This window comes from Cygnus atratus, chromosome 5 (genome assembly GCF_013377495.2).
Source record: "Cygnus atratus isolate AKBS03 ecotype Queensland, Australia chromosome 5, CAtr_DNAZoo_HiC_assembly, whole genome shotgun sequence".
In the NCBI taxonomy this organism is placed as follows: domain Eukaryota; kingdom Metazoa; phylum Chordata; class Aves; order Anseriformes; family Anatidae; genus Cygnus; species Cygnus atratus.
The window spans coordinates 53401147-53545325 of record NC_066366.1 but is presented as its reverse complement, the minus strand read 5'-3'; the positions used below and the strand labels follow the sequence as shown (position 1 = coordinate 53545325).

Here is a 144179-nt window from a genome sequence, read left to right as displayed (position 1 = left end):
TCTTATGTATTTTTTACTGATAATTGATATTTTTGCTCCATTCTTTCTACTGCTTTCAGTTCTATTAAAATTCTGCCCACTGATGTACTGCATGCAGTTAACAGAAACACAGATATAATCTTGCTTCCCTCCCCACCATGCTATACGTGACAACCTGAGTAAAATAAAAATTCACTTCTTAGTATGAAACTAGCACAACATGCATTTGAGGGACATAATAGAGAAAATCAGTATTACATTAATCTCTGCCAAAACTGCAATTGAAATACTCTGGTTTCTCTGTAGGTCTTGGTGCTCTGTGAGTTTTAGCAGAAACTGTAACATCATCCTGTATATCAGAAAATGTAACATTAAAACTTTGACACACAATGAGACCAACAAATTTCAAGAGCAGAATCTTTTATGAGTTGGAGGGTGAATTGTTTGATATTAGCTGTGGGCCTCAGTGAAATGAAGCCTACCTGCCCCAGGACCATGCACTCATGTCTCAGAATATCAGAAACTGTGGACATTGACCTCAAGCCCGGTAAGGAAAAAGATCACATTTAGGAAGTTGTTTTCTATTTGTAAAATATGCATCTTTTCATAAAGTTCGACAAAAATGGTATTTTCACAGACTAGCTAAAACATTTGTTTCAATGACTTCCTCTTTGCAAAGGGATTTTCGTTTGACCTTCTCAAATGAAACTCTTCAGTTCCAGGAGTTTTAGATGACAGAAAAACACATCTTGTCAATAAGAAAGAAGCAGCAGATGCCATAAATTTTGGCTTTAAAAGTCTCCCATGATATTCTCATAAGCAATCCAGGAAAACACAGGGAAAAATATTTAAAGGTAGATACAAAACTGGTTGGAAAAACTTATTGAGAGGGTAGTTCATAATATTCAGTCATGAGCGGGGTCTCAGTGGGACCAATATTAGCAAGCAAATGCATTTGCTTTCAGATATCACTGCTATCTACAGATAATAACTAAAGCATACAATCCTCCTCATTTGTCTGATTTAGAAACTACAGCAGTGCACTTATGTCCCTGTGTAATGATCTTGAGAGGATGCTTGTGAAATTTCCAAAATGCTGACTCCCAACAATAAGTAGACACTTACTGAGTTTAAAGGAAGGTTTCCCATTTCTGAAGATCACCCCTGGTGGAAAAACCTTCAAGGTTGTTTTTTTGTTGTTGTTTGTTTGTTTTGTTTTTGTTTTTTTTTTTTTTTTTTTTTTTTTTTTTTCTTGTATTTTAGTAAAGGCATTCAGTCCCTAGACTGGACAGAAGATTTTTGTCAGTTCATCTACATCTCAGTGTGACCCCATTCCTCAAATCAACGTTGTATCTAAAAACAAATCTGCTTCCTTTTCCAATAGTAAAAGGTTGTTCCTTTTAGAACTTGTTGGGAGCTTAATGTTGAAAACATTCACATGAGCTGGAATACCTACTGCTAGCTTGTAGATGGTAGCCAGCATAGCCTTCTGTTCAGAAACTGTTGGCCAATAGCTCCCAGTTTCTGACAGTAAATACAGTGTCTGCAAGGATAAACAAAAATAATTCAAATTCACATCTGTATCAACAGAGCTTGTCAGCTGCCTGTGTTAATATCTGATGTTAAGATGGATAAGAATGAACAGTGGTATGGCAGTCTCTGCCTTCTGCTCAGATAATGAGAGCATTTAAAAAAAAATGAAAAAGAGGAATAAATATTATTGTTCATTTAGCAACACGTTGAAATGGCTTCTTCACACAGCAACATTTTTATATTAGAAATAAAGACATTTGCCCCAGAGAACTGCTATTCCCTAGTTAACTGTAGTAACAAAGCCTTGCTGCGTCAATATGGTTAAAATGAGCAGCTGTTGAGGACTCAAAAACTAGTTTGCAACAACTTATTTCTACAGCAGTCAGCCAAACCTTCACACTACTTGCTTCGCCGAGCTCTTTGCTGTGAGCTCACAGAAAGTACTAGACACAACCTATTTCTGGAGACTCAGAGCTGAATCATAGTCTTGCAACAAGAAATGTGGGATGGCCTTTAAGCCAGCAGCCTGTAACAAAACACCAGTGGCCAGTGGGGTCTGTGCTGTGAAGGAAGAAATGGTGAACACTGCCTGGGACTGGAGGGCACCAGTAGGCCATAATGGTCCTGCATGCCTGGAGGCCTGTGTCTCTGCCCACAGCGCAGGAGCACATGCCAGGCCTCAGGGCCACCAGCTGTTGCCCCAGTATGGCTGCAGAAGGGCCAGTCTTCAGCTCCTCACTGCTAGGCCCTGCCCACCTGCCCAGCCATGGGCCCTGCTGAGCCAGGCCCACCTGCAGGCACATGTCCCAGCCTGGCCCTGTGCCCCAGGAGGTGCCTAATGCCAGGGCTGCCCTGGTTCCCCCGAACTGCCCTGCTCAAAAGTCAGGTGGTGGGACATGTCCTGGCTGGCAGGGCCTGCCCCAAGAGCCTGTCAGAGCTGCCGCCATCCCCAGCACACCCCAAGGCCTGCAGTGCCTGCAGACAGCAACCGGGCAGGCAAACAGGGTACATGGGGACAGTCCTGCCACCACAGCAGAGTCAATTCATGAACAGCAACAAAAGATAAAATACATCCCGGTATATGAGAGGTTATCACAAGGAGAAAAGAGAATTGCCATACTGAAAACAGTACAAAGCCAGGGTTACTCACTCTTTGTTAGGAATTTAAATGGAACAACAAATTGGTAACAAAACTGCTAAAATTGTCTTTATGAATGCCTATATTTAGCAGTAAAACACTGAAAAGGCTGTTAATTTGCCTTGTATATATCCACCTTCTCCACTTTTTGGTATTTTGAGGTTTCCTCTTGGTTCTTGTTTGGATGTTGTAGTAAACATAAAATGAACACTAAACTAGTCAGCAAAGTTACATGATGGAAGTATACAGTCCATTACAATCAATGCAGTTAATTAAAAATACAATTAAAAAAGAAACAGTGATGAGAATTGGAACACAATAAATAATTAAAACAAAATTAGTTTGGCTCTTTTGCTGAGCCAGACTCGGTCCCCAGTTAAAACTAAATGGCTTTTTTCTGCATTGGTATCTGCAGTAGCAAATCTGACATAGCTATCAATTCTCCTACCAGTACTGTGGTGTAAGTGCGAAAGCCCTGCACCCTACCTTCTTCTTGCTTTACCATCTTCCACAGCCAATCTGCCACTCAACTCCCAGCACCATGAGACTGGGACCTGGACTAAGAATTGCAAATACAGAGCAGGAAAGGAGAGTATGGTGGTAGAAAATAACAACAACAACAACAACAAAAATGTTAATTATTCCAACAAAATATGAAACATTCCCCTACAGCTGCAGAGAAACTGTTGGTAAATTATTATTTATCTGTTTGTTTATTTTGGGAATAGGCAAGGGCAGAAAGGACCAAGGCCATTACGCACTCAAGCTACTGGCAGTTTATTTGTACCTATTCTGGAGTGTAGGAATCAGCATCGCAGGAAGCAGCCTGGGAAGGAAAGAGGCTTTGTTCCTCAAACACCAGGCCTTCAGAACAAATGCTGGGTACTAACATAGCTAACTGCTTCATTTCCGAGCTCAGGTCTGCAGGAATCATTTTTACAGGTTATTGTGTCTCTGTTTGATATTACCACAGCAGTGTTACAGCTCTATAAATTGTGTATTGACAGCTGTGGTTGGTTTCCTGCTTTTCTTGTATTCATTCACATCTTAAGTGTTCCTTCCTTCCTTGAAGGAAATAAATCTCTCCCCTGTGTTGGGAAATGTTAGTGACAAAGAGCAGGGTGCTGAGAAGAAAGTTTCAGCTTTCATTTTCTCAATGCATAACATCTCCAGTCCTTTGAGAAGGAAGAAACAAATGAGCCCTTCTGGCTGAGTCACTATTTAATAACATAATAATTAGCTAAACATCATGACAACTAGGGATTAAGTATTTTCCACTCTTATTGGACTTCTATCATCAGAAGAAAAACAACAGGTAACTTCTAGTAACTTGGTTATTTTAGTACCACAGATCAATAGCTTGATTCTCGCATTTCTCAAAACTATGAATCCTAATAGCTATAATAAATATTAGCATGTGTCCTCAAAGCTGTAATGGAATTTCACAAAGATGTATGTACACTGCTTTAATATGTCAGGAGGAACTACTGAACAAATGTCTTTTAAATCCTTACTTTCTGTTGAACAACATTTAAGACCACAGCTGTTCCAGTGCTGATTGTTTTGTGTAGTGACAGCTCTTTTTTCAGATAATGCATTATTGAAAAATGTAGGTTAAAATGTTTGTAGATTTGGAGGTTTACAACTACATGTGAAACCCTTCTTTTAAGTCTGGACAACAATGGAAGCTCCTGAGGTAGGTAAAAGCTTTTCTGAGATGGTCAAAGCAAGGGAGGGCATAATACCGGCCTTTCACAGAATCACAGAATCATCTGGGTTGGAAGAGACCTCCAAGATCACCGAATCCAACCTCTGACCTAACACTAACAAGTCCTCCACTAAACCATATCACTAAGCTCTACATCTAAACGTCTTTTAAAGACCTCCAGGGATGGTGACTCAACCACTTCCCAGGGCAGCCCATTCCAATGCCTAACAACCCTTTCAGTAAAGAAGTTCTTCCTAATATCCTACCTAAACCTCCACTGGCGCAACTTTAGCCCATCCCCCCTCGTCCTGTCACTGGTTTATTATGTAACTTTAGATAAAGGCCCATCTTGGACCTGTCTCCCTTTCCCCATATGCAATATTAGAATTATAGTATTATGGATCATAGAATGTCCAGAGTTGGAGAGCACCCACAAGGATCATTGGGTCTGACTCCTGGCTCCACACAGGACTACCTAAAAATTAAACCATGTGTCTAAGAGTGTTGTTGTCTAAACACTTCTTATACTCCAGGAGGCTTGGTGCTGTGGCCACTTTCCTGGGTTACTTACCAAATATAAAACCAATATTTTTTGTCTAAATTGCTTAAGAGCATATCTGTTCTTACCATTCTTAAGTGTTCATGCCTTGCTTTGGTTTTCTTCAAAACCAAAGGTAATAACTTTGAGAACACTGAGTGCAGTGTGGTCGGCGATATCAAGGTATAGCACTGCAAGATGCTCATAGGTAAGCCACTATTTTAGTTTAGTGGGAGCAACAAGATAAACCATCTTGAGGCATTGAGGGACAACTGAAGCTTGTGCTTACTGTCACAATATCTCAGTACCTAAGTAACTGCTTATTTCACTCCTCAGTTTCCTAAAAATATTTGACGTGAGCAATCCTTTTGCAGAGGAATGTTTTTCACAAGTGTCACTCCCAGATTCTTTCAGGAAACAGACATGCATTCCCAAAAAGAATGATCTGTTTCCACAAATCTCTGTACACCTATCTTTTTTACTAGAGCAGACAAGCTGACAGTGAATTGTGACACTAATGCCTTTTCGTTATTTCACATTTAGTATAGCTTATGGACCCCCCTAGCCATAACAGTTTTACAAAAGCATGTGTATGCACCTCTAGGATGACAAGAAGAAAAAAACTAGTGAATGAATTACTTCTAGATTGCTTCAGTTTATTGAAAGGAAAATTTCTGTACAGTATTAAACAGTTTTTAGCTCCAGACGAGTAAGTCTGGTTCCTTCCAAAGTTACCTATACCCTGTTATGACATTAACTCATTCTTTTCTTTCAGATCAGGGCCTCATCTCTGCAAGCCTTAATAATGGCACAGGAGTGTTATATTTGCTGGGCAGATTTCTTGGTTATCAAATATAATGACATTTTCCAAGGAAGGTGTTGGATATGCATAAATATATCTGCAATTCTTTCTTCATTGTTCTTTTAAGGATGCCTAAATCTATGAACCCCCATGTATGCCACCTAAATTTCTTTCCCTAAATAAATTATTATTTTGTACTTAAGTAATTCCAGTGGGGCTGCAGATAACCAAAAATTAAATCAAGTCATTTTCTCACCAGTAATGGCACTATTCATACATTTTCTCCAGTCACTCTTTGACTCTTAGACCATCCAGGTCTTCCTTGGACCTCTGCATTGGTGCATTAGGATTTTTCCCAGAAACATGACTGGCAGGATAATTGGGTACTTCTTGCATTTCCCTTTGGGCTGTTTTGAGTTTCCCTACCACCTAGCAGTTATCTTCCAACACTTTCTGAACTGTTTTGGATCTTTGTCCCTTTCCTTTGTCCCTTTTCATATAATGGTTCTTCCATAAAACAAAGAACTGACCATGTTTTACACGATACAAGATACTTCTTGTCCTGGCTCAACTACACATTTTATCATTTCGTTTTTCTTATGTACCCATATATATCACCTCCTATCTTTAACTCTTTGCCTTCCATTATTTTTAACTTTACTTTATGTGCTGATAATAGCAATGTTTCTGAACTCCCAAAGCTTGTGATCTGATATCAAAATAACGTCTTTTTTTCTTTCTAGTTACTGATCTGTTTATTTTCTACTGCAGTGCCACTCTCTCAGCTGAACTTGTACTTCTGTCACTATCCTGTTTGTCAAGGACATACATAACCTGGTGCTTTCAGACTTTCCCAAGGAATTCATGAAATACTCTATTACTTATGTGCAGACGTGATTATCTTTATATTAGGTCTAATTCAACCCATCTCTTGCCTGATAATGTTTATCTTTATTCTTGCTGCTTTCTACAATTTGAATTCTCAGTTTATATCTGTAATGTCAGTGCACTGTCAACCCCTCAAAACCTTGATCTATATAGAATGACTTTCATAACATGGCAAATTTAGCTGTCTTGTGTAAAGTTTGTCCTGAGTTCTCCTGCAGCTAGTAACATTTGCTCCAGCCACAGCCCAGGACTCACAGCCTCTCTGAACTGGGAGGCCAATGCAGTTCAGGCTGAGCTCAGTCACAGACGTTCTATATTTGCACTTTCCTTTTATAGCTCAAAGTTAAAAATATCTTATGTTTTTATGCCAAGTACAGTGCTCAAACCCCCGTAATGCAGTTTTACGGTTAAATTACTGTGTCTGGATTAACTGGAAACTATTAACTTTAGAACAAGTGCAGCAGGCCTTACTACTGTCAAAAATAAATCTACATTCTGATTATGTTGCTTTCCATAAAATACACCATAAAAATATTTTCCATTTGTCTTTTGTATTTTCCAAAATTCCTGGATCTAGCAGACCCTTGCACAGCTTTGATCCTGTCATGTTTTCTATATTTTTTATTTACAACTTCTGCAGTGGGGTTTTCCATGATTGCTTTGGGCCTACAGTACTTCAAATAAATTCTCTTTAGTCTGTGATGCATTTCTACCTGTCTCCACTTAAGAGAACACTGCCATGTTTGTATTTTATTTAACACTTTACCTCTCGAAATATCTACAGGAACAAAACACACACAAACACAAAAGTGAAATCAGGGGAAAAAAAAAAAAGATAAAACAGTTTCAGCTTTCATATACTTTTGACATAAAAGCCTGAAATTACCTATCACTGGGTTTTCAGTAGCACAGATCTTTTTTTTTTTTTTTTTTTTTGAAAAATATGCCTTGAAGATTATGACAGATATTTTAAGTAGGAAAGACTAATGATTCTCGTGCTGTTATTATCAATATAATATATCATGTCCACTGTGAAGCTGTTCATTACTCAGTTGTGAACTCAAAGGCAAAGCAGTAGTCTTTGGGTATCCAATCTTGCAAACACTGTGGGCCATTGTGCTTTCTGATGCGTTAGACAATGCAGGCAAGAAATTACTTGCATGTTCTTGGAGTCACATGTGAATGTGACTTCCTTATTATGTGGGTTGTATACCAAAACTGAGTGAGATGCATGACACTGGTGACAGCATCTCCTGATAACAGGGGAATAGTTTTGGGATGGACTCCTGGGGGGATGATGGTGGTTTCCCTGGGGTCTCGTCACTTTTGTGTGAGTCCTGGGCCTGTCAGCCTAGCAACCTGGTAAGCCTGCAGCAGCCCTCATAAGCTCATCTCTTCCCCTGGAGACAGATTCAGATCATGACAAACCCCTGCTGCCATACACCCTCCTGCCCTTCTCATCAGCACCAGTGCTGCCCTTGAGCTGCTCAGTCCTGCAATGCCCTGGAAAGCATCTGGTTACAGCTCTTGTGAACACACAGAAAGTTTATGTATAAATCAGGGAGCAGGGCACATGCTCTGGAGACCACATTTGTCTAAGCCTTTAATTTCTTAATGGAAAAGGATGATGCAGCTTTCCCAGTTTGGAGCCATGGGAGAAAACCTGGCACAGCTAGCAACCTTTGCAGACAACATGATTTGCATAATTTTACCAAGAATTAGATGCTTTAATTTCTGATGATAAAGAATGTTAACAATTCCCTTTGGTTAAAAATAGCTTGCTCCTATGACTTTTTGATTATTAATAGTTTACCCAGCATTGATTTGAAACATTTGATTAATGTTCATAACTTCAAAGCCTTCAATTTGATCATTTATTTAACTAAACTACTTAGTATAGAGGTAAGAATGTCTTCAAAGCAACAGCTTGTTTAAAACTCCATCTACATGTTATTAATTAGATGTGACTTGTAATCTTTTGGAATAGCTGGCTTTAAAATGTTCCAGAAATCTTGCTGCATTTCTTCTTCTTCTCTCTCTCTCTCTTTATTAATGTCACCATGCCATTCCATTTGGTTCTTTTGGGGAAGGGTCTCTCTTTTGTGAAGAGGCCTTTCATTACCCTGTCTATACTTTTTAAATACTCTTTAAAAAAAAAAAAAAAAAAAAAAAAGAAATAATTTCCTCAAGAATTCTGAATGGGAATTTCAGTAGTTATTCATTAATGCTGTCTTGTCTTCAGGCTATCTATCTGATAACACGTTTCTTTTTTTTTTTTTTTTTTTTTTTTTTGCATTTCCTCCCACACTCTGCATTTCCTTTTGAATTAGCCACATACTTAACTAGGAGAATTTATGACTTCCTTTGCCTGATATTAATTTCAAGGAAATTTCCATGCTCCTGTTATCAAATACAGGTTCCCAGTAATCCTGATTCCATGACACACAAGACTCAAGACTCCAGGTTGTACTCTGTCTTCTACCACTGTCCTGCTATGCTTTTTAACGGAGGAAAAAGAAAAAAAAAGCAGCTGCCTGTTCCACACAAAAGCAACAGGGTGCTTCAGTCTGGTTCCCTATCTGAACAGACAGGGAACCGAAACAAAGGACACCCCCTATAGGCAGCGATTGCATAGTCCTTATGGAGCCTGAGTCTCACGTTATGCTGCTAAAAAAGATTGTAAAACTCAGTTCTCAGTCTGGGTCTTGCATAGTCATAGCAGGTTGGGAGGAAAGATTAAAAATATGTTTTTTCCAGAGTTCTATAAAACCTCATCACTTTGATAAGAAGTACAGTGCTGTTTCTATCTATTCCTGCCAACATTGTCAGCTTCACACTCTGGCCAACACTCCCCAAATGACTGATGAGCTTAAAGGAGCAGCTGTAACAATCTTTGAAAGGCATTTGATTTAGTATGACATGATGCTTTCCTTTTAAAAATGTACAGAGCTATACAATAGCAGTAAAACCCATTTTCAGTGACTAACAGATCTCAAAAGGATTGTTTCAAAGGAAATCACCTTACAAGGTTCTCAGAAATTAAGCCTAACAATATTAAGCCTTTTCATTAGTGATTGCAAGGTAAACCTTTTAAATAATTATTAATTAATTATTAATTCATGGATAATGCAAACATTGACAGTGTGGTAAACAATTATGAGATCAGAGGAAACAAGTGATCTCACTTTTATTTTGGGGGAAAAAAATAGTATCATCAATGATAAAATTATACATCTAGGTACAAGAAGGAAAGTTAATGCTTTTGGATTAGGAGACTGTAAAACTGAGACTGTGGAGGATCAATAAGGGTCCTGACTATATAGCTAAAAAGAAGCTAACGTAACCTTGGATATAAGACTAGAAGGATAGGAGTGTTAAAGAGGTATTTTCCTATCTGTGCATAGAATAAACAAGATCAGTAGCAGAAAGACTGACAAAAATAAATAAATAAATAGAATCAAGGATGGTATTGAAGAATTATCCAAGAATTATCCAGCACCAGAAGAAATTCATGTGATTGGAAATGAATTAAAAGAGAATGTGCTCCATGGTCCTTACCACAGAGGTAAGGCTGGGTTTTGTGTAATTCCCCATCTCTTCATCTCAAATGTGTCTTAAAGTTAGTTCTCAAGTTATTCTAGGAGACTGCATGTGCCACATTTCCTGGGTACTGAGGAGCTCTGTAGAGAAGATGAGCCCCTGTTAGACTCAAGAAGTCAGAAAGTTGTGAGAAAGAGGTAAAGTTTTGCTGTTATACAAAACAAGCTAAGAAAAGAAAGTGTAGGACTAAGTGGCTGAAAAGGTTAATAAAAGTTAAAGATTAATAATAGGTTAGCACAATGACTACTGAGTCATACTGTAGCAGTCAGGTATGAAAAGCAGCTGAAGAATGAAGAGAAAAAAACATTAAGGATAAAACAAACTTATTTGGAAAAATCAAGAGATGATAGATTTTGTAGTGAACTAACAGCTGAGAAAATGAGTAGCACAAGGGAAGGCAAAAAATCAGTAGTGACAAATGCAAGTGCACTTGGTGGCAAGAAATCTAAATTTTCTGGGGGGAAAGAGGCAGGAATAGAACAAAAAGCCCTTATGAAAAAAACAGTAGGAACATTTGCTGAACACAGCTGCTCAAACATGTAGGTAGAGAAAACGTAACTTTTGTAACCATATCACTTCAGTCTAGAGAAATGAAAAAAAAAATCTGATCTTCATCTTGCTAACACTAGGCAGAAACAGAAAGCTTTTAGGACAGGAACGAAAAATCTTTCTCTTCTTTAGGAAGAGACAACAAAAATAATGGACGAAGTTTAGGAGGAATATATACAAAACCAGTGGTAGAAAAATGATTGTCAACCGTTCCAGTTTCTAACTTCTTAATACAAGAATGAAAGACTCAAGTGACACAGAAAAGCAAAAAAAAAAAAAAATCAAAAATGATCAAAAGAAATGTTTTTTAAACACAAAGTTTCATATGGAGCTCATTGTCACAAAACAGTCTGAAGGTCTAAAAGATCAATAGGAATCAGAGTAAAGTTGGATGTTTATCTGAAGGTATATAAGTCCTCAGAAAGCAAAGTATAATCCCAAGTCTACCTGACAGGAGTTAGAAAGTTAGTTCCTACTTCTAGGATATTCCATAATTGCTCACTTCATATATTTTCTTGTGAAACACCAGGGATAAGGCCTTTAGTTTTGATGATGTGATTCTATGAGCCACAAATTCCAAAATACACCTCTGGAGACCACTAACATGAAAGATTAGGAAAGAGGGGAGTGTTTAGGTCAACACCAAGACAGCCCTACAGAGTGGTAACCAAACAGCGAAGGATGCACAATTTCCTTGTTACACATTGTAGGAGGGCTATTCTAGTTTTGAAAACGTAAGGATACAAACAGGCAATGTTTGCAGGGCAAGAGAGCTTCTACTGGGCCAAGCAATACTGCTGGGGAAAGAAAACAATAACCAAAGTAGCCTCTCTATGTGTTTAAAACTTTGTTTCTTCCAAATAAAGTTTCAGGAACATCATGGCTTTTCTGTTTGCTTCTCACAATGTACCAACCGCTGTAATAAAATATATTAATTCTCTCTATAAAACTTGACTACCTCATTTCATATGTGCCGGTTATTGCTCTAAAGAGAAAAAAATCAGCTTCGCTTTCTGAAAGAATGACCTGACAGCATGAAATATTTCTTTCTGAGGGCTCATTTGGCTCTATACTCATAGCCAGGCTGCCAGACTGACCTCATTGCAGCCTAGAGGGGAGCTGATCCTGACAGCCCTTTCTAGTGATGTCTGAAGTACAGGCTTACAGGCAAATCCTTATTATCCCCTTTGGTTTAAGAGAGAGGAGAGTGATGTCGTCCTCTCCCTGATAAATACTAATATCAAACTGGAAGTTCAACTGAATTCTCTGCCCCAAAGGAATTTGCCTGTTGGATGAAACTCTGGCAACTGTTGAATCAAATAGCAAAAATCACACAGAGATCAACAGAGCCAGAGTTTCAGTCTATAAATTTAGATCCTTTCCCAGCTGAAAAAGAACATCAGAGGATGGGCTTTCTCTGACTGGCTCTGGCATTTTCCTACAGTGTATGTGGAAAAAAAAAAAAAAAGAAAAAAAAAAAGGCTTATGGCATGTTGATTGTAATTATGTAATTATGTTATATACTAAAAATTCTATTTTGACTGCTAAGCATTTTATTTTCCATTTACTCCTAGGTTTTCTACACATGCCCTTTTTAACCCTTTCCCTATTTTAGTTATCTCACTCTCTTTAATTTTATGCTTCATGTGAAGTTTTTGGTTCAATGGATTCTTTATTCTGTCACACTGGTGACAGTGCTTCTTTCTTGATTCTCTTCCCTCAGTGCTTCATGTTTACACTGTTAAAAGAAGAAATGTACAACCGTTTGAGATGATAATATTCTACCCTGAGGCTCAAATTCTAACTGTGACTCTTTACTTTTTGGACATCCAGAAAGATATTTTAAGAAAACACCATTATGTACTATGTAGTTGCTTATTAAGCTTTGCTGTTTATCGGTCTGCATGTCCCCATTTGATCAGGCTGACTAATTTCTCAAGCAGATTTGCAGCACTACAATTCCATCTACTTTGCTACAAAGCATTTGGCAAATGCATAGCTTTCCTTTGTTTATTTCTGTCTGATATTCACAACTGTATTCTCACACCTAAGATCACTACTAATAAATTTGTGCTTTCAGTTTAATTTATACCTACTTAATGCCTTGTATCGCTGCCATAGTCAGGCATAAGTGCTTTACAGATATGACACTCCCTCTGAATTTTTCACTCAGTCCAACTCCTTTTGTCTCTGAAGATTTCACAGTCCTTGGTTCTTTTCTCCTCTGCATGTTTGTGATTTTGGGAAGAGTTGTTTAAAACCGTTGTTTTACAGGTAGCAATACAAAGAGACTAAGATCCAAATCCATTGTCCAACTAGTCCCATTGTCACACAAAGAATGAGTTGGAAAGTAAGATTTGGAAAGCTAGATGAAATGGAGTCTTAAAAGATAGCAACACCTTTCCCTCTTTGATACAAAAATTCCATTTAAATGGAAAACAAAACCTTTAACACATACTAAACGTACTTCAGTTTATAGAGCTTAACAAGATGAATCTTTACGGCTTATATTTTCCTGGCCTTTTTTGTCAAATCACTGCAGAAGTAATATAACTCTCCTAGCTGAAATAGGATTACGATTGCAACTGTCATTGCATGAGTTGCTAAATAAATACGCAGGAAAAAGAAAATGACATTTGTAGTGCAGGTACACTATAAGCTATAGGATAGATTGAGGTTTAGACCCCAAGCCCCCAAATGTGAGTACAGTTAATTATATTTACAATAGCAGAGTCCAAGAGGCTTACCAAAAGTCAGAAAGGAAATGTAAAGTAGATGAAGGAATTGAACCCAGGTTGCTAGCATCCCCTTTCAAACACTAACTCCCTTTTCAGCTGACTTCTTAAAGGAAAGTCAGTATGTCTTCATTTAACCTTGACTGGAAAGCCAGCATGTGGTGACACTATTTATAGAGCATTGCTCATTAATTTATTAGGGTCCCACTCAGACATTCCTAGTTTCTCCAAACCTGTGCAATCTCCTTGAGGGTCTGCAAGGAAGGAACTGTCCTTGCTTTTCTCTACAAATTTATCTTTCTGATGCCCAAACCTGCCATTCTCCTAGTAGTGATGGACATAGCACAGTTCTAAAGATGCCTTTGAAATAATAACAACTGAAAAAAAGCACCCTCAAATCAGCAATTCTGATGGCACTGGAGGAAATCCCCCTTGATTCTCATTCTCTTTCCATTTGTATCTCTCCAGAAGCTGTACTGGAGTAATTAACCGGGACTTTCTGGCTGCAGTCCTTTTGATGTGGCCTGTTCAGCATCTTTCATTGCTACTTGGCAAGGGCAAACCTTCCCTGGCCCACATTAAAAGCATTTCAGCACTCAGGGTCCAGTGATTTCCTGTTGACATCAGGTGAAAGAGAGCCGTTCTGTAATGGCTCAGCAGCTCCATTCCTCAGGAAAGGCCAGAGCCTCTCTGTTCCTGACCTATCCTTGCCAGGTGTTCATCACAAAACCACAAGCCCAGAAAAGCACTGCATGATGCATTATTAAGGCAGCAATACTTCTTTCACAAATTTCATCAGTGCAATGTGGCATATTTGCAGGTGTAGGCTGTTGTTATTGATACCTCCCACTCTTCTCCTCTCTATGCCACTTTGGTAGGCTCTCCTTATGTTTCAGTCCCTTTTTCTTCTCTCAATGGCAGCCACCTGGGATGCAAACGGAAGACTGACCTCGGTCAATAGCACTGCTTCACATATGGTCTGTGGTTCAGAAATCATTTGGGGTCACAAAGGAGGACAGTCTGTATAATGTGTCTGGATATAACAAGAAATCAAATAAGTTCCCTGATGTGGGGACAAGTTTTACAGTTGTGCTAAATAGAAAGATGCATTAAGAAGAAAAGATTTTTGTTGAATAGAGGAAAAAAAAAAAAAACCACGTTCTCTTACAGTCATGAAATTCCATCATCATTTGTGCTATTTAAGAGAGAGAATAAAAATACAAAATTTTTTAGGCCAGTTTATGATTTTTTTTTTAATTTCCTTTTTATTTTATTTACTTATAAATCCAATTTATAGGTAGCTTACCTCTTGGACCATTACAGTAATCACTTGAATGGCTGTGTCTTTTGACAACAAACACCAGAGAACTCACAGAAGAAAATTTCCTTGCCTTTGCAGTAACTTCTGAAAGGACACAGAATAACAGAACTCCACGCAAGCACACAGTCAGACATCTACAATACTTCTTAGTGGTTTCAGAAATCTAGAAGATCTAGAAGTACCTGGTTTTGTTACTCCAAAAAAGCCACAGTCCTCAGTTATAGAGGACTTCATTACCTGAGGATCCCCCTCCACTTTACTGTAGCTTTGCTTACTGATTGCAAGCACAGAAATTAGTGGCAGCTCTTTTCAACACGCTGCAAATAGATGTGCTTTAAATAGAAGGAAAGTTCCCTTCCCTGTTGCACTCAAAGAGCTCAGACAAGTCTGCTATGGAGGGGACAGACACAAAACTGCCTCTCAGACATTTCACTTTCGTTCTACCATCTCTTTTTTCACTCTAAAAGAAGCCAGTCAGATATTCTGACCACAAACAATCACTTGTCCTTTGCCTATATAAGCAAGAAGGGGAAGCCTTTTTCTTCCTGGTAAAGCCTCTATAATGAATGTAATAAAGATTGAACTAATGAGATTCTATGGCATTTAAACAATAATCAGTAGAAGCGGATGAGAAATGCTACGCTTTGTGTAATTATCACAACTGCCCTACAGAGGCCTCACACACAGACCATTCTTTATAGCACAGTTCCTGCGGGGAGGATCCATTTTTGCTAATTCCGAGATCTGTAAGAACCTAATTTATACAGTTTATTTTTCTTTGAACTCTTATATTTTGTCTCTCCATAACACCAGGAGTTAGGCAGGAAAATCTTAAAAAAAAAAAAAAAAAAAGTGAACTGTCCTCCCTATTTTTCAGAAATCTGGAATTTCAGTCCCTCCGAACAAGTTCTGACTGACACTACGGTCCTTCCTGCTTCATTCATTAAAAATAGCAATGCAGCAGCATGAATATATCCTTTGGGATTCTACATTAAATGCAGACTCCTGCATCTTGGGCTGGCTTACATCTGTGTAGCCCTTTTGATGTCTCTTGGCACACCACTGCAGCTGTCCCTTGTAGTAGGCATTTGAATTGATTAACATGCTTGCTCCTTTTTTATTTCCCTCTTGCTCTCAGGGCTGCACCTTGAAAGATTTACTGTACTCCAGAGGGTGAGGCACTCTGTGGATGCCCTGAGGACAACATAATTGCTGAATCAAAATCTCCCATGAGGATGTGAGCTTTGAACTTTGTTTTCATGATTTTATTTCTCTATTTCTCAGCATATGTGTAACAGATTGTCAGAGAATAATCTCCTAATAAGACGCATGTAGATAACCAGGGGAAGAGAGAGGAGCAGTACCTTTAAAATATTGTCTGCTGAAAATCAGACAGTAAATCTTCAGTCCAGCAAGTAATTAAACACATAAATAGTCACACCAAGTTAACTGGGACCACTCATGTACACAGTTATGTGTATAAGCATTTGTGCTGCTGGGATTTGATAATGAGAATCTAATTAAACAAAACAAAAATGGTTAGCAACCCAAACCACGTTGAGTCACCATCTGAACTGTGCTACAGTTCCAGACTGTATGCAGTGGCATTGTTATTCTGGACCGAAGGTATAAATCAAAATTCCTTGTATCATTAGGTGTGAGTCCCAGTGTTTTATTTTGCAATATAAATGGCATTAACATATTTTAGGGACTATCAGAGAGAAGATTCTTAGAGGATCTGTGGTTGCTAGGAGACTGGTACTTCAGTCCTGCAAATCTTCCACACTGCAAAAAGCAAACTGGTAATAATCAGGTTTTCCTGCTGTAAAGCACTCAAACAGCTGAAGTTTATGGCTTATTGTTTAAAAATTTTGGTCTAACCTTAAATTTGTAGAACAGGAAAATTTAAGAGTTGTTGGACTTCTGGAAGTAGGTATTTTATCTTGTATATATAATATGCCACCTTTACATCCTTTTTTAATCAGTACACTGGGTGTCCAATATCTAGAAACTTAGTTTCAGTGTGCTGGCAGGTTTCAGCCAGTATGAAAAGTGCTGAGCTCATTTCTGACAGTTCAGAGCAAGAGTTTTGCCATCCCCAGGCCTGTTGTCTCTGTTCACACATGCACAGGCTGCGACCTGAGAAGGCTCAAAGCAGAATCTTCAGTCCCTGCAGCTCCCTGTACCTTTGGGGCCTCCTAGTTACAGCTACATCAAGAGCAAGTGCATTTGTCTCCTGGTCACCTAAATATCTCAGAATACATAACACCCAGTGACAGGGGAGCCATCACAGCGTTTGTGCATTTGACAGCACTTCCTAATTTTAATTTCATTAAAGGAAATATCCCATGTCTTCTAAATCAAAGTTACAATGTTTAAGAGGGCACAGTAAGAATCTCGGAAATCATTGAGGGCTATAATTTGTCAGTCTTTAAAACTCTATTTTCTTTATGACCCAGGAGCTGTGCTAAGCACAAAAGCACCCCATTTTCAGTGAAATACCACTTGTATTTCACTGTGTACTGCATAGAGATTGTGTGCTTTGCTGGTTGTGTACCTTTAGCACTGTGTAAATAGGTATACATTACAAAGGTACTCATCTATTAAGAATTACATCTGCTTTCTCACTCATGGCTTTTCAGTTGCTCAGTGTAAAGTCACTATTAAATCCCAATCTGTACCCCACTGGAATCAGCCTTTTTCATGGATTTTGATTCTGATTCTGTTTAACTGCAGAAGTCCTCATTTCTTATCATTCACTAGGGTAGGATAATGTTCTCATACGATCCTTTGCTGTCCTTATCTGACTCCACAGCCAACTTCTTTTCTCCTTCATGTGACAGTAAAGGTATATGAAAGACTGTGCCCATGGAGAGATAAGGGGAATGGGAGAGGGAAAAAGGGCAAAATAGCACCTGAAATCAAAGCAGGGGGGACAGACATTTTTTTCTGGAAAGCTACAAATTCTCCCCAAAATCTTCTAATAACCTTCTACTTATTCTGCAGTGATTCAGACCTGGTTTGTAAGCACTTGATAATTTCAGTTTAAAACCTGACAGTTCCATGCAATTATATATCTTGATTGTGGTATTTGTCCCCTGCTGTGGTACACTTATATAGTAGTAGTAACAACGAACACGGCTGAATCATTGACAAATTCAACCTTAGCTATCTTCTCTTGCTTGCCTTGACAACAAGACTATTGAATTCCAACAGGATGAAAATCTAAAAATAGCACTGCATGAAGAAAGACTGCAAGCAAAGCCACTAGATAATGTGGGCTCAATGCTCTTGTGAAATGTGACACGTGCAAAAGCCAGATGTAATTTTAACAATACAGCTTCCTTTTTGACAAAGGAATCTCCAGAGTCTGATTTAATGTCTCTACAGTAAAGCCTAACAATTCCACATTTTGTGTAGGAGTAAGAACAGACTTCTTTAAACTTGCAGAAAAGAACCCCTGAGAAGAATGTTAATGCAGAATGCAAGAATATGAAAAGAAAAGACCTCTTATGACCCTACAGCAATTAAGACACCATCTAAGTCCAGGATAGAAGTCACTTTATGCTTAAAATTATTACAATAACACAACTGGAATCAGCAATGCTGACACAAACCAGTAACACTTTGGTTTTGCAGAAACCAAAACCACTGCAGCTTAGGAAATATTTTGCCTTATTTACTAGACAATATTTTAGTAAGAATCTGGCTGAATCTTATGCAGGACTGCAGAGAGGAGCAGACAAATGGAGATTTTCTCACCTTCACACCTTGACTAAAAAAACTGATTAAGAAATTGGTTGATTAAGTAGTTAGCAAATTAGCTGAAGACTTGGGAGAGTAAAGGTTCAAGTTAAATCTCTTCTACCTTACAACATCAACATCTGACCTTGGAACTCCCTTAAAGAACTCACGCTCTCTGTAAAATAGGTACCTCTCTAAGCTCTGTTGTATCTTGAAGATATTTTAATGGTAATTAATATTCTGCATCTTAAGGCTCTCAGTAAATATATCTTTTTTATCTAAATGTCTATTATAAATATATAGTGGCCTCCCATCATCTCTTGACCTCCAGGTAAATAGCAGAAGACTCTTATATCTTTAATAGCAAACGAGTGAGGCATGCAACTTTTTAAGCCTGTTTTACAGATCCATATTTGCATTGACCCTAACACCATTGAGAATTCAAATGCACAGAGTAGATTTTGCACATATGTTTTGTGGTAAAAAAGTAATCCACTGTCAACCAACAGCACTTCAAGGAATATGATCTACTCTTTTCTTACCCATACTTATACTCCCCTGGCATATAAACTGAAGTGGTGACTAGAACCAGTTCCTTTCATTCCAGTAACATCCTAATTCTTTCATAGTTTGCTGTGGATTTGCTGTGGATTTGGAGAGGGTTGTTTTTTGTTTTTTGTTTTTGTTTTTGTTTTATCTCATCCATAATATTGTTAGGAGGATCCTATTCCTTTGGTGAAGAGAGAGACTGGTTTGAACAAGGAATATCAAAGATCTCCTTAATATTATTCTCTGACCTCATTCTTTTATTGCTTAAGTTCTCTTCTTAAACAATTACAGGCATAAATCCAAAAGATCTGTCATAGGCCATGGCATTTTATGCACTGGAATACCCATTGTTCCAGAAATAGATATAGTCCCACTGATATGACTTTGAAGCACCACACACATTGGTTGGAAATGGGATAAAAAAGAAGGTGAATCAATAAATAGATATTGTTTTCCACCAGTGCTGTGTGACAGAAGAAGTGAAAGCTTTGAAGTGTGGCTTTCTTTTCAAGGAAATATCTGTGGTATTGTCTGCGTATATCACTGCACCTAGTTTATTTTACTCTTCCCTGTCCACAGATAAGTTCATAAGTGACAAAAGGCATGAACATAAAAGCTCTATTTTTAGGAGACTCACTTGATTCCCCAGTGTCTGGATCCCAGGGAAGCGACGGTGCCTTAGGAACTGCCTCATCTGAAGGCAGTAAAACAGGCATTCCCCATTTGCTGAAAGAAATGCTTGTGCTGGTCTATGCTGTCCTTTCTTAGTGGCAGAGCAGTCACAGATAAGGAAGTCCTGCCCTGTAATAGGAAAGTTGTACCTAAATGCTTTCAAACTTAATGAGACATCCTGCAGCTTAACCCATTTCTGTCTTGGTTTTGCTAGTAGAGTTTTCCAGCTCTTAGCATTCTTTTTGTCTTCCTCTGAACTCTTCCTTTAAGGATAGTGCTGAAAACAAGGCACAAAGCTAGTGACTGTGATAAGAAATAAATGGTTAAAAGCTTGTATAACAGGGCCACGGGTGATTGCTTCCATCACCTAGACAGAAGTAGATGTAGTTAGAGCAGAAAATACATGTTTTGTAACAAACAGAACTCTATGAGTGTAGGACGTAGGAATTTTGCAGTTCTGCTCCCCCTCTCATTTCTCTCTCCCACTTCCTGTCGCCAGCATTCATGAAGAAAATATCTCCGGTATGTAGAGACATATGTAGAGATATAAAGATGCAAACACAGAAATGTACAGGACTTGTGTCAGCTGTGTTAGAATTCATAAGTCATCCTGGCTCACGATGACCCAAGCTTCGGTCCCACTCATTACCATGTCACCCTTAACAAGTCAGGAGTCAGTGCACCAGTTACTCCTGACTGCCTCAGACACAGCTTTATTTTATGTTTTGACAAACAGGAGCTTTTTAAATGGCAGCTGTTGTGGTTAAATACTTAAATGTAATGTCTATAATTACAGTTAACATTGTCTGTAATATAGACACCCACATAAGTATATTGGCAATGTGCAGTAAGTAGTGCCATGTATTGGTTTAAGACACACAGACTCCAGTTAGTCAATTAGATTACATTTTCTTCTGGCTCCTCAGCCTCCGCTCACTTACAATATTTACTGATGAACTATACCTGGTGGGGTCACATTGGAGTCAAGCTAGCTGGAAGTGAAGTGTACAGAGGGTCAGCTGGACAGGCAGCTTGGTTTCACCTCTCTGTTTTAACCTTCTGAAATTCTATGGCGTCATATGATGCTGAAGAACTGTTAAGAAAACATAGTTCATCAATCCAGTCTCACAAAACACAAGTGCTACTGTGTCTTGGCATCACACAGATGAAGAAAATACTGAATGGATCTGTGTCTATTTTAGCCAGTCAGATTGTCAGAGAAAGGCTTTCCTCTTCACATGACTAGTTTGTACAGCTCCTAGCACCACGGAGCCTCATCTCTGCTGATGGCTACAAGGACTATTTTAATACAAATAGCCGATTTAATCACATTAACTAAGTGTACAGGTTCAAATCATCTGACTGAGAAAAAGCATACTGAGCAACTGGGAGTCTTAACTGTTGTTTTAAAGCAAAAAGCTGCCTAATTTTGGTAGTCTTTGTTCAGGTTTCACTGGGTGATTTCCCAAGTGACATAGAGAGCAGGTGCAGGTTCATTGGGACTGTTTTTTGTTGTTGTTGTTTGTTTGTTTTTGGTTTTGTTTCTGTTTTGTTTGTTTGTTTTGTTTTGGGTGGGGGGGTCTTTTTTTTTTTTTTTTTTTTGAGACAGAGAGATAGAGGGACTGTAGCATCTCATGCCAGCTGAGAGTACTAGGTATCACAGAAATCAGCTTGACTCACCAAAACAGCCATTTAAGAGCAGAGCCTCTAGTGGTATCAATCAGCAAGGCTTGACTTCACCGGAGCTCTGCTAATTTACCCCTGTTGGGAAGCTGGCTCTGAGACTTTACAGAGTGAAAATGAAACTAAGGAAGCAAAACAAAGATCCTAAAATATTAGGACATAAAACAGCTTGAGAATGTTATGTTTTCCCAAGCATGCGAAAGAGAAGCCTGTAGGTTATATTTTCATTTTAATTTGTGGTTATTTGATACATGCTCACACATGCATTATACACTGTGGACGACTTAAAGGTCTACAGTAAGAAAAATGCCCAAGATTTCTATCTCGGTTTTGTTGCGGTTATTCCCCACTCTCTCAGCAAGAATTTCATTGAAGATAGACCTTGCTAAGGATCTTTCAAAGACTAGCTCTAAAAAGATCTTCAACCATATAAACAGAAAGAGAAGAGAATTTAAATAAATAAAAATTAAAAAAAAAAAGGAAGACCTATTTTATGCTTATGGTCAGAGAGAAGTTCAGGATAATTTAGATGTGGTCCAATTATTAAAGTGATAATTTGTCTCACCTTTTAATAGGGATGATAGTGAATGTGGGGGAAATTTTATGATATGTGATCAAGGAAGAAGATACAACAATAACTACCACAGGTAAGGAGAACAAGTTGGGCTCATTCACCTGCTGATATCAGGAATCCTATGGTAATCCTCAGCCCAAGATCCTGATAGATTGGCACATGAAGCAGCAAGCCCAGAAGAAAAAGCTTTTCACTGAGTGCATTGGTTCAAATGTTGTATTCTAACTGGTAAAAAGAAAATGTAACTCAAAAGAGGGTGAAGGCTTACACGGTCAAGTAAGCTGAGCAGTCACAGATGCAAAGAAGTAGCTTAAAACACAAAAAGATACTTTCGTTAAAACTGCTAAAGGAACCGATTTCAGATGCAAGGAATGTATCTTGATCTATCTAGATTTGCACAAAGCAGTACATAAAATGCTCATCTGAGAATTACTGTTTAAAACTGATAAAACAGAGTAAATCAAGATTATTAATCTGAATGAAAATTGTACTAAAAAAAAATAAAAATTAAATACCACATTTAAAAGGAAGTCTGTTTGCTAACTACTTTACAAGTAGTTTTTGGATGCATCCTATTACAAATGCTTATTAGTAACCATGAGTTCATAATCAGGTTTGCATACATGATAAACAGAATAATGGAAATAGGATGCAATTTAACACAAATCCATCCACATAAAGACTTCATGTAGTGGGGCTCGTTTGGAAGTAGCAGAGAAACTGAGATCTAGGTGTACTGTTAGACTGTAAAATAGCTATGAGCCTCCAATTCAGCTGAACTATGGGAAATCTGAGACAAGCCTAAGATATACTGCAGATATATTCTCGTTAGAGACGCTGAAGCATTCATATTATTATACAAGGTACTGGCAAGGTGTTTTGTACATGATATACAGCCCTAATCACCCACTTGCAAATCAGATTAAGTTAATTTGGAATAGATCCAGAGAAGGGACACTGAAATGACAGAAGGAATGAAGGAATGAGTATAATCTTCTGAGAGCAGTCAAAGAATCATGTCTTGTTTTCCCTCTCAAATAAGACATATCTTCATAAATGCATGTTGGAATTAAAAAAAAAAAAATAAGGTAGGAGTAACATGCTTTAAATTTAAACAAACCTGCTTCAAGATTAAACAGAGATAAACTGGTCATACACAATTTAGCATGGTTGGAATCACCCTCTGATTTCCATCAGTTTAGTAGTGTTCAGGAACACATGGGGAAAAAAATACTTTTTCAAGATGGAGCTCAACAGGCTTATGGACTTTGCATGACAGAGTAGTGGTGATCTGGAGATATGCACGCAGGTATGGTGTGAACATTTTCGGTGTTGAACTTAGTTGTTTTCTCTAAGAACTAAAAAGACAATTTATCTCTTTCTTTACTGAGGTGGGCCTGTTTACAGCATATCTTTGTCATATGCTATTAGTTCCAAAGGTCTGAGCTTCTATTTGTCTTTTTCTTCTATTCGTCTCTCCCACTTGGCTGTGGAGAGCTTCTTCCTCCACTTTAGAAAGCATCAGAAGTTGGTGCCAGAGAGGGAAGGGAGGCTGAAATGATACAATGCTGCTCTTGGTGGTACAGTGGGAATTGGTATGACTTACTCATGTTTACTCATGTCTAAATTGATTGTCAGATAATTTTCCTCAGGTCAGACATGCAAAAACCCTACAGTTTAATGAAATCCTCTCATTCTTTGTAATAAACGTAATGTTCCTTTTTACAAGGAAAAATGTCCAATGATCCTAATACGTTCCTTACTGCAGGGACACAGGATGTTAGAGATGCTCTTGACCTCTTCTGCCTTCTTCCTGAAGTGAATCACTATGCCTCTTCACCTTTTGTATACTAAGTGTCTTTGAATGGTCTGAGAACAGTGGAGGTGTTTTATGGCCTGTGGTTTGGAGGTGTGCATGGAGGTAGTGTTTTCTGAACAAAATATCTATTACAGTGTCAACCATGGAAAAATGAATTTAGTTTTCTCTGTATCTCCATGACAATTTCAGGCAAGATTTTTACAGAAAGATTGTTCTTCTTTGATAAAAATCCATTAGATACAGTCAACATGTAAAGCCAAATCGAATACAGCCAGATGTTTCCTTCAGATCTATGAAAGTTCCTATAGAGTAAATTTTAGCCTTTTCTCATCAATTGAGTAGTTCTTTGAAGCCTCTACTTTATCTCTAAAAATGGATTGAGCCTAATTAAAGATTGATCCTATCAAATTATGTAGTCCATAAATTTTATTAAATCAACTCTTTTACTCTTGTACCCTGTAGAAACGAAAAGGAAATGGCCAAACTGATTCATGTTAATCAGTCTTTAGTACAACTGTGAGCACAAAAGGAATGTTGAAGTGAAACAGTTGTGATTGAAAACATATGGCAGTTTACAAATGCGCTGGGAATCCACAAGACTTTAGCAGTAGCTGAACTCTCATTTACCTCACCACAGAAATAAAAGTAACTTCCACAATACTGACCAACTTAAAGTAATACATCAGACTAAAGGAGCAGAAGTAATTACTTGCTGCACTTTCTTGTCTTATATGTTTGGTAGCCAACATGTCAACCTAAAGTCCACTGAACTCAAAGGGAAGACTGGTGAGTACTGAGCCAGGTTCAGGGTCCTGTCTCTCCTTATAAAAATAAACATATTTCCAAGAAAGCAAAATAAACTAGAAACAAACAAACAGATGAATTTAAAGAGAAAGAGAGAGAGAGAGAAAAAAGAGCTGTCACCTCCTGGGAATACCTTCTCTTTCAGACATTATCTGGGAAGATACAGAGGGATGAAAATTGACCGTAAGATTAGGGAAAGGAAATTTTATTAGACAGCTGAGAGATCTTTCAGCCTGATTTTCTACCTTATTAAAAAGGTTTTGGTTCAACAATCAACATTGCAAACACTAATCATATAAGAATAAACAATCAAATAATTTGATCACTATATTAAGTTTTATGTACGAAAATGACTAAGAATGTTCTGCCATTGTCTTGTGGTTGTTTGACTCATTAATTAAATATGGGGAGATAAAAAATAGGGGATCACAGTGTTTTTCATTTGCTCTACTGACTTGAAAACAATTGAGAGGTTGTCATGCTGACTGAAAAGCAGTAACCACATTCTAAATGGAAAAAAAGCCACAGTAAAATTCCTGGGGTTTCCATTAACAACATCCCCGCTTTCAGTCAAGCAAGTGAATGACTTTGTTCTCAAAAAAAAATAACAAATAGCAAAGAATATCAAATAGCCATTTAAAACAAGCACAGAAAAAGAAGAAAAGGAAGAAGAGGAAGAAGAGGAAGAAGAACAACTTTAGAATATCTGTTCCAAAATGGACTTGCTTGCCACTTCCAGAAAAGAATCTTGTCAATTGTTCTATGTTTCACACTTTCTTTAAATACTTGAAAACCAGACAAATATCTACTAACGCTTTTAGACACTGCCTGAAAGTGCTCCAAGGCAAAGTTAGCACACCAAGGACTTCCATGGAAAGGAAAATCTTCAATCCAATTTCCATATTTTATGTAGGAGACTGTATATAGAAATGGAGGGCATTGAATTACGAAGGCCAATCTATTTGTTAATGGCAAAAAATGTTATTTTAAGGATGATTAAAAATTCTTTAGTCACACTGTCTTGATATTGTTTTGCTTTTTTTTTAAAAAAAAAGGTATTTAAATTACTTCTGTAATTAAAGGTAATTACTGATCTTAATTAAAAATGTTATTAAAAAACTCACACATGGCTCTAATCACACTGCTCAGTTCAAACATCAAGAAGCACTTCCAATAAATCAATTCACTAGCAAGCAGCAACTTATAAATGACATATCATAAAGGATACCCTCATACCAACCTTTACTTCAGTCTTTCTACTTGAAATAGGTCCCACAAGACACCCTAAAATTGTCCAATTCAGAGCCATTTAGAATATATTTTAAAATCAATTCAGTAGGACATTTCAGATGGGAGCCTTCATAGAGAGCCGTCTAAGGATGATGTAGCCTCTAAGCTTCCACAGGCTGTAGCAGTGGCAGGGAATTGACTAGGAAACAACAATTTTGTCTCAGTAAAAAATGTCATCTTGTGAAAACAGAGCTGTTTCAGAAAAACAGACTTTTAAAAATCATTTTGAATTTCTAAGGGAGGGAATATAAGAATTTTAAAAGAGAGGAGAGGAGACAGGAACTGGAAAAGAGAGAAGGAAAAAATAAAGGAACGAAAAAAGAGAAGGGAAGGGAAGAGAAGTCAAAAAGGAGAAAAAAAGAAAAAATGGTCTTCCAAAGGAAAATAATTATCTGAGAAAGTAAATTGCTTGGTATGAAGTTTGTTTTCTATGGATGCTCTTATCTTTATTTTCACCATCATAGGTTCCTGTATACACATTTGACTCTCTAACATGCAGGCTAGGACATTCCCCTGAAACATACCTGGGATCTAGTCCTTTCATCTGCTTTTATTTATTTACTGGAAGTAGATCCCCATCAAAAGACAGAACATTGCAGTGCCACAGCCCAGAAAGGCTTTGACCCAGGTCAGAGCATCCTCCTTGAGGAGGGCTGATCTGAAGCCATTGCTCCCATCATCAGACAAGGAGACAAGAATCTCTTCACAGACCAGGCTGTCAGAGAAAGGTAGAGGAGAACATCCCCAATGGTTGAAAGGAAAATTGGCCCTGTTCACACACACACACACACAAAGTAACTTTACTGTGAGGAAGGAAAAAATAGACTTCTTATTAATAAATAGATAAATAAATAGAATCATATTAAATTTTTTTTTAAAAAAAAAAAGGAGAGAGAATAAATCTGACAGAAGTAATTGCAGCTTGATTTAGTTTTCTGTTTTGTTTTTGTGTCAGGCTTTTCCTGTGCTTTTCTTTCCCCCACTAATTTCCAGTTGGGATTGGCAGCTAATGACTCACCTGCTTCACAGATGAGGTCAATAGAATATAGCCAAAAAACAACCTACAGCTCTTCTCCATCCTGTGCTTTAATCACATGTAACAACCCTCACTCTTGCACTAGGCAAAAGCAAAGCTCAGGCAACTTCCCCTTCTATCTGTAGAAACTGCCAAAGTAGAAGCACTGAAATCAGATCTTTAAGTATTCAGTCTTCACAGGTGACTCCTGCAGTTCAAGGCGAAGCCATAGTGAGTAGCTCCAGCAGAAATGAATTCTCCCCAGAATGACAGAAACATGATGATTAGGACAGTTTTTTGAGAGTACATCTCAGGAAAACCAAAGTAGCAAGCCCATGGGGCTGCCAGCAGCTTCCTACGCACAGCGAAAAGCCCCCGTGGTTTGTTTTCCAATTGGTAATGTTTAAACTATTTCCTGCACACTACAGAATAAGCATGGGTTCAATGGATAGATATAAATTAGAGAAAGCAATTACGGGTCCCTGAGTTAGACATTAATCTCAAAATCTGGGATTTACCATGGGCAACCCTGTGCTTCCAGCAGACATGCAGGGAGCACATAATGCACATCACATCCACTTCTGGGAAGCTGAGGAGGGGTTTTCCTGCAGCTGGCTTCTTGCGTACCAAGTTCTGGTGAATGCCTAAGAGTCTTAATGTCTGTCAGCAGAAATTATCGCACAAACACTGGCCTGACTGACAACTTATCTAATGGGCAAATCAAGAATAAATATGAAGAAGAGAAAAATGAGTGACACAATGAGGAACCAACAATTTGTCATTTGGGATCTTTTGTTAGGCAGTTTGACAAATTTCCTGCTGGTTAACTGATTAATATTTCCCTATTTTTAATCTTTATTTCATACTCAAATATGATTGTTAGTCATTAATCAATAAGGTTTAAGTGTCCATGATTAATGGGCAATGCCTTCAGTATAAATAAGAGATTCTGAGATGCTGAGATTTATCTGGCTCTAGAGATCGCAGGATTGCTCTGAATGTTCATTCCCTAGTTACAGTAAAGCGGGGCCAGGAGGACTGCTGAGATCCTGTGCCAGTGGTGTGATAAGATGAAATGGAAGCAGCTATTAAGGATCTGCACTAGATAATGATGAAAAAGAAACCAAGGGGTTAACCAAGGGGTCTGCTTTTCATATACATACTGACAGATTAATGCTCCACGCTATAGATAAGTAGGAATTTATAGCATCTATATGGTAAAAAGAAACAAGGCAGGTTAATAAAATTACCACCTTCTGCTCCACTGGGATGTAAAGATTTAAGGCTGCAGAATTGACGGGCAACTGCCAAAGGGTTAATGGAAATCCAGCTGCCCGGCAGGCAGAAAGAACTGGAGGGTTACTGGAGTTGTAGGTGAGTAGCAATGAAGGGGTTAATGAAAAGCCTACACATACTGAGATGCTAATTGTCAAGATAGTGTATTACTTGAGGAAAGTAATTTGATTATTTGAAACTCCCACGAAGGATGCAAGCCTGTGTCCACTCCATCTGTCAGGCTCCGTGAAACACAATGAATTGAGCTCAAAATTCATGTGTGATGAAGTCACTTTAATTTCCCTGCCAGCCGAGCACTGCTGCCATGCCCACCACGCAGAGGGTAGCACAGCATTTCAACTTTTCCTGTGAAATCCAGGAGGCACAGTAACCTGTTACTTGCTGCTGCTTTCTTTCTTTTTTTTTTTTTTCCTTTCTCTCCCCATTTTCTGCCTCAGCGCTACAACTGAGTCATTCTGTTGCCCATGGCTCGTGGGTATACAGTGCTCCTGCAGCGTGCTGCATTATTCCTGAGTTAATCTCTCAGTGTTATTTTCAGCTAATGCAGATGTGGGGTTTGCTTACCGTCGCTTTGTAGACACTTGTCGAAAACCATTTGGAAACCTTAACTATGCATAAATCTGCAGAGTGAATGTTTTCTTTCATTCACTTGCTCCTATTATTTGATTTCTTGTAGGCCTCTGCAGCAGAGATGGAGAAAATAAGGTAAGTGAGACAGTTTATTTACATCTCATTATAGACAAGAAATGTTCTACTGCACAATGGGCAATACAGGCTCTTTGAAAATATTTTGCTTAATATGATCAGTGTAAAATATGGGATTGCATGACGATGTAAGGGAAGCTGTGTTTTAGAGACAAAAGAAAAGGAATGTGGTTATACTAGTAAATCTGTTTTTCAGACATGTCAATTCAGAAGGGGTGTTTTATACACAAACGTTTTATTGCCAGATGCAGAGGATATTTGATTATATAAATGTTGTAGTCACTTGTCCATTTACTGCAAGAGCCTGCCATTCCATTTAATGAGGAAAGTGGATCAATAATTCATGGGGAAAAAAAAAAAGCTGAAGAAAATATAGGCTTGACTTCAAAGCATCTAATTACTGTGGTTTGTTTCAGTATAATGCTGTAACATTGGTGTTCGATTTTTGTTTTATATTGTATACCGGCCAGATAAATCTTGTCTCCTCTGTGTTTAAAATGTTGTCATACTGTACCAGTTTCTCAGCACATCTCACTGCTTTAAGCAAAAGGAGATGGCTTTTATAAACACAAGTTTTCCATCTCATGTCCGAGTGCAAGTCTGCTTTGGGGGATATTGCTTTTGTGTATGTTGTTAAGAAAAAAGAGAAAAAAGTAAAAAAGCATTCTAGCCCTTTAAAAATAATTTAAAAAATAAGATTGTGTTTATTAATTAAATCCCCATGTATTATCAAAGTGATAAGTAAAAGCTGAACTTTTAATTACCCTTTAAATATTTTATGGAGCTTTATTTGATAACCAAAACACTAGCCCTGCTCTTACTTGGTTTTATTGTACAAGTCCAAATTCCTTCCCTGAGCCTGGTGACTCAGTTTGGTTAGTGACAACTATTGTCCAAGCACAACTTTTTAGGTTCCTTGAGTTTGGAATGGCTATCCTGAGTTTTCAGAAATGCATAAAAGTTCTAGAATTCTGGAAATAACAGGGGGGAAAGTGGCAATTATGAAAGAGCAGAGATGTTCAATGAATTCTGGGCTGGAAACAAAATCCTGTTTTTCTTTTGAGAACAAGGAGGTTAAGTCTCTTACAGTGGACTTGAAGATGCACATCAGAAAGTTTCTAATGTCATTTATTTATAAAGTACTTCAGTTGTACATCTTTTGTACTCTCTTATGTGACTGAAAGAGTAAATAACTTATGAGCTAAAAGAAAAACCCTGTGCAACGTATTATTGTTTTGCATGTAAGTGCTATAACATTACAGCTGTGAGTTTTTCCTGAGTAAGGACTGAGAAAACACCTCAGTACGTGGTCCTGTGTTTACTAAAAATTCTAAGCAAGATCTCCTGTGGTGTATGCACACTCATGCCATGAATTATTCTGTTAGTAGATGCAAGCAAATACATATTTACATGTTCACTTGATAAGCATGTGTGCACAAACACAATACCATACTTATACTTTCCTCAGCATTCTTTGGCTTCTGCTTTTAATAGTCAGGCTCTTACCACATTTGCAATAACATGCTGCAGAGCCCAGGAGAATAAACTCTGAAACAAACAGAAAAAGAGGGAGTTTTCTATGACAAGAGTAAATAACCATAAAGCTCGATCTTCCTAGCACCCTAGTTTTGCAGCTGTCAGACATGCAGCAGCACCTCAGTACTTCCTGAGCACTTGTACAGATGGAAATCTCATATTGCCCCACTGGAGGAGGTGGGAGTTTAGCTATTAACTCTGACAAGAGAAGGGTCAGGCTGTGTCAGCTGCTTGTTAATGAAGTTTTCTGCTTACACTTCTCGTGTGTAAAAATTACTTCTGATGGAGGCTGGTCCCTGTCACCCAAGCTGGTGCCTGAGCGGAGCAGTGAGCTGGGCTGGGGGCACTCCAGCAGGCCTCAGTGCAGAAATTGTGCTGCTCCATCCCAAGCCTTTCCGGGCTCCTGTCCATAATCATTGTTTTGGTTGCAAACTGACACAGAAACTGAAATCAAATCTGGAGCTGTTATTTTAAATACCTGCTGGACTTCACAGACCTGACAGATTAGATCTTTCCTAAACCTATCGAAGTCTGACACCCGGGTTAAGACAGACTGCCTCATTTCTTACGCACAGTGGCTTCAGAGAGGCTATGAGGAGAGAGAACCTGAAGTCAGGGAAGAAAAAAAATAAATAAATGAGGGAAGAGGACAGCTCAGGAGGAAAGAAGTGTTTTTTATAATAGGTGGGATGTAGAAACCAGTGTTAACACACAGGAAAGCCACTGCTACATCGTCCTTGAAGGTGTTCTGCTAGGCCCAGCTTCTTCCTCACTCTTCCTGTAGCCAGCTGAGGATGTGTCACCTGCAGCAGCTGGGCACAAGCTGGGGTGCACAGAGGGTACACATTGCTCCTGCAAAGGAGGGAGGAGGAAGGGGTCTGGAATCAGAAGAAAAAAAAAAATAAAAAATCAAAGCCTTGTTGGACAAACAGGAGAAGCAAGGTGGATACCCACAGGACCACCTACTCATCCAGTGTGAAAACTCCCTGGGTTAGAGAAATTCAGGTTTGCATTCCACAGTGCACTTCAAGATAAGGAAGCCTTTTACATGTGCACAGAATAGGTGCAGAGAATCACACTTCTCAGAGGAGCTGCTACACAGTGGCAGCCCTTGGGTGCCCACAGGCCCAGACATGTTAAAAGGCAGTTCTAAGAGACTTCAGGGGAGCAAGCACCTTCTCCAGTGCATCTGGTACACCCCCAAGGACTGGGGTGGCCAAACCCCTGAGAGACAGAGGCAGACACAGGAGCCTGCAAAACTGATCCACGGATCACCCGTACTTTAATCAACAGTGAACTCAATGAGCCAGGGCATCACAACAATGCAGTGAACTAACACACCTCTCAGCATTATGTTCCTTCACTGGTTGGAAAAGATGCAATTCATCTCATATAATGCAGCAATAATTCCCCTTGCAGATCAACGGGCTGCTGTGACCTCTGATGTCTCATCCTGTCCTTTTCAGCAGAGGCTTTCTGTGACAGCAGTACAGGTGGAAGGAGAAGTAGGAAGCAGACGTGGGAGGTTATCAGTGTTTAGCCTGATATGGGATGACTTCCTCTAGAAGTAGAAACATGCTATTTTGTGCTGAAACCTCAACTAGAAGTATATGTCACTGCAATGAAGTCTTCACACTGAACAATTCTTAATACTACATAGTGTTTATAACATCTCAAGGTACCAATATATTAGGCAGGAAGTAAGGCTAACTACTAATCACAAACCCCTTGGAGATCTGCACTTATGTAGGTTGGCTGTGTATGGTTATACAGTCACTTTAAACATTAATTACTTCTGACTGCAACCTTTTAAATACAGTTTCATGGATTCGGTTCTTTATCATGTCTGTAAACAAGGACCAAAAATTTTAGTTCAAGCACATTTCAAATGTACCTATACTATCTTATTTTGACTCTTAGCCCTGTACTATCTTTGGTGTGTATCTCCAAGAGGAGCACATGCTTTCCAAGTCTTGGGCCTTGCAGATCTGTTGTGGCTGGCACACAAAATTGAAAATCCTCAGGAAACTGCTCCTTCAAGTCTGATTTAATCCACAGCACGGCCAGACATGCAAAAGGAAGACACCTGCCAGTTCCACCACAACTTCAGCACAAACTCACACAGTATTTCTTTCACTGCTTCCATTTAATCCTGCTTGAAATATAGGTTATAACATTTAACATTTCAAGGGAAAGGTTGTGAAGTTTAACATAAGAGAATTCCAGACATTTTTGTACACAAATATTGACCAGATTCAGTGTTTCTTACACTGAAGACTATCTCACTCCACAGGAAATGCCAGTTAAGGCAATAGATATTGTTCAATAAAAGCTTTTGCTTTTTTTAAAAAAGATGCTCCTAAAATTTAAGTGACAAATCAGAAACTCTATAAATCAATATTCTTAAGTCTAAGCTTTCAAGACCCACAATATGTTGAACTGTATATCTAAAGGTACATAAAATGAGACACATCATCACCACCATGAACTGCCAGACTTACATAATTAGTGCCTGCAAGGAGACTCCCCTTATCCTAGATTGCAGTGTGTCCGTGTTATTCCCCATCTAAGGATTACTTTACCAGTACTGGCACTTCACTCATCATCTATGGATCTCTGATCAAAGTGATCCAAGCCTCACAAGGGACCTGTGAGGTAACATCTTTAGTTCATTATAGCCCTTGTTACAGAGCATATGAGAGTGATTTGTTTTGCACAAACAGCTGGTAGTAAATCAGCAGCTCGATCTATGTCTCTTGAATTTTCAATCTTGGACTTCTCTCAAGCATGCTTGAGTTCATCTGTGGTAAGGAAGGAAAATCACTCTTCAAGGAACATCAAAGGCACGTGCAGCCCTGGGGAAAAGCTTATATGGTAGTTTAGTGGAAATGTGAATACCTTCCTAAATGCCCACTAGATCATGCTGCCTTCCTTGTGCTTGGTATAAATATAACCTTCTTCATATGCTAATGAACACAGTGCAATTTCCTGTCATTCCCACCTTGAACTTCCTTCTCTCAGCCTGTATCTACTTTAATTTTACCACAGTTATTTGAACACAAGGAGAGGATTTTCTTCCAGAAACTTACCCAACAATCACCCTTTACTTTACACTAGGTCTTGCCTTTGCATCCACAGCTGATGTGCTGGGAGCCACTGAATGCACAGAGGCACAATGCCACAGGACAACAGTAAGGCTGTGCAAGCAGCAGCTCCAGCATCTGCTCAGCAGTGTCTGCAGGCTCTAGCTGATGCTTAGGCTTGAAACCCCAGCTGAGGACACAAGCAAAGAGATGGCACAGGGAAAGCTCAGAAGAAACAGAGCATAGGGAAATGCTGGCATGAAAGGGCCATGAGTTTGTGGTCATTAGAGGTTATGGTAGAAAAGTCATCTAGCTAGGGTCCATTTTGGGTCCATTTTGAAAGAGGGAAGGAAAAACAAAAAAGATGAAGAGAGCTGACTACTTATATTCCAACTGGTAAAGCTGGTTTCTATTTTTCTCTGCTCTGCAAAATATTTCCATCTCCCAGGCAGTCCCAGCAGCAGTGACAGCCCAGCAGTGCTGTTTGCAGCACGTCTGGTTTGTTCACCCTGCCATCCAAGGTGTGACTGCAGCACAGCTAAACCACACGTCTCTTTCCCCCAGAGACTACACTGAGCTTTAAGTTTGGTGGTTGACAACCACAGCAGTAGGAGCAATGGACACACAAGAATATATTCAGAGCCCCCCCCCCCCCCCAAGGGAACTATAACCCTGGAGCTGGGATCAGTTGGGGTGCTGAGCCATGCTGATCTACCTATGCCAGTTGCTCTAGGAATTCTACTGCTTGGAAAAACGTTCTAAAAAGCAGGGATACCAGTATGGAAGGAATAACCTCCAGTCATGTGCTGCAACAAGTGTTGCGTTATAATATCTTTTAGCTCTAGGTAAGTATTGAGTGGAGTGGAAGTGTCCAGCAAAGGAGAAACATGACAGGAACAGAGGGCAGAACAGATTCAAGCTGAATGAAACCTGGTATGGAAGTGGAACGTGGCCTGCAGGGACAAGTGGGAGCAGAGCAAACATCTGAAGAGACTGAGGAAGTAGGTAGGAGGAGATGAGCCATGCCATCAAACTGAGAGCTGCAGTGAGTCATGGGGAAGAGGCTGGACCTAGGTGATACCAGACTTACAAATAATGCTCTGCCTACCCCTTTCTTGCAAGGCAAAGTGCATCACTGAGCAATACTATGAGCTGCTCAGGAGGGGGGAAAAAAAGGGGGGGGAGGGGGGGGAAGTTTTGCACAATATTTATCAGAAAAAAAGAAGCCTATTTCTTTTAGTGTTCGTGATTAGTTCAAAACTTTGTGACACAGGTATTAGAGCTTCCAGAACAGATTTTTTCAAAGATGTAATTTTTGCATCAGACAGATTTTTACAAAGATGCATCCTTGATCGTCAGGAAAATCAAAGGTGGGAAAATTAGATGCTCTCCACATCATCTATATTGCTAATAGCAACTAGATTTCAGTTTATGTAAGCACCCTGACCAAAGCTATCAGGGAAGTGTGCTAAACAGTGAGAGCAGGGACTTACAAAGTTAACAGAGACAACAACTGCAGCAGTAACAAAACAATCTTACAAGCTGAAGAGTATAAAAGCTTCCAAGCTGCAAACCCCAGATGGTTCAAGGGCAGTGTAGTTTGTGAACCACACTTGAGTGTGCTCTGTGGTGAAATCAAGTACAATTTGAATGCTTGCTGCTGCTGCTACAGTGCTCAGACTGATGAAAAGAAGAAGATAACCTGTCTGCAACACTTTATTACAGGCTTTTGCAATTGCCAGCTCTGCTGCTGCTGGCATGGCTTAGACAATTTAATTTACCAATCAGGTCTTGATTTACACACAAGTGTCTTTAAAATGCATTCAAATAAAAACTCTGTTACCATATTTAATTCAATGTTCTTTAAAAACCAGAAGCATCTGAAGTAAATCAAAATATTCAGCTTTTTGTTTTAAAAAAAACAACAATCCAGGAGACTGAATTGTCTTAATGTTTTAGCGATGACCTAGAGTCTGCTTAGCATGAAGTACAATGTGCTTAAACATAGGCAGCAGTCAGTGAGCAATAATCATAATTTTAGGAATTCATGAATAAGAGGGTTATATAATTTACAGAGCTCCCAAGTAGGGCAGGGGGGATCATAAGTGTCTGTAGGTCCTTGTGAGATTTCTCTCATGTGTGTGACCATCCTACTACCTGTGTGAATTGCACAACTCTTGTTATTCAACTCTTCCAGGAGTTGAACAAGATCATTTTGATTTCACCTCCCTTTAAAAGAAGGAGGAGGCAGAGAAGGAGGACGGTGTCTTAGAAGAAAAGAGGAGCTTCAAACTTTTTTTCTGAAAGCCACTGAGCTCTGCAGGGAGCCCTTGCTAGGCTGACTTGACAGCTCCAAAGTGCTGCCCTCTTAGGCAAGACCAAGCTTCCTATCTATGTCAGGGCAAGGGGCCTTACTTTTGACATTTCCATACAAATCAAGTCAAACAGATGAGCTCATTTTATGTTTGTCAGCTTTAACTGCCATTTAGACAAGAGCATTAGTTTAAGGAGCTGCTCCAATTTTAAGGCCTTCCAAGAGCTATACTGGAATTTCGAGCAATGAATGGCAACTTAATCTTTTCACCAGCCATCCCCCAAGAGCTCATTCTTACCACAGGCAATTTGAAAAGATAAGCAATCAGTACTCCCCTTTTCTGTGCTCTTCTCTTTAATAAGTGCTAAATCTTTGTGCTGCCGTTTAACTAAGGGATTCCAGTTTAACCAAGATACTGCACAAATTAACATGGTTTTCAATGGTCCACCTGTATGGAGTAGTCTACAAATAGAAAAAGAAATTGTCTATATATCTTTATAATTGCTCTTAACTGCCAAGAAGTCCTACAGATGTAGGTGCTTGATATGACATTTAAATAGCACTAAATGCATGACGAATGAGTTTGCACATACACATATTTTTAACTAAATTTGTATTTGCTGGGTCACCTGTCCTTTGAGATATTATTTCCTCTTGGTATGAATCCTATTTCTGTCTTGTAATAAGGAAGCAGTATTACCACAGAGTTAATCAGAAACAGTCTGGACTGACGGTACCAAATACATTCCAAGATTTAATACTGATCCATGAGTGTTGAAATATAAATGTTTTGCAGCCCTGCCCACTATTCTTAGCAACTCAACAGGAAACTGGTAATAAAATATATTCATGGACAGAGGCACGTTCTTCGTGATGGGGAAAGTGCTGTTTTCTGTAGAGAAACACAGATTTTAGACTGCATACATACAATCTGTAGCACCAGAACAGTTATATTTAAATTCAAAATAAATTGTATGCTTAGTTTTGACTTTCAGATTGTGAATAGCAACAATGCTTTTATTTGCACTTTGATTCCAATTGGTGTGAGACCAACAACTAAAGAGTGAACGATCAAGTGAGAGTCAAATACTCTGAAAGCTGAATACTCTGTACAGTAGAAGAGAAACTCAGAAAACTATCCCAAAGCAATACAAGTAGAGTGGAGAAAACTAGAACAGCAATGATATGTAAGTAAGCTACCGGGAGAGCAATAGCATTTCACTGTGGCTCAGCACAGGAAAATGTGATCATCCCAAGCAAGTGAAAAAAAAAAATCAGGTCCTGTTTTATTTCTTCACAATACACAGCCAGTTTGCAGCTTGTCTTAATATCAACTGTTTGCTATTAAGCTTTCACTGTTGGACAAACCAACAGCAGGAAAGATATAGCCCTTTTAGGAAATGCACAGTCCGCCCCAGTCCCATCTGAAGGAACTGCCTAAGTCAAGAGTCTTGGCTTTTCCATCAGTAAATTAATTAGCCCTTTGTATAACTCTGGCAACAGAGCATATGGACAAGAAAGGGACAAAATGAGTCATAGATAGAGGACTGACATGAATTTCTTTGGGCCAAATTTAGGTGACCTATACTGCTTGGTAAAAAAGTAATCTCTTCACCCCCCACATCCCCCCCACCCTCACCCGCAACTTACAAGAGAAAACCATCAGCTAAAATACTGAGAAGTTGGGTTTTTTTTTGTTTATTTTGTTTTGTGTTTTTTTTTTTTTTTTCCCTGAGAAATTAAAACTATATGAAATTATAGCACTAAGCAGGTATTCTAACAGATGTCATTTTAGGGGAGCAAAGATGTCTTCATAGAATCATAGAATATCCAAGCTGGAAGGGACCCACAAGGATCACTGAGTCCAACTCCTGTGCCCCAAAAGCACCACTCAAAATAAATAAATAAATAAAATTAAAAATAAAAATAATCAGATCATGTGTCTGAAAGCATTGTCCAAACACTTCTTGAACTCTGGCAGGCTCGGTGCTGTGACCACTTGACCACTGCCCTGGGGAGCCTATTCCAGTGCCCAACCACCCTCTCAGTGAAAAAGTCTTTTCCTAATATCCAGCCTGAAGCTTCATGGCTTGTCTACTGCATATGATGCAAGTAGTTCCAGATAACAGGTAACTTCTGTCAACAGGAACCTTTTTTTCCACCTTGACAAAGCTGCTGATGCAAATTTTTACAGTACCTGTAGACTTTAACTTGCTTTCCTTTAGCTGTGTTATGCTTTCTAATTTGACAAAGCCTCAGTAGATTCAGTACTAGAACTGACGGGTTTCACATGCTGTGAGCTTCTGGATGTTTTTCTTTACAAACCAGGACCTAAATGTAAAAGTAAAAACCTCTCAGAGAAATGTCCCATTAATTCCAGCACATGGTACACTTGGAGCTATTTGAGAGAAATAATGCTAACCTGTCTGTTTTTGCTTGATATACTTTGCTTTGAAGAACATTTATTCTATTCTAAAAGCATTTTCTTACTGAGTGAAAACCCTCCCATGGTCCACTGTGTAAAACCAACTTTTATTATAACCTAGGAACATGTAGCAAACAAATAATGGCTGCATATTACTTGGATTCAAGGAGCGTGGAAGGTTTCAGTTACAGTTTTTATAGTAAAATTCTGAGAAATGCCTTATAGGTGCAGACCAGGCTGCTGTCCTGTGACTTTGCAGTTGCTTTGCATTCTCATCTCCGTACCCTGAAGAGCTCTCCAATTTCTATTGCACAGTAAAAACGTTTACCAGGATTTTCATCTTAAGGTTCTTAGAGCACTTAACTACTAATTATCGTTGCACACAGAGCAGAAAGTTCTGATTAAATTGCCAGCCTGGATTTGTAGACCATCCCATCTCCTTATTCATCATCTCTATAGACAAAACATGGGGAAAGAGTCTTAAGATACAAACAGGTGTAAATGCTGAATTCTAAGCAACTGAATGAATCCATTACTGCATCCTTGGAGGACTCCAAATTTTCTCAGAACTACAACTCTTTTTTGAGTGTTATCTACCTCATTATGCATAGATTAGTTACATTATGTTATTGGTTTGCACAGACCACACAGAAGCTGAAAACAGCTAACTACAGTTTTGCAGAGATCTTAATGAAAGAGACTTGGGAAAGGAACATATTCTTTCATCTAAAAGGCAGTGTTATTTATACATTTTGCACATTCACGTGAAGAACAAAGCACTCACATGATACTTCTGTCATTCATTTCCAGAATGCTGCCTGCTACAAGTCTGCATTAGTTGGAACCGTTGCTGGTGTACACCTGCAGCATGGATTCATGGCACAGAGCTATTAAACTGTTTAAGATTTTCTAAATCCATCTAGAACTTGTTTCCTTACCTTTTTACTATGAGCCAATTTACTGGAGACTAGCTAACTTTCACAATGTCAGGAAACATTAAGAGCAGAACCAGTAAAATCAACAAAGGTCTTATCCCTTTACCAATGGCAGCTCTTTCACTGAAAGTTATTAGTTGCATTTTCTATTCTTGCCCTGGCTATTTTTTCAGCATTTGAAATTAGGGCATTGGCTTGCAGAGTCATGCCCCGCTTGCTGAAATTAAGGATAATTATGCAATGGAAAGAGGAAATACAACAGACCAGAGATTGTATATTTGCCTGAAATCCATGTGGTGCCCCCATTACTGATTGGAAGACATGGAGCGAGGTCCAAAGCATTGATGGATCTGACATTCTTGCTCTATGGACACGGGAAACAGCCACAGCTATTAAGATTCTCTCTGGAATACTGTCAGTGTTCTGAGCATTTTATTTATTTTATTTTTTTTTATATTTTTGAGCACTGCATAAGTCATAAAACTTCCAGTTCCCTGGGGAACACTTATCACCCTTTCTAGAGTAATGAAGAGTTTCAGCTAGAAGCTGGCAATCTTTCATGGGCAGTGTGCCAGACTGTATTTTTTGTTCCTAATTTAGAGCTTAAACTTGTTGGTAGACAACATTGAGAAGCTAGGAACCACTGCCTTGCACAGATGCTTCTCTCAAGATGCTGTGGATCCCAAATCCCAGCCAGCTGACCCCAGACTTGCAGAAATCCTCTGATGCCTGCAAGCCTCTGGAAGCCCCTTAGAAGGAAAGTTTTATAAATGCACAGACTACTGCTTTTTTTTTTTTTTCCTTCCCCCCTGACTCACTCTTTCTGCATCATTTGACATTTTAACATATTGCCATATTAACCACCAAAAGTCTGATCTGTGAGCATGACTTCAAACTTGTATTTACGAGAGTAAAGATGCAGTGGCATATGGACCACCAGCTGGTGAGAAGTAGGAATGGTACTTTGTGGAGTTTGAGTCACTAAGTGAATTAAAGAAAAAAGTCCATCATTTGTACAGTCAAAAAGTTGCAGAGAAAATCTTGGCTTCCTAAAACTGAAGCTGCTTGAAAGGACTGCAGCAAGACTGCAACTTGCAAAACTGCAAAAAAACTGCAACAAGAACACTACCCAGAAAGCACAAGATCTGGAGGTATTGAACTAGAAGCTACACTCTTTATTATAAGAGGTATATGCAAACAAGCTGTTTCCTGGTAACACTGTGAGGAATAGTATCACAAAGGGAGTGGTAGGAGACAGAAAAAAAGAGACGACAGTCTGTTCCCTTTAAATAGGACTAAAAATCACTTTGAGAGTGAGGGTGACACTGGAGGAAGTTTCTTTTTATTGAGGTCATAACCACCTACACAAGTTCAAAAGTTTCCAGCTTTCTCCACACACACATTTCTCCCTGGCCTTAAGCAGTTCCCTCGGGCATTTGCCACCCCTCCACCTTCTGCAGGGGTTCTCCTGGTCCTCCATCAGCAGCTCCACACCTTCTCGTCCCCAGATGGTGGCTTAGGTCTGCAGACTGCTAGCTACACATGTTTCTCACCCCAGCAACTCTCAGGAGACTAATTCAGTATTTAAGCTACCTCCCTTAATAGTGAGTCCCCCCAGAAAAGAGTTCATTGCTGCTCATGCTGATTTCTACCCTTGATCTGTTGTTTCTCACCATTATTAATCTAGGAATGGTTGAAAACTTCCTGCCTACATTCATGCAGTTGTAAGAAAGATTCATTTTCATCAAACTTAAAAGACTATTCTCCTCAATCCCAGTCTATTTCACCAATCTTCTCACTTTGCCTGTTTCCCTAGAAGTGCTGATGAGGTGAAACTCAGAGTCTAAAGGACAGTTGTGAGGCTCCAGCCTGTAGTGCTGCTGGCCCCTCACCTGCACTGTTCCCATCCCTCTTTCTTCAGGAGCAGCTCCTTGCATCTATCTCAGAAATCCTCAGAAGAGGGAGTCTCCTGTGGCTACATCTGTGCAGCTGCTAAACAGAAACTGTCTTTCAGTAACTGAGACCTTTTTAGACAAAGTAGTAAACAGAAAGAAAAAAAAAACTTGGCAAGAGAAAAGATTCTTAGATAAACATTTTCTGTAATGGGGGACAGAAATATAGAAGGAAAGGCCTGTTCCTTCAAAAAAATAGAATATTGTCTGGGGACTATTAAATAACAATATAACTAATTACCAAGATAATTATCTTCATGATGGAGCACCAAACAGCTGAAACACAGAAGCTGCTGAGAGCACTTACTATAGTAAATTACTGAAATGCTTCTCATGGTTTATTCTGCGGAATTAGAGCACTAAAAGAAGCGTGCTACATTATTTCTCTATTGACTTTTCCACATGTGACTATTTATTATTAGATTCATAAGTACGAATCAGGCAGGAAGGTCAAGTTACTAATGATTCCGGAGCCTTGTCAGCTGTACAGCGTTATCTGCACCGTATAGGCGACTATGTGGTTCACCTGCATAATGAGTGATGCAGGTAATCAGTAAAGTACTTGAATATCCATAAAAAAAAAAAAAAAAAAAAACACAAAAAGAAAATCCACAAACAAAACCAACTGGATCAGCATGCAAACCATTAAATATGTAAATGGAGGAAAAGAACACTAAAAGCAACAAGTTCAACATTGCACTGGAGTTCTTTTAAACAAATAAATATTAAGCGTGCCTTCCTTGCCCACCCTTCACTGAATAAAGAATAGAAGCATAGCAGAGAGAATCATTACTGTCTGCCCTTGCACTGTGTATGTGTTTGGCCAACAGAGGTACACTTTCACTTCTAGATGTCAACTAGGTCTTAGAAACCCTCTGTGGCTCCTGCAAGCATTATTCCTTTCTTAAAGACAAGACTGAGAATGGTTAAGTGACTTCTGCAAAATCTTTGAGGGGCTCCTGTCAAAGCCAGGAGATTGCATGCAAGTTATGCACCTTAAGACAGAGAGGAGAGAACAAAACTCTCCCCCCAGGAGCCAAGTAGCTGTTTCTGAAATGAGTAGTTGCATTCAGCCAAGAAGCTGGCCCAAGTTCCAAAGCAGAACATCCATCAGCCAAATCAAAACTCTCATGGCACTGCTTGCTTCTTCACTGCCTGGCAAAGGATTGCAAAACTTATTTGTGACAGTGTCTTTTCTCCCTATCTCTACTTCCTCTCAGCAGCATGGTAACATAAACCCATTATGAGGAAAGATACAGATATGCAGACTTGTCCTTAATGTGTCCCTGAGTATAAGTAAATCCCCCAAAAAATCAGTGCTACTTACTGCACGGATATAGGCTCTTAATATCACTTTGGGATATTGGATAAGCATCACTGCCTATGTTCTTCCTAGCAAAGTACAACGAACAGTAGTACCTTTAAAGAGCTAAACCTACCACCAGTGTGAGCAGACTCAATTGCATTCAGGTCAAAATTGTTACTGCAGTTTCTACAGGAATAAAATTAATTTGTTTGTTTTATTTGGATGATTTCCTGTGAATTAAAAAAAAAGTCAACCAACAAGGAATACAAAAGTGTGAGGTGAAAGCAATTAACACGACTCCAGTTTTGTTACTGATGTTTCCCTCCCATCCTCTCTCTAACATCTATCACAGCTTCAGAGAGAGAAACCCAACCATAGAAGTACCATTTCTATGCCCTTTTCAGCTTATGGTAATTGCTGTTTTGTAGCATCACTGTACTGGGGCCTTTACCCTAAACTTCTCCCCATTTTGTGCAGGCAGCAGCAGGAGAATTTTCTTTTGATTTATTCTTCTAATAGCTTCAACGAAGTCAGAATATTAGAGCTACCCATTATCTAAAAGCTTTGCAAATTCACATTAAATGAAAATGTAACTTTTCAGTCATTAATGCACTGAAAGCAGTTGTGGTTAAAGGAGGAGATAGATTGCTCAGAAGCTTATCCATTACATTTAAAAGCAAATTATCAGTGACAGAATCTAGGTGAAATGGGCAGCCAAAGAAATCAAAAGACAGATTGAGATATCAATCAAAGACTTTCAGATCCTTTTCTTCTGGTACCGACCACTAGAGGAGACGCTTAAAGGGGGGGTAACAAAGTAAAAAGAAGGTCGCTATGAGGGAAAACCTGGGGCTCTTTTCTTGCCTGGTAGCTGACAATGATGCATGCTACGCCCAGACAGCAGCAGCAACAGTGCAGCAGTGGATGTTGGCAGCCATAGGGTTCAACATACTGACTCCTTTCTGATCAGAAAGGAAAAGGTTAAAGAAACCAAGAGGGAGGGCTGTTTAGTAAAAGGGAACTTTGTACACAGGCTGGAAACATCTTTACAAGAAAAACCTTGGAAATGTGCAAGTTTAAGAAACTGACTTTGCCTCTCAAAACCACCAAAATGCAAATAGATACTGCAGACATAAGGAATTCAAGATCAGAATGACTGTGTGGACCTAACCTTTAACATTTTCAGGCCTCAGTCCTTATCTGGAGGAAAAAAAAAAAAAAAAATGATGACAGATTACTTTGCCAGCTTAAAGGACAACTTGAATTAAGCACACCAAAAGCTATGAGGCACCTCCGTACAGTGGCTATCTAATTCAAAGAGAGCAGGTACAGGTAGGACCTGGGAGCTTATTGATCAGTACTATACCAGATGAAGACTCAAATGTACAGAACGATCATTGCATAATATTTGCTATTTGATGCTACATCTTTAAAAGCTGGTGGGCTACTTCAGTGTTCATTAGATAAGTATGGTATTACAGTATTTTTTGTGTAGATCTTCAAAGTTGAAGTTATTCATTTGCTCTGATTTAGAGAGAAATCATGCATTTTACTTCGACTTTTTTTTAATCTCTATCTTTTGCCCCCATTCTCAGGAATACTGTTGAACTTTAAGTTCTACATTCTATATTGCATTCTTGATATGGATCTCCCATATTTAGGTGCTGTAATTGTTCAAAAGACTCTCCAGCTGGGTAGCAAGACTATTTGAGTGATAATACAGTGATTGTAAAGAATGGTACATCAGTTCCCATTTTAGAACATAAATCTTGGCAAGTTTGAATGGAGTATATTCAGATGGGAACAAATGGACATTTTAAGCATGTAATTTAAAACAAAACATTCAGCACTTACATGAATAAGCTCAGCAACTGCAGTTCCCCTAGCCCAGCATCTAAGAGCCTGTAGGTAACAGTTCCAAGCCTGCAGCCATTGGGCAACCCGTGAGAGAACCTGGTCCGGGGTTCAGCAATGGGAATCCTGCACTCCAGGTCCTCCTCCTGTAGTTTCATCTTTCTAAGATATTCACATTCCTCACTCACCTCCCCTAGCTTCTTGTGGTTTCTGAGAGGAAAATTGTCCCAGTGTTACACCTATTCAGCATCAGGCTTGGGTGCACTGTAAATGCATGCATATGCTTATACACACAGCCATTTTGAACTGCCACTGGCATCTTTCTAAAATGTACTTTAAAGAGTTTTCCTAAAAATAATGCCAAGCCAGAGCTGCTTGTACTTTGTAGTGCTAGAAGTAAGCCTTATCTTTCCACAAAAAAAAAAAAAATACCACACCACAAAAAAAGGGAGGTTGAAGAAAGCAATTTGTGCATCAGGCTGATTTTCCTCAAAAGTGAGCACCTTGTCTGCTTATGGTATTTTGCTTGAGCAGAGAAAGTGTTGTGCATCCAATTAAAAAGATATCAAAGGAAGGGAGAGTGGAATGAGAATGAGTATATGGTGCATCTGGACTGAGAGAAATTGGCTGAAAAGCACACAACTGGGAGAAATACTGTTGTCTTGACTGTTCCTGCAGCCATTCCAGTGCTGATACTCTACAAGCGTAAGAACAAGACAATCTTTTACTACATGGTATGGATGTGCCTTCTCCTTATCCAGAGTACTTATTTTGAGTGCAGTGAAGAAATTTCACATTACTTCAAATTACTAAAGAATAGGGATGGTCAATCTTCCACAGTGCATCAACCAAACTCTCTTCAAGGCACTGAAAAGACAAACCTACAGGGATTATTTTCAGTCCTTTCCAGTAGTGCTCCCATCAATTTGCACTGCCAGACCACAGCATCTGTACCTCTGTCATGCAATGGGACCACATGCACTGGGTCCACTGGATCCAGTGGTAGAAAAGCTACCATCCTCCCCTCAATGGGCAAAAGGAGCTGCAAGCCTGGCAGAACTGTTCAGGCTGTGAAAGAAGAAAGAAAGAAGTAAGCTAAAGGCCGGACAAGTTGTTCTGTATGGCTGGGTCTGCTCAATGATTCATAGGGTGGGCATGCCTAACTCTCAAGGGTAAGCAAGAATTGGAGTCAGACAAAACTTTCCTCTAAAAACTGCAAAGACCTGAAAATCTGACATTCTGTAGCAAAATCTGTGCTTTGCTGTCATCCTCTTCTCCCTTCACCTGTTAGGAACAGCAGCAGGGAAAATTGATACTGGAAAACTTTGTGGGACTGCTGGTTTTGGTTACTTTACTTTTTTTTTTTTTTGCCCCCAAACAGAATATTTTTCTTGGTATGCATTTTGGTCAGGTTTAGTTCTGCTGCCTTTACCAACAGTCTGAAACTAGATCACAGGAGAGAAGAAGGGTGATGCAGACTGCCTAGAGAGGTTTTGAAATTTCCATTCTCGAAGATGCTTAAAATTTGACTTGATGAGGCCCTAACCATCCTGATCTGACTGAATATGCATTGAGTAAGAGGTTGGCCTTCATGACCTGCAGCCTAATTTGTTCTGTGATTCTCACAGTCCAGGTCCTTTATACACTGGTATTCCTTTTGGCAGTGCTGGAGTTTGAAGGGCAATATCCGTATGAACTGTGGATGTGTCTCATTTCAGTAGATATTTTTTCCTCTTCTGTGTTTTTTTTTTTTAATGGTTCAATTTCAGGACATAAGTATTTACTTCCTTCTCTCCCCACCCTCCACCCCACATCCCCACACACTCCCCAGACAGATGCCATCCAACAGAGTAATTTCTGTTACACATCAATCTCAATCAGTTAGTTGCAAAAACACATAATTATATTTCATTTAAAGAAAAGTGCTTGCCAAAAAAAGACAAAGTGCTTCTATTCAGAAATGACTGTGGCAAGTTCTCTATTTCCCTTGGTGTTTGGGCGTATGTTTGCAGGACTCTGAGCACTTCAGTTACCATGATGTTGAGTGAGGAATGCAATAGAAGACATTTGTGGGAAGGGCAAACCGCATTTGGTCAGTTTACTCCCTCCTCAGTTGTTGTTCAGAGCAAGAAGAAATAGGAAGGACTGATGAATATTTTGGGGAGCATCCTCGCACAGCAGTAGGGCCCAGCAAAGGAAGAACTCGGCTGGAGCTGAGAGGTCTCAGGAAAGTTTCCAGGGCTGTAGGAAACTAAGGGGTGGGGGGCAAATGCATGTATATTAACTTGTTCTATCTTGTTTAGAGTCCATCTTATACTAACTAAAGGGTGATAAGTTTAGAAATATTTAGAAAGTCTTTATGAATCTTTTCTTGATTGTACCTGTCCCTAGAGGAAAATTGTCAAGAAAGTACCCCAACAACTGCACTTCTCAAAAAGAAGGTGCTTAAGATGGATTATGGGGTCAGCATTTGTCCAAGATAACAGAGTATGTTGTCTGACCAAATCCAAGGGCTACTTTCTCAGGAGTTCCCATCTGGATACTCAATATGAGTGGCTTCAGGCAAAATAGCAAGGAACAGAGTGGAGAAGATGTCTGGGACAGGAACAAGTTTGGAGCCTCAGAGAGGTGGCTGCTCCAGCCCTGCAGTTTGTGGGCACCACGTCACCTCAGTCCCTCTTTGCCAACCAAGGATGGGAAATGGTCACAGCAAATGAAATGGCCAAGAGTCTTCTGAAAGTCACAAGTTCCCCTTGCTCTTGCCCACCATTGTGCCTCACCAGCATCTCCTTGTCCCATCACACACACCACCGTCTCTCCCAGCCCATTCTCAGCAAGCTCCCCATTCCCTAAGCACACACTTCCTCAGGATGTACTTACACAGGAGAGGAAGAAAATCAATTTGAGACACTGCCTAGGGGGAAGTGTTTTTCCAGCTGTCAGAAAAGTGCTGCTGCTGGGCACATTTTGTCACTGCTCCCAAAGAGCCAAGCAAGCCAGGTCCCACATTTACCATAAACACATGTAAGCCCCTTCTCACTCACTAAACAGAACAGACTTGTAGAAGTTGCTTGTGTAAAACAAATCAGGGTGTACATCTCAGCCCATTACATGCCATTAAATACTCGCTGAAATGGCAGCTTGTACTGAATTGCACGGAATGATTTTTATTGAACATAATTACTCAACAGGAAGCAGAGAGCATAATTAATCTTAGTGTGAAACTCCATTTTAACTTGGTTGATCTAGTACTTTAGATTGTGGTTACTCTTAGATTAATTTTTGCTCTTTCATGTATGAAAGTGGATAGTCTATTTTTTCCAATTAGTTAAATAAACATCAAACACTACTAAACACCAAATTTGAAAATGTCTAAATGTTGCAGTAATAGGTATGCTGCAAGTACCTACATTAACTACAGCTCAAAGCTAGGGAGAAAATTAATTGAGGTCTGTCATGACATGCAGTTGCATAAAATTGTTTTTTGCTTGGAACTGAGCAGTGGCATTCCTCATACTTATGCAGAGAGCTTTGCCAGTCACCTTGGATAACACTGCTAAGGCACTGCCATTACTACTAATAGAGAGAAGACAGTCATGTTTTACAACAGTGATGCAAAAGGTATGGCTTCAGGTATAGTTTTTAAGTACCTGATGTTGCAAAATAAAATAAAATAATATATATATATATTAAAAATAAAAATAAAAAAGAACACCAAGTTGTATACACCTACTCGGAACAGATTATTACTAATAGTACATGATGTTTCTTTGAAGTCAAGAATCTCTCAGGGTGCTTTGCTTTTATTCCATTGTCCACATGTGCAAGCAAGAACCATGCCAACTCAGGGCTATAAAACATCCTCCACAAAAAGTAAAATAATTAAACATTTCAAACTGGATGCACTGCCCAGTCAGTAGGTCTTCCAGTATCATGTAAGCATTATTTCCATCACTGTGCCTGCTTCCCCTCTTCTCACTCTAAGTGTTTCAAATGCATTTCTGCTTATATAAGCACCTATTTGGAAAGTCAGAGGCTTCAATCTTGTCCTAAAAAGATCTTACAGTAACATATACTGATTTAGTGTTATGACGAAATCTTAAAAATCCCTGCTCAAGTGTATTCATAATACCAGTCAGCACACCTCCTCCAGTGCAGCCTGAAATAAGCCTTTAGTTTGAATTTTGTTACTGAAGATTCCTGTTCACTCTGACCTGATGAAAAACAAAAACTATTTCCCCAGCGTACAAAGTTAAACAAAGTTTTCAGTCTGAACACCTCCACACTGGATTCATCTGAAAAGAGGAAAGGTTACTTGGCTGTAGCAGCATAAAAACAACTGGCAGAGCACTAAGCATGCTGTTCAAAACAAGTCATGATGAAGTTCAGAGAGCAGCCTGAAAATAACTGGCACTGATGGGAAGGAAAGTGGTGTCACTGAGTCCAGTAGTCAATGGGACCACTCAGAGCAAACAAGCAGAGCCATCAAATGCCAGAACTTTGAGCCTGCCCTGGAGGACTTCATCTAACCAGTGAAACCAAAGAAGGTCATGACACCAAAAATTTATTTGACATTATTTTGTGCAGCTCATGAGAATACATCACAAGATCAAAGTCTTTCCTTAGGACTGGAAGGGATTAAATCACACAGAACGTACCTGCAAGGCAGGAAAGGAAGGAAAAAAAAAAAAAAAGAGAGAGACTGCCTTTATCATTTCCTCAGATGAAATATGTTACTTGAACAAAAAACAGTTGCATCCTGTGCCACAAATGAAACATTAAAACACAAGTCTTCCAAAGATTTGATGTTTACCACACGTGTTTCTGTTATAGCACAGGCTTCTTCCTTGGAAAGTGCCTTAGCATAAACCAAGGGACTGTTTCTTCTCTTCGGGGGGGGGGTGATCATGCAGCCTTGTTATGCAGGGAAAGTGTTTCTATATAAGGGGAATGATTTCTGACTTTATTGCACTGCCACCTCCCCTGCCCTGCCTGCAGAGCATGGCAAAAGCACAGACCCACCTGGGGAAAGAGTCACGTAGCAGCACATGAGGGTCCATGGGCAGGGAACTCTCACCTCCCACCTGGCTCTGCTGCTCATCTTCTAGCCCAGGTCTCTTTTGGCTCAGTTCTCTCATATTTACCAGGAGTGATGATGCATTTAAAAACCTCATTGCTTTGTTACTGTGGTGATAAAGGGGCTATGAAGTTGGAAGCAGTAAACAAACATTACACTCTTTCATTTGGAGAACGTTGGAAGCAGCATGCTGGCAAAAGAAATCAGCAAACCCTCATTAAAAACTACCAGAATAACTATTTCATTTCTATTGAAATTGTGAAATTGTATTAGTGCAAACAACAGACATCCAGAGTTCAAACAGAAGAGGCCAGTCTTCAAGATAGTAACAGAGCAAAAGCATTACTGCACTCAACTCCTGGTCAGCCTCTTCCGCACAAATGTCCCGACATGCTTGGTCAACTCTAACCTCACCCCTAGTAGCTGTTAGGGTGCTCTTCTATTTCCCTCAGTTGGATTTCTGCAATTCCTGGAGTCAAATCTCACAAATCAGCAGATACAACTGATTTAAATCAGCACTAGGAGGAGGACCAAGGAGAAGATAAAGTCAAATTCCAAATCCTCCAAAGACCTCCACTGTCTAGAGATTCCTTGTTAAATCTTTTATTCCCATGTACCTTTTCTGGCTGCCTTCTCTCTTCCTCACTGGTCTTGTCATTTGTAAGTAGGTAAAAAGTATGGATGAGCAGAGAAGATAAATGCTTTAAGCCATGGTGCAGCACAGGCATGAAAACAAGTGAGCATGAACTGAGCAGGCATACATTTAGTCTTACAGTTGAAAGACTATTTGTAACCATGGAAGTGGGACTAAAGACCAAAGCTAAATTCATTTTAAGAAAAATCCTGGTCAGTTGATGGATTATGTACATGATAGCAGGGAATGCATCCTTGTGGCCCAGAGTACTTATTTCAGCCATGTATTACCATAAAATTTGTGAAACTTCGTTTACTGTTTTTTTGTGCTTCGTTTCTTTGTTTTCTGTTGAGATTTCATCTGTTTAGATTTTAAGGCTAGGTCAGAAGCTGAAGGAAGAGAAAAAAGTCTATATAAGATGCAGTGGCCAAACACCACTGGAGGGCAGAGAATCCAGCATAGAGGAAGATAAACTGTATAGTTCAAATTCTATTCACATTACACATTAAAAGGCAGATCTCATAGTCCTTCAAGTATGATCTTTCTTTACCACTGAGTGGTAGGAAGGAAGGAAATTAGGGCAATAAGCCGTTTACCTTTATGACTGGCAGCAGAACCCATGTAATTCACTCCTGAGTATCCTTTGTACTTTTATTGCTGTGTCTCATCCACACAAAACAATGGGTCAGAAGGCTCTCACAATTTAGCAATCTAAAATTTGCCTTCTTTGCATTAGTTCTGGAAGGCTGTGTTTCAAAGTGTTATGTTCACCAAGATGATGGAGATTACAAAAAATGAAGTTCCTCTCTTGTATTCTGCAAATATTGCCTGTGATATTATATCTGGCTACTGAACTATAAGAATGAAGCACATTCTTCCATACTGTCATGCAAAAACACCCCTAATTTTCTGCTTAGTGATTATGAATTATTCCTTTGTTTGAAAAATAAGAAAACACAACATGCAGTATACATTTTAATAGCAGCAATGCACTTGTCCACTGGCCAAAGCACAAGCGGTGCTTTGGCCCAAAGACTGTTTGCAGACGGCTCACTACAACTCATTTCTGAAAGTGTTCCAGCTTCACTTATTTAGCATTTGCACATACCAAAAATGCTCCAGGGACACAGCTAAGAAATGCCACTACCCCACCTTTCTTCTTAAATAGAGAGGTTTCCTTGCCCTGTGACACAAGAGTAGTTCTGATAAGGGGTGGAAAAAAAGCACACCAATTGAAAAATAATGGTGCAAAGTGCATTACTTGACTAAAATCTTCATGTCTGTCATTTACCAGAAGAAAAGTACTTTTCTGATCTGACATCAACACATATTTTCCAAAGGTTCTGTACATAGCCCTAACCTTAAGCACCCAAATGTAAATACAACTTTTCTTTTAAATTAACATATTAGAGTATTTCACACAAATGATACCTCACTCTGTTCTTCCAAGACTGCAGATACTTAAAATATTTCTACCTCATATTTTGCCAAGTACTCACAGTCACACTAAACAAATGGGATGAGGAACAAAACCTCAGGCCATAACATAATCTTTATTTTTAAGGCAGCGTGAAATATCATTAGCCGAAAGCTTACCTGGTACAAGTTGCTGTAGGTTCAACAAAGTCAGTCTCATGAGTTGAGGGGTCAGCTGGAGCTTTGTCTGTAGAGAACTTTGGTTTCAGATTTTCCTGGTTCTGCCAGCTTCCATGAGGAAATAAGCCTTAAGGAGGGATGGAGTGACTAATAGAGCTCACTCAGCTGCTCATTTTCCATGGTGCAGAGGACAGAGAAGCTTCTGCTGGAGGCTGTAGCTGCCCCAGGCAACAAACACCTCTGCTGTGGTGTGTGAGGAAGGAACAAGCGCCTAGAAAATTGTTGAAGAAAGGGGTAGATATGCTCTCCTTCTGTCTCCATATTGTGTCAACCACCATTTAATCTTTCTGTTTCTCTCTAAATGGAGATTCCTCAGAACTTTCCCCATTGCAGTTCACCTGGAGAAGCGCATGCTGTAAACTGCCAATAACCTTCTCAGGAGCTATACAGCAGACACCTCTCTCTCTGCCCTTCCAGTGGCAGTGGTGTCTCTGAAGCATGATTCAGACAGTCCTCACTCAGCAAACCCTGGAGCGAGCCAGCACTGGGAGCGAGCTCAGTCCCCACAGCCACCTGTGCTGGTTAACCTGCAGGTCAAAGCCTCCCAGCAAAACACTGTGCTGCCACCAGTCGGATAGGCGCATGGCTCGGGTGCTGTGGGGGCATACCCCAACACTCTTGGCATGTGTGCTACCTCCCCAGCACTTGTGGTGATTCGCCTTCTTGCTCCTTGTTTGCCTTTAGTAGGGATCCTCATGTGTTTCTACCTTCCAGATCAGTGGGACTGTCCATTTGAACTAAGTGATGTCATATTGCATATGCATTTACTGATAAGAGAAACAGTTGTTCAATATAAGTAGTTCTACACCACAGCAGAGATACTAATTTTAGAGTACAACATTATCACTAATGGGTAAGCAAAATTTGTTTCTTTGCTCTCTTATGTGGTGCTTAACATATACTAGAAGGCCTATACTATAGCCTGAAGGGATATAAAAAATAAAAAAAATAATAATAATTTCAACACCATCAAGTGGGCTCAATAAATCCAGACAACTGTTTTCTTTGTATCTACCTTTCCTGTTCAACTTTTATTATTAATTTACTTTGTCAGGTCCGAATGAACAGAAAAGCGTTGGGATACAATAAATAAATAAATAAATAAAATTATAATAAAATAAAAAAAATGCTGTCTACCATCACAGAAACCTTGTATTTATAGAAACCTGTAGAGACCTCAGCTTGTTTAAAATTCTTTTTCCCACATGTACTGCCATCATTCAACCTTCATAACCTTTAATGAAGTATTTAGCATAGGCTAAATTGGTCACACAAGTTTCTAAAAGGAGTATAAAATCCACATTTTTTTTAATGAGCTATTCCCATGCTTACTACTGACATTCAATGTACTAATTCTTTTCAACTCATGCTATAAACCAGAAACGTGCACAGCTAACTGAATGTCACTAGTTAATTTCAAAGTTTTTCTTTTTCTCTCTGTTTCCCTTTTCTGTATCTCAGTCATATTCTCCAAAACAAACAGTTTGGCTGAAAAGTTTCTGAGTTATATTGAGAGAGAAGAGCTATGAAAAGGTATCAAATATCAGAGCACTCCAACAGTTTTTATGTTGATTTTTTTTTGTTTTTGGTTGTTGTTTGATTGATTGATTGTTTTGTTTCTTTGTTTGGTTTGTTTGTTTGTTAACTCAGGTCTGATTAATGTGAGACAATAGATCTCATCATCTACCACCTGAGTTAGTCTTTAGGAGTCAGAGAGTTCATGACTCTGCCAGGGCATAAACACATAACCTATAAGTAGGCAATCTACCTAACAGCATAATGCTCTTGTCATACCATAAGATAGGATGGTAAAGTGTTAAATTTGTCTACAGGATTGGCCCATAGTTCAAAGAATTCACAATAAATCAGAGAAGAAACAAATACCTAAATTCCCACTGGTTCTTCAATGTTAACTTCACTAGGGCAGGAGTTTACCCTAAAATGTTAAAATGTGCCTTTAAGACACACCCTATTGAAAATAAATTGTGGAGGTGCATCAAACGACTGCCTGTGGAGCTTCCCCAGATGCTGGCCAGTGTTGCCAGCAAAGGATGTCCTTCTTGCTATCCAAAGCGTTTAGTATGTCTTTTCCTGGGAGTACAGGAACTGCCACTCCTATTGCACTTGATCACAGCAAGGGAGAAAGAGAGCAGGATTTTGCACTCCCCTTCCACTTTGTTCTTTCAAAGGTCCATAGGGAGCAGAGGAACTCTAAGTTGTATCAGAAGGAGGCCAAGAAATACAGAGAGTAAGTATGTTCTGGCCCTCCTGCCAAGATGTCTGGAGCTGTTAAACATAGATTACGTGAAAACAAGACAGGAACAAGACACTGGGCGTTAGACCGTGAAAGGATGTCACTTCTCAGCAAGGAGATAGTTGCCAGTACAAAGTTTGAGAATGATGCTAAAATACACTTTGCAAAGGAGGAAGAGAGTCAGGAAGAAAAATCTCTCTTAGAACAAGCTATGAAGACCTTAACTGGATATTCCTATGAGCAGTCAAGAAGATTGCTCATCTGAAGGTGTAAAACAGCTGCCAGGATCAAGCATCAGCCTTCCAGTAGCAAGGGAAGAGTGTGGTTTCTTCCCCGAAGACTGACAGACAGAGAGAAAGCGACTAGTTGCTAATGAAATAAGCACCAAGATGTGCGGTATAGCTATGCTCAGAGGCAGAGAAATAGAGAAATGTGTTGTAAAATAAATCTGAATTCTAATATCAAGAGCTCAGAAGTTCACCAGTTGCAACAGTGTTAGCAGTGAGTCAGAGCATTCTCTGGTGACAGTCAAGGTTGTCACCCTTCCTTCAGAAGAGCTACTGCATGGGCAGAACAGAAATTTCAGTCCTTTCTGTGATCTTGTGCCGTACTAAAACAATACAAAGGCATGGGAAAGTTAAACCTTTCTTAATTTTCTACTCTCAGTTCTAATTATGCAGAGGAGATCACAGGGATGTTAGGAATGAGAAATATACAAGCAGCACTAATGAAGCTTGGGAGAGGTAGACCTTCAGCTCCAGAAACTCTCTTTGTATAAAGCAAAGAAAATGTACCACAACAAAAAGAAAACTTAAGCTTTTCTGAATTAACTATCTGATAATTAAGGACTTACTGCTTTCACACCTGAGCTACCTTAAACACATCCATAGTATCATTCAACTTAGTGCTTCATCCTCTCACAAACATCCCCTCTCTCATCTCACATTGCCTGGGGTATTTTGCAGACTATAACATTATTAAGTAGTCACCATCTACTGCAAATAACACTTAGGGCATTGCCAGCTGCTCAGGGGGAATGCTTACCTGCTAACTAAGTGCTACCCATTCCCTGTCAGTTTCATTAGCTGAGCTGTGGTGTTTGTTTATCAGGTATGATGCTTTCCCCAGCCCAAAAGCCAAGCGAAGTAGTTCCTTTAGCTAGAGACAAGTCTTCGATCTACCCTGGTTTAAACCAATACATTCTGTGCTTGTGGAAGCCAAAAGGCTGCCACTTTGGTCTGGAACTGGCAGGAGTCTGAAGCTTGCAAAGAGATAAAAAACATTACTCAGCTACTAAACAGTAGCGTATTTCTGTCAAAGGAGATACTTTTAAGCAGGGCTTGTGGGAAAGTTAAAGCATCCATAACTACATGAGAAATAAGGGAGTACAGTCTCATATTAACAGGTTCACATTTTAACAGCCCGCCCCATCACTTGACTGCTGCATGCATAGAAGGTTTGATTATATGGGCCGCGTGATGCTCTTCCAACTCCTTCAGGACTGGCACAGAGCCTCAGTATACATTAAGGAATATTACAATGCTATCTTTTGGCTGAGACATGAATTTGATTCTAATCACTTATGGTCATTAAAAAGCCTGCAAATGTAGGAACCAGATTTCCAGGTGTCTTGGCCCCACTGTCTTACTGCAATTTCTGCCTTCCTAGTTTCCTATAAATGTTTTTGTTTCATTCAAGGAGATCAGCTACCAGGTCAGACCTTCTGGTTTCCAGGTTTGTACTGTAACAAGTTAACAGTGTTACAAACCTCAAGTCCAGTTAGCCATCAGTTGCACTTGGCAACCAAATCAAAATATATATATATATATATTAAAAATTTTCAGTTATTTGCACAGGGCAGTTAGCATTAGCTTACTGCACCTAAAGTCACATATACTTGTTCTTCTGATGTCTGATCCAAATCATATTCTGGGCACAAAATACAGGCATTGCATTGCCTCAAGAAGTCCCTGGGTTCAGGAGGGACCTTCAGACCATCTGAATAAGGAGCTCTGATTCTGTAAGCAGCTGAAGACAGACAGGCATACCATATAGTCAAGGCAGCAAGAGCTACAGAAGCAAACTCCTCTTTCTTATTGTTTTTCTTGATGGCTTTGTGACTTTGTATTTCTAGTTGTCCAGCACCAGGCTTCAGTGGATGGCCTGAAAGTTCATGTTGATAGCTACTTAGCAAGGTTATACCCTGAGAAAATGTAGAAATGGACCTAAGGTCTCTCAAATGGGAGTTAAACTGTGCTCCCCACTCAGATCACCAAACGGGTGTGACATATACTATCATCACTAGGTCCTTAAATAAAAGTGGTCACAGCTGCTGGGTTCTCTACTAACTCCATGTTGCCCAGCCCTCTGAGTGAGGTGGATTTGCAAACCCATTTGAATGAGCTAAGTTCCTCCAGGGACTTGTACCTCTTGCAGAGGTATCCCAGCAGCTGATCCCAGCTGCTCAGCCCCAGACAGCTCTGTGTCCATCCAGCCTCCCAGGGAGCTCCAGAGTCCCGACTGTCAGCATCTGTGAGACTGGTTTTAGAGAGCAACCCTTCTCTATTCCTCCCTGTCTTGAAGGCAGGCACCTGCACTTCAGCCAAGTACTGCTTCAGAGCTGTATCACGTGTAATCCTTGATGCTCTCCGTTTGAGAGGTCTTTTTCATATCAATGAATTCTCACCATTCCGCATTCTGCTTTTATAACTCTGTAGTTTTAAATGTATACATTAGTTCACTGTTATCATAGTTAGACATTGTCTATACTGAATAAAACAGTCTCGTGCTCATGACTCACTGATGTACATCTGGATAAAGACTGAGACTGTTTTCTGCAACAGAGTCAGTTCTGACATTCAAAAGGAAGTACAAAAAAGCATGACAGGAGTTGGCCAGCAGTAATAAGACTCACCTGAACGTATACATTTTTTAATTGCTAAATGAGACATGTTCCACAACAGTTAATATTTTTTTAAGGAGATAATTCATTCCATTCATAATAGATGTAATTGTGCTCTGATTGCTCACACCTGGCAATTTTGTTTTGCAGCACTTTTTTTTTTCCCCAAAGCACTTTTGAAGCATAGAATGGGCCTTGAGCCAGGTATAGTACATGATTCAAACCCTGAAATAAATGGAATGGGATTTGCAGAGCCAGCTCTAGACATAGACAAAGTAAGCAGTTGCTGGGGCAGCTGCCTGCTTTGCCTCTGCCAGAGACCTGCCACTGCTACTGGCAAGGGAAAGGCTGCTGTGAGGAGGCTGAAAACTATTGTTCAGCCCTCTTGCAGAAACAGCAGTTGTGGCCCCTTGCCCTGGCACAAGTACCATGCCTGCATCTTCACACCAGCATTGCCCCCTCCCCTGTCAGCTCTCATCTGTGGGGAGGTGAAATTCTGCATAGCCTTTATTTCTAAGCCTGGTCTGGCTTCTGTGTATTTCAGATTCAACCTTTTAATCAACATTTTTGTGGTTTCAAGTGGTATTCAAGATAATGTTTTTCAAGTCTTGCCATTAATCTGAAATTTCACCCCAGTCAAATCCAAGAGTATTGGATTGTTTTCAATACATCTCTAAGACTGCCATCCTTCAGATATTTTCCTTTCTTGCCTTTTTCTTGATTTCTCAAAAGACTTTCCCAGAATCTTCCTCACATTTTCTTTTCACTGTATCACTTGAAGTCCCATTCTGAGGTAAGGATTCATTACACTGTATGCTGCTCCCCCCATATACTAAGAGACTGCCCCTCCCTCAATGAACTAATACTTTAAATAGATAAGAAAGGCAAAAGGTAGGAGAGGAAGTCAAGTGAAAGAAGAGAATTGATTTCCTCTACATCAGGAGCCATATTGTTTATTTGACATACCCGAGAGTCCAATGTAACAGTGCCTGGCATATATAAGTGTCTTTAAAATGGATGTAGTATACCCTAAGACAACAGCAAATCTGTCCTTTATAATGGAAAACACATAAAACTAGAAAGAATCAATTGCAAATAGTCCCAGAGAGTGTAAGATGGACTGGGATAACCTTTATGGATATACAAGGGATAAACTCCATGCCAACCAGCCCAGGCAATTCCAATGAATTATTTCATCAGAGGTACAGTCAGTGATGAATAACTTCTTTACTAAGAGCAGAGGTTAGCAAAAAGGATCTAAATCTATGGTGGCAGACGAGAGGAGGACTTCACTGAGCTTCTGAGCAGTCAGAAAAAAAGAAAAACAATTTCTGAAATGAAATCTAGTCTCTCTCTCTCTCTTTTTAATTAATTCTTTCATCTAACCTACCAAACTATAACACAAAAATAGCTCAGACAGTACTCTAGAGCAGTTGTTTACATGCATATTTGCCAACTCTCCAGTGAGCAGATTTCTGAAGTAGATCATTCGGTGCTTAATTTTCTCAGCAAAAGGGACATAGAAATTTATCCACAGTGAAAGCACCCATTCTCTTCAGGGGTAAAAGATAAGGGTTATATAGACAAACCAGAAACAAAATCTTAAGAAATGTAGAATACTCATCATTTCTATTGATTTTAAGCTGCCTGGAAGCATCTTCTGGGAATGTTTCTCTAGATATTATCTACGTAATCATAGTATTCTCAGTTCAAAATACAAATGTTCTGCTGCAGTGTGTTTGTATTGTGTACAAGTAAAATTGTTGGACTGATAAATGTATTGTCAGTAGAGATCAAATGACAAATTCATTAGCTGCATCAGGTTCTGAAAGGTAGGATGCTTGACACTGGCCTTCTCAATGAGATTTCTTCCATTTCTGAGTCCTGTCATTGTCAGTACCAAGTTGGTGCTTGGTTCTGATCTCCCACAAGTACTGGGAGTAAGATCCAGAAGGGCTGAGACCTGCTATGAGAATAAATCTGTTGACAAAAGTCATTTTGTGAAAGAGCAAGATAGGAAGGGGAAAAAAAAAAGAAAAAAAAAAAGGAAGAAAATATGCAGGAACACGGACATTTGGAGCAGTTATCTGCAGTTACAGGCAACTGCATACTCCATCTTCTGAGTGTTTTTGTCTGCTACTCCTATTGGAAGGCTGTTCCAGAATCATGTTGTTCCATCCTTAGAAGTTTTCTAATTTCCAGAAGAAAATATAATCATAGCCAGTTCTGTTTACTTGTTCTTAAGCCAAACCTTTCTTTAGAGGAATTAATTATTTCCCTTCTCTGTTATCTTAAAAGGGCGGCCGCATCCTCTCTCAGACTTGCTTTTCTTGGACTGATCTAGACCAGCTTTGTTTTTGAGTTTGTTTCTAAGATGCCTTTAAATCTCAGAATAAGCTTTTCCCTTCCATTTCTTCCACACTGAATCCCTGTCTTGAAGACAGGTGACTGTGATAGCATTCCCAGAGAGACATCCCTGCCCTCTTCCCATCATGCCAGCACTTCCCTCTCTTGCTGAAACACCTCACCCAATAGTTTGCTGGAGCTGCTTAGAAAACCAGTCTTTATTCTGTGTATTCCTTGGGCAAATTAAAGTTATTGATCTGTGAGATATAATTTAGGATATCTGAAGTAAAACGTTTATAACATTTTGTTCTTAAATGTTAGCTTTATTCTACTTACCAAGTCAAACATTTTAAAAAAATGTCTTGTAATTATTAGTTCTTTCAGTTTCTCTGGAGGCACCAGTCATGGACTGCTGGATCTGTGCAAGCGCAGACCAAAACTTCACACAGAAGAGGTGCATTCTCAGTAAAATTTAGCCTAATCTTTATTCAGTATGATTTTATTCAGGCATTCACATGCCTACTTTAAAAAAATCATACTGGATTTTGGAAAGGTATGAAATACAAGTACAAGCACAGCTTATGCATGCAATAAATACTTTCATATATTTAGAAAAGTCCTCTTATGTAGTCCATTTCTGGAGCACAAAATGAGTCAGTGATTATCCAAAACTCCCAGGCTTAAAGGATACAAGCAAGACAGTGGAAAAACAGGAAAAGGGGAGAATTACACTGGTAATAAAGGACTTACAAGTTAGCTTTTAATGTATTACCAATTTATGCAGCTGATACTCTGAACATCTATATACTTACATATTAGGAATCCAGAACATCTTCTCCAAATTTTTCTCATTCAGACTCATAAAAATTCACTTCTAGAGAGAATACTAGATAGAATACTAGAGATAGAATATCCAGATACTTAAAATCAGCTACCCTAAAGTATTTTCCATTTTGAACCAAAGGTTTATTAAATGCCCTCAGAGAGGGCAACTGGAGTAATGTAAATCTTGCCTGAAGTCAAACCATAAAAAGGGTGAGACGTGGAACTGCTGTTGGGATGCTGGAGGAAAACAATTATAATAGGAAGAAAGTAGAGGAAAATGATCCATGATGGCCTAGTTAGAAACACTTATTCAGATAGTTGAAGAAAAGAATCCAGAGGAAATGTGGGAAAGGACAGCCCCTAGGTCAGCCTGATACTTGTTTTCCTACACATGGAAAAAACATCCCTCATGAACACTGGATTCTGCCATTACACAAAAACTCATCCTCAAAATAAATGCCTCAGTGAAGCTGTTGGCTGTTATCACTGACAGCATTGGAAAAAATTACAAAAATAAAAACTCATGAAACATATTAAACATGTAAGCATGTATAGTTCTGATGGGACATACCTACAGACAATAGGTATGTTTTGGCACCTGTACAATATATTTATGGCTATTGCTTCACATAGGAAATAACAGAATGCATTTAAACAGTGTAGAAACTACCAACTGTCATTGAATACGTTTCAAAAACAATCTATAACCTTGAAAGTGTGACTGTTTTTATTCTACAGCAATAGTTTATGAGTTGCAAGACAGTCAGTCTAGCTAATGCTTTTCACAGTATGCAGATTGTCAGCTTCCCAAGTAGGAAACTCAAAATGAAATATTATTAACAATTTATGATTATTTCCATGCAGATACTGAATGACTAATTCCTATCATATTTTTCTGTAGTTGCAGGAGGGAGTGTTTCTGCACCTGTTTCTCTTCCCCCAAATCTAATCATCAATAAAATTGTACTCAGCCAGCTGTTAAATTTCAGTTCTGTTTGTATATTTCATGCATTTAAAGACCGACAAAATATGAAGTCATATAGCCACAATAAAATGTTAGATTGATACCAAGAGAAGTTATCCCCAACTTTGCAAAACTTTACACATAATACATTACATTTTTTTTGGTACACCTGTATTGAACCAACTGCCTTGTGTCTGAATGGAACATAATTTGTGTTTTGGCTACACACATATTTGAAGATACCAACAAACAAAATCAAACATTACAGGTAGCTCCAAACCTACAACTGTTCTGTCAACATGCCTAATACAGTGATTCATTCAGGTATTTATAGTCTGAGCACAAATTTTAACTCTAAAGGTTTTATATACTATTTACCATACATATTTTCTAAAAATAGTAGATTTAAAGTACATACTTATGCATCCACTGAAGGATGCTCACATGATTTGGTAAATATACATAAATAAATAAGTATGATAGAAATTAAAAATCTGATAGCATAACTGATAGCCAAGGTCACCCAAAATTTTCCATTGACAGATGGTTTAAACACTTTGCAAAATTGAAATGTATTAATTGGAATGTTGTATGCAATATTTTTATGTTAAAATGGCTTGGACATTTCTGAAAATATAACAATTGGAAAAAAAAAAACACATTGTTTTACTTATAGCAAAAAAGTAACCTATTATTTTCTTCATTAAAAAGTCCTCATATCTTCCTGGTTTGTAGTAAAGACCCAAAATATTTCAATTAGAGAATTATATTTAAAATATTCACAAAGATATATTGTTACAGTTCCTACAGCAGCTTTACATTATTTAATGCAGGGGTCATAGATAGTTCTGGGTAACTCCAGGAATAGAACTGCCACCCCCTCACAGAAAAAGGATTGTTTGACATTTTTATCAGCTCCAGCCTTTGTTCCATGGAGATGACAGCCAGTTACCTACTTTGGCATGACTGGTAGGAAAGTAAGTAGCGAGCGCAGCTGACAGCATCTCACAAGTCTGTGATGCTAAATCAGCACCACCGCCACATGCTCCTGCAATGAGGATGGGATGTGGAGGTAAAGTCGTGACAGTATGTTCCAAGGTGTCCCTGTGGTTCTTCCAGATTGCTCTGTCAATGTTTCATCTGGGCTTATTAGTGTTTATAAAAGCATGGCCTTAAAATAGCTGCATGGTGTTAATAGAAGCAAAAATAGCAGTTTTTATGCTTAGCTTCTTTTATACTGGGGCAAAATTGGGCTAAATTGGGCAAGTCCAGAAATGATATTAGAACAACCCAGTTTAAGTGACTTTCAAATCCCCTTCAGGTCTTAAAGAACACTGAGTTTAAGCTAAAATCAGATCAGGAGATGTTCTTTCCTGTTCTACAGAAAATCCTTCTCCCTTTCAAGGGGGCAAGGTTTGAGGTGACTTTTGCTTAAAGACTATTAAAAATCCATTCAGTAAGTTCTCCATGCACAAGTGGAGAAAGGAGTAACCTTGAAATTCTCCAACTTCTGAAAAATGCAGAATTTTAAAAAATCATTCAGATTTTCCTTGGTGTTTATAAATGAATCGTGTATATTCATGCATGAAAAGAACAGTATTTTTGAAGAGCAGCATGTGAAATTAGGATCTTTATAATATCAGACACTACAAATTCTACTCACCGGTGAAATATGAAGATGGAAGCATAAAGTTCATGGTTTTTATTTTTCTCATAACATTTTTTTTAAATAGAAAAAGTAATCTCTATGAGTTTAATATACGCACAATGGATCAATCATTTTCTGCCACCAAAACTGACGAATTGCTAGTTGTTCCTGTCCGGGTGGTGAAATAAAGTGTTGATCATGTCTCACTGAGAAATCCACTTTAAGAAAAAAATAAAAATTGCTATAGGTCTGTGAGTATCATCTGTGATTATTGTCAGATGAGCCACAGACAATATCTGAAGTAACGTACTGCATGTTCTAGGACAAGCCAAGGAAACACAGGCTGTTACAACAGTATGCTCAAGTTTGAACCTCACTTGACACAGGAGTCTGTCTCAATCACTTCAGTGAGGGATAAGGGAAGCTCTGTAGAAAGAAAAGGAAAATGAGTTACTTTATCATGCTGTAGTACAATAAAAAGTCGCTTTAAAATTTGGTAATCTGAAATACTTTACCATCAGTTTGTTGAGATGGATATTTTTCCTATAGTAAATTGCTGTTTGTGTATTGATACTATTAAAAATAGTTTCAAATAGGCTTTTAAAATTATTTTTCAATAGTTACATGTTTCTTACAACTGTTGTTTGAGAAAGGAAACAATACAATGACAGAACTGGGAACTTTTTTTTTCTTTTAAAATTCATAGTTTATTTAGACAAAAATATATATATATATATATATATGTTTTGCTGATTTCTGATTTGCCAATGATAGAACCCATGTAATTGCAAAAGCTGACAAATCAACTTTTGCATTTGTATATCTGACAAATAATACTAATTATTTTCAAACCTTGCACATGAGAATGTGATTAGAATGGCTGCATCTGACACTGATTAGCTGAGACAGGATGTTATTAAATCCCTTCGGGGATCTTTGTAAGACCCACCACATCTTGAGCAGAGCTTTTATGTGCATTAGTTCATTTATGTAGCGATTACACAGTATTTACTACTGAAAAATGTCAGGAAAAACAGTGAACAAACAGCTAAGTGGAATTTACACCACTCCTCTCTCTCTATATCAAAACATCTCACAACCTCATAGCCTTAAAATGTTTTGTCAGGATTACCTATATACCAAAGCTATTTGCTATGTATCAGTAAAAGGTATGGGATAGGTTAGCTTGACACTACACAGAAGAGAGCTCGCAATGGATTTGAAAACAGCAGAGATTTGTCCCTGCTAAGATAATGTCTTAGCTCCAAAATCATCACTTTAATTGATTTTGTGGGCTTGAAAAGCCAGGCAATGTTTTAATTTCACCCATTTCAAAATTTGCGAGTTTTGTTACTTCATTAGAAAAATAACACTGAGGATTACTCACTGAACTGGGGAGAAATACACAAAATGCAGTGACTTGAAAAAGCTCCATTAGTTCTGGAAAAAAAACTGTGACTGCATTCTCAGATTTTGTTTCAAATTAAGATTTCAAGGATCAGATTTTTAGGAGCAGTTTACAATTCTGTCCTTAAAGATATGTAGATACAAAATGGAATGACAGATAGAGACCACTTTCAAATCTACATTCTTACAGTGGAAAGTTTTCCTGTCATCCAGAGTTGAGAATTTAAACATATAGTGAAATACAGGACTGATATGTATTAAATAAATACACACGTATTGATTGTGAGATTTACAGCTTGCCTGAGAACATCAGGAAAGCTGTGAGAGATACATAATCTAAAGTAATACTGACTGCTCACTGAAGAATTGACAATACTGAGATATTAGAGATTTCCTCACCTCCTCTTTGAATTTCAAGTTAATATTGCTGTAAATTCATGTGATGACAACACATACACCTCAGGCCATCCATTATTTTTCTACCTTCTCTGGATGTCTTCACATACCTAGTCCAAGTCTGGTGTGGAAGAAATTAAAAAATATTCAAAATGCTCCTTCATTTTTCAATGAATAACTCAGTGGCACAACTAGAGCGACATACTGGAATTCACATTGTGCTTTTCATCTGAGTACCCTAAAGAGCATCATCTTGCTGCCAATAGTTCTTGACGTGAAGCTGTTCCCAGGTGGACTTACAGAAGTGGCAAGAGACTCATCAAAGTTCTCCATTATCATAAATATTGAGATTCTCTGCTGCTTTCTGTAGCACAGCTATTGTTCCTGAAACATGTCCCTGTATGTAAAGATGTGTTTTAAGGAACATATAGAAGATCACTACTTTGCAGTACCCACTGGTAATTGATGGTGAATATTGGAAGGTAGGATTTTCTGCATGCACAATGACCACTGACCACAGGGAAAACTCATGCAAAAATTCTGGTTCATAAATATGAATGTGCTTGAGTGAGGAAAACATGATCTTTTATTTTGTTTATCCTTCAAGGCATTTTATGTGCATTTTTGATATTACAAAGGACTACAGTAATACTTTATGGGGTATTCTGTGTGGCCCAGTACTGTAGTTCTTCCTCAGATTTTACTCAGGAAAAACCACCTTTGACTTGAGAGAAAATTGCTTGACTGAGGAGTGAACAGAATGTTTTGAATCTTACCAGCACTGCTTGATGTTAATGTTGGGTAACAGTTCTCATTTCTAATTAGCCTGCCTTGTTGGCCTTTTCTTGGGCTCCGGATCTGCTTTTGCTTTGTGTTATTCATGGCTTATATTGCTTGTTCAGATTGCTTCCTTTTGTGCTTTTCATTTCCAGCAAATATTTTGCAGCTATTGTTCTGCTGCTAGTAGATGTGCATGGAACCTGGTATGTGGAACTTGAACCTCAGCCCAGATTTAATTAAAACTATTAAACATGTTCTCACTGTGGTGCTCAGAAGGAATTTTGGTGACCCTCTTTTGATGAAGCATAAATTTGCTTAATCTGATGCTTTAACAATGAAAAAATACAAGGGCTCAATTCACAAATCTTAAGAGCAAATGCTTCTCCAGTAAAGTAGATGGAGTAGCACCTATTTACAGCCATGTTAAAGTCAATCTTAAATGCCTATTCTGACATACAACAGACATTGTACAAGAAAATCACTAAAGGTGTGCACTGGAACCTTGTTTTGTAGAATTAATACTGCTTTAAAGTAAAATCTCTTGAATAATAACTAGTACCAAATTACGCCACAGCCTATTGATATGCAGCAAATCTAGCTAGGTTATCACTCGTATGTCTTATGAGCCATACCTAGCCATGGTTTATCCTCTATTCATGCTGCAGGGTACGAAATTCCTGGGTGCCAACCTGCCTATGGCAACCTAGAATTCTCCAGGGCAGGCTCGCAAAATCTTCACCTACTCTCTGGGACAGGTAATGAATAAGTGATGTTTTGTGAAGTTATGCTTTCTTTCTAACTTTCTGATGTCTGTAAAAATGTTTCATTTCTTCATGTCAGTCTACAGTCTCTCATCGTTCAGTTGTCCTACTTTTTCTAAACTAGGAGAATGACAGCAGAGCTGTTTATTATAGTACTCTAGATGCTTGCCTCAGCCAAGCCTGTAACAATTATTATTAGCATGTATAAAAATTGAAGTTTTAACATTTTGTTTTTCTTTCTTTCTGATGGAGTGCATTGAATTCCACTATTGATACAACAGTTATCTGGGCAGTTTACTCACCTTTCTTAATTGACAGTACTTATATATTATCTCTCCTTTGTTAGGTTTACATTAGTATTTGGTTTCCTGAAATAAGTTTTTTTTCAATGCCATAGATATAGAGATGGTGAAAAGATGGAGGAGTTGTAACTGATTCTAGTTTACATCCCTATGCAGCATATAGTGTAAGTTTAAATAATGACTCATTTTTCCATATTTTGCTTAGATTTTCTTCTACTTTTCTCCTGAATTTACTCTTTGTTCTTTGTTGCTTGACATTATTACAAGTGGCAGGTATGTAGAAGAAATGTCATTCGCTAATCCTACAGTTTTCAATGAAATATGAAATACTGAAATATATTTTGAAGTAAGAAATTAATTAGATAAAAAAAATAAAGACAGGTTGAGCTTCAGACTGTCCTTTCACATTCTATTGATTTTCTTTGAATAATGTTCACAAATTTTCAATTTAAGAGTGCTGCTAGTGTAGGTAAGATAAGTAAGATTCTTTCAGTATTTTTTGGCACAACATACACTTTGTGGAGTAAAAAAAAAAAAAAATCCTGGAAAAGTTACTTGAATTCCTGTTTAGCAGTCCCCTGGGGCTCTGCACATGTGCTCTATTCTTACCTTTAGATGGGTTTAGATGAGTTTGTCGTAAAAAATAGCTCTGTTCTGCTGCTTGTCCTTGTTAAAACCAGGAGATGACCAGTGAAGCAAAATATAATCAGGACGTGAAACTGTTTTTTCAAAGTGTTTGACCCTGATTTAAATTTGATTGAATATTTTGAAGTCATTTAAAATCAGAACAGATTCATGCAGCCATGGTGTAACTGATGACTTTGATCTTATGTGATATTTTTTAATGGATGCCTATGACAAAGTTCAGGGTCTTGGGATGACATTTATTAGCCGTCCTGAAAGGCCCCCTGGAGAGAAGTATCTTTTCCTACCATTGCTGTCCACTTGTAGTTCTTACTCTTGAATGAAAATAAGCTTGCTTTTCTGGAGAACAATATGAAACTTTTTCTCCAAGCATTTCAAAACTTGAAGTGCACAAATCCAAGATTTTATCCCAGGCTATCTAAACATTTCATAGAATAGGTAGATGCTGAAAGATATTTTTCATTTATTCTTCTTCTTTTTAAAAAGCTCAAAATGATTTAAATTTTACTGGAGAGATTTTAGTAATTTCTTGGATCCTTGCTTGCTTCTTTTATGTTTATTTACCCATATCTTAATCACAATTTTTCAACATATCTAGACTTTAAAAATTTATCTGGAAACTTGCTTTCCAACTGTATTCGAAATGTCAGCCTGCTGGAGGAACAACAAGAACAACAAAAACATTTGTTTGTGAAAACGAAAGATATTGAGTATGACTACTGTTTGCACTTCCAAAATGAGGATAGATTCTATTTTATCCAGCCTGCTGCACCTTAATCTTCAAAAAGTAATTAGAAAACAACAAAATTTTGAACTGGAATGTTTAAGTAATTCAGGTATAAGGCAAAAACTTGTGAGTTTTGTTTAGGTAATCAACATCTCTGGGTACAGAAAGAATTTATAGCATCTCTTTTGGGAAAGTCTGTAGAAGACAGATCTGCTTTGTCACTCTGCATGGTTCTTTGGGGTGCTACATCTGCAGGGTAAGTGGAAGGTCCTGAGTCGCCTCTGAAGAAGCATACTGTCTATTGCTTTTCATGTGAATAGCGCAAGCATCTCTTCAGACAGCTGCTTTCTGTTTCATTTGGTCCCTTACTTGCAAAGAGCTCCTTCTTTTGCTGTCTCACTCCAAAAACCACAGGATTGCCCATACTAAAGTGCTGGACTGTTCAGAGGAATTAAGTTCTATTTATTCCCACTCTTCTGACAAACACCCACCAAAACAAACAAATAAACAAACAAACAAAGTCTTACACTGAAAAGCCAGGACAAAATAGACTCAACTGAACTAATAAATCATGATATCAGGTTGGGAGGAAGGTTGTGTGAAGTGACAGCACAACATGCTGAGCAGTGTTGAACTTGCTAGAGATGAACTTATTTATACTCTTGCAGAGTAGAAGACTCCTAAGTTAACAATTCCTAAAATAGTATAAAACACTGTATAAAACAAGGTAGGGCTCAAAATAATCAGCAAAAGATGACAGATGGTAATTTCTTTCTCTTTTTCTTTTTTTTTATTCTGTAATATCAAGTTGATCAAAGTGCTGATGAACATTTATTACTGTGCGAAAAACTACAAATATGTTGAAACACTCAAGCAAAATAAGTGCATTCAGATAACAGCCAGTAGTTCTCCTTGTTGCTGTTCAACACCTTATATATGACTCTGTGTGTAGTAATAGTTTCTGAATAGCCTTCAGAATATGAATTACATGTACACTGCCGAGAATGTGTGTCTGTCCAGGTTAAGGTGTATTATTTAATCAGCTCTGTTTTTTGTTTGTATTAGCAGACCAATGATCTATTCTGCTGCTAGAAAAATCTTCCAAAATTCCCTAGAGCTCTCCTCTGTGGCTTGGCACTGTAGTATTTTCAGACAGCCATGTGTGATGGGGGAACCAAATGATATGGAACAGAGACTGCAGCAGAACTGCACTGATGGCTACTGAAAGTGTCTGAGAGGTCAGCACTATCTGTCACCCTGAGCACTAGAAGTGTCATCTACTATACTCTTTATTAAAAACATCTGGCAAACATCTGCATCTCTTTAAAGGCAAGAACCTATGGATTACAGTTAGAGATACAACATGAGTTCTTCATGTGAATCCTATCACAAAACAGGCTCAGAACGCAACTGGGACCAGATATAATTAAAATGATAATTCTGTAATTTACCCAGAGCAGGTAATATACAGTGCTTATAAAGGAAAAAATCAGTGGCACCTGCAGTTTCTCCTCCCCCTGTCCAAGTAGTAATTTTGTCTGACTGGTCCTGGAGCCAAAAGAGTATATTTAATTTTTTCAGCTACTTAGCATAATCTTTCTCATGGGAAGTGCTAAGCCAGCCCACCAAAATGAGTCCTTTGAGCCAGACACAGATGAATTTCGAACCAGTGGAAAGAAAAAAAGATTGTGAATGGAAGGAAAGAGCCAAGGTGAGAAAAGAGGTGATAACCTCTGCCCAGACTTATGTCTGGATGCTTACTGCAAAATGAGACAGGTTGACATTCTTTCCCTACTACTAAAGCACATTTCTATAGTACTCCCCTGCTCCCATTCCAAACTCAGTCCTTTAGAAGAAAGAATAATACAAAGTTCAGCTTGCTTCTGGGCAATGGTTCTCACCCATTCTCATTACATGTCCTATTACAAACAAACAATACAATCCAGGAGGACCCACGGTCCTGCTCCAGCACAGTTAGATCCAGATGAATTAGGAAGGTGAACAGACAAAAGCAAAAATGAGAAAGGTTTAACAACACAACTAAAATATAACTTTATAAGCTTGTGAGCTGATGTGGCATGCTGCTTTCAGTAATTTCCAGAGGGAGTGCATATCCATGACTACAAACCAAAGCAATCTAGAAGCTGACCACTCGAAGCCGTAAGGAGAGATGCTGCAACTGAAGGCAGCTTGCTCAGGCACCTGGAGAGCTCTCGTTGGCTTCCAAATCATAAATTGAAGTCTACCTCTAATTTTGTTACCTCCATTTCTCAATACCTTACTCTTTTTTTTTTTCTCTCCTTTCTCATCACTGCTTAGTAGTTTGGATTCCCTAGTGAGATGCAGTACAGACTGCTAGGACTCTGCCAAACACTAAAAAGCAGACAGCAGCTGTTCAACAGCTTCAAATCACTTTCCTTGTGAGGCAGTCCTCCCCCACCCCCAGCCTTTGTTACAGCAAGAAGTATTTGTTCAAGTCATTCCCTTTCTCCTGACTTTCTTATTCTTTCATATCTTGCCAATCCACATGATAACTCACCATTTTTCTGGCGAAACATTTTATACGAACCTATTGGCCTCTGCAAAGAAAGAAAGAAAGAAAGAAGGAAAGAAAGAAGAAAGTAACAGCACTTGCCAAGATGAATATTCTTCCATAGCCATGTCAAGAGCAGCATCTGGGCAGCAAGCAGTATGAAGATCCTTGAGAATGGTCATAGAGGCAATGTCTCTTCTCTCTTGGATAAATGCTGGCTGAAGTTTGCCATGCCAGAATGTAACTTCCTTCTCTCCCAGCTTCACCAGCTGACCTCATTTCAGAGGTAGTCTAGAGCATGAGGCAATGTGTGGACAATGTAAATAATATTGAGAGAACAGAATGAGTCAGAAAACATGTATTCCTCCTCAAATTGCATGGGATTTTTTGTCTCTTGCAACCTTTTATTTTTCACACCTGTTCATCCTTTCATTTTCTAGCAATAGAGAAACAAAATGAACAGGGACAGGATTTATTCAGACTCCAGTAGGATCACTTACCAAACATAACAGTTTGCATGTAAAATCCACTGACTCTGAGTACACCTGACTGAGCTGAAATCAGTCAGTCCTCACAAGTTTTCAGAAGAGCCTAAGAGAGGCCCTAGCAGGCAGCCTGGAAAAAGGCAGAGATTGTATCCATTTCTGTTACATCCACTGTGGCACTCCGTCATCTGCTTCAGTCACTGTTGAATTTGGGCAAAAGGCTCCCACCTTCCACTGTGCTCTGCATTCATTTCTCACATTCAGCCAGCCAGACTACACACAGGTGTTTACCCTCGCAAGTGTCTCACAATCAAAGTGGTCATCTTGTTAATAGGAAATGGAAATGTGTTTTTAAACTCCAGATCCAAATCAAGTTAACAGAAGAATTAAATCAGTCCTCCTAGAGCTGGCTCAGCTCTTCAGTCTCCGTGCAGTGAAGCACAATGCTAGGCTAGCCAGCACAGCTGCACGTGGTGGATGGTCCCTGTCCTGATCTGTGAGTTCAAGCTCTTTCCCTGCCATGAGCTGGGCTGAAACCTGGATTCCTCAGCGCTCTTCACAATAGCCTGCTCCCTGGATGCATGTCTGGGTTCTCGCCATTCATTTTCTTTTGCCCTTTAGAGTTTGCGTCACACTGGGGGAATCACAATTGCTTGCTGAAGAAACTTCATTTAAAATAATCAAAACACCTTTAGTGTCTATTTCTGAAAGCTGTAATTTTATTCATGGTGTTTCTATTCAATCCATTCACAGCCTTAGGTTATGGATAGTACCTTTAACTAAAAGACTATTTGTATGTCCTTATTATGAGCACATATCAAAAATCTTACCACGTTCCACTGACAATAATAGCATTCACTTAAGAACACTCAGTGCTGACAGCTGGTCCTCTAAGGGTTTTTTGCATGTCAACATGCAACTGAATTTTCATAACTTAATCACTTTATATTACAGTTAATATTGAATGCTCTTGGATAGATGTCCGTGGGCTTCCATATAATTGATATAGAAGCCATCCCTTCTGCAGTGAGACTGTTAGGTCAGTATAACCAAAATGTAATTCAGTTTTATTTTTAAGAAAAATTCCTCTTTTCTGCCTCTTACTAGTAAGCCCAGCATAGTTTAGACACATTTACCATATAATATCGCTTGCTAGGTCTGAGTTTTTAGTTGTGTGAATTATGCAACAGGCATGTTCTCACATCATAAGAAAGATTACCTTCCCAAATCCAGCAATTCTTCTGGTTTTAGGTACCTTTATCAGCTCCCCGGGTACTGTAAGTGAACTCTCATGTTAAGGATCTGTCTCACTGCACTTAGGACTTCAACTGCTTCCCCCCCTCCTTTCCAAAGTATTCTCTTTTAAGTTTCTGATAAATCACCCCTCTTCTCTGGTTTAAATTCTGCCTGGAACCTAAGAAAAGGACTCTGTTACTTGTTTTATGTGTCCATCAGTCATGTGGAAACTATCTGAGCTCCAGATTTGGATCACCCACACATTTTTTCTGAAACATATGTGCAGGCCTTCCCTCTCACAATCCAAACCCAGTTTCAGATTATTTATTTTGAAAATGAGTACTGGAAGAAAAAATTCAAATGGTTTAACACTTGCAAAAAAAAAGTTCCAAGAGACATCTATATATGTGTATGTGTATATACATATGAAGGAAAGATCTGCATGGAATCTGACATGTAAGCTGTTCATACCCTGAAGTTTAAAGTATTTAACAAACTACTGTGGAAGTAATAAAAAAAAATGGTGGGTTTGCTTTAGTGAAAAAACTACCTGACAGACCTCAGTGAAAATCTGCAAAAAAAATAGGTGAGCTGAACAATGTATACACCTGAATTTATAGGAAAATGCCTGTTGTATAACCTGGATAAACATTTGCTGATGTATTTGTTACAGTCCAAATGAAGCTGCTGAATAAAGAGCACCAAATATTTGGAATTTGTAGACTGGGCTCTAGGTCTGAGCAGTAGCAATATAATCTGTTTCCCAGATAAAATGAATTTCAAGTCCATAGCTTGGTTCTCGTCATAACATATCCGGATGTAGAATTTCTAATCTGATTTGATCCCTCTAATCAGGGAAGCAAATGTCAGGTTAGCCACAAAACAAAAACAAAAAATGCAGACAAGGAAGATAGTTTTGGCATTAATCTTTTGAAACTGTGACCCTGAGCATGTAACACATAATCAAAACTTGATTAACATAGAAATCCAATTATTGCTTCATTAACTATCTTTCATTAATCTAGAAAACACTTGTTAAATGCTTGGACTTCATTTCCCAACAACTACAAATGTAAAAAATGAATAAATCTGGGGACAGATTTAATGACACAACAGTCATCTCAGAGCCATTGCTCCTAGGCCAAGCTTTTGGTGCCTCTCTTGCAGCATGTCCAACCTGGGTGGCATGCAGATCTAACACAATCCTTGACCAGCAGCAGAGCTGTGCTGGAAGAAAAGGCACTAGGTAATCCAGACCACCAGCCATAGATCAGCAGGTCCTGCTGAAGCCTGGTAACTCCAAGATCAAGTTGCCTATGCAGCCCAGCTCCACTCAGTAGGAATGCAGTGGTAGAGGACCCATTGGCATCTCTGCTAGCTGTAAACTAACCCAGAGCTCTGTGTCCCCAGCTTGCTGCTCCCTGGGTGTGAGCCATCTGTTGGGAAGAGGTGCCCCCAAGGCTTTGCCTCCTGCCCAGCTAACTGCCCTCATCTGTGTACTGACAGGCTCCATTCAAAGACCAGAAATTAAAATGGGGATGTGGCTGCTTGTTCTCCTTGATCCAAACAGGCCATCCCTTCACAAAGGTTCACAGAAGCCTTATGCTATTGGGAAAGTGTTTCCACAGGAGTGGGTGCACAAACCTGACTCCAGGCTTTCTGGCTGTCCACCACATCACTGCTCCTGGGTTTCTTCAGTGGTGTAAGTCAGCACATTGTGTCTGGGCTCATAGGCAGTCACTTCCCCATTTCCCCATCCTGCTCTGTAGGCCCTTTCACAACAACATCTTTAGCAGAACTGGTCAATTTTGATGTTCCTTACATTAAAAAAAAAAAAAAAAAAAAAAAAAAAGATGCTTTTTGAAATTCTTTTCTAGAATATATTTTTAAAGTTTCCGTCAGTGCTCCCAAATTCCTGATCCTATGAAGCCCTTTTTTAGAACGTGACACATCACAGACGTGAAACAGATGTGATAAACACTTTTGAAACATTTAGTGGCTCTCTTTTGTGGGTCTCCACGCAATCTGAGCAGACAAGAAAGGAAATAGTATTACCTCATCTCCTACACGGAGTACTGAGTCAGGAAGAGGGGGAGTTATCTGACAACTTGTGGTTATCTATGTCTGAGCTCCTTGACTAGAGTTCCTTTGTAATTAATGGAAAGAAACGGGTACTTCCAGATTTGCGTCACCTCTTCTGAAATAGGTCAGATTAATCTCATCCTGATAGTGTCTGTTCATTACTACAGACTGAAAGCAGGAGCCACAGCTGACCAATAGCGCTGGCATTTACTTCTGGTCAGGCCAGTCTTGCTTTAATTCACTTGTCCGGTGTAATACCAGCCATGTGTGGCAAAGCCAGGTACAAGACTCAGAGCCCCAAAACACAGTTCAGGTCAGCTCCTACTTACATGTTCCTTCTTCCAAGGCAGGATATTTACCCACAAAATACAATGATTTTGACTTCGGATTTCACAGTTGCATTACAATTTCTGTTCACTACCCAGAATTGAATACCTTCAACTTGTTTTTTCAGTATATTTGACACGGACCTCTACCTGGAACTCATTTTGCATTCTCACTGTTTATTTCCATCTAAACACTGTTAACCAATTTTTATTTTACTTACTCCTAGATCTATGTGAAGGAATGTAATCAGTTCATTCAGGGAGAATTTCAGCACTTCAGAAATGGTTTTGCTCCATGTTGAAACAACATTGCAGAACCATCTGCAAGGCAAAGCCTCGAGGTGGCAGAAAACATGAAAGTGCCACCAAAGCACATTCATTTGCGGGTGGAGACCTGGGGGTTTCCAGGACATCCAACGATGGGGCAGCCCCACAGATGTCAACTCTCAAGGAGAAACAGTCTTTGTGGTCTGTCTGAGGGTAACATGCTCGAGAAATCCTCTGGCCTCCAGGCAGCTGATCAGCCCTAACTTTGCACGTCAGCATTCCTCTGCTATCAGGCCATCTGCCGGACAGATGATCTGGCAGGAGATCAGACAGGTACAATGAAAACCTGCTTGTTTTCCAGCACACCTTCCTCAGAATAGAACTGTCACCACATGGCATCTCGGCTTTGACTGAAAGGCTCCAGTGAAATATATTCACCTGGAGCTTCTCCAGCCAGCGCTACAGACGAGTCCCGACCAACTGCAGGCTGAGTTGAGCAAGAGCTTTCCATTACCACGGTACTCATCAACCTGCTAACCCTTCCCTGGGGCTGTGCAGAGTGACCCCAATATTCAGCTTGAAGTAGAGGATGGGCGAGAATTTCTAGGAAAAAAGAAATCTACTTTGTCCACTCGCTGCCTTTTGTGGACAGAGGTTTATTGGAAAGGTGACACCAAGGATGCAAACATTTGTTTGCTTCCACTCTAGTGCAAACTGGGATGGCAAATTCTTAACACCAAGAAAGTACCAGATACTTTGATGGTACTTGAACTTGTAAATCTTCTAACTTTCTCATGTAAAATAGAACACTTTTCCCTAAATGTAGAGCCTGAATAGTGCTACCTCCCACCTGGTAAGATTTCCTCTGAACTGCCTCTGAATAGTTGCAGAGGACAACTCCGTCAACAACATTCAACACTGTGGACTGGTGTCTCTCTCTAGCACTGCCCAAGGGGACAGGGCTTCAAAGGCCTTGGCTGACAGCAATTCCAGAATTCAAACCTGGCAATTACTGGCTGTCTTACAATGTTCATGAACACAAATTTCTATGCCAACATATATTTTATATTTTTTATGTGTATAAACAGAGCTAATTGGTGAAAATAATGTTTTGGAAAGTCTGAAGACCCATTTTTAATAACCTTTAAAGTGGTCTCCCTTGAGAGGTTTTCTTTCACCAGTTTAAATATTTAATATTCTACTCACTGTCCTTTTCTTCTAAAGAAATATTTTAATGAAGCAAAATGGGTAAAGACTTGCACACCACTGGTTGTCACAGCAGCGGGGCTTTAGAGAACAGTAGAAGAAACAGAGTCACTCATGCAAAAGGACCTACTCTACAGAATTTTGAAACCTTTCCTGTAATTCCTTCCTCCCCCAGCTGCCTGAGTTTCAGGAAGTCTGTGCTATATAGGATCAGTGTTTCCTAAGGCATAGCACTATCAGATTACCACAGACTATTATTTGCAAATAAATCCTCTCCTTTCTCCTAGCAGCATTTTTTCAATTAAATTCTTACTTTTTAACTAAGAAATGTATATGCAAATATATATTAAAATATATTTATTTAATATATATGTATATAAATATGTTTGCTGAATATATATATTCTTTATTATATTGATGATGAAGAAAAAAAAACACAAAGAAAAAATACTAATTAAAATATATTGATTTACCAGCATTAAAAAAATTGTGCAGTGAACTTTTCTAATTAACTTGTATGTGACAAGCAGAATCAAAATGCAGCTAGTGTGTGGAGTTTGTCACCTTGGAGAAACAGGAAAATGCTCAATGGTTGACTTCATGACTCCATATTTTGACTTTTTATCTTTTCTCTTTTTTCATCCCTGTCGAAATTACCACTGCCAAATTTACAGTGGCACATGACAAAATGAAGTATTCTTTATAAAAAGACCTTCTAAAACAAGAAAGTACACAACAGCACCAGGAAAGAGGATTCAGGCATTGCATTCTGTGATAACACTGGAAGATAACAGTGAGGGGGAGGGAGAAGGCATTCAGAGAAAGAATGTCTGTTTCTTAACAAATGAAGAAGCTCATGAAATACCTTAGATGTGTATAATACAAAAACTGAGCTTCTGATTCTGCTATTATAGATACTAAATTAGGGACATTGTATGGTCTTCATCTTTCTACTTTTTCTCCCACTTTCCTTACCTTTGCTTCTTAGGTGTTTTTTTTTCATATATTACTGGAAGCAAGAGAAAACAGCAGGCTTTACCTCAAAACAGTAATGTATAAGGGTCAATTCATGCTTAAATCTAAACCATCCTGGGAATCCTGAGAAATCTTCTAGTAGTACTATAGCTATTAACACCCATTCAAGGGTTTCAGTCTGAGATTCAGGAAAACTTCTGTATTTGTGCCAATAGATAGACTACCATAAGCATTAGTTTCACTAAGTCATTTCAGAACTTGCCTGGTTCAAGAAGGATATTGAATCAAATGTTTAAATACTTTCCCAGTACTTTCTCAGTTGGGGTCCTTTTCCTTTCTTTTCTCTTTTTCTTTTCTCTTTCTTTTCTCTCTTCCTTTTCCCCCTTCCTTCCTTCATTCCTTCCTTCCTTCGTTCCTTCCTTCCTTCTTTCCCTCCTCCCTCCCCCCCTCCCTCTTTCTCTCTCTCTCTCTCTCTCTCTCCTCTCTTTGCCCCTTTCTTCCTTTCTCCCATAAAAGTGGCTATAAGTTTCAGGCTATTCAGCATATTTTTGTGAGACCATGCTTTCTTTCTGAAATTCTTAGTTTTCTGTCTAACAACTTGTATTTTAATAATGATTCACTGTTGTGTATCTACTAACCCATCTTAAATAATCCCATTACATACTAGATGTTACTGTTCCTGTCTAAAAATGAATTCTACTTATAAACAGCCAGATGTTTTTTCATGTATCAGATGAACCAAAGTACATTCCATTAGGTTTTGGAGGGTTTATATCATTTTCTAAAAATATAAATTTCAGGATGCCATCTTTCCAGCTTGGGTAATATAGCAAGTAGAAAAGGTACTCTTGCTCATAGTACAGACAGACAGTTTTTTAAGAGTTATGGTTTGTTGAATGAGAATAACTTTGAAGTTGCCTAACTCATACTTTAACCATTTTTCCTTTTTTTTTCTACAAAGTTACAGCTGTGCTTTGATACCCAAAGCATTATGTGAAATAGTGCATCTATATAGACTGTTCCCTTGCCTCATTAGAATGTGCTTGATTGTTTCACACAGTCACCAGCTGTTACTGACTTAAACATTCCTCACATTCCCATTTCATTTGTACCCCTACAGCCTCCCAGTCCCCTGAGGTCAAACTCTTCTCTTGAACAAAACTCCCCAGTGCTGCAGGATGTTGTAACTGCCCCTGATCTAGCTTAACTTGTATTAACTGCACTTGTCCAGCACAGAGCAGCAGCCTGGACATTTTTAGCTCAAGGAGCTACTGTTCACTTTTTATACAAATCTTAGTGGGCGGATTTTTAAAACAGCAGAAGACTTGAGATTAAATCTCTTTTCTGGAGGTCATCTGGTCCAGCCACTGCTCAAGCAGGGACACCCAGATCAGGTTGCCCAGGACCACATTCAGACAGCTTTTGAATACCTCAAATGAGTGAGACCCCACTGTAATGTTATGACTCTGTAACTCACACTTCATAGAAAATCCAAGATTCCAGGTTATAGGAAGGAAAACTGACCACTCTTCTTTCCTAAATTGAGCAGATAAATAGCAAGAACCATGTGCCAGAAACAGAGCAAGTGAAAGGCGGAATAATGTGACAACCTCATGAATGAGGATGTGTAGAAATGAGCAACATGGGTTCAGATTCTTATTTCCTAGATAATTTATATTTCACTCCTAGAGTGAGATATAAAAACCAAATGATTACATTAACTGGAGCTGCACTAAATGTCTGAATTAGAATATATTATTTTAAGAGAATATAACTACAAGTGGTAATCTAAGTATAACTGTAACCACGCAATATCTGTAATTGAAATAGAGCAGTGTTGGCAAAACATTAGACTGTTTCCTAGATATAGGCTGCATGGATCAAGTAAGCAGCAATTGTAAAGCTTTTGTATTAACTTACTGAAGCTCCTATAGCAGCCGGTAGAGGAGAAGGCTGTCCCACTGAAGTGAGTTCAGACGAGTGTTTCTTGATGAATGGCATGTTGTTTCCACCTCTATTGTCTAATTAAAGACCCAGAATATTAGTCTGCTGAAGCTGATGGCAGGACTGACTTGACATCAAAGAGAATCAAGATTTGCCATTCTTTTATGAAGAATTATTATTATCTCATGTTTAGAAAAAAGTAAAGCAATACACAGCACATCATGTGGTAGCCCTCTTTACACCCTCTAGGTGACTCCAGGCTGCATTTCTGTGGTGCCTCAGAGCTCCTGCCTGAAGCCAAGAGATCAGCTCAATACTAACAGAGGAAGCAGTATCTGACCCAAGTTACAGTAACATCACTCCCACCTCCCTGTTCCCTTGGAAAATGTATTAGAATATTGAGGAGCTTACAAACTAAATAGACTAGGAGGAAAGATCTCCATCATGCAAATAAGAATTGAGGCAAGAGGAGACTGTCTCACTTGAAGTAGCATAGTCAGGGAAAGTATCACCATCACTGCAAATCCAGGGGGACAGTTTGGGGCAGATGGCATTTTGACCATAACAATAAACATTTCGTTTGCATCTCCTGATTTTAGGCTATTTTATATCCTCTCTAAAATAAAGAGAAATCAATAAAGTGAAAAACCTCCTCACTCTCCAAATTCTCTGCTTACTGCTTTGCTTTCTCAAGGATTGTAACAGATGCTAGCTTACAAGTAGGGCATAAATTCTTTCTGATGAAAGTACTGTGAAAAATTAGGGGGTTACATCAGTGCCTAGAAAGTCTTTGCTCCCAAATAAGCAGGAAAATGGGGAAAGATATATAATAATAATTGATTTTACAATTCTCCAGATGAAATCCTAAATAGTAACATCATTAGCAGCCCTACAGGTATGAAGTAAGTTGCTGATCAATCCAAATGAAACAAAATCTTCTTTCTCTACAAATTATATTATAACCTGGACTATTGGCAAAGAATAGTTTTGCACACTTTATTTAGAGTCACTGCTCTATAAATATCTGCTACTTCAGTCGTTGTATTTTGGGGTAACCCTAAATGAAAATTCCTGTGTGAAACCAAACTCTAGACTGTATTTTGTTTTTAATGAGGGTTCTTCCACAAAATGTTCCATTATGGCTAATGAGATATTAGCAACAAATGCACTAGAAAGGACAGATGGGAAGATAGTCAACTGTCTAAATCAGAAGATTTTCAAAGTGCAGTAAACAAATTATTAAGCACAATTCTCTGGCTCAGTGCCAACTTATACTATAGGGAATTGGTCAAAGAGTAGATCATGAAAAGCTTTTCAGGAGCAGCTAAATTCTACAGCTGTGGTCTTTGTTTTTCTAGTACTTTGCAAGAACAGAAGGGGGAATTACGAAAGCGTCTATCGTACACTACCCATAAGCTGGAAATGCTTGAAACGGAATTTGATTCTACACGTCAGTATCTTGAAATAGAATTGAGACGTGCTCAGGAGGAACTTGAAAAAAGTAACTGAAAAAACTGAGAAGGTTAGTAACTAACTTTTTGAAATAAACAGTTTTGAGGAATTTACAAACAGCTATGTTAAAGGCATATGTAAGTAAAAATATAAACATATATTCTCAAACAAATTATTTTGATGACTACACATTGTATTTTCATACTAAATATATATCACATATCTGAACATATATTACATGCCACATAAATTATGTACATATGATATATAAGATATCTTTGTATTGAGAGTAAACATGCAAATAGAAATATATAGGTAGATATATCTATCATATTGTTTATGTGTAAACATCATACATGTGGGGTAGTACTATGTTGCATTACACAAAAGCTATAAACACACTATATATACACATATACTGTATATATGTATATATACAGAAAATATTTTAATGAATTTGGCTGCATATTTTCAGTTGTTAGTCTCCATTGCACTGATAGAATAAAAGGGAATTTGGTCCTTCTTCATTCAAAGCTGAGACAAAGTTTAAATTTATCAGTGATTCTTAATATCCATTCTTTCATTTGTTTGTAAAACTTCTGAACCTACAATTATCCATTTATGCAGAAATGTATTTGCATTTCTTGTGAGACCTTTCCTAAGCTTATGTGGATAATTGAACCATTTGATTTAATTCACTGGATGAGTCAAAACAAAATTCAGAACAAATCGTTCCAGGGCTATACCGAAAGAAATTTTTTTCACACTTTGCAGAAAATGAAAAAAAAAAAAAAAAAAAAAAAAAAAAAACAATGCAAACAAAGCCAGAAATTACAAAATAACTGAGCCAACCAAACAACTCTATGAAAATTTAAAAAATAATTAGCCTGCAAGATCTCAAACAAGGAAACATCCTATTGTGGACTTATACCTTAGGTGTTAGTCTCTAACTGGGAGGCTTCCTAAAACAAGGCCAAAATGAACAGGTGGATGATGATTTTGAAATCTACACATATCCATCATGACCATTGTGGAGGCTTTCTATAACGTTTTCTTGCCAACAATACATATTTTCCCTATCATTTCACTTAGAGTAGACCTATTGAAAGTAACTTTGCTCTTGATGTAGTTTTGTCCCATTACAGCCTTAAGGACAGGGAACGCTAATAGTCTTTTCTCTTGAAACATTATTTCAGGCACAGTCGTCATAATTCCTACATCATGCTTATCAGAGCATCCCACTTTCATTAAAACAAAGGGGCAAAATACAGTCTCTCTAAAAAGACAGTAAGAAGCCTCATATCAACTTCATTGGGCACTGATGATTTAAGTACCCTTCAAAAATCATGTCAGACAGTCTTGGTTTTGCTTATGGCAAAGTCTAGCAATTGTACTTAAACATCAGATTAGTAGAACTCGCTTTCCGATAGTTTAATTGAACATTGTACAGTATTATGAAGAAAACATATTAAAAATTGTTTCAGGCAGGTGATTACTCCCCTGAAGATATATTATAATGGAAGCCAAATTATTTTATGAGGTGAGCTTTAAAAACGTTTCTATTGAGAACAGTAAGGCATACAGCGAGTTGAATGACTAGGTTTCCCAACCTGGGAAAGAATAATGTCGGAAACAAAACTGCCATCCAAAAGCGTGTCAGCAACGTCACAGAGGAAAAACAGTGCGAGAAAAACAAGGAACCAGAATTAGTTTCAATAACATGTTTCTTGCTTTATTCACTGCACAGGGAGATAAATTCAGCCGCTACTAATAAATAAACCCTGTGTAACATGATCCCAGTTGCATACTAGAGAACATTTCTGTTATTAAACTTCCATTATCAAGGAGTGCAGAATTTTTCCTCGAGGCTGAATGGCCATCCTTTTCTACTCCTTTCTGAAAGCCTTTACCCTCTTAACTCATACAGAATGAATGGCATTACTACTAGGCCTCCTCTCTCTAACCCTCACAGGGAGGTCATTTACTTGGCTCCATGGTCAAGTTTTTTGACCCCTCTTTTTCTTTTTGGTCCCAGTGGGATACGGAGCAAGGCAGAGCTGAGTGGTTTTGAAAATATTAACTGTAAAGCATAGCTTCATAGCTTTGGCTCTGAAAACTGACTGAAAATATATTGGGGGTTCATATGCCTCACAGTGATCTCCCTATCTGACGTGACCAGCATGGCTTTTTCAAGTCAATTTTTTAATAATACTCAAATACCAATCTTGGAACCAAAACCTTTCTCCAAAAGTCATGCTGGGTTTCCTGCTCGAGACCACACCCTGGGTGCCAGCTGTGCAAGGTCTCCCTTCCTAGCTTTTACCAGGGAGTACAGTTATTTTAAGACAGTTATTTTAACCTGTACAAATATATTTTCAGTGCAAAGATTAGCACACATGCGTAATTTTTTCACCAAAAGCAAGACATACCATAGATTGAAAGGGTTATCTGAAGAGAAATCCTATGGCTGCGTTAGCTTTCAAATAAATAGGGGGGAAACTCTTGTTTTCATAAGAAAGCCAGTATTACTTGTGATAACAGATAAGGAAGAGGGTTTTTGAACAAGAAGTTATTATTTTAACAGTCACTCTTCAAAGCTAAACTGCACTCTGGTTGAAATTCTCTTCTTTGCAGGTCAGCACAAGCCTGTTTTACTTTAGATATATCTCATGGCTTTAAGAGGGCTTGAAATAGAGTGGAAACAGACTTGTGCAGGCTTTCTCTTCAGTGATGATCTGTAGTCTTAGAGAGAAATGTGGTGTCTGCTGTGTTAGAGCACTGATACATAACATTAAATGTGGTCTAAATACTTCTCAGTAGACCCTAATTTAACTGAGAATCTAAACATGCATTTAATGCATGCACATATATGCATGATGCACATGTACTTGTGGAGGCACATGGGTATCATCTAAGTATATGAATTTAACAACACAAAAAAGCCATAAAAATATAAGTTATCAATTCACATAAAAGGAGCTTATTCTTAAACCATTTTCATGGATTAGTGAAGCTGACCTATTCTTTGTTTTATTTACAAAGACAAATTTACAACATCAAAATGTTTTATACTTCACAAGGTTTTTGTTATCTAGGTGGTTTTTTTTGTTTTTTTTTTTTTTTGTGTTTTTTCCTGTAAACAGGTTTAAGTTACCATTTCCCCATCTGATCATTTCAAATTGGAATTATTTTCCCTACTCCACTTTTATTTCACACTGTTGCCAAAGATTGATTTGATTACTGGGTTCTTTTATCCCTTTAACACTTTCTTCCATATACTTATGGGTCCATTTCTCCTCTTGCCACCCACATTTGCTGACACTTCTTTTGGCAGAGAGGATTTCCAATTTGGGTTTTATATGTGTATGTGCATGTGTATATGTTTGGGTATATGTGAGCGTTTGTGCTTATTTTGACTACCTTTGCATACTGTTCTCAATAGAAACAAATTTTGAAGCTCAGCTTCCTGTATACTGTGGATTTTTGGTTTAGATTTACTGTTTGGATTTGATTTGCCTAGTAGGCAATTTTTTGTAGAAAAAATAAAAAGAAAAAGGAAGCATTGCCAGCCAAGAACGATTATTTAATGGTAACTGATCTTCCAGTCATTCACACCAAGAGAAAAATGGTCTCTGCAGAACCACTGATGCATTGCCACTGTAATAAGCCATATATCCAGGTAGTAATCACTGCTGGTTTTGTTCAAGACATGTAAAGTGAACATTCAATATGTCAACCTTCAGTATCTCCCTTGAGCTCTCCATGTAGATCCATACAGAAGAACAGACTAGGGTACAGAGAGGCTTGAGCTAGAAAAGCCCTGAACCAATATTCTTTCCACTTCTCTTTCATGAATTTTTGCAGATACTTTTGAACTCATGCAAACTTTCACAAAGTTGCAGATGCTAAATTTGACATCAGTTTTACACCATCTCTAGCTGAGCCACAAAATGCTAGAGGCTTGCTACAAAATATATTTAATCTGTTCTATTTTGATTTACTTGAGAAAAGCTGCAGACCATGACTGACGAGACACTAGAGCACCTCTGGTCTCAGCCAGCAGGTTCTATCTTATTTTTACAAATCCTTGTTCCCCACACCATGGCATGCAGTCCAACCAACAACATAAGTACTAGTGCTGAGTAGCTCTCTGCAGACAAAGCCACTTTAAGCCTCCTCACTTCTACTAACTTATCAAAATCATCTCTGCCTTCTCCTTTGCCATGAAAAGATGGGTACAGGGTATCCTGAGATTTCTCTCCGTTGTGTTGACTTTAGCTAAATACCTGCGAAAATGCCAAGTATATCTGCAGCTGCACAAATAAACGTCTATAAAGAAGCTTAGTAGCAAATGCTGCATCTAACAGGAACATGGAGAATGCAGAGATCCATGAACTTCAGCCAATCCTTTAAGACACCTGGACATTTACACAATGGCATTGTGAGAACTTGTGAGTAATGACTGAGCCATAGGTTAGTAAAAGTCTCACAAATTTCCAGCCCATTGAGGTCACCACCTTTGCAAACACCATTTACCATCCATCTTCCTCACAGGGCAGAAATCTCTGTTCAGCAGCTCTGTAAAATATGCAGTACACCAAAATTTTCCCAAGACTAACAATATATATTTGAAATGGCCACCCCAAGCCTGGGCTGAATCTCTGTGCCCCTGGGAGCTTCATCTGTGGGGATGCCCACAAAGCATCTGTCCTCAGCACAGAGCTTTCCTCTCAGAGCTGTGTGGCAGATGTTATGGTATAACTGGGAGCCTTGCAAGAGGCACTGCCAGCCCCTGGCCTGCCCCTGAATGGAGGATTTGGTTTATGCAACTGGAAAGAAAATCTCCATGGCAACAGAAGGAGGGAGAGACCTGAACTGTCACTGCAAGGAAGGGGTGGGATGGACCCCTCCATTCGTAACCATGGCATGGGCTGAATGCACATCTCAGTTCTGATTTCAGCAGCCACTCCTATCCACAGGATAAATCAAAGGTAATTCTTTAATTCCAATCCCTTGCTGGTCATTGTGGAAACTAAATCCAGGTTCAGGCTTCTCACACAAAGTGGCTTTGTGCTGAATGAATGTGTATTACGTCTGAGTTCGCTCTTATACAATTCTCTAGAACATTGCCTAAAATCAACTTACCCCTTAAAATACCTCGACCTATTGACCTAACATTCTCAGTGCAAATATTTAGATGCATTCAGACAAACTTTTTACAGCTGAACTTCTAACATTGGCTTTACATTTATTATACACCCTGCTGAAATGGTATGTACCAACAAAAACAAGGAGCTACCCTCTTTATCTTCTGTGGACAGAAAGGCACAGCTACTACTGAAATAGGAAGGCTTTTCCCATAGGCTATGCAGTTTGCTCACAACAGTACTGAGGTTACAATCCAAGGAACCTAAAGATGTACAGACAAACTTTTCTTTGTTGTATTGCTCTGGAATAAGCAGGGAAGCTTCATTTTGTGAGTCCATTAAATCCCTCAGTGCTGATGAAAATAAGTACACACCTTTTCCAGGCCACGCTATCTAAATTTATTTGCTGGAAAAAATAAGATGTGTTGCTGAGGTTCAAGGAGGTGCAATTCCTTGAACTTTTGTCAAAAGAGTATTCTCTTCTAAGTCATGTGGAATTGCCTGCATGTTGCTTTTACTGCAGTCATTAGGTTTCTGCTGCAATTCTCCATATTAAGAGAGCCTGGTAATTCTCTTTCTGTAGTGTCTAAGTAGAAAGCTCATGTCTTCTGCCTGATGTGTTATTCCTGAGCCTGATGAAAAACTACAATGCCTTTGTGCAAGTTATGAAGCTGTGATGCATGTCTGCACACAAGTGCAGAACAGCAAACACATTTTCACTTCTTGATGGAAGTTGCCACTAAATATAGTAAGCAAAAATTACAAAGAAGTTTGCTTAGGAAGTAAGTGGTAATTATCTTTCAAAGGCAACCACTGACTGGCAACAGGAGTGATAAGAAAATAGATTTCAAGTAGTGTAAAGCCAAGGTTTTGTACTGATGTGAAAATTACAGGTGAAAAAACAACACAAAGAACAATACATGAAATTACATGATATCATCTTTGTTTTAGGATACAAAACAATTACCTAGCCTTACAAAGAATTAATCAGGATCTGGAAGATAAACTTTACAGAATGGTAAGTTATCATAAGTGAACTTTTTTTTTTTTTTTTTAAATATCAAATGTGTTTTTATGGTTCTTAAATCCTAGGACAAACATACATACTCCAAATGCATTATGCTTAAAAAAATGATATATGGCTTTATCAATATCACATTCCAGAGCCCAAGCTGTGTAAGATGGTATGTCTCCATTAATTTAAATGGAGGTTGCATTTGCTGATGATCTGGCTGAGTAAATTGTAGCTTTAAAATAATTCTCATTAATTTAGTTAATAACTTTGTGGGTTTTAAATATTTATGTTTTCATTAAGTAACAAATTTAAATAAGGTAATTCAACGTTTTCTCATGCTTCTTAGATACTTTCACACAGATTTTATTAAGTGATTTAATATAGCTTGGATAGCCTGACTTTTATACGCTGTCATAACTACCAATCTCAGAATATTAATTTCCAATCTGCATGTATCTGCAACTACAATGTCAATGTCACTGTCACAAGCCAATTAGTAACCAAGCGAGGAAATCAGTGCACCATTTATTGTCTCCACTTTTAGGGAAAATATTACAAGACACAGCACCACTTGTTCAAAATGGATTGAAGATGTTAAAGAGAAATGGCAATGTCTTTAATGCCGTGGCTCATTACTAATGCTACTGGGGCATCATCATTGCTAGGAGAAAAGTTAGAGAGAAATGTACGGGTAATGTTTAAAGAGGAAAACAAACAATTATTTTGATTTGAAAATCTTCAGGTCATGAACACAACCCGAGAAGCTTCCTCTCCTAGATCAGTACGATCGGTCATTCCTGCTCTCCTTGCTGCCCAGCCCCAAAACTGGCATGTCCCAAGCCAGAACAGTGCACAGCCATGAACTTACAGGATATATGTCCAGGCAGAGTCCTGACATACTGCTCTAAGGATGCTACATTAAGCCTACATTTTACATAGGTCTCATACATAACATTTGCATGGGTGGGCTGCTTGAAGTGAGAGCAACAGATTATTGTGCTTTGAAAATAAGTAGGGACCTTGGCAACATACTCGAGAGACACCACCCTTTACAAAGGAACTGGAAAGAAATTTTTGAAAATGTCATTATTCTTATCTCAAGAGTCTGTTTAAATAGCTGGCAATGAATGAAGTACTGATGCTTTTGTAGCTGGCTAACAACAGGGTAAAGTTTCAGCTGGGTTAGAGCTGATTTTTTTTTTTTTTTTTACATACAAGCATAAAAACATTTGATCTTATGTTGTTTTTTTTCTCCACTCTTGTTACATTCCTTTTCCTTTTATCCAAATCACTTCAGGAATTTATCTTCTTCTTTGGCCTAATATTTATTACATATATGCTACAAAAGAGAAATAAAGTAACTGCATTCTGACTGGTAAAAGAAATAACAATTTATATATATATATTTAAAAAAAAAAAAAAAGAAAGAAAGAAAGAAAGAAAGGACTCCAGGAAATCCATGCTTTTTTAACAGGCACTTCAGATCAAAGCAAAGAATTTTTAAACTGCTGTTTCAGCATCCACTTAAAACCCAGAGCAAAGATTTCAGGAAGAAGCAAGACTGCTTCCACGGAGCACTGTACCTTTCTTTATCCCATTAGTATGACAATCATCGAAGGCAGCTTCAGAGGCTTGAAGAAGATCAACGAGGCTCTGTATACTACTTAAATTCAGACTGCTTTGCCTTCTGAAACACTGAAACTAAAGACACAAAATAAAACCAAACAAAAAATCAGATGGAAATTCTACTTAAAACAAAAAAAAAGTGCAAGAAATAGTACCATACTGGGAAAAAATAGAAAAAGAAAAAAAAAACAACAGTACTAACAGTACTAAATTGTTTGATCTTCAGGTTATTTCAAAAACTGTCAATACTTCATAGCAAGTTGGATTAAATAACAGCTGGTCTGGCTAGTCAACAGCTTATGGTGGACTGTGCTCTTGGATACCTTTCTCTCCCTTTCCTATTTAAGAGGAGCAGCTGTGTTTATTTTTTTGGTCTAATTTATTCAGTTTGACATTCGAAAATCAAAAGTCTTTGATTTCTCTACCTTTATGCAAATCCAAATACATAAACCACATATTTATTTTCTCCCTATCTCCCTTTCCCCATCTCTCTGTGTATATGTATGTGTGTATATATGCACATGTGTACACTCAGATTCTTACACAAGTTTTGACCATTTAATGTGTCAAAAGTAATAGGGAAAAGAAGATGTCCACCTTGGCTCTCCCTGCCTGAGGGTGACCTGGGATGCTCCCAGGAGAACCCTTTCTCCCTGCCTTTACAGGTGATCCCTTTCAGAATTCCCCTTTCCCAGGGGCTGGCCCCAGCTCATCATAACTAATCTGGGACTCCACCCTGGCCTCCTTCTTCTAATGATTTTTGGATGCCCTGAATGTTAAAGCTTTTTTTTTTTTTTTTTTGCCTGTTATTGGGATAAGGGGTGTAAAAAATAATCATTAATTCATCAGCAGTCACAGAAAAGAAGCTGAAGTAGCAGTTATTTTTCTTCTAGGCTCTGCTTCCTTTTGAGTGCTAACCTATAAAATATTTAAAAATATTTGAAAGCACACTTCTGATCACAGCAAATGTTATCCAATTGAAACCTCTGTCACATCAGAACTCTAAATAAAAATATAAACCAGAGTGTCTGTGTTGGCTAAGGACTAAAAAATGCAACCTTGAAATCAGTGGAGAGTTTGCTGTATTAAATTGGACAAGACTAAATAGATGACACCATAGAGGCAAAAAACTAAGACTCTGCTGTCACTACTTGTATAAACTTCTGTTGCTAAACACAGCCACAGTCTTTAAGTGGAGAAGATTTGTTTGGTCCTGTAAGCACTGGTGAAGCTGGGGAATATGCGAACTGTCCTTAAATAATTAAGCTTTATAATTCTTTTTTTTTTCTTTTATGTTGTAACAACAGACTAAGCAGAGTCCTTAAATTTTGTACTGTGATTCTATCACAGAACTATTGAATTAAAGAACTTTTTTTTCTTATCTAATTGCAGTTGTTACCAGTATTCTTTACTTTCCCTGATGCCGGTCTTAGTTTCCTGAAGATGCTCTGCCATGGTCTTGCTGGTCACAAACAGCATTTGCAAGTAGATTATACAAGCCCTCACAAACACACATTAAGAAATCTTTATATAATCTCAATTTAACTGTATTCTGCATATGATCCTCACTTATTTTAAAAATATTCTGAAGTTTTAAGGTCTTCTGTTGTAGCTAGATCTGTGTTTTACCTCTAAAGCTATAAACCACATTTTAATGGTGTTTACATTTGGAAGAACTAATAGATACCTAATAATAGCTGCTTAATAAATCTAAATGATAATGAAAATCACACCCATTTCTCCTCCTCCATTTGCATTTTGAATGTTCTTGAAAATCTGATTCCAGAAATCCAGCTGCAAATTGCTCATGAGACCTTATTCCCCAGAAAGACCTTAAAATACCTCTCTTGTATCTAGGAAGTTTGGCAGACTCCTACATTGTATAAGATTAGTTCTGGTGCCAAGTCCTTCAAGAAGGCAAAACTTACACCTCTGTTTGGTCTAAAAGTCATGCTATCTGCACAGACAGCAATGGAGATGGACAGAGAAGGGGAACAGGGGGAAGAAACTGTGCCGTCTGATCGTCTGATGATCTGGGAACTATCTAGAACACACACACTTTGTAAACCCTTACTCCCATTACTCCTTGGTCTGCCGACCCATCTCCAGGAAGCCTGCCACCAAACCAACACCTTGATGTGTTGGTACAAAGAACCTCATGTTCTTCAAAGTGTCATCGCCAGGTCAGTTGGGTTTGGTTGCTGTTTTTAAGGATATATATATATATATATATCTTCTCTCTCAGCACTGGTTCAGGACCTCTTGACACTGTAAACAATAGTGAGTACTGTCAGACACCAGGGACATCATGACTGGACTCCTATGCTCAGCAGCACAGGAGCTGCTGGGCACCAGCCCCACCAGGCCCAGCCAGCAGGGCTTCAGTTCCTTCTGTGCAAAACCAGCATCATCCTTCTGCACACCATGCATACTATATGTTACCATCTGTCAAAATTAAAACTGTTACACCACATAAATGCCTGATTTTTCATTCATGTTGAGCCAGGCTGGGGGGTGTAAGTTGGAAGAAATTATTATATAAACTAGCAGTAAAGAGGGATTTGCATTAAGGACTATCAGGTCTGAAACGCTACAATATCTGAGCACTGTGCTGATTTCTATCCTGTTTCTTCCTCTGCCATTGAGTTAGAGGAGGACTAAAAGGTACAGCAAATACTTTATGTTATTAACAGTTATTTATCCAGCTCTTGAATATCTGGGGCTTTCCACTCTGCTGGCCATATGTACCCAAGCATCTCCAGCTAAGGAAATTCAAAGATGAATTAAATATGAGCTGAGTAATTTTCAGCCATGCTCTGAAGCTTTGTGTCAGGGAATTGTCATTTTAAAGTAAGCAAAGTCCTGGATGTCCAGGCCAGGAAGGCAGAGAATATGAAATGGGAAGGAATTTGATGAACAACTCCAGTCAGGCATTAAAACCACCTGGCTACCAGGGTGAGCCCAGTGCCTTGACTTTGGAGTTTAAACCTTTCACTAGACTGTCTGAGTTTCTCATGACAGCTATCAGTGACTCCCTAAAATAGTTTAAACCATAACCGAATGATGATAACAATGGAAAAAAAGTCTGCCTATTTCTGTGCAAACCTAAGGAAAGTAGAAGCCCAGCATATTTGGCTTCCTGCAAGAGGATGACAACTTTGACAATGACTTTGAACACACTGATTTAAAGTACATCTTTTTTGGTTTAGTTCCTTTATGAAAAATATCTTGTGGATCTCCCTCCCCCCACCCCAACCCCCAATATGTCCCATGAAAAAGAAGCAGAGATGACCTAAATATACTTAAAAGCATTTGCATCCCAAAGACAAGAAAAGTTTAGAGTCAGCTCAACCTGACAGGCTCATTTACTCACATTCAGTGAAGACAGCTGTGAATTTCAAGAGAAATTTATACTGGTTGGTTAGCTGAGGCAGAATCCAGAGAAGGTCTGTGCTTTGTGGACTAAAACAACTGCAAAACAACATTTCTAAGGAAGGAAGTGACCATATATGCTACAAAAACACGTCATTTATAAAAATAGTGGTTGAAAAAATGCATTTCTAAGAGGTCTTTAGCTTTCATCTTTTTATGCTTACAGGCATTTTGCATTAAATATCTTCTCCATCTCTCACTAATTCTTTTCACATTAATTTTCCAGGTTAAAAAAAAAAAAAAGCCAGATAGGCTATAAGACCAGCCTTTTAAACCCACACACATTAACACCCATAGCAACTACACAGACTCAAACTAAGTAGATCTGTCAGTTTTGCAGCCTTGTATAAACTGGGGGAACAGCTGTGCCTCACACAAGCACAGTCATGCACACAGGCTTACAGGCATCCTCCGTCCTTTCTCCAACACTCTCTGAATGGAGATTCACTTCCTGTGAGAACTGGCCTCTTCTTAGTTAATGTACATAAGCACAATATCATGAAAGACTGTTCTGGAAACTCTTTCCTTTTTCTGAAACCATAGAGTTATTCTGCTATGTCTTTCCCTCTTAGTAGGATGTCTTCCACAAGCACTGGCAACCTAGGGGAGCTGTAAAGTGACAAAGGACACTCCTCACCTCCAATATCTTCTTTGTTTAATGATGACAGAGCTCCAGAGCTTTTTACTTCTCAACATGTCTTACCTCTTGGCACCCCCTTATGCATTTCTGATATCTGAACTTTTAAATAATATTTTTCTTCATCCCAATCTCCACGGTTCAGTCTCTACCTGTCAGGACATTCCCAGAGCTACCCTCTTGGCCAGATAAGAATAGAAAAAGCTGTTGTTTTCAAAGTAACTGAAAAGAATAAAATATAAATAATAATAATAAATAATAATAATAACAATAATAAAATCTGGGACTTGGTATCCTTGACCTCTGCCTTTCTTATAGTGCTTTAGCCCTTGTGATTATCTGTCAGTTCATCACCAGGAAAGGGAAAGAGAACAAGTAAGAGTAAGCCTGAAAAGGTACAGTGTGGTAGGCACCCCACACATCAAAGTCTTTCATGAAAGCATCTATGAACGTGGAAGACAAAGTGCAGGAGAGTGAAGGGTCTTGGCCAAGGTCATCAGCAAGGAAAATTGTTCATCAAAGAGCAAATTTCCAAATAACTCCCAAGTCTTCTCTACCCAAATCTAGTGTCTCCAAAAATGATCAAAACACATGTTAGGTTCTCTTCAATCTAATTTCTGATGCCAGCTACATATATCCTGTTTACAACATAAATAGAAAATATCAAAGACAGAGTTCATCAGAAGAGAGAGAGAGAGAGAGAGAGTATTGGCCCATCTAGACCAGCTTCACCTAGAAAGTTGCTGTCATCTGTTTCTATAATCTATTTTATTTCAAAATAAAGAAAAGTACCTTTATGAAATAGTAGAGCAGATACAGAACTTAAGACCATGTCATTTATAATGTACAGGAGGGAATGCAGAATTAATTCACATAAGATAATGACTTTTGTGGAGAGAAAATGAAAAGAGGGGGGAGAGAGGAAGACTGATTTGTATACTCTCTTGTTCTATTTGGATCCCTCATGCTCACTGAACTGTACTTTCAGCATATGGGATCATCAACATCGTAAGACCTTGTATCACTTTTACCACACATGGCTTGTACCTCAAGCAGAGTCCTCTTTGCTCAAAAGAGTTGTAAACTTTTTTTTTCTTCAGAAACACGCATCTCTTCTTTCAATCTGCTGCACTAACACAGCATCAGAAGGTACTATTACATTTACTTCAGAAAATTACAATCAATCAAGACCACCTCTTGTCCCTCCAAACATAATTTATTTAGCATTTTGTTTTCCAGTAGGGCTATTCTGGAAAGACATGCCACTGATGTGAAATGTGGGAGACACACAGACAGACTATAAGCATGTTTTGTCAGCTTCAGCTGAATTACTAGCAGAAAGAGCACAGAGTGGGAAGCTGACTACCCAGCTTAGAAAGGCTCTTGAGAAGCTGATAGGTATATTTTTTTCAAGCATAAATGCAATACTGGGGAGGATGATGGCAAGTGAAACCACACCTCTGGCTTCCAACAAGTAGGCCACATTACCAGTGAGGTTAGACAGTGAGCTGATTGTGTTCAATTATAAACAGCTGACCCTAAGCACAGCTGATTCCCTAAAGAACTGGTCCTAAGTTAACAAGATCAAACAGATCAGACAGATAAACAGCAAATAAACTTTTAGCCACAGATGATATCTAGTGCCTGGAGTAAAATCCTGACCAAATGAAAGAAATACAGTGGGATAAGTCAGGGTTACAGGGTACAGATGTGCTGCTCTTAACTTCATCTGTGCAACCACTTGTGCAGAGACTCATCCTGTGGAGAAATTGCAAAGCAACTGCTACTGAGCAGCCAGCTAGTTCCTGCTTAGGGGAGTAATCAGGAAGTGCAGTAATACCCCCTTCATCCATATTTTATATTGAAGTCCATATATAAGCAGAACCCAGGCCAGGAATGACAGGACCCTTCCCCAGAATAGGGCCAGGCTACATTCATTTAATTTAGATAAACAAAGTGTCGCTGTTTATACTAATTTTTCTGTTCAGATTTCCATTCCAAATGATCTGGATAAGAGGTGAGAAGTGCCTTTTCCTTTAGCTCATGTAACATGGGGCATTCATCGAACTGAAAGTCTCAGATATATTTCCAGATGGCACTGTCACCTCTAGCAGGAGGAGCAGATTTAAGCAGTTCTTTTTACATGGTGTAGGTTGGTCTTATTTCAAAGAAGGAGCAAATTGATTCAGCTGTCAGTGATAAGTAGTATAAATTGGTGTACCCTGATCAGAATGGCTATGTTCCTATTGACCTCAGTCAATGCATGCCTGTCCACATGAAGAAACTTTAGACTAACACTAGTACTTTTTATAGTAGGAAGGTAAATAATCATCCTGCATATATCTGACAAATCATTTGCAATTAAAAGCATGTCTTTGCTTCAGAAACAGCACCTTGACAGCAGTTTTCTAACCACATTTCTTTCTGTGATACTTTATTAATTATACACCAGTGCTGGATTTTTTTTTCTTGTACCGCTATGGAATTACATTTCAAGACTGTGACATGGGGTAGTCAAGGAAACAAATCTTTATAAGACCTCTCCAAGTACAAGGTTGAATATAATATTAAGAGCAAATCATTCTTCCAGTGAAATGTCATAGAGCATGGAGATCAAAATCCTCAGACAAATCACTATAGCCCCACAGTGTTATCTTTAATAATATTATTCTATTTGGAAATCAAGAAGAGATATCAGACTCTGCCACGGGTCATTTTTTAATCAGCAGCCAGTGATGTTTATTAAAAAAAGATAAATTCTATAATTTAACTCTGCCGGACAAATTAGATCAGGCCAGTAATTTAAACTTGAGGCATTACATCGTTTATCAGAGAAAAAGATGCTGCTTCATTCCATAGCTCTGTTTTGCAGAATAAATACTTTAAAGTGTTAAGGACACAGGAGATACACTGGTAACACATATCCAGTTCCTCTTATCTATCATAAAATAAATGTCAAACTTGAACATCCCGCTATGAATTCTATTCCACTATTTTTATTCTATCCAAAGGTCCAAAGCAGTCAGAAAACAAAAAGTGTTAGAAAAGTGAACATCTGTATGTCTAAACTCTACCCTCCTCCTCCAACTCTTTTAGTACAGGGGCAACATGGATCACAACAATTTCATCTGACAATCTCTTTCTTACCAAATTCCTTTCTTGCTGTGCCTTTCCCTTGGTATGTCTACCTGAAAGCTATCTCCAACTAAAAAAATAAATAAATAAAAATCTCCCTCATTCAAGCCAGGTTTGTGACTTGGAATCCCCTTGGTCCTGAAGTCACATCCTGGAAACACGTGACCCTGTATACACAAGCACATCAGAGTGTCCCTGTAAAGTATCTCCTCTTCTTCTTTTCTGTGAACTCTTAACTATGTCTCGGCATTTTCTATGTCTTCTCTCTGATAGCATTGTTCAATTCTGCATCATCAAACAAAATAGCAAGGAACAGGTAAAAGCAAGTTAATATTCCTAAGCAATGGGACTCTCTCCTTTCTCCATAAAGGAGTTTGAGATGTTTGTCTGAAAGAGCTTGCTAGTCATGTGGTATGCAAATTTCACTATCTGCTGTGTAAATCTGATGGATTTTCTTAAACCTGTTTCTTTCCTAACCATATTTTTCAGCCTTGTTGCCTCTATACACTTATTAATTATTGCAAAAGATACGTATGGAAAAATACATCCCTTTTGGGATTTTTGGAAGTCAGGAATATCCAAAACATTCACAATGTGACTGTATTTTTTCAATGGGCTTAAATTAACTAAATTCTTACTTTTAACTATTCTTCCCCAATGCACCATAGTATAATCTGGCATGAGAAGGATTAGAAAAGACTTGATTTAATTATATGCTCTGTCTGAGCAAATACAATTCAATTAGGAAGATGTGATTATTGAATTCAAAATGCATTAGCATGCATCAATCAGCTGTATGAGCTTTAAATTAATAAATAGTTCTTTTACACTTACCTAACTACTAGACAGAGAATCAGAATTAAAACCTCTAATAAAATTTTCCCGAGTCTCTCAATGCAGGGTTTAAAGCATAATTTACTGAATGGATTTTGTACACCAGCTGCAGTAAGACCAATGAAGATTGTTCCAATGTTGGGTGATGTCAGAGTAGTAACTGATTCTGTTTTGTCACAATATGTGGTCTTCTGTGTTTCAGGTCTAACTGAAGAGAGCACAGACAGGCACACTGAGGGTTTTTTTTTTGTGTGTCATAATTACCTGACACTTAAAGGTTTCTTTCAAAACTTCTATACTTTCCTGCTTAAACATTTTAGGAATTTTTCTCTCAAATTTTCCTGTAAGGATACAGAGAGATATCAAGAAATACAGTGCATGCATAGGCAAAGGATTTCAAGTAAAATAAATCTTCAGTTTTTATAGAAGATGCCAGGAAAGCAAATTAAATGCCATCAGAGATATCTAAGTTATCAAGCAAAGACAGATTTAATTCCTTCTAATAGGGATCACCTGTTCAATACCCAACTCAAGATACTAATGAGATGTGTCTCAATAAGGAATATGGTTTGTCAGGTCTCCTAAAACAGTCTAATAAGGAAATGGAGAGTGCAAAATATGGCCATGTCAACCTGCTGCACTAAGGTTTCCCATCTGTAAAGCTCAAGTCATCTGTCTTCATGGGGCTGACTTGACTATTAAGCTGAGAGAGCAAAACCATTCCCTGGAGCCACCCCAGGAGTGGCATTGCCTCTGTCCCTGGCTGCAGTCAGGAAGAGCCCACCCCATCAGTGGTGTTTTTGCTAGACAGCAGGACAGATACCATGTACACTCCTGTTTTTTTTTCCAGCTACATATTTCTTCTTAGAAGATGTGCACTCGGGAAGAAAATAGTCTATAGACAGGAGAGATGCTAGCAGCCCTGCCATATACTCACACCAAGGACAGTGGCTGTCTCCTCCTCCTTTTCCGGGGCAGCTACAGAATTATCTCCTTGTTAGACCCCTCCCCAGTAGCTGCTGTGTTCCTCTGTGAATTATCATACTCTTACAGTAATCTATCTACATCTCAGGGTTCCCAGTTAAAGTGATGCAGGAGCTCAGTAAATATAACATCAAGGGAAGAAAGTTAATTTGAACAAGACTCATTTTCCTCCATGGTGACTCACATAATTGGCTTTATCTGCTGCAATGAGATTTTGATAAACCCTCACTACATGGTCTTGCCCAGCTTTCCATTGCTCAACTTCCAGGAATTTGTCTTCTGGGTAAATAGCCAGAGCTGAAGAATAAAGAGTGACAACATATTCCATGAGGAAGGGGAATTATAGACCAGAAGCCCTTTTGGAAGAGAGTGCTGAAGGAGCATGGATCTGCCTGCTTCTTCAAACATTATATCTATATATACACCCTTCTTTAAGCTGATTTAACACAATTATAGAGGCCCAGAGATCAGAATGAAAAAGTTTACTGGCAGTTTCCTCAAAGGGGCTAACGCCTAACTAGCTTCATTTTCTTCAACAGAAGAGTTCCCAGTGACTGCTGAAAGACAGGAGCCATCCATGTAATTCCTGGTCAGAGACCTCTTCCTCTCCTACAAGTAGAACAGAATAAAAAGCAGGATGCCCAGGAAGAGAGATGCTAACCAGGCAAATGAACTGAGATAAGAGATTTGGGCTCTGAGGAGTGCTGATCCATTTACTATGTGGAAGAGAAGCTGTCTGGTTTAGCTGTCCTCTGCTAAAGCAACTAGGAAAGTACAATATGTGGAAGTGGCCAGTTATACCAGCCAGGCATCAACCTAAATAAAACAAAAATAAAATTAAAAAAAAAAAATCAAGGTGTCAAGGATAAAACTAACCAAGTCACCAAGGGGTATGAAAAGAGACTCTCTAGCTGCTCTGCTAGTTCTAGCTGCTCTTCTAGTTCCTAGAAGAACTGGAAGTTTTCATGCAACGCATGTGTATTGTTGTCAGACAGTCTGACTGAAGTTACAGAAAAGACTTTCGTGGCTAAAATATTTAAATCAGCTTGTTTAGGACAGATCAAGTGGATTGCAGGACTTGGGAATGGCACTCTGTATTGTGCCTAGCAACTCTAAATAAGTAGTCTTGAATATTTTTGAATTATTAATAGAAGGCAGAGGCAGATCACATGCTGGTCTGTGCAGCTACAGACCACCACACTGCAACAGAGAAGGAGGTGAACAGCATCTCTATACATTGCTATTTGTAGCACGCAAGAAAAAGAATGCTGTCATCTTTAGCTTTAACAACCTATGCTGATGATAGTTTACAGCCAGTACTCTTTAGAATTGGTTACAAAAATTTATAATGAAAATTTCCTAATTATGAAAATGCTGCGTTAAAGAGATTCTCTCTTTACCTTTATTATGATAAATACAAAGAATGATCTTTGAACTGAAATGAATTGTAGCTTAAGGGTAAGAGATCGTGAATGTATTGCATTTGATATTTGTACACAGAATAAAATGCAATCCAACAATGTATGTATTCAATGCAAAAAGAGAAAAGTGAATCTCACAAAATTGATAATTATTTTGAGCCAAACCATCTGGGAGAAAAGATTTTAAATATTTACCAGTCACCATTCACATTGTTTTGCTAAAGACAGATCTCATGTTTAGGAATAAAATAAAAGAAAGTTGCGGTTAAAAACCTTGAAACTAAGAATTGCTATGTAAAATAGAAAATGTACGGGTAGCAAGTGTAATGAAGAACTGATAGCAGTCAATACCAATTATAAGCCCTGAAATATAGAGAATAGATAAAGGAAGAATAACGATACAGGAAAAGAATTTATAGGTTATTGGATGTAATGATGCATCTGAAGTTCATATAACTTGTAGAAATTTAAATGGCTCTGTTATTTTATCTACCAGGCATGGTAGAGTGTGCATTGACTATAGTACTCTATTGAAGAAGTCTATGATCTTTTTTGTATTCAGGTTAAGATGTTTTTCCATTATGAGATGACAAAATATTTTGTATTTTGTCAGCAACCAAGGACAATATTAAACACAGATACTGAAAATGGATGGTTTTAAATCAACAACTTTTTACAAACACGGTATCAGGTTTTGAAACTGCCATATCAAACAAGCATTTGAGGTTTAAAATGTATAACTAACAAATCTAAGAACCATGGAGAATTGCCAGAAGACTGGAAGAAAACTAATATGCCACTATATAAAAGAAATGAAATGGAATGAGCAGTGAACTAGAGGACTTCAGATTTTTTTTTTTCCCCAAGAGCCGCATACTAGATTTTTTCCCCTTACTCTCAGTCACTTACTAGATTTTCAACAAAGTTAATACAAGCATGACTGTGAGACAAAAGGTGTGCAAAAGGTCACCTACCTTTCTAAAATTAAGTATAAGAGCTCAGCTAGTCCTCAGGTTCCTCTAGTCAAATAAAAGAAACATCTCTACAGTGTCATCTTAAAACAGGTGTCTAAGCACCTAAGCATAAATGCTCTTTGGACACATCTCTTCCACTGACTGGGGACTAGAAAAGCAGCTTTATCCAGTGCCTTACTCCTAGATGGTGAGATGAGGTCAAGTTATGTGAGATGAATACTGTCTTCCTGTGTCTGTGATAATACTCTATCATTCAAACCTATGAATCCCTTCCTGTTCACCCTGGATATCTGTGTTGCTTCTTTTGTGCTCTCGAGGAGTAATACACTTAAGCTGATCCTTTCTTAAGAAGAAAAGAGACTGAAGACTTTGAAGATTTAAGTACAGCAGATAAATCCAGTTCACAGTCCAATGTGTTAAAAAGTTGTGCCATGAAAATCGATTTTCTTGAAAACAATGTATTAAGCTGGGAAAAATATCAGAACAGCTATTAAAAACAAGTCAAGAATAATTACTTAAGCATGCAGAGCCAATGTCAGTAATGATAATATTTTGACGGTATGTTGGGCCAAGAGGACATAGTCCTGAATAACTGACTGCGTGAGTAGCATCCATAAGTATCACTATGTTTAGCAGGGTACTAAATCTCATATTTTACTCTTTTCTAGCTTTGCTGTTTCTTTCATTCCAACAGTGCTTTTTAAAACAAAACAGTTCCTTTACCAAGACTTGAGGGTTATAAAAGCTTTGATTCATTATAAAGGGGAGATCAGGTTTAACTTGAAGTGAACAAAGACTTTGCACAACCTGAAGGGTGTCCCTGTAACTATGGGTTTATAAAGAAAAATCTGATGAGCTCTAAGGGCTTATTTCAGTCTCGCCTAAGGTCTCAGCTGCTGGAGGAAGTCTCAGAGGAAGGTCATCTCTACAAAGCTTCTTTTACAGATTTTCTAAGCCTCTCTACCTACCTCTCTATCTTTACCTGCAATCCTCATTCTACCAAATACACTAATGCCCGCTCAACTTTGTTGCAGCACATTGGGTTTTGAAGAGAATTGCTGGAGCCCTATGCTGTGTGATGTGGTTGTAGTGTGTCCACACATCTTTTCCCATCCTACTCAGCCTCTATCCCCTCCTTCTACATCAATAGCAGATAGTAAAATATTTCTGCAGAGATTTTCAATGCTGCAGAATGGGAAATTCTTGCTCACAAAGTCAAAATTTGCTAACACAATTAGGAGAGACCAAGATTCCCGACCCTGTCTTCTAAATGATTGACTTTCTTAAGTGTTTCTATTTGTGTCATTACATCATTAAGTGAGAATCAAGCAATTATTCACCTGAAGAGAAAGACTGATGAGCTCAGGTTAATAGTGTTAATGTATTCTTCATAGTATAAATGTAATAAATATTTTTAACCATAACTTCATATCCATAGAATTCAATTGCAAAACTCTCTCAGACAGATGTAGGCACCAAAGTCAGCTCTTAGCTGCAACTTGTTCTTGTTGAAAATAACTTAGTAATCAGATGAATACTTCCCTTTGATGAGATCCATGATTTTCTATTAAAAACCCAAACCATCCACACCTCTCCTCATAGAATATGAAGTGCTTCTATTGACACATAGCTTCTATGGGAAATAGCAGGTCAGGGGGCTCTTGGTGGAAGTTTGTTTTGTTTTGACAATACAAGTTGCTTTTATAGACTCAAAAAATCCACAATCTCTTATAAACTTACACCACTTCCTATGATTGAAGAACAACTGTATTTTCACATTCTCCCTAGTTCAGAAATGTATGCTGTATATTTATCCTGGTAATTCATAAGGAAGTGTCATCTATGTAGAAGAAAGCTGATGTTAGAGCATGAGGTGCACAAGAAAAGTTGCCTCAATATGTGGACAGTTAGAGAACAGGACTGGATATCATCCTAGAGAGTATGGTGTGGATACAAAAGCAAAAAAAAATTCTGCTTACAGTGGGCAGGGGAGAGAGAAGGGTATCATGTCAGGGAAAAGTCTTGAGTCCAGAGAGGGGGACTGAACCCAAGAAGTCTTCAGGTGATTGACAGCCTTAATGGGAGCCATCCATCTAAGCCCTTATGAGAGCTTTAATGGGAGATGGTAGTTGGAAAATGACAGTTAGAAAGAAAAGAGGAATGTTTTTTCCACAACCACAGTTTGTCAGTTGGAGGTCTAGTCTCACATGGGAGGGGTGCGATAGATTAGGAAGTAGAAGGAAGTAGAGGAAATCAACAGTAGAAATGAAGAAAGAGCAGAATGGTGTTATAAACTGTTGTCTTTATAGTGAAATGGAACCCTGGAGAATAAGCTGTTTTCATGGATTTTCTGCTACAACTCCTGAAATACAGTCGAACACCTGCACCAAATAAAGGGTGCTGGGGGAATGGAAAATGCACTTTCTTGCTATCTTCTACTTTAATGTGTTTAATAACTGTGTAGCTGACTTCTGCACAGCTTGGCTGTGGCAGCCAGAATTATTTAATACCATAACAGACAAGTTAATTGACAATTTTATAGAAAACATTAACATTGAAAATATACAGATTAGCAAGTTGGGCAACTTTGATACAGGCTGCATTAATCATTTGTATTGCCATTGCACTCCAAATTTTCTGCCCTGAATCCCTGGGTGAAGTACAGAGCATTAAAATTCAGCAGTACAAATATTTAAGCATGAACCAAGTTAAACAGAGGAAGGTCTTAAATCAGAACCTTTTCAGCAGGACATTATTGTACAGAAGGAGTTTTTGAACTCAAAGTAAAAGCTCTTAACCTAAGCGACTTTCTACAAGCAATTAAGGATAACCAAAGGCCAACATTATTAGATATTAAGGCATAGGTTATTAGAGCACACACTGCATAGGAAATTTTGAATTGTATTAAATTGGGTGCCAAGAATTTTAGAGGAACAAAGATTGTTTAACAGGGAAAGGATCTGAAAAGACAGTAAAAACAAGAAGAGCTGGAAATGTGTCTTAGACGTGGCACTTGAAAGAAATTTGAAGGCAAACTTTCATACATGATCCAGCTGGGGTTTCAGCAATTCAGTAAAGCTAAGCATATTAGCTAAAGTTAATAATAAATCCCTGAAGATAAGACTAGGAATCATTTTTAGAACCCAAATGAGGCAAACAGTTTACAGTCTAGGAACATATCTGTTAAAATATCACAAGCATCTATCAATCCTGTCTTGTCTGCTCTGTCTACTGACAGCAGAACTGCCTTTTTTCTCTCTGCTAAGTTACCTTTTAGCTATCTCTAACTATATTTATTGTAGGAAGACAGATGGTCTGACTTTTCAGAAATATACGTTTCCTTATTACATCACAGTTGGAGGATCTGCTGGTGGAAGGAAGAGTTGGTATACAAAACAGTCTGGATGAGATTCATTCCTAAATAAAATCTCCACTATAGAAACAAAAAAGCAGACTTCACCCTTCTGAGCTAGGAAAAACCTTAAACGCACTTTGAAACTTGGTGGAGCCCTCCCCATTAAACTCAACATATGCTAACACTCTTCCAGTTAATCAGCAGATACCGCCATCCATTCTCATTAGACTAAATCAGTTTCCTGGGAAATATCCCAATAAATTGGTGATTCCAATTAGGCTCTTTCCAATTAATTTGCACTTCATGGGGGTTTTAACATTATTTCACTTAAATCTACACTGAGAATTCAGTGTATGTGACTTCAGCAGCACTTTTCCTATAAATAGAGGCTACAGAATTCATTCCAGAGATGGGATATGTCTTCAGGAGATGCTAGTTTTCAAAGCACTTCTTGGTATTTCAGAGTGTGGATATTGAATGGCATAGTGCCTAACTGAGTCTGAAGAATCACAGCCTCGCTCACCAGTTCCCATGAGTGGCTTTCCTATTGCCTTCGTGGACTACAGGCTCATTTCTCCCAGGCATCTTCCACCTTTCCCAGTCTCCATCAGATTTCCTTCCCAAAGCAGACCTTTCCAGCTGGAAGTCACTTCAGCTCTATGCTTACAAAAAAAACATTACCATTTACTCAGTAATTTTCAGAGCACAGCATTCGGTACAGAGAGTGCTGAACTTAAACTTCTGTTATATAAATACAAACCCTTCATCCTTTTCTCAAGCATAATAGCAGTTACTCATAGGTGTCTGGCAGCAATCATCTAGTTTTAGGCCTGAAGGTCAGGCAGACACTTTCTTTCACACAGTGAAGAATGATAGTTCTCCAAGATGGAAAAGGACAGTTCTTTGCATTTTTCAACCCTGCAACTCTCAAATTTGCTTCTCAAATGCAATCCTCCCTCCAAAATTAGCTGATGGATCTAATACTTATTTCTTGGTTTTCTTAAAAGCAGATGTAGAAGTCAAATAATTGCAAAGAGTAAGCACCCAGCCATCTACAAGATGAATTTTTTCATAATTGAGAAACACCTTAAATTTGCACTATGAAAACAGATATGATTTTAAAACATTCATCCAAAAGCCAAAATAAAATAATAAAATAAAATAAATATTATTTTTATTATTCAATTGTCAGGAGAACATGAACATAAATGGAAAAATACATGAATTCATCAAGTACAGAGCAAATAATCCTCTACCAAAAAGGCTCATGACTTAGGCCAGTAGCTGCCATCTTTCATTCCTCTGTAGCAGATGACTTCTGTATCTCTTCAAGCAAGTATTGAAGGATTTGGTTATTAGTTACGGCCTGAAGTAGAACCAGCTACCAGTGAGCTGCCCTTACTAGTGTTCTGTATTTTGAATATGCCTGGATCCCATTGCATTCAGCTGTACCCACAAGTATCTATTTTATTCTGCTATCATGTAAATAAAGCAACACAGAATCTGAGTATCTCTACCCGTTCAAGAAGAATTAGTGAATTTGCAGGATAGAATGACATCTATTCAATGAAGAGTGGCAAGAATTACAGCAGGAGTGTGTCTGAGATACTCATGGCTTCCAGACATATGATGGACCTTTTCCCCATGAAAGAGGAAGATGAAATGGGCTTGTAGGGTGAATAGAATTCATTTGGACATATTTGCAGGTGCACAGATTTGGAAGGGTAGACAAAAAAAAATAATTGAAGTAATTGAAAAAATGATTTCGTGAAAAAGAAGCAAGTAGAAGTTAAAGCTGATATAAAGAGAAGGTGCCAACTGTGTTCTGTACAAGGAACAGAAGGAACTTAGATATATGTGCTACTGAAATAAGAAGGAAAAGCAAAATGGACACAATAAAAACGAATCATCAGACCTGTGATTTTCATAGAATTTGGTCATCATTCCTGGAAATTAGCAATACCAACTTCAAAATTAGCAAACCTGAAATCTTGCGGTCTACACAAGGTTCGAAGTTTGTTGGCTTAGGAGAGGGACTTATAAATAGGAAAGAGAAAAGGACATGGAGCGTATGCATTTGTGGTATGGCCTGTAGAAGACACGGCACAATAGTTGGTATTTCCCTCAAGAAACTGTAACGTCCTTGCTACTCCTTGTAGTACCATGAACAGAAAGCACTACTCACCAGAGCTCTCCACAGCTTCTTTTCTCCTACTTCTCCTCCTGACCTTTATTTCTCTTCCCTTAAGTAGACCACAACCTTCATCTCTTTCCCTCCTCCAGAAGTTTGGAAAGGGAAGAGGGAGACCAAATCAGTTCTTTTGAGAAATGGTAGGGATTGTCAACTACATGGCGGGGAGGAAAAATCTTTGTCTCCAGAAGAGTGAAGGAAAGGGGATGAGAGCCTGAGACTCTTGTGTGGAGCTCCTCTGAAAAACTCCTTGACTGTTTCTGCCCCTACACCTACAGCTGTTTGAAAATCCCAATGCTCTTTGCTAAATCTTCCTTCAGTCAGAGCCACCCTAAGCCCCATTGCTGATTCAGAGATCTCATCCTTCACCTTGTCAGCTTCAAAATGCAAATAATTCCTCTCAGTTTGCTTCCCCAGCACTTCCCTTTGCCAGGAATTTACTGCTACTGTAAAAATTAATTTGACCTACCATAATGCTTGGACAAATTTTGTCACCCAGACATGAGACTGGCCTCCAATTTCCAGAGGGAAGAGGTGAATAAAAAGTCTGATTTTTATGGTGGCTATTCTCTCTTATATCTCCAGCTCCAGCTTTTAATAGTGCTCTCCTCTCTTCGCCCTGTAATATCTTGGCTGGGAGGAAAAATAAATAAATAAATAAATGTTATCCTGTCAGCCTGGATGGAAAAGACACCAAGAGAAAAACAGATGTGCAGAGAGAATATGCAAAAGAGAATAAAACTGACGAGAGATGTGGTAGCAGATGGGGGCAAAGTCTGAAAACTGACCAAGATAGTGATTAATAAATGATCCAAATTTTCAGCTATCAATAAGCCCGGTATCTGAGATCATTCATGCTTTGAGGAAAGAGGAAAAAAAATGTGTTATTCTGATAGGAGGTACAAGTAAATTTGCATACTTTATAGATGTTCCTTAGTCAAAACATATTATTGGTCTTAGTGCAAGATGAATTCAGTGAACTGATTTATAAATGAGATTATACTAGCTGATTTATCATTATCTTTAAACCCTAAAGTCTATGACTCAGATAATTTTACAAATCCTTCATCCAAAAATAAAATACACATTTCTCAAATATTTATACTTGAATCTTTTCTTATTAAATGGGCTGAAATTGCTCTTTTGTTGTAGACTACCAGAGAATAGAAGCATCAGTTCAACAGCCTTGTGATTTTTCTGCCCTTAAAGCAAGAGCTTTGCTGTAGAAAATATTATAGAATTTCTGCCTCAAATTATCCCCTCAGGCCATCACTAATGTAAACCTAAACAGATAAATCATTCACTTTTTGCTTTGGTATTTTAGGATGCACCACAAGAGAAAGAAATAAGCAGTTATTGTGAATTTCACCAACATAAATAAAGCTTTTTGGGGGGAATCCTTGAAACACAATTTTAACTGCTCAATTTTAAAGCGGCAGTAGGGCAAGCAAAAGAAAGGAGACTCCATTATCAAAGAAAACAGAATTATAAAAAATATTAAATTACAGAAAAGACAATGCCAGTAGTATATTGATTTCCATGGGGGTTTACGCTTCATTAGATGAGCATATAATTACCAGGTTACTGCTGATATGTTTCAGGGGTCTTTGTTTCCCAGCATTTTATAGTTGCTGCCTTTATCTATTTGTAGAATTACATAGATCAGAATTTATTTATTTTTTACAGTGCTACTAAGCAGTACTATAAACCTTTGAATACCCTTGGAGACTCTACAGCTTCTCCACTCATTACTTAAGTGCCTCATCCCATCAAGGACTGAGAAGATGCTCAGAGCTATTTTGGTACCAGATATGTCTTTAGGACTGAGGATTTCTATAGTGAAATCAAACCACTCAATATTCTATGTGGGAAATGCACCACACAAAAGCCTCATGTATAGCTTAAGCTCTGCAATGATGATTAAAGGGGCTTGAAGGCAAGAGTAAATAGAGCTTTGTGCAGGCTCTTTGCACCTGCATGAACATTACTCTAATTGCTTAGGCTTATTTACTTTTCCTTTCACAGCCAGAACCTAGAGATAAGCTTTCCCCTGCAAATCAGTTTGAATAAAGCAGTCTGCACCAACAACAGAAGGAAGCGAGCCCATAAATGTGTTCATTTTACTTCGCAGGCATGAACAGTCCATTATTACAGACAATTATTCCTACTTCTCCAACCAAACACTAAGCAAAACATGAAAATTAAAGCTTTCGAGTTGGCAGTACACATCCTTAATCAGAACAGGATACCACATAGATAACAGTGGTGGATCCAGGATCAATGTCATAACCTTAGCTTTCCAAGTGGTCTCTGACAGCTAAAGACAAAACATCTTCAAAAAAAAAAAAAATTACACATTTTCAGGGGTAGGTGGGATTGAACTGCATGTCTAAACAAACCAGCTAACTCTAGATTCATATCTTTATGCTCATTATTTCTAATTGTCTGCACCAGAAATACGTGATGTAGAAGTCAAGATAGGTCCCTGCTAGTGCTTACTGGCAACCAGAATAATGACATGGAATTTGTTATTGTTATAAACCTGCTGTATCATAAACATAATTTCTACATAGAAGAGGTATAGAAGAGATGAGGGGGTAAATTTAGATTATGGTATAACAGACAATGCCGGTTACAAATTAATATTTGACTATTGCTAAGAGATACTAAAAGGTGTGAAATGAAACCTAAGTATAAATAGTCCATTTTGTGAATGAAGAAAAATGAGAGGCAGATCTGATCTCTGGCCTGTGCATGTTTAGAGAAGACAAAAAAAGGCAAAGCACTGGTGCAATGAAAGCATTCACTGATGGCAGTGAGCTACTCGGGGCTGTGGGGGTAAGAGGAGGTTGTGACAATCCACCAAAGGATTTCAGAGCAGAGTGAATGACAGCATGTCAGAAACCCATCTCCAACCTCACACGAGCCCCAGGAGATTCCAAACTAGCTGTTACCACACAGGGTTTTGAGTTATAACATATATTTCTAAGAAAACACCAGCTTAAAACTATTCTGTATATTATAAAGGGTTAAAGAACAAAATAGGAACATCTTTATACCATAGTACAAGCCAATGATGCACAAGCTGACTATCGTATGCAGTTTAGGTTTGGCCACCTAAAAATAGATATAGGAGAAATAGAAAATAAATAATAATACAGCAAATAGCAACAGGAGGAGAAAAATTTTGAGCACATTCCACGTAAAAAGTGCAAACGCACAGACAGGACTCTTCAATGTGTGGAGTAAATGGCAGAGAGTAGAATCCCAGGAAAGGCATCTCAAAAGCCACAGGCATCAAGGTAAAGAAAACACGAATGATTTCTTACCCCAGATAATAAAAGAACTGAAGGGTATCAAATAGCTGTAGCAAGTGACAGATTCAAACCAAAAAAAAGGAAGGCACTTGCTCACACAGCATCTAGTTAAACTGTAGGTTTTCCTGCCAGAGGGTATTATGGGTGCTAAAATCACACCTGGATTAAGAAAGTGATAAGGCAAGTCCATACAAGAAAATCTCCTTTGAAATAGTATCACCTGTAAGTGAGGAAGTGCTTAAATTGTGAATTGCCAGAGGCTGGGTGGATATTCTAGGAAAGTATGATGGTGTTTGCTCTGTTCTTATACACTTCTCTAGGCACCTCTGCTCTCAAACAAGTTGTAGGTTAGATGCACCTCTGGCCTGACTAGTACAATTTTTGTGTTGTTTAGACCTTTTATTGGTCTCAGTAAAATATTTAGCTTGGAAAGTGTAAGCTGATGCTACCTATAAGTCAGAGGAGTAAACCACGAAAACAAAATAAAACTGACAGAGGAACAGCTCTCATTTCATAGGAACAGCTTTTATTTCATTCCTTCATGGTTATCCTTACCAGGATATTTTTATATCCACCTCTCACAGCTTTTCCTGCTCTATTCTTTTCTACCTAACCCATTAGCAAAATTTTATGCCAAATTATACCCACAGAGACTCAGTAGTCAGTTAGTAGCTATCCTTGACCATTTGCAGGAGGAAACACAAGAGTAAAGGTATTAGTGAAGACTGATCAGAGTTTGATTTAAGAAAGTCTAGACACTAACAATGCTCTCTGCAGGAATGGATAACTATAGCTTAGTAGAAAGGTAGAAGAGAAGCCTGTAAGGCCTTCTATAAGTCTGGTAGAAGGTTTTGTATTAACTCTTTCTCACTGAAAAATTACCCAACCTGATGTTCGATCACCAAAATGATGATGTTGGATTATTTTTCCTCAGTGACAGATTTTTAAGGGCAAACTTCATCTTTTCATTTAGAAAAGAATGGAAAGGTGCTTGTTTTGTAACCACAAACAGCTGAATTCTGTGTCAGAAATGGCATCAAAGCATCTCAGGGATTTGTCATTTGGGTCCTTGTCTCTCTGACTTCTCTACACCATCTGCCCTGAATGAACAACAGATCCCATGAGGTATAGCAGTGATTCGGAACAAAAATAGACTACATAACACACCAGAAACCCACAGATCCCATTTCGTAAGGTAGAAGCATGCAGGAGATATCTGGCCTGATGTTTTCTGGAAACATTTCTGAAATGACATTTTGGGGCACAAACAGGGATTTTACCTCTCTCTCATCTTTCATTTTTGTAGCGTAAGTCCTGAATCTGGGGAAGCCTAAACGCTTTGCCACTTTAGTATAAAAGCTCAGTTTTTAGAGATTAGGTGAAAATCAGTGGCAGGCTTAGGATGAGTTAAGAGTGTATCCAGCAAGATTTTTCCACAGTGACTGGGAGTCCCAACACCTAAGCTTTTTAGAGCAGGGGTCAGGTTTTGATGAAGCTTTAATCCTATCACACCTTTGTGTTTTAACACAACATGAAGTCATAAAAGTCAACAGATTGGAATCTGGAAACATCTAAGAGCTCAACATGCCAAGCAAAACATTTTTACTTAAGGTATTACTCTTCTCCCTGCCATCAAATTTTAAATATTGTAATTGCTGTTTCCAAACACTGCCATTCCACTTTGCTTTATTAGTTAGTATTTAGGTACTAAGTAGTAAATGGAATTGAGTCCACTGGGGTTTGTCATACTCCACAATTCAGAACAGAAGAAGCTGAAGCATCGTTCTTTAATAGTGGCATAAGTCCTTGTATGAGCAATAAAAGCTGCCACTTTCTTTATGAGGCAAGCTAAATGCCATTAAAATGATGAATGCACTAGTTCCATTTTATTTGTTCAGCCTTTCCCAGTGCTATTCCCACAACCCTATTTAAATCACCAGCTTGTATTCTTCATAAGTTCCTATGTTCTTGAAATGCACAGATGTCTAAAAAAGGACTAAAAGCCCTTCAGAATGGCCATAAAGTTTTATTATTTTCTTTTCCAGTGAGCAAACAGTTAAATAATTGAAATGGAGATGAAATACATGGTCGAGATTAATCCCCGTGTTCTGAGGCAGCTCTTAAGAGAATTTTCCAGGTAGTTTAAGAGATCAACCTGCTTTGCAGCCAAGTGCTGCTGGTTATCTATGGGAAGTTGAATCTCAGACTGATCAGTCCCTCTGGACTGCAATACAGAACAGTAATGTTCAGATCAAAAGCATCCTGATTAAATAACCTAATTAAGAGGTACATGGAACTGGTGTTGCAGCAGATTGTTTTCCTCCTATGAGGATGTAAAAAAATCTCCTAATTTACCTTCTTTTCAAAATTAAGGGTAAACATTTGCTTCCAGTGACATGTTTATGACCTATTAATTAGTTCCTACAAGGATAGTTGAAATCCCAGCCCTCCTTTAACATGGTTCAAGCAGCTAAAATTACCTTCAACTAAACATCCCATGACATAAACTGTGAAAGAAATCAAACACATCTCACTGATGTTTGGGTCAAACATCAAATACGGATCTCCAAGGTGCTAGTTTTAATGTCACTGGAAAGGAGGAGGGAGTGGGGAGAGGGAGAGAGAAAGAGAGAGAATGCAAGTAAGCACACCAGAGCAATTAAACCTCCAGACAAATGAGCTGTCAACTGTCTGTAACCCATGGTTTATGTTAAATGAGTACTTGAAACCCACTGGCCAGCATGTGCTGTACGTCAGCAGGACATGTAAGTCTGCTCCAGACCTTACCTACACAGGAGGATTTTTAGCTCAGTCTTGAGTTTTAAAGATACTTTGTTTAATCCCTGGTGTATTAGGACAGACATATATGCCTAAGGAAAGGGCTTAACTGGACAAGAAATGGTAAGAAAAAATAGACCTGGAATAGTCACATGCTGAGGATAGCACTGTAAACCTAGTAAGTGAATCCCTACATTTTCTAAGTTCTGTTACACACCTTGCAATTTCAATCCAAAGATGCAGCTTTATGGTCACAAAAAAACAATATACATTCCTACTATGATCAGCGATCAGTTGTCCTACATCAGTTCTAGCCATCATGCTGCCGTGATGCAAAAATGGGAAGCATACAGGAGAATGGATGCCCCCAAGTCATAGAAACAAGACGAAATTTTGCAGCACGCACTACAAGGTGAGGCCCTTTGACCAGATGCAGCCCACCTAACCAAGTAACTCAATTTAGGAACGTAAAACTCTACGTTCCTTCTGTAGTCAACAGGAAAGATGGGCACTTCCAACATCAGTTAGAACATGAGGCAGTCTCCTGGAGCAGCTAACTGCATTACTCCAACTGAATAAGCAGCAAGGGCCCTGTGCTTCAACAGTTTGATCAGATATGTACCCACCCATGGGCAATACAACCTGTGCCCTCAGACTAATGACAAAAATCTGTTATAAATTAGGGATCGCCCCCTGGATGTGGCAGAAAGAGACAAAATTCTGGGTTGATTAGTCAATCATCGCTGGAAGTCATTTGGTTTGAGATGTCCCTCACGAGGCATTTTTAAAGAGCAAGGCCATGATGAGGCCATCTGGAACACAATGTGCAGCTCTGGGCACCCAGATGCAGGGAAGATTAATCCAGTCTGTAACAGTACTACAATAATCAAGGAAACGAAGAATTTATCTTCCAAAATCAGATTAAAAGATGCTGGCTTGTTTAGCCTAAGAGAATAAAGGTTTTGGAGATTCTGACTGCTTTCTAAAAACTCATCATGATGTACACAGCAAAGGCTAAGAGCTTTTTAAACTAAAAGACAGAGCTGCTACAATAACAAATGGCTAGACACAAGCCATTAAGAAATTTAGCCTGAATATTAGACAAAGGTTACAAACCTCCAGAGGACTAGAACAACTTTTATTAGGGACAACTCCACCACTCAGTTACATTTATGCTGAACTATGATCAGTTGATGATTAGGATTTCCAGCACTGCTGCCTGCGATAGCAAGGAGTGGGACTCATTAACTCACAGGGTCCTTTCTAAGCCAATGCACCCTTGGCCTCAAGCATTTCTCTTTGTGAACTGAGCATTTTCTCAGCATTGCCCTGTATTCAATGTGTTTATGTGTCATGCCAGGTTTTCAAAGCCCTTCATGCCTCACAGAAACAAAAGTCAAATTTTCAGAAATGGTCCACAGCCACAGGGCTGTTGTCCTTGGATACACCTAGCTGAGTGTGCTGACTCTTCAGCAGCTGGTGACATTTTCATTTCTTTCTTATCATATGATAAGAAAAACAGGCTCAGCCTGGCTAAGGTAGAAGCAACATGGGCTGTTTTCTCACAAAAAAAGAAAAAAAAAGGCACGGGACAGAAAACAAAGCAATGGCAAAAGCTAATAGGATATATTGTGAGTTAACAACATACTCAGTTTTGATACAGAATCATATCCAGATAAAGACAAAAAATCAGTGTCTAAAATAGAGCATTAGAGGTAATTTCTCCTCATCTGAATACCACCATATAACCATAATTTTAGGTAAGCATCAGTATCTCCATGAAAGTATTTCCTGTGCAAGGCAGCAGCCCACACCCATCAATAAAATTCAAACTGTACCTCTGCTTTTTTTTCCTTTGCTTTCACCACTGTATACCATGTATACATATATATGCAAAAACACAGAATCATAGAATATCCTGAGTTGGAAGGGACCCACAAAGATCATTGAGTACAACTCCTGGCTCCACACAGAACCACCCAAAAATCAGACACTGTGTCTGAGAGTGTTGTCCAAATGCTTCTTGAACTCTGTCTGGCTCGGTGCCATGACCACCTCCCTGGGGAGCCTGTCCCAGTGCCCGACCACCCTCTGGGTGCAGAACCTTTCCCTAACACCCAGCCTGACCCTCCCCTGTCCCAGCTCCGTGCCGTTCCCTCGGGTCCTGTCGCTGTCCCCAGAGAGCAGAGCTCAGCGCCTGCCCCTCCGCTCCCCTCCTGAGGGAGCTGCAGGCCGCCATGAGGCCTCCCCTCAGCCTGCTCTGCTCTGGGCTGAAAAAAACAAGGAACCTCAGCCGCTCCTCATACATCCTCCCCTCCAGACCCTTCACTATCTTCACGGCCCTCCTTTGGACACTCTCTAATAGTTTTATGTCTTTTTTTATATTTTGAGGTGCCCAAGACTACTCAAGGTGAGGCCACACCAGCACAGAGTAGAGCAGGAAAATCTCTCCCCTCAACCAGCTAGCAATGCTGTGCCTAATGCTCCCCAGCATACAATTGGCTCTTTTGGCTGCCAGGGCACACTGCTGGCTCGTGTTCAACTTGCTGTTGACCAAATGTGGTGGTTTTACTCAGCTAGGCAGCTGAGCTCCACCACAACCACTCTCTCGCTCTCCCCCCTTAAAGGGAAAGGGGGAGAAAACACAATGAAAATGGGTCAAGGGTTGAGATAAGGACAGGAAGATCACTCAACAATTATCATCACGGACAAAACAGACTCAGCATAGAGAGATTAATGTAATTTATTGCCTATTACTAATGAGCTAGAGCAGTGAGATACTAAAAGCACCTTCCCCCCATCCACCCTTTTCTACGTCCTCCCCCCAAGCAGCACCCTGGAATGGGGAATGGGGGCTGCAGTCAGTCCCTAGCACTTTGTCTCTGCTGCTCCTTCACAGTCCCTCTCTGCCCCTGCTCCACGTGGGGTCCCTCCCATGGTATGTCATCCTTCCCGAACTGATCCTGAGTGGGCTTCCCACAGGCAGCAGCTTTCCAAGAACTGCTCCCACATGGCTCCGTACCACGGGGTCCATCCCCCAAGAGCAAACTGCTCCAGCATGGGTCCCCGACAGGCGGCAGCTCCCCCCAGACCCCCGGCTCCTGCGTGGGCTCCTCTCCACGGGCTGCAGCTCCGGCCCGGGGCCTGCTCCTGCGGGGGCTCTCCATGGGCCGCAGCCTCCTCCAGGCCACATCCACCTGCTCCACCGGGGGCTCCTCCACGGGCTGCAGCATGGAGATCTGCTCCATGTGGGACCCATGGGCTGCAGGGGGACAGCCTGCTCCACCAAGGGCCTCTCCACAAGCTGCGGGGGAACTGCTGCTGCGTGCCTGGAGCACCTCCTGCCCTCCTTCTGCACTGACCTTGGGGTCTGCAGGGCTGCTTCTCACTCCTCACTTTCCCAGCTGCTGTTGTGCAGCAGGTTTTTCCTTTTCTTAAATCTGCTGTCATAGAAGCACAAAAAACATCACTTATTGGCTCGGCTCTGGCCAGCAGCAAGTCCCTTTGGAGCCAGCTGGAACTTGCCTTTATCTACCATGGGGCAGTTTCTGAGCTTTTCTCACAGAGGCCACCCCTGCAGCTGCCCCTACCAAAACCTTGCCACATAAACTCAATACATCAAAACCCCCAGATCGCCTTCTGCAGGGCTGCTTTCCAGCCTCTCATCCCCCAGTCTGTACATGTATCCAGGGTTGCCTCTTCCCAGGTGCAGAATTTGGAACTTGCTCTTATTTAACTTCATATTGTTGGCGATATTGTTGCCAGCTTCCAGTCGACTGGGACCTGTCTAGATTCCCAAGACCTCTGAAAAATAATTGAGAGAGGTTACACAATGACATCAGCCAGCTCTCTGTGTACCCTGGGAGGAATTCCATTGGGCCCCATAGACTTATATGCATCCAGCTGGAGCAGCAAATCCCACACAAGCTCGGGGTTGGCTGGGAGTATATCATTACCGCAGTCACAGTCCTCCAACTCAGGGCACCTGAGGTTCCAGAGCCTATCATTGGTGCTGAAGACAGTGGTGAAGAAGGTATTAAACGTCTCTGGTTTGTCTGCGTCCCTGTTTGTGAGGTGACCATCCTCATCAAGTTTTCTGTGGCCCTTCTTTTGCTGTTAACATATTTAAAAAAAAAAAAAAAACTTTTTATTGCCCCCCACAGTACTGGCCAGCCTCAATTCTAATTGAGCTTTGGCCACACAAATTTTCTCTCTACAATGGTGAACAGCATCTCTGTAGTCCTCCCGTCTTGCCCAACCTTTCTTCCAGTGGCCATACACTTTCTTTTTCCACCTAAGCTCTAAAAGAAGATCCCTGCTTAGCTAAGCTGACCTTCTGCCCCATCTGCTTGACTTCCAACACTTCGGAATTGACTGTTCCTATGTTCTTAAGAGGTGATACTTAGAAACAGCAGTACTGACAGACCCTGATGTGTTTAAAAGCAGTTTCCCAGGGGACCTTACTAACTAGTTACCTGAGCAGCCTGAAGTCTGCTCTTCCCAAATCCATGGTTGAAGTTTTGGTGGCAGTTTTCTTCCTATCACCAAAGATTTTAAACTCAACTACTTCATGGTCACTATGGCCAAGATGGCCACTGATCTCCACGTCACCCATGAGACCCCCTATGCTCAAAAGCAACAGGTCTAGGAGGGCACTTTCCTAGCTGGCTCCCTTACTTTAGTACCTGTAGCAAGAAGTTATCAAGCTGTTTTAGGAGTCTCCTGAATCTGTTTGTATCAGCTGTGTGCAATTCCCCGTTCATGTCTGGCAAGTGTGAGAAACATGCCAAATTTTCCACCAGCTGAAGAGACTGAGATTTGTGTCTTTGGCAACAGTCATCTTTTAAGAATGAATCCAAAGGGATGATGAAAATGTAACAGCATGAGTCCTAACATGTTCTCTAACAAAACCATGCAACTTTATACAAGAACATACAATTTCGCTCAAGTATGTCTCAGGCCTTGAGGCCTACAGTTATCCCTCTGATATTGGGATCTCTTCATTTTTCCTCTTTTTTTGGTATAGGCTCTTGTTCCATGAATGAGGCTTCCAGGCACTGCTTCAACATTGGGGAATGCAGTAACATTTTGTGGTATATTTGTATTCATTTCAGTGAGCAATCACCCTTGCAGTGCTTTTATATGCCTAACAGCACATGCACCTGCATTTTTTCTTCCAGTTTTACTGTTATAATTGACGTTATTTTTAATTTGTCATAAAAGGCAAAATGCATTTTACTTATCCTGATCTCAGCAAACATTTGAGAAGGTAGGAGCATTAAGTAGCTTCCCAGCACTCTAAGGCCATTCATTTTCCAGATTTTATTACTAAAATTGATAGGTTGTGTTCAACCTGAGGGAACAGGAGCATATTTAGTACTTGTTAAGCGTTGTATTTCAGATTTAGAAATGCCAAAACAGAGCGGCTTTCAGAGTCCTGCACAGAGTTAACGTACAGAGTAACTTAGAGTAATTTTAAGAATTGGTCCTGATAGTAAATATCATTAAGAAGTACTGTTGCATGTAGTTAAGCAGATGAAAAATTAACAAATTTTCTATTCTGACTCAATTTTCAATTCTGACTCCTGACATCAGTTCTTCCCAGTAGTCAGGAGGTGGCAGCCTTTTCAATCACTATAGAAATAATCATCATTTTTTCTTCCCCATTATCAAGAGAATTGAAAAGTCACTTTAAAAATGAGATTTGGGAGAGAAGGGAAATTAACATCAGTATTACAAAAAGGTTCAGGCAGGAGAGATTTTACTGCCATCCCCATCTTTTCCTCCCCACATCCCCCCTCCTACCACCACCACTTGGCTCTTCATTTTGGAAATTCCTGTTTATCCTCACACAATAAGAGGTATGATCATAAAATGGTTCTCTCATCATCTCTGATTTGCAACTATAATATTTCCCAAGGAGATTATTGGATTTAAATCCTCTTTTAAAAGAAATGTTGTGCATCTCATTCATGTCATGAGCATGAGTAATGCTTTTCAGATTTAAGCCTGGAAAGCCAATTCTATTTGAAAACTCAGTTTTGTCCACTGCATTTTCAAATACATAATAGAGTTTTTATAGTGATAATCTGAGGAAAATCTTTTAGCAACACATGAATAACAGAAAATCACCTGAGATGGAATCCCTTCATATTATTAAATATTCAGGACACTATATTTAAGTAACACTACGAGAATAGTAAACAAAGTAATATGCGTCTTTCAGAGGTGGAGGAGATGTTGAAGTGATATAAGATGTGTGGTTTCTGTTCAGTGGTTTTCTGATTGAAGCCTGAAGAGAATTCATAACTCAAACTATTTTTCTTCGTCTGCATCATATTAAAATTAAACCCCCAACCTGGGTCAGGGTGTAGGTCTCTGTCTTGACAGTTAGTTTAAATACTTGCAATGAGCTGCTTCCACCTCCTCCTTCCTGCTCACAGAACACTTGAACGTCTTAACCTCCTGTTCTGATGCTGCTTCACATCTTCCAGACAATCTCCTAGCACAGAGATTAGATGCTCTTGAAATGTCTTTTCTCAGATTAGAAATGCAAATAAGATTCCTGTTTTCATTCTCCAGAATTAGAAAAGTCACCATCAGTTCTCTTATATATTTAAAATACTGCTGGAGACAGCCACAAACTTAAATGAAAATGAATGCACACTGCAGAAGTCCATTAGTAGGACTGTTTTCCATGACTGCAGTTAGAAGTAGGGATTTGTAAAAAAAAATCCACTGAAAAAGTGCAGTATAAATTGCAGCTACATAGCAGCAGACTGATATCATATGACTCTTTAAATAATGCATAGAGAAGCTGAGTCACCTGTGGTAGGAACATTTTAGGCTGTTGCATAATTCAGGAGCTTTTGTTCCTATAAAGAATACATTAAGGCTTTCAATTCTAAACTTCTAACAGGTCTATGGTCACTTGACAGTGATAAATAGTAACAATTAACATGTTGTACAGTTTAAACATCTCACCATTTGACTTCCATTTTTCTCTTTCTTCCGCATTCCTCACACTTCTCATGTCAATTCCCTGACTCTGGGCTTCTTCTCACTGAGGCTGAAGAGAGCTGACTGCTGTCAAGGCTTTCCCAAGGAAGACCAGACAGACTCACATGGCCGTTCAGAGCAGCCCACCACAGTTAAAAGCTTGCACAAAATGCCAAACCCAAGGAGCAGACAGGCTGCTCTGTTAATGACCTTCAGCTATGTGGAGCAATGAGACACCTCTGGCATGGTTCTTTCTGCTCCAGGGCACAGAGGGGGCAAGCGCAGACTCAGCCTTCTTCAGCTAGCCAACAAGCATCTCATGAAAGGTTAGCCAGCTTTCTGCAGGATCTTCAAGCAGTTACCAATAGAAATAATAATGATTCTTCGAACACGGGAATTGCTAATTGAAATGTTTATGGCATGAGCTAGATGGATCAGATGAGTGAACCACATTGGTCTTTTTGCTGGCATGGAAAACCTATAAAAAATATGTTGCTTTGATTGGGTTGGCCACATTAATTATGAATGCCTGGATTTTCACACAAGACAGATCTAGAGGACCTAAAATCTGATGTGACACCTCATGCCAGCTCTTCAGTTGCATTTTTGTTAACTATCAAATGGCAATTAAGACATTGCTTAGAAACAACCTCCTGTGTTTAATCTGCTAGAAAAATATGGACTTTGAAATCATGCCAGAGCAGTAGGAAATGTTTCTGTACCGCCCAAGAGTGCCTAGTTTTATCACCATGAGCAGCACAGGCTGTTAGGAAGTTTAAATAGGACTTCCACTGCCAACAATGAGAGTTTATTATTACCTGTATTACCTTACCTGTATTAAATTATACTTTAACATATTTCAAAATTCCTATATTAAGATTTTTTTTCCCTACAGCTATAGCAAGTAAATTGAGGGGGAACCATGCTGTACTTCTGCTGATCGCTTTAAGCCATTTACTGAAGCTAGATTCTGGAACATGTCAAGAGTTTTCTGTACCATAGAAGGTTAGAGAAGAGGAAATAAATAAGCTTTGATCCAGAACTTGACCTTCTCAATTTGGAGAATGACTCCTATGACTTCTGCTGAACCTTGGGACTAGAGCAGAGACATCCAACATTGTTGTCTATCTGTCAGGTTACCTGGAGTTTGGCCTCTTATTTGCCTCAAATATATTCACGCATGGGGACAGTATTCATTTTCTTTTTCTGGAGTGGCAGAGCAGAACAGGATGTTTGTTAAGATTAAAAGCTAGAGCTAAAAAATTTAAGATAAAAGGGCCCTTTTGGCAATCAGAAATTTTGTCTAAAGACTTGACAATTTATTATCACTAATGAGAATCAACTCAACTCTTCAATGTCCTTCCACATTAGCACCATTTCTCTCAATAAACAGACCGTGGTAGCTGAAAGCCAAATTATATTTCTACTCTTAAAGCAAAAATTAAAACAAAACAATAAAATAAAATAAAATAAAATAAAATATGACAGGAAGCCTTTGAGAAGGACCAGTAAAGTAGATGTCAATTTTGAAGATAAGTAGTACATGCAGTGTATCATATTGTGTAGATGATACATCCATCCTTCAAGTAGAACAATGTGAAAATGCAAGGAAAACAAAAGCCAATAGTCACAAACCAAGACTTTAAGATGAAGTCAGACTAATTAGATGAAAAAAGTCTTTAAAATTATTCCCACAGAAATACTTTTGTCCAACATGTGAGGTGGAAGGTGAAAGGAATGGGAATGAAAGCAAGATAGAGCAGGACAGAGACTGGAGAAGGATAGAGAGTTGTCTGGAGTAGTACTTTTGGGCCTTGCCTCCAGCCTTCAATTTTGTGTGGGAATTCTCTGATATTTCCTTTCCCAAACTTTATGATTTAAAAAAAAAAAAAAGAGTCCCCCTAATGTTTTTTCTAAGATCAAGCAGCACTGATCCTAAGCACCACAAGTCTATTCATTTTTTCTTCTTTTTCTGACTGGTTCAGGGGACTAACATCCTGCCCAGTTTCTACCTTTCACATAAGCCAATAAGACCTTATTCTTCACGGTGAGAGAGGATTTGGTTAAGGCATCTAAATCTCATTTTCTAAGTGCCAGAGGACAGTTTACATACCAAGCTCTGAGGGCCTTTCGTACTCCCTTGGCAGGAAGGACATTGCTGTCCAATGATTTCAGCATCCAAGACTGAAGGACCATCCCTTAGAGAAGAGAAAAAACAAATCACCAAATGAACACATTGAAAACAATTTCTGTTAATATGGTTTCTGTTTGGTGTCTGTTTGTTTGTTTGTTTGGTGGGGGGGGGGGGGGGAGGGTTTTTTTTATTTTTCTCCAGAGAGTTGTGTCTGAAAGTAAATTAGTCAGTTATAAGCACTAATTAACTTTCAGAGAGATGTCACTAGACAAACAGCACAGTTGAAAAAAGGGATCTCTTGTGTTAAGGTGAGACTGAACGCTCATTACAGACAAAGTTTCTGTCTCTGATGAAAAAGAATTTTTCAAAATTACTGTGTATACTACACAGAGATGTACTAAATCCTTCTGCTGTTATGGTAATTGGAAGCTCAGGGACAACAATCCTGAGCAGAGTCCATCCCCTCCCTCCCCACATCATTTTGTTTCAGTGGCCCTGTGGTGTCCAAATGTGACTCAGCTCCCTGCTGACTACATAATCACTGTCAGGTGCTTTTTACACCAGCCTTGCAAGGCCACTGTCACAGGTTCCCTGGGGCTTTCGCTGCCTGTGCCAGAAGATGTCTCCTTCTGACATAGTGGGGCATTTCATGCCACTTCAAGTCCTTGCCTTGCGACACGGGCCAAAGAGTGTCTGAGCATCTTCCCCTCTTCACTCAGCTGCTCTCAGCAGGAGGCAGAACTCTTGTGTCATTCTTTGTTTTAAGCTGATTGCAACCCAACTTCTAAATTCGATGGAAACTACAGACAATGTTGAGCAATACATCTTAGGGAATGCTCACAAAAACATATATTTTTTAAAAATAGCAGCATACACAAGCGTCCACATAAGAGTTCTAAAACGACCGGCTGAGCAGATTCTCAGCTTTTTATTCCAAGCTGAATTAAAAATACATATTAATGTCTTCAGCTGATGTTTATTTTAAATGAGTCTTGAATGTTGAGATAATTCTGAGTAGTTGAAAAAAAAATGTTTGTCTGTACCAACATCTAAGAGGTCAAGTGCAGAACGAGGTAAATAGAGGTTAAACAAAACATAAAGTGATTTTTTATGAGGTTCAGCTACTGGAAAATTAAATCACGAGGGTATAAATAATGGAAGCCCAGATGTTTTATACGAAAAATTGTTAAATAAATCACACTTTCTTTAGCAAAGTCAATCAAGTAGATATATTTGAACTTGAGTAAGTCACGGCAAGTACCACTTACAGGATTCTCACTAAAAACTACATCATGCAACAGCAAAAGCCATCAGTAGATGGGTTGCAAAATGTTTAAAAGCCACCTCAAAGCATAGCAAGCATTCGGGTTATTTCCATTATGATAAAGTCTTTTAAGAGTTCTCGGCATTAATCAATGTTTTCAACTGCATCCTAAAAGTAAAAATGTTATTATGGTTAATAAATTGAGATAAGGATTAACTACATTGTTAAATAGTGATAAGTAAATCATGCAGAATGACCTGTACCTTTCATACGCTGTGCCCATTCAGTCAAAATATGTTTTCCATGGACAACCAGAAGCACAAAATCTATGAAATTTCTCTGCAGGCCATATCCAAAAAACAGGGAAGGGGAGTCAAAAGGAGTGCACTGTATTCTGGAAAGCAATGACAGGAAAGGTCAGTAACTCTGAAAGTCAGACTGGTTGAACAATTGAACATGAGCTCCCAGCAGTATCCCGTAACAGAGACAAAAAAAAAAAAGAAAAGGTATTTGTACAACCATGAAAAAAGTGATTAGAGAAGAATGATGATTTTACCACAGTTTCAGACAAGGGGAAATCCAGTTTGAAGACAGTGGATGAAGTTCGGCTATTTAATTTATTAAAAGGGTGTTGAAAATCACTCAAACTGACTGACAACTGAAAAGTAAGATTGAGAAGTAAAGAAGCTGGTTCAGCAACAGACTAAAAAAGCTCACTAGTGTGGCAAAAAGAGACTGACTTGTATAAATGTCTTCACATGGAGGCAATACTAAATACCAGACAGCTTTTAATCAGACTAAACAAGAAGGATGACTACACTGATTTCAGCTGATTTGATTGATTCAATTGGGGAAGAGCAATGTGTTTGCAAATGCAGAGGCACAGAGCTGCTGTTTTCCAGGGAAGTAGCACATGCTCCATTTCTTGAGGTTTTCTCACCAAAACCAATATGGCAACAAGTCACTTAGAATCAACTTAGTGAAAACCTGTCTCATCTAAATTCACATGAGGTGCACATTGCCTTCACACTGCCCCCCGAGGGCAGTTACAGACCCAGAGAAGTGACCCTGTCATGAGCTAAAGGAGTTACCTCTTGGGAGATAAGGACTCAGCTCTCACCTCTATCAAACAGGATTTGTATGGCACCTAGCTAATAAAGCTTCATTTTACCTAGTTTTATGTATCTAAAAGCAAGATGTCTATTTAGCATGTACATGTCTGAACCATTTTCACCCTTAGCAACTCCAACAGCCAGCAGAGAGAAGCAGGCACAGTTGGAGAGCTGTTCTCTGACAATTCTCAAAACAATCACTACACAATGAGGAAATCATGCTTTGGAAAAATCTCTGAGCTGATTAAAGGAAGGCAGGCAGGTGACTGGCTTGTACTTGGACAATAGCATTCTAGACATATAAATAAGGGAAGGCCTGCCTTAGCCTCCTTGAAGAGGATATTAATATTTATAAGCTGCTGTGAAAATAATACCTTAGAGACAATATTATTAGGAGCTATATGAATAGCTATGATAAATGACATCAAAAAATCACAGTGTTTAAATTTTTGCAAAGCTCTAGGGTAAAAGAAAATTTAATCTTGAGATACTAAGGAAAATATTCAGAGAGTGGGCCAGATTTCTGAATGCCACAAAGATGTACCGAATATATTGACTCCATGTACTCCTTCCTTGGTGGCAAAGACAGCTTAAAAGACCTCCCTCTGAAACAAAGTGAGGAATTTTTGGTTTGTATTCCATTTTAAATGGTAATTTTTCACCACTTGCTTGCAGTATGGCAACAAAATTGTGCCAGCACAGTTGGATGGGGTACTGCATAGCTCTGAAATGGCAGAGGACAGTACAGTCAACTCAAGTAAGACAGGCAATCCATATGGCAATCCCCTTATGACATGGAAGAATGGTGTGACATCTCTTTTGACCAAAAAGTAGAGTCTCTCTTACCTATACAAACTCTGGAGACAACAGTTCAAGTGACCACCCTGAGCAGCAAGGTAGAGAACATAGAGCAGTGGGTTTCCTGTCTGCTTGTAGGAGCAGATCCTTTCATAAAGATGTATCCTTACTTAATTTTCTTTGGATTTTGTTCCAGCAGTCAGATGAGGAGGAAGTGTTGCACTTCCTTTATAGTAAACCTTTATCAGTACTCTGAGTGATCCATTTTGCAGTCTTTCCTCATACAAGTAGAGTTTATTCCTGAAACACAAGGCAGCAAAAACAGTGGCCCTGCTATAAGGATCAGATGTGACTTTGGCTAGCAAAGCCTCATATCACCACACCATGCAGCAAACTTCCATTGTGTGCTCTTGCATGCACCTGCCTGTCCCTCCAGCCAAGGTTTCTCAGCAATTCTGCAGCTAAAACCATGTCAGAAAGCACTACATCAACCACCACCAAAACAGTGGTGGTTTTGCAGAATGTGGTGGTTTGTGTAGAAAGCTTTGTTAGGAGGCAGAGGAGATTTGAGTAACACATTAGCTGGACTGGAAGCAAAATTCTCTCTTTACTGAGGCAGTTTATATCATGACTCTTTTATCTTTTAGACCTTTTTTCACATTATTTATTTAATAGAATCGTAGAATGGTTTGGGTTGGAAGGGACCTTAAAGATCATCTAGTTCCAACCACCCTGCCGTGGGCAGGGACACCTCACACCAGACCAGGTTGCCCAAAGCCCCATCCAACATGACCTTGAACACTTCCAGGGATGAGGCAGCCAGAACTTCCCTGGGCAACCTGTTCCAGTGCCTCACCACCCTCTGAGTAAAGAATTTCTTCCTTATATCTAATCTAAGCCTACCCTCTTTTAGTTTAAAGCCATTACTCCTTGTCCTATCTCTACACTCCCTGATAAAGAGTTCCTGCCCAGTATAATATAGTCATTATACTTGGTTATGGCAGTTCAAATTGGGATGCTGCCAAAAAGACCTCTTTAGCAAGGTCTGAGGTGTTGGATATTTGAACAGAGCATTTTACTTTAATAAACTTCCCCTCCTCTGCCTTGAAAACACATTATGGGGATTTTCTAACAATGTTATCAAGGAGCTGGGGATGATTGGAGAAAAAAAAAAATCTTTATCCAACATGAGATTTTACATAGTAAATAGCAGAGAGATTTTTTAATAAAACATGAGGGGCTAATTCACACTGAAGAGACTCAAGTACATTATGACCATTCCCTGTACTGTATCTGCAATTTTTCACCCAGTTTACCAAAAGTTTCCAATCAATATCTCAGCTGATGTTTCAATGTAGGTTAAATAATTTTAAAAGATTAAAAGAGCAGATTATATAGGACATACACATATTGTATGATGACATGTTTATAAAGATCCATTTCAACAAAAGGGACAGCCCTAAACGTGAACTAGGGTATTCAAGAGACAGAAACCTAAATGATAAAAATAACACAGCAATAAGACCAGTACCCTGATTACCATGATTTCCTCTCATGCAAGCACTGCGGGGAGAGCAGGGCAGCCTGTTGCAGCTGGCCAGGCACCACCGAGCAGGACTTGGATGCAATTCTGGATCTGCACTACAAGAACAGATTTGAGCACTCGAGCTCAAGTATAAACCTACAGAGCCTATTCAGCCTTGCCACAGGAGTGTGATCAGTCAGAGCAAGCTTTTCTGAGAGGGAATTATGTTAACTCCTGAGAGAGCATTTAGCTAACAGTTATTTTAAGACAGCAATTACATTCATTTTTCTTTTACCTACCTAATTATTAAGAAAAGATGTCAAAAGGTGGCAGGAAATGTAAATTTAAAAATTCCTAGAGCGGAACAAAGTGTTAAAGAGCAAAGTACTGTAAATAGTCTAGCCTTAGTTTTGTTACTAGGTTGGGAAATTGCCCTTGCTTAGGTAGTTAACTCCAATTAATATGTATATAAATATTAAAATTATCTGCAAATAATATGAATAAATATAAGATTCCAAATTCCAGAATTCCCCATTTTCTTTCCTGGGCCATTTTACTTTTTACTCAGAGACATTAACACATCTTTCTCTTCCCAGTCCATTTAAGTAGAGTCTAAGCAATATCCTGTCTCCAGTAATTTCTCCATTTCCACAGATAAACCTGTGTGGCTAGAAACTTTGAGCACTAAACAGTCATTAGAGAGACAGCTTCAAGCTCCAAGCCTGGTGAGCCTACGTGGTGTGATCTGAAGTAATGGTACTTCTCCGTTTCTACCCATTCACATACCAATTCTTTTTCTCTTTGCAAATTGTTTTGTTCCTTACCAGTAGCTCAGCTGAATCTTCCATTCCCTTTCATTTCACCGTGATTATGTAATTGTTTTTAATTATGTTGATTATCTCCTAGATAAAATTATAAAATCAAAATAACCTAAGCTATGGCAACAGCATACAATCTAGACCCTTTCTGAGCCAACTTAAGCTGTCGTTTCCCTTTTCTTATGTGTTCATCATAAGAAGGGCCTGTCATGTTGCAATGCTCTTGCCACTATCTTCTCTGAGTGGAAGAACTCCAACATGACATACATTTTTGCAACAGGTAAGGCCTCAGGCACGCGATACACCAACAATGTATTTTTTCTGTCCTTCCCAGGAAAGTGAGAATTTTAAAGCCCTTAATGTCATAAATTTGTCTCTGAAGAATGCAGCCTTGCCTTGTGCTTCGAAACAGAAAATCATTCTCAATAAATATCTAATATACCATAGAATAAATATAATGAATTAGTCATTACTCCTTACCATAATGTAACAGCTTTCCCAAAAGCCAGGCTTTATTAGCATTATGAAGAGGTGTTGAGACAAGGATGAGTGTTCTGGGGATTACTGCAGTGGGAAGCAAAGATGAAGCAGTGGCACATCCTGAAACGCGGTCAGGGTGCTGCCACCAACTCTGCATAAGACCCTACAGATTTCTGCAGTTTTGTTTGCAACTCGACAAAGAATTACCTAATAAATTAGAAAAACATTTGGCTCTTTTTCTCTAGTTGCTCATAAACATGCACATTCTTAAACGCTCATGGATTCAGTGAGTCTGTAAGAAAATAGCTCCTTTGGATACTTATTTTGCCATTAAAACAAAATAAGATTATTATGCAAAGAAGTAAAAAAAAATGCAAGAGGCATTGAATGGTGTTATCAAGCAATGGTCAGTACCAAAATACCTATATCCCGAGGTTCAAGTCATGAACTGGCTTCAGCTGGCACAGTTTTATCATTTTGAAAATTATTTCACTATTCTTACGTCTTGTTCTCATCTTGTTAGCTGACAGTTTTCATTACAGGTTTTGCCCCTGGGTGCAAGTGTGTGTGAGTAGGGGATATCCATAGCTGGGCTCTGAACTCACATACAAACTCACATAGCTCCAAAGCATCAATAAACATGCAGGTACACAAACATGTAATTTGTCATAACAAGATCTGCAGAGCAGAAACTAACATGCAGTAATGCTTAATATCATGAATTGCTGCAGAGAATATCCAGTCATATCTGCAAATCTAAATCATATTTTGCTTTTTTATGAGTCAATTGATAAAACATATGTCATGCATATGGTCTATGAGGAAGCATTGCAAATAGAACAGCTGCTAACTTAAGGAGTTATAATAGAAAAAAAAAAAAAAAGAAAAAAAAAGGTTTTATTCCACCACAATTTTCTCATTCTTGTTTTGTTTACTTTGTCAGATATGCCCCTGGACTAGTCATCCCCACCACCCCCCTGGTTTCTATTTAAGACTGCCAGCAAGCTAAGAGGCCCCTTGGTTCAAACACTGTATTTCAAATTGTGCCTTGCTCAGAAGGAACTGTGACACACCTGGATGGAAAGAAGAGTTCATATGAGCTTTAACTAAGCTACACTATTATCTTCTGCAACAGTGAAAAGTTTCCACACCTGGTGGGACAGACTATTGTGTACCCTCCCAGCCTCCAGTTGTCCAAGGGATGACTGCTTTTATAACTCACTATGATATAAGAGGTACACTGACAGATGCTATAAAGCAAATTCATCCTCACTCATCATTGAGATACTGTCACTGAACAATCACTGAGAATTTACTGAGCATCTAGGTGCGCTTTCTTTGTGATAGGTAGCACACTCTCATCCCTCATTATTAGCATAATTATTAATAATAATTGGATGCTGCTCCACTGACTCCAGAAGACATGCATTCACATGCACCAAGTCTAACCTGAGGTCTCTTTGAAGTCTTGACAGAATAGCAGAGAGAAAGTGACTTTGTATTATATTCAATACATACTTATTCACTATTTTATCAGGACCTAAGGATGTATTAATTATATATTAAATCTCCTTTGCATAACAGTAGAAGCATTTTCTTCTATGGCAGATGTCCGTATTTGCTTCTAATAGGATATCAAAATACCAAATATTATAACAACCCCAAATGCTGTACACTGGTTATCACAGCAATCATGTGAGGTGTGGTAGCCATAATTGCTTACCAAAATCACAAAGTGGTTGAGGTTGGCAGGGACCTCTGGAGGCCACTTGGTCCAGCCCCTGCTCAAGCAGGGCCACCCAGAGCAGGCTGCCCAGGACCATGTCGAGGCAGCTTTTGGAGATCTCCAAGGAAGGAGACTGCACAACCTCTCTAGGCAACCTGTGTCAGTACTCCGTCACCTGCACAGTACAGAAGAGCTTCCCAGTCTTCAGAAGGAACCTCTTGTGTTTCAGTTTGTGCCCATTGCCTCTTGTCCTGTCACTGGGCACCACTGAAATGAGCCTGGATCCCTTCAGATATTCATACACATAGATGAATTCCCCTCGAGACTTCTCACATCTAGGCTGAGAAGTCATAGCTCAGCCTTTTCTCATAGGAGAGATGCTCCAGGACCTTAATCATTTTTTGTGGCCCTTTGCTGGACTCCTGATAGCTCCACATCTTTCTTGTACTGGGGGGGGGGGGGCAGAACTAGACACAGTACTCCAGGTGTGGCCTCACCAGTTCTGAGCAGAGGGGAAGGATCACCTCTCTTGAACTGCTGACAACCCAGGATAATGTTAGTCTTTTCTTGTGGCAAGGACACGTTACTGAATCACGTTCATCTTAGTGCCCAGGAGGACCCCTGAATCCTTCTCTGCAGAGCTGCCTTCCAGCTGGGTGGCCCCCAGCATGGTTACCTGGCCTTGTTCCTGCCCTGGTGCAAGGACTTTGCACTTCCCCGTGTTGGACTTCATGTGGTTACAGCCCATTTCTCCAGCCCATCCAGGTCCCACTGGATGGCAGCACAACCCTCTGGAGTGTCAGCCACTCCTACCAGTTCTGTGTCTCAGCTAACTGCTCTGTTTTGTTCTTCATGGGATGATTTCAAAGGGAATATAAAATATGGCCATAAAATATACAGACCTTGTTTTGAAAATATATCCCCATAACACTTGTCCACCAACTAAGATCAACAGAATAACAGGAAATACATTGTAGCTGCTTAGCAGATACCTTACAGCACCTATTAATATTCATAGTGAAAAGAGCATGACTGGCACTCTCTGAGAAAAACAGTGAGATAACAGTGTTGAAGGTGGGGAATTTCTCCTGTTTAAGTGCTGTCTTCCTCCTGGAAAAGCACAGCAGTGAGGAAAAAAGGAAAAAGAAAAAAAAAAAAGAGAGAGAGAGAATTTTTTTATTTTGTTTTTATTGGGGTAAACCTCCATCCAGGCACTCCGGATGGGATAACAGTGCCACTTTGTTGGTATTTGTAACAGAACAAGTCTCTCTCCCTCCTTCTTTCTGTCATTCAGGTGTCACTTATTAAGAGGCATTTCCAAAGGAATGCTGCTGGTCTGTCCTGATGGTCACTGCTACCATGACGTTATTCTCATGACAGCATTGAAATGGTATCCGTTGAAATGTTCCTTACAGGAACATCAAGAACAGATTTACTTTGCTATGTTTGAGAAGGCTGACATTTCCACAGAGCAGCACTGCTCATTTGCAAAACTGAGACTGATTTCTGAAGGTCTGTACACATCTCAGAGCTCCCGCAGGACAGCAAAGTACAAAGCCTAGCCCTGACCGAAAAGCTGACACCGCTTTACAGTAGGACACCCTCCAGCTGCTGGAACACAGGAAAGCACTGAAGGGAAAGTAAAACATTACCAGAGAGACAACCAACTTTATTACATTTTATCCATCTGTGCTGAAGGACTAGAGTAGGAGTCTTCGTTGATGCCCTAATACATAAGAAAAGCTTCGAGCAGATCTTTTCATCCAGATTTTGTCACATACCAAAATGCACTTATCTATTAAGTATTTCATGCTATATCAACCTATCAAAACTCTTTTCACCCCACTCATAATAACAGGCACATGGACCAGGCAATACCAGGGAGCTTTGAAAGTCACACCTTACATTTTTGTGGATCTGTGAAGATATGAGGGATATTGTAACTGTCATAGATAAATATTAATAGATAGAGAAGGTTCCAGATCCCCTTGGAAAAAGTAGGTACCCAATTCCTTCATCAGGAGGGATCTGAGTAGGAGGCAGTGAGGCCCATGCTAAATTCGGGCTAGGAGCAATGACCATGAGCGCTTGCATCCCCCAACATGAGTATCAGCACTGTGCACCACTGGAGTCACCCAGCAGTACTAAGTTGGTCTGACTCAGACATGGGCGCATGATTGCAATTCTGGCAAATTAGTCAGACACCATGCACTGTACTCTTTCAGGCTGGCTCTGCGCCAAGGGAGGAGGCCAGGGCAAGACGCATTGAGCTGACTCAACAAAAATTCCTGAACAAAGATGCACAACATTTTGGATCGAGCTTCAGGAGCCCTCAGCCCAGCTGTAAGCTGTTGGCATATTAATAACTCCATTAACTTGATCTGTTACTGAGTTTTAGGAGATAGGTTGTTAGCACCTGCAGAACAGAAAGCTGTGCCAAAAGGAGAAAGAAGAGAGGCCACCAGCACTGTGGATGAGCAGGAGAAGAAAGCATCCAAGAGATGCCAGGCACAGAGGGGTCTGCAGAAGGTGGCTATAAGTAAAATAAGCATCTCTATTTGTAACTTGTAATCATAGCATTGATATTATGATGGCTGTCCTCCTTTCAGCCCGCTCCATCATTTATAATCACTGCTGGAAAAATGATCGCCTGACTGCAGCTGGAGAGTTCAAAGTTGCACTTGCCAGTACCCAGCAATCCTTTTAATGCAGTTATCCAGCACTACCATGCCACATCTTCCAGCTGCACTGTTTTCCCCAAGCTGGTCTCAGGGTTAAGCCTCTGCTCTGTTGCTGCCAAAACTGCACCACAGTCATATCTGGCTGAAGCCCTGAACTTTCAAAGATGGGGACACAGGATATGTGGTCAATACAGAAAAGCCTTTCAGGGTCCTGTCCACCTCATTTTGCCACAGTGGGGCAAACTGCTTCTTGCTCATGTCAACAACACTGATTTTAAGAGAAAGATGCTAACAGAAACTGGTGAAGAAAACTGAGACTAGCCTTTCTTTCTCATTCCCAATCCTCCACAGCATGGATGAGATGTCTGTAACTTTGGTGTCTAGCCCCTGGCCTATGTAATATACATTTGGACTGAGGTGAATTCTACAGTTCAACAAATCCAAAATATATTTTTAAGTCTTACTTGGTCAGATACAAAGTCTGGAAAATATCAGCCCAAAAGCTTCAGTAACTAGAATAAAAAGAAACCATAATTCAGTCAATTCAGCATTACTTAATGCAATGGAAAATACTGTTTCCAAAGCCTGAATCTGTTGCCTTTTTATGAGTTCCTGTCTGTGCTGAAGCCTATAAATCCTAGATTGGGCAATCTTGCCTGAACTGCAAAATATATTAAGCCAAGTTCAGTTTGGTTAGGCAAGAGCAACACGCATTGAAATCAGACTTAGAGCAAAAAGGGGTCCCACAAATCAGCTGCCCTGGCATTGATGACAACTTTTCATGCAAGGATTGATAAAATCTTCAATACAAAGTTATATGGAAGATTAAGTCTGTACTCAGAGGACCTAGACCCTTCAAAAGCATGAAACAATTTAGAAAACTGAGGGGATACATTTTCCCCAGGTATTTAGGTAGTTGGAGATGCCAATATAGCACTTGTCTACCTCATTACGCAGCTAAATACCTTTGAAAATGTAATCTTCAGTCACGCTCTCAAAGGAGACAGATTTCTAGAGGTGCACAGATGTCCAGGAGGTTTACCAAGTGCCTAGCTGTTTAGTTCCCATTAAAATCAATGAGAGTTAAGGGCCTCGTATAAAACCATGTCGATCTGCCTAATTAAAAAACATAGCCCCTAAGATCAGGCGTCTTGTTCAAACCAGTGAGGTTGCCACTCCTGCAAGCTCTCCAAGCTACACTTTGGCTTTCCATGACAGAATCCCCAGGCAGCCAGTAAGAGCACTGGCGAACTGATCAAAGGGGAAGAAAACAGGAGAGTTTTGAGCCTACACCAGGCTCCAGGCTTGTAACAGCGGGGAGCAGCCAGTCCGTAGAAAAGCTGATATTAAAACAGTCTAGGCCAGTGACCCCTCAATCATATCTTCATTGTTTAAAGCAAGATATGGGCTCACTTAGACCATTTTAGAAAGTGTTTTTCTTTAAACAGAGATTTAGGATGAGTTGCCACTTCCAATTTAATCACCCTTTTTTATATAATATAGCCTGGTGCTTTGCAGCTGGATAATTAACCTTGATATTCGTTCAGACTTCAAGACACAATGCTCCCATCGCTGTCAATTAGCTGACAATGCCGAGCATGTGTTGATGGAAGATTTTTGTGTGACCCCAGCAATATGGCATTTGGGAAACTTCAGTAGCTAACATGATCAGCCTGCTGGAGAAAATCCTTCACAAATTACTCTAACAATTTTAGAATGGAAAGTGAGATTGTGAATTTGTCACTGGAGTAGTTTCACAAAACAAAACAGATGTACATTGAAGTTTACCCTACTTTCTATTATTGAGAAGCTGCTTTCTAAAATATCACTCCAGATAATTGGCAAGCCTCCTTTCTATCATGGTCTCATACAGCACAGAGCACAAGGAAGATACCTTGATCTGAGATACAGTACGCAGAACCTACCATACTTTTTATTACTAATGTAAAGCTGGAGGCAGGGTTATAAATGATCATTCCTTTTTTTTTTTTTTTTTTTTTTTTAATACGAGGTGGTGCAACAAACACTGCAATATGAAACTGGGACACAAGGGGGAAGGTCCAGTGGCACTTTACTTTTCCTGCTGAATTTTTGCATTTATAATAAAGAGTTACAGCTTTATGGTAACAAGATTAAATTGGTGGGCAGAAAGAAGCTTGAATCAGATTATTTTCCTATTATTCCGCAGTGGGTCACATTCTGCTAGTGCCTGTGCTAACCCCACAGTCAGGCAAACATTCATCTTGAGAAACGAACAACCACATTCGGGACTTTTAAAGCAGCCAGAACAGTCAACAGCTAAAAAGAAATTGGCTCAGGCACAGCTACTTTCCTCTTTAAACATTGTTCTTCCATCCCAATGAGAATGGGAGCTAATGGCATAACTGAAACATTCTTGTAGCAAAAGCCAAGAGCAGCCTAAGTCACTTCTAGGTTAGAAACCCTGGCTTCCATCAAACAAGGAACAGATGAAGCTGAACTGAATCCTTTTTCACACGCTAGCTAGAGCCTGTTGTGAAGGTACCTAGTGTGAGTTTAATTTGACCTCGGTGTTTTCAAAGCACATCACCTTATCTGCTCAGAGAAAATAGCAAAAAAATAAATAAAAAAAAAAAAGATATTGATCTGTTGTGTTTTTCCCTAGGTTTGAGAATGACATCAAGCTTTGGGCATTTTACTGAAATATTCTGACAGTATAAAAAATACTGACTACTCCATTTTCTTCATAGGGTCAACATTACGAAGAGGAAAAACGGGCTTTGAGCCATGAAATAATTGCACTCAATAATCACTTAATAGAGGCCAAGGTGACGATAGATAAGTTGTCAGAAGACAATGTAAGTATTTAATTATGGATACATCTTGAGGTTATACTCAGAAGTAAATTAGGCAATACACTTCCTATGTAATTATAGAATAATTTCTTATTGTTTACATTAAATGTAACGTTACCTACAGTTAAAGTTCACGTTTGATGTTCTCATCATTTTGTAATTTTGACTCTTCTAAAGTTAAGGGGCTGGAGTGAATCTTTTCATTGATACTTTTTTCCTTATGTCTAACCAAAACCTGATTAAAAATATATTCCAAGAAATGGAAATATTTCCACAATGAATTTGCCATTGGTTTTGGTCTAGTACAGCAGACAAGTAGAAGCGTATGCTCTGAGCTACTGCATGAACATGTCTCAAGTGAGGACTCATCATAAGGCTTGTAGGCACGGTGTACAACCTGACATTTCCCACAGTTCCTCTAATCTTTCAGTATTTGCTCACTGACACATGTTGCCCAGCACGAGAGAGCTCTGCTAGTAGTGAATAAGATTGACCCAACCTGGTCACTCAGATTATCACAGGGGGAGCCAGGTTTTCCCCAGCTATGGTTCACATTTAACACCTTACCTATCTCTGTGGAATGAAACAGGGTATATATTTTGTGATTGTCACCCTGCATCTCATTAAACAGTGCTGGAACCTGGCATGTGTTCTGCAACTGGCAACTGAGCTCATGAAATCCTTCCAGGGACAAACCTAATATAGACAGCAAAGAAAGGAAAGTTGCAGACATTCAGTTCATTGTTGTGCCATTCCCTAGACACTTAGTAAAAAAAAAATCACCTACGGAAGATGTGTTTCTGTTAATGCTTTAACACATTGCCATCTTCCCATATTTCACAAGAAATCAAAGCAGGGGTCATCTGATGCAATTAACATGTCTGTTGATGTGAATTGTGCCTATGTGATTAACCAATGCAATTATCCAATGCAGAGTCCACAGTATGATCTTTTATCTCTACAGAAACCGTTGAAACAATAGATACTTCATAATTCCACTATCTGTAACTAAATGAAGTTGGTAAATTCAATGGGCTAATTTTGGGTTTTGGAAGCACACCTATAAATCCAGACTAATTTCAGCTGAAATCAGTAGAGTTAATTCATATTTAAAATGGAAGTAAAAGAAACAGTAAAGCTTTCATAATAAGAATTCATGCATTATCTCTACTTCATGAAGTCAGGTTTGAGCCCACATCTGAAGAATTGTTTTCAATATTGATAGTTTTTTAAAGGCAGATTAGACTGACCTGGAATACAGAGTACTCTTCCAAGACATCAGAATTATTGTAAACCATGCTGAATATTACATTACAGTACAGAAGCCTCAAATACAAGTACTACTGCTTCACACTTGATGTCAATTCACAGACAAAATTCTGCCCTTAGTTATGTGGTGTCATTAACAAAAGTAAAGGATAAATTCCAAATTTTAAAATAAAGAACTATGAAACAATCCATTAGTATTATGTCTAATAAGAAGAGAGGGTGTTAAACTGAAGACTCCCACCCGGGGAGAACATGTTTTTCCTGCCAGTATTTCTTCCTCCAACTTTATTTCCCCCTATTCCATTGGTGAACACAGAAAATGATGCTTTAGATGCAAAACTATGTTTAAGAGAATGGAAAACACTTTGGAATTAGGATCTGATTATTGTTTTGCTTGCCACAGATGTGGCTAGTTACCATCCAGGTAAGTATTTAAGACACAAAGTCTGTCCAGTCACACAGTGTGCCCTAACATGTTGAGAACAACATACATATGGCACATCCAAATCACATGTAATTTTTTTTGTAGTAATTTTTAAAGTAGCTAAAAATAAAGTGCCAGAAATGGATTTTGTACTCTCCATGACAACCACTTCACAGAAACAGAGCCCCAAAGCTTTTAAAGAAAGGATTGGATTTTGGAGTGATTTCATTTTTGTGCGCCATAAGGGACCTGGGGTACTTGTCTATGCTATCCATTCTACAGCAATATATTATGCATTTAATGTGCATGTAACATGTCAGAATCACATGCATGTGCAACAGATTTTGCTTCTAAATTGAATTCCTGGATTCCTACTGCATCTATTTTAAGGAATAAAGATAATGTGTACTAACATAAAATTTAAACCTACATAAGTGAAATCTATCTCCCCAGTACATTTAAAGCAGAAAGTAGCACGTTTAATGTTCACAGAGACACAGACAGACACACACACACAGAAAAAGTTTCTAAGGGTCCTTGAATATGAAGACATAAATAAACTAATGTTCATGAGAAAAATACATTTACCCACATGCCTCACAGATTCCCAGGAACATCTTGTTGAGCCTGTTATTGCAGAATACATCTAAAATTATGTTTCTAAACAGAGAGAATTTCTGTCTGTCCTTTTCAAAGAAAATGTATCCATAAAGGAACAAGTAAAACAGTAAAAATGCGCATGCGATGAAATAATATTAGCACCAGAAAAAAATCCATATTTAACACTTTTTTCTTATAAATATTTTCTAATTTTTACAGGTTAACATGGCTTAGTGTCCACAGTCATTTATGCTTTGTCTGTCTCATCTAATCCCACCTATAAAGTCAACTTGTGAAGCCAACTTAATTTTTAATGGCACCTTGATCAGAAGCAACATATAACTCTTACCTCCAGGGACCCAAAGAAACTGGTTGAAGGACACAGTAACAACCATGTATATTCAATTAAATTAAGGTGAAAAATGAGTTGAGGGCAAATCCCTGTACTGAATTTTCACATTAGATAGGCTGTGGGACCCATTCAATATAAAAATAGTTTAACTGGCCTGCTAAATTCTCTTTTTCCCTTTGTAAAATTCTCATGCTAGTTTCTTACCCAAGGAAAATGTGCTGTTCTTTAGCATCAAATGTTTGCAGAGAGACTTAACGTATTTGTATAGTTACATTCTGGAAGATAAGAAAGGAGCCAAGAACCAGCAAGAATATTTCATAGGGAGACAAAGGACATTTAAAAAAATATACAATTTATATTTCTGCAGTGAATTTCTCCCACAGTCTCATAAGATTTTTTCATCATTTTATAAACTATTATCTCAGTGCTGATCTCGATAACTCAGTAAAAATTGACAGTTCTTAAATTTTCCTTTCTGCTTAAAATATCATGCTTATTTTAGCCTTCATAGCTCCATGCATGTTAACAGTATAGTCAAGTTCCTAATGGTAAGTATGCATCTTTTGAAATGCAGATTACTGTTCTATAGCTACAGTTTTTAATTTCTGGTAATTTTATCAACCCTCACAGAGCAAAGGGACAAACTTCTCACCACCACACAAGAAACACAGAATCTTAATGATTTTAAAAGTTAAAGTATGCTCCAAAGTTCCCCATCAAATTCTAAAACAGGCTTTTTCTTTTTCTTTTCTTTCTTTATTTTTTTTAGGAGCTCTATAGGAAGGACTGCAATTTAGCTGCTCAATTGCTCCAGTGCAGCAAGAATTATGACAGGGCACATAAACTTTCTGAGGTAATGTGACTAAAACTGATGAATAGTTAAATAAATAAATAAATAAATAAATATTTTATGGAAAATAGGTTCTTTTACATGTATCAATTCGAGAACTTTTGTTGCCCTTAAGGTTGTGATTTTTTTTTTTTCATTCTTTAAGCAAGTGGAAGGGTGCTGCTATTCTGTGTAGCTGGGAAGGGTGCTGACAAAATCACAGCTGGGAACGTAACTTCATGGTACTCTTTTTCCCACAACTTTGCTATACAATAGAATGGGGTCTCTGCTGACCATGTTGAAAAGTAAAGGTTTTATTAAAACCAAAGTGGTGAGAACTCTGGACTGCAAAATGTTGGTGTTGGGGAGGAGGGGGGAAATTACAACCTGTAGGCATCAGAGATTCTGATATAACCAGCTTTCCTCCTGAAGCTATTTTCCAGTCCAGCTAATTTATAAACCTGAATTTTAAAATAGAATGACAGAACAAATATCTTTTTGTAAAGCAACCAGAGCACTGGATGATTGATTTCCAAGGTGCAAGCTTTAATTAATAATCTTCACTTCCAAGGAAGCTAGGCATGAGAAACAAACTCCTTAAAGGGGAAGCAAATGTTATCTCCATGAACAAGTCTGTCTTTAGTGAAGTAGGACCCTACTCAAATCAACAGCTCCTTCTTCATGTATATATGCTTGTTGAAGGTCACAGAGAAAAGCCTTCCTTTTATCAGTTCCATCAGGTTAGTGTCCCCCCCCAAATGGCCTCTCTTGTGCGATTCTGTGACAGAATTATGTCAAAATTGCATGTGAAATGTATAAACCATCTCTAAGCAAGTAGACTGCTTAAGAGCACTAAACAAAACTGACAAAGATAGATCAATACTCTTCAGTCAAATGGGCAATGATTTCCTGGAACTGAGATAACACTTCCAGATTAACCATCATCCTGTTATTTTTTCCTAGTAACTGACTTTCCTTAGCAACTCCTATCCAGGAGTCATCATCACATTATTCATACCAAAAGCACCCTGCCTATTAGCAAGAATTAGGACCTTAAAGTTACTTAGCTGTTCACCTGCAGAAAACCATCACAAATGGGACCTCCCATAATTTCACAGACTGTCATACACTCAGTTAAATGGGCAGACTCCACTCCTTACTCCAAGTTTTTATTAATGTAACAAGTGTGAATGCATTGACACAGTCACTAAATTCCTTACAAGCACAATTATTGCCTGCTGAAGTATTGTATATTATCCAGAAACCTAAACTATAGTAAGACAAGTAATGTGATAGCAATATCATTTTAGTAATTCCAGTTTCCAGTATAACAAAACAAAAAAACTTTTTCTTAATGCATTTCATAATCTAAATAATGTATACAAAATAGACCAAAGAGTGATGTTACAGGATACTAAATGATAGTTGACCCATACAGCAATTTCATATTAAATGAACCGTATTTCATTTTGTCACTTTTGTGGCAATTTACAGCAGCCCTATTTTACAAAGCATTTATTCAATCTTTGTTCCATCCATACTTACTCTGACTAATATTGCTGTCTGCCAGCAGATTGGCAATATCACACTCTTTATTTCCAGTGGAAGATATATGAGCTAATTATCAACATAATAATTATTCTAAAATAACATAGAAATTCTGTTGCTTGAAAAAGCTCTCATCCTACTCCAGACTAACAAGAGTGCCATTCCACAGCATGCCATACTGAATACACTGAATTTTGGGAATTAAACCAACTTTAATCTCTTCCCAGTGAAACTAAAAGAGAGACTTCACAATTTATATAATATTAGATCATTATAGGCAATAGACACCTTGAATTTTTCTTGCCTAAAGAGAGGGGCTGAGGGGGACTCCCTCAATATTTAAAGGGCTGTCTCCTCTAGAGAAACAAAGTTAAGGTGGGAGTGTGATAATTGGGGATAGAAGAGTAGCCACTATCTATATGGTAAAGAGCAACTTGATTTCTAGTTAATAATAATAATAATAATAATAATTAGAGCCGAGTACAGTGCAGCCAAGAATTCAGGGGCTATATTCTTAAGCGGCACAAATCAACATGGATATCAAGGGAGCTAACCTTGTCACAAAGTCACAAATCCAGTTACAAACTTAGCCCAAACATGAGTTCTTTGATTTCCAGCAAGAAATACTGAGGGAGAGATCTCATGCAGCAGTCACTTGTATTCCTGCAGGATCATCAGTAGAGATTTGAAATGAGCCAAGCAGAAAAAGTATGGTTAGTATCATGCTTGGTTATACCTATGTAAGATTTACCTACTGGGCCTTTGAGCTGCACCACAGAATGCAGTCTTTCAACCTCTTCTGCTCCACATGAGAGGATGGCAGGTGGAATCACTGCCCACAAAGCCGATCCCATCTCTCCCTAGAAACTGTATGATTTTTGATGCATAATAGATTTATGGGTTAATTTTGAATGATCCACCACAGGAATCAAAATGCATCTTTAGGTCTTAGCTCTTGTTTCTTCTGGTGCAGTAAGAAACTAGAAAAGCAGCCACTTGCAGCTGCTGGAAGAGGGTATGTTGAGAGGCTTATAAGGATGGTCAACCTGATAAGCAGGGTCCAAGTTCTGGGGCAAGGTAGCTGGTTTCATTTACTTCCTCCCAGCACAGAAACACTCCTCTCACAGCAACCAGTACCATTGCTTTAAGTGTCAGTGAAACCAACTATCCTGCCTCTTCAAATAACGTCATTTATAAAACACAGCACTGAAGTGCAGGAGACAATTTGGCTTTGGACTGGATGCAAGAGAAGCTCAAAGAAAGGCAAAAGAACAGAATATATCTGACCTCTTCCTCTTCTTTCCTCACCCCAGCAGGGACCTCCACACCACAACTTCAAATCACACACATGCACACTGTTCGGAAAGTGTTGCTGTAGGCTGTAATTCCCCACCTGCCTTTTTAAGGTCATTGTTTACCATGTTCCTTAGTTCGTTTCTATCCAACTTCAATTAATTAGGAAGCAATCCTTTCTGCTTCAGTGTTTTCCATGAGAGGAAGCAAATGAAGACTTCCAAATGTTAAGTAAATAAATAAAATTAATTTGATTACATTTGTTTTCAGAAATGCACAGAGATTGTGGCCATCACATTAGTCAAAGAGCCGTATATGGTGAGCTATGTAATGTCATAAACTGCACTCCTCTATCAATGTTGCATAAGCCCAAGGAGACACCAGAACTGATAAGCACCTTTTTCTCCTATCCCCTCCCTCTGCCATCTCTTTGTATTGCAGTTGCCATCTGACTTTCAGGAAAGAGTCAGCATCCATCTGGAAAAACATGGGTGCAGCCTTTCTGTCCCCTTGTGCCACACATCTTACGCGGACACCATACCCACTTGCGTCATTGCCAAAGTACTGGAAAAACCAGACCCAAACAGCTTGTCTTCACACTTGTCAAGCCCCTCTGCAAGGGAATTTCAGGACTCTGCTGGAAAACTTGGGCAAAGGCCCCAGTACAAGTCAGACATCTATTGCAGTGACACTGCCCTTTACTGCCCTGAGGAGAGGAGGAGGGAGAGGAGGCAGAGTGTGGACACGCAAGTGAAAGACGTGGGGTTCCTGCGGTCCCAAAACTCCACGGACAGTACTGTCGAAGAAGATGGTTTCCATTCCAGCTTCTCTCACGAAGCCTTCCCAGAGTATATTACCTCTTTGCCAACCTCCAGCTCCTATTCCAGCTTCAGTGTCACATCTGAGGAGAAGGAGAACGCCCAAGCCAACACAATGACAGCCTCTCAGCAAGCAATCTACATGAGCAACCGAGACGAACTCTTTGAAAGAAAGTCACCTGCAGGTTACGAGCATCAGGGAAGCCCCAGGTTTGCCAAGTCCAAGCCTGCACAGCACATGGAGCTTGCTGACGACAACGAGAACTCGCCCACTTTCACTAGGACTCTGCCTCCTTATGCAAACGAACCCTTTCATTTCTCAGCCATGACACCACAGCAGGCTTTAGCGAATCAGAAAATGAGCACCCACCTTTCAGAAGAAGACTTGCCTGGGCGATGGAGGCAATTGAGCGTGGAGGACATTGGTGCATACTCTTACAGGAACACTGGCAGGCTATCGCCCTGCAGTTTTTCAGAGCAGTACTACAGCAGCCCAATTAAAAAGGGAGACAGTCGAACAAGCCCCATCTATGCCAGCTACAAAGCAGATAGCTGCTCAGAGGGAGATGATATCTGCCAAAGCAGACTTGTGGATTCTTGCTTCCTGAGAACAGACAGTGGCCTGAACATTGACATCAGCACTAGCTGTAAGCAGGACAAGTTGCCCACCTACAAAACAAAAGAATCAAGAGACCAAAAAAATGAAAGGATCACCGTCCAGTTATGCAGTAGCAAAAACATTGAAAATAGCCCAGTGTTGAAAAGAGAATACGTGGACGTGAGCCCCAACAGCTCGGCAGAGTCCCTCAATCAGAGTTCGATGGAGGCTTCAGAAATCCACCAGTCTTCCATGGAGCAAGGAAGCCATTCGGGTATTCACAGCAAACAGCAGCAGTTTCAACGGACTGGAAGTACTGGCTTGAGTCGGAAGGACAGCCTTACAAAAGCACAACTATATGGAACACTTCTGAACTAGGCATCTTCCAGAACTGCAATAAGACAACACACAAAAGGAAGCAAACAGCGTTTGATACTTCTAGTGAACATAAGGTTCTCAGAAACAGGATTATTATAAAATATATATTCATAATGGTACTATATGTTTAAAACAAAATCTCTCCAAAAATGTTATACAGCACTTTTCACTTAACATCCTTTCCACATGGGAGATCATCCCCTCCCCTCTTTTATAAACCTGAAATATTTTTATAAACAAAATGGTATTTATTATATTATCCTAAGCTATTTGAACAGGATTCTTTTCCCTTCAAGCAGGTTTCTTATTTATTTTTGTGCATGAGGCCATCTGTGCCTAAACTCTTGGAGGAAAAGGGTACAATCATGACGCCAGTGACAAAAAAAAAACAAATCCACCTGATAAAATATCATAAAATGTCATATGAAAACAAAACTAACAAGAATCGTGAATTTGAAGAAGTATATTTTTTAAAAAGAATGGAATTGTATCTTAAGTTATTTCATACAAATGTATTTATGAGTGACTAATGTATGCACAAAGTGATACCAATATTTTGTTCTTTTAATCCACTGTGTTTCTGCTTTCCTATTTTTCCTTGTATACTACCTCAAAAGTAATTGAGGGTTTCTTTGTCACATTTTCTGTAGGCTTGCATTTATATTGTCTAAAATGCATGCAGTGTCATAATTAATACTGTATTTTGCATTACTTAATAAAAGACACCAGTGGAGATATTTTATGTTTTTTTTTCCTTCATTAAAACATGCTTTGGACAATAGAACACGGGATTGCTCTGGGTAGTATCAGTGCAGCAAAAGTTATTGAGTAAAGCTACTGTTTTAGATTGTTTTCCAAAGGAGTCTGTATAAACCACAGAGCAGCAGTTCTCATCCTGTGGCCTGAGGGAGTGGAAGGACTGGTTCTCATCAGCCTGTGAAAGGAAAACAAGGAAATAAACCATTAATCAACAACTTTAAATTCACTAGGAAAGGGTCTTCGCACTGAAAAGAAACTTGAAATCTACTTGAAAACTTGTGACATAAGCTCTTCCTCTATTACACATGTACTTGACACAGCCCTTCAGGTCTTTATGGATCTTCCAAAATTGTACTTTCACATATGTATTTCACAGATATTTTTCTAAGATGTAAGGAAAAGCTGGTCTTCTGTAGCCTATGGCAGTTTCATCCCTGGCACTGAGAAGCCATAGTTTAACCTGTAGTTTTTGCATTTAGTTTAGTTTAACCTGTAGTTTTTGCACTTCCTCTTCCAAGTGTTTTCTGTTTCTCATCATTCCATCCAAAGCGTACAACTTGGACAGGAGCAGAAGGGAGAGAGCAAAAGAGGAGAAAAACAGAGAGAAGGGAAAATCCTGTGGATTTCCTTCCTGGCTTGAGTATTGCTTCTTGTTAACAGGCAGAATACAGCAGTAAATACTAAATCATTCTTTTATGTCATGTTCATTCTGTACTTGAAATACAGTCTCTGACAGGCTCATATATAGGGAAAGACCTTCCTTAGCGCAATATGTGGTAGTAAATCAGTGAGATCACTGTGGAAATCTAAAATAGTTCCTATAAAGCTAAAATAATGACCTATCATTCATTACGTATTCAAAAAATATATATTTTCTACTGAATGACTGAAAATTGTCACTTGGCAAGTTAATGTGAACCAGGGCTATAGAACTGCTTACTTTCCACATAAGTATCTTAAATTGTGAAGCCACACATTCAATGCATTTGGCATCAATAATTCCCACTGCTTTTCATACTGTTCTTCACATTCTTCTTGGATAATATAAAAATTTGACAATTATTAATGCATGCAAGTACTTGCTGTGCTGTTTTGAAGATCTGGCATTACATCCCTACAGTTCCTCAGAGAGCTGTACTAGCACTGAGGAGAACAATGGTAGCTAATAATATCACACAGGTAAGCCACAACAGAAGGTTAAAGTGAGCCTTACTTCAGTACAAAAACTATTATGCACCTTGTGCTTTTATGCTCCTACACGTACAGCTAGTGGGAGGCTGTGTCACAAACAATTCCACCAAGCCCACTAGAAAGAAAAAAGGAAAAAAAAAGTTTCCAAAGGCAAACTGGTTCTATGGCAGAATCTGACCTGCACAAAACAGACTCGGAGATCCAGAAAATCTGCTATCTATCTCCCCCTTCCTCACTGAGAGAAAACAGACAAGAAAAAAAAAAATCTTACTGTTGACTTATTCGGGCACATAAAATGTAGGCAGTCTACAACGAGATATTTACTTCTTTTGTCAATGAATACAAAGATTTGTATGCAAGAGGTGAAAATTAAGTTTTATATCACCTTAAAGTATATACACTATGGAACAATAAATCCTGATATTTATGAACTAGAACACAGTATCAGAGCAATCCTATTATGATATCATTCATTATTTGACACAAAACTGCTATTTTGGCAATTATACAAAATTAAGTTTCTTTTAGCTATTACAGATCTGATTATTTAATATCCTGTTGTATTATGTTCTTTCCTTCTACTGAAGTTTCAAAGCATTCTTCTATGCTTCACTTGACTCTTTCTCTCAGTTTTTGGAGATTGAATATGGAGATTGAAACCTGACTTTTCAGCCAATTAGCACTGGGCTTTTTTTGTAAAATAGCCTATAACCCTTTAACATTTTT

The 144179-nt window shown here is 38.9% G+C and overlaps 1 protein-coding gene across 1 annotated transcript; it reads left to right on the top strand.

The window, feature by feature from the left end:
• The first annotated feature begins 64921 nt into the window (after positions 1–64921).
• BEGAIN (brain enriched guanylate kinase associated) lies at positions 64922–141503 on the top strand. The gene is made up of 10 exons (XM_035566844.1): positions 64922–64938; positions 65389–65439; positions 65902–65991; positions 80084–80226; positions 81374–81464; positions 86276–86342; positions 133290–133397; positions 136809–136892; positions 139980–140027; positions 140151–141503. Exons 1-10 carry the CDS (start codon positions 64922–64924, stop codon positions 141501–141503), a joined length of 2052 nt encoding a protein of 683 aa, XP_035422737.1.
• The last annotated feature ends 2676 nt before the right edge of the window (positions 141504–144179 follow it).

Coding starts and splice junctions, on each gene's coding strand:
- BEGAIN (XM_035566844.1), top strand. Junction 65,992..80,083: donor TCACCTACTCTCTGGGACAG/GTAATGAATAAG, acceptor TTGTTTTTCTAG/TACTTTGCAAGAACAGAAGG. Junction 133,398..136,808: donor ATAAGTTGTCAGAAGACAAT/GTAAGTATTTAA, acceptor TATTTTTTTTAG/GAGCTCTATAGGAAGGACTG.